This window comes from Schistocerca gregaria, chromosome 4, assembly GCF_023897955.1.
Source record: "Schistocerca gregaria isolate iqSchGreg1 chromosome 4, iqSchGreg1.2, whole genome shotgun sequence".
Lineage (NCBI taxonomy): Eukaryota > Metazoa > Arthropoda > Insecta > Orthoptera > Acrididae > Schistocerca > Schistocerca gregaria.
The window spans coordinates 712,191,427-712,331,452 of record NC_064923.1 but is presented as its reverse complement, the minus strand read 5'-3'; the positions used below and the strand labels follow the sequence as shown (position 1 = coordinate 712,331,452).

The 140,026-nt window shown below is 42.0% G+C and overlaps 1 protein-coding gene across 1 annotated transcript; it reads right to left on the bottom strand.

Moving 5' to 3' along the window:
• Positions 1-31,418: 31,418 nt before the first annotated feature.
• Positions 31,419-87,688, bottom strand: LOC126267447 (uncharacterized). Its single transcript, XM_049972716.1, has 5 exons — positions 87,620-87,688; positions 66,979-67,220; positions 59,518-59,589; positions 57,223-57,321; positions 31,419-31,755 (listed from the first exon to the last, which is right to left on the bottom strand). The coding sequence occupies exons 2-5, from the start codon at positions 67,207-67,209 to the stop codon at positions 31,669-31,671; spliced, it is 489 nt and encodes a 162-aa protein (XP_049828673.1). The 5' UTR covers positions 67,210-67,220; positions 87,620-87,688; the 3' UTR covers positions 31,419-31,668.
• Between the last annotated feature and the right edge of the window lie 52,338 nt (positions 87,689-140,026).

The window sequence follows — 140,026 nt, the reverse complement described above, 5'->3', positions numbered from 1 at the left end:
TACCAATGGCGACAATATTGTTGTCCAACTGGCATCTAAGATGTCCTCAATCTACATTATGTCAGCTACTAATATTTTGCACAGATAAAAATAAAAATTGATCTATGTCAGCTTTTTATGTCATTGGATAATGGGTTTAGACCCTTTTTTATGTCACCCTCAGATCCATATACAGGGTGGTCCTTTGATCGTGACCGGCACAAATATCTTACGAAATAAGCGTCAAACGAAAAAACTACAAAGAACGAAACTTGTCTAGCTTGAAGGGTGAAGCCAGATGGCGCTATGGTTCGCCCGCTAGATGGCGCTACCATAGGTCGAACGGATAAAAACTGCGTTTTTTAAAATAGGAAACCCCCTTTTTTTACATATTCGTGTAGTACGTAAAAAATATGAATGTTTTAGTTGAACCACTTTTTTCCCTTTGTGACAGATGGCGCTGTAATAGTCATAAACATATGGCTCACCATTTTAGACGAACAGTTGGTAACAGGTAGGTTTTTTAAATTAAAATACAGAACGTAGCTACGTTTGAACATTTTATTTCGGTTGTTCCAATGTGATACATATCCCTTTGTGAACTTATCATTTCTGAGAAGGCATGCTGTTACAGCGTGATTACCTGTAAATGCCACATTAATGCAATAAATGCTCAAATTTATATCCGTCAACCTCCGCGCATTTGGCAATACGTGTAACGACATTCCTCTCAACAGCGAGTTGTTCGCCTTCCGTAATCAACGCACGTGCATTGCCAATGCGCTGGCACATGTTATCAGGCGTTGTCGGTGGATCACGATATCAAATATCCTTCAACTTTCCCCTCAAAAAGAAATCCGGGGACGTCAGATCCGGTGAACGTGTGGGCCATGGTATGGTGCTTCGACGACCAATCCACCGGTCATGAAATATGTTATTCAGTAGCGCTTCAACCTCACGCGAGCTATGTGCCGGACATCCATCATGTTGGAAGTACATCGCCATTCTGTCATGCAGTGAAACATCTTGTAGTAACATCGGTAGAACATTCCTAGGAAATGAGCATACATTGCACCATTTAGATTGACATCGATAAAAAGGGGGGCCAATTATCCTTCCTCCCATAATGCTGCACCACACATTAAGCAGCCAAGGTCGCTGATGTTCCACTTGTCGCAGCCATCGTGGATTTTCTGTTGTCCAATAGTGCATATTATGTCGATTTATGTTACCGCTGTTGGTGAATGACGCTTCGTCGCTAAATAGAACGCGTGCAAAAAATCTGTCATCGTGCCGTAATTTCTCTTGTGCACTGTGTCAGAACTGTTACACGACGTTCAAAGTTGTCCCCATGCAGTTCCTAGTGCATAGAAATATGGTACGAGTGCAATCGATGTTGTAGCATTCTCAACACCGACGTGTTTGAGGTCCCCTATTCTCGCGCAATTCGTCTGTTACTGATATGCGGATTAGCCGCGACAGCAGCTAAAACACCTACTTGGGCATCATCATTTGTTGCAAGTCGTGGTTGACGTTTCACATGTGGCTGAGCACTTCCTGTTTCCTTAAATAACGTAACTATCCGGCGAACGGTCCGGACACTTAGATGATGTCCTCCAGGATACCGAGCAGCATACATAGCACACGCCTGTTGGGCATTTTGCTCACAATAGCCATACATCAACACAAGTGGTTCAACTAAAACATTCATATTTCTTTACGTACTACTTCAATATGTAATAAAAATTGGGGGTTCCTATTAAAAATAAAACGCAGTAGATATCCGTTTGACGTATGGCAGCGCCATCTACCGGGCCAACCATAGCGCCATCTGGTTTCGTCCTTCAAGCTGGACGAGTTTCGTTCTTTGTAGTTTTTCGTTTGATGTTTATTTCGTGAGATATTTGGCCCCGTCACTATCAATGAACCACCCTGTATATCTCTAAAAACCAGACCCCGTGCACAGATATGTGGTCACTGTTGCAAGTTGCCTATGTGACGGCCTCCAGGGACAGTAAGAATTTAGTTTTCAATATTTCACATGATTACAGACCAGATTTAAAAAGTAAAACGCTGTCATAATCTATTTTTTAAAGTATCAACACATAAGACAAATACTAAACACAGATATTGAATATACTGCTTGAGGCAGAGTAAGTCACGACACGCAAATTAGGCAGTCTAGACAATGGTTACCGGGAACATTATGGCCACCCTTCCACCTAAGCCACGGACAATAGGGCGACGCGTCGTTGCATAGAAGCAATGAGGTCTTGGTGAGTTGCTGGAGGGAGTTGGCACCACATCTGCACACACAAAACACCTGATTCCCGCATATTTCAGGAAGGGGGACGATGAGCTCAGACGTCACGTTTAGTCACATCCCAGATGTTATCGATCGGGTTCAGGTCTGACGAGTTCGGAGGCCGGCACATCAACTGGAAGTCGCCCCTCTGCTCCTTGATCCACTCCATCATACTCCTGGCCTTGTGACATGACGGTTTGTCTTGGTGAAAAATTCCACTGCCGTCGGAAAACATGATGGTCATGAAGGGATTTATGTTGTTTGCAACCAGTGTACGATACTCCTTGATCTTCATGGTGCCTTGCACTGGCTCCACTTCACCCACAGATACCCGTGTGCAAGTTCCCCAGAGCAAATGGAGCCGCCCCAGCTCGTCTCTATTCTGCAGTTGTCAAGGAGTTCTTCACCTGGAAGTCCACGGAATTGCGGCATGACGAGGAAGATATGGGGATTCATCAGACCATGCAATCCTCTGCCATTGCGCCAACGTCCAGTGCCGCTAGTGACGTGACCATTTCTGTCGTATATGCAGCTATCATGACGTTAACATTGTCACTTGCATGGGTCGTCAGCTGCGGAGGCCATTCTTTACGAGTGTTCGGTACACTGTGCCTGCAGACACGCTTGTACTCCGTCTAACACTTAAGTCTGACGTTAGTTGCGAAACAGTTCGCCACCTATTCTTTCTGACAGTCCGCCCAGCCTACGACGTCCGTAATGAGGGGTGACTGACCAACACCACGACGTGTGGACGTGGTTTCACCTTGGCTCGTGTTGAAGACACTCAGCATTCCTCGAACACCCCAAAACTCGAGCAGTTTCCGAGATGCTGGTGCTGAGCCTCTGGAACATCACAATCTGTCCTCGGTCATAGCTAAATTGCGTGTGTTCCCCAGTGTACACAGGAACACCAGCCTCACTAATAGTACATGCATCGTGCATATGCCATTGCTCGCCAAGTCAGGCTGCTATCGCGTAGATTGGTCTACATCGATAGTGTTGTGGTTGGCAGGATAGCCAACACCGTGTTACTAAAGGAGGTCGTAATGCACGCGTTTTAGCTCACGCACGCTGGCGTGAGGTTTGGAACATGACAAGGAAATACGAATTGAGAAAAACGGACGTAGCTGGTGGAATACTCCACTTTAATCCATTAATGACGAACGTCGCTCTTGACGGTACATGATTTTTCAATATCAATAGAAACTGATCATGGCGCCTTGCTATGTCGTAGCAAACAACGTAGCAGAAGGCTATCCTGACTATCGTCTCGGCAAATGAGAGCGTAATTTGTCAGTGAACCATCGCTAGCAAAGTCGGCCGTACAACTGGGGCGAGTGCTAGGAAGTCTCTCCAGACCTGCCGTGTGGCGGCGCTCGGTCTGCAATCACTGATAGTGGCGACACGCGGGTCCGACGTATACTACCGGACAGCGGCCTATTTAAAGGCTTCCACCTAGCAAGTGTGGTGTCTGGCGGTGACACCAGGTCACATCCGGTCCAACTGTCCCGGTGGACAAGTGAGACTAGACTCAAAGCAAAGGCTGAATAACAGCCGAGCGTAGCACTTTCAAGGTGTGGCGGTGGAAGTTCCGTGCCTCCCTCCGACGGTGGAAGTGCAGAGGAGGGATGCAGTAATGCGCCAATTTTATTGTCAAAGAGAAAAGTGGCTGGACGGGAACAGGCCACTACTATTGGCTGTACAAAAACGGACAGAAAAACGTGATTGTATTAAGGTCGGTGGTTAAAATGTTCTGACAGATCAATATATTCATACAACATTTGAGAATGTGAGCACTTAACGACTTCAGATAAACTTTGCATATTATTTCTAACTTTTACGAAACTTTTCTCGCTGATATACCTCCTGAGAAAGAGCGCCTTAAATCGTGACTATTTAGATGGAACATTACAGCTGTGAACAGACGTGCAGTATTAGTCACACGCAGAACGGGTGGTGTCAGATGTTTGCGATCTGGTAGATGTCGCTAGTTGACGGACACACTTTGAGCTACAGTCAAAACACTGTCATTTTTATTTGCAGTTCTGTTTTTTGGAATTTTTCTAATTGTTTATTAATTAGTACTATTATTGTGCTTGTGTGTTAGAGAATGGAAGTGTGAATGTGAAATAATGTTTTTTATGTAAAGCTTTTGTGCTATTCAGTGAAGTAACTAGTCACGTGAGGAATGGTCTAGAATGATTTACGTGTTAGTCTTGTGTACCGGAGAATTTGTTACGAACTGTTTCTTCAGTTTATGGCACTGGGGAAATGGGATTATGTTCTGGTGAAGTAGCATTGTTAAGAGGGAAATAATTTCATATTTTTGGCTTTTCAAAAATCATTTATGGTAATTTACTATTCTGATTGAGTGAAAAATTTCGCTTGGTTCTGTGTATATGTCTGTATATATGAGCGGGTCTAATGCTGCATTCCGACTGTCTGTGAGTTTCTCTGCAAATAAGAAATTTGTGTACTAGTGCGTATTTTTGGAACTAGAAACTTATTTTGTGGGAGAGAGGAATGGCGTTGGGGCTTGGATCTCTTAGCGATCAGATCTACTGATATGTGCTTCGATGAAAATTATTAATATTAACATTAATTATTAATATTGTGTTATTTTGGTACCGAAATGTTTGAAATGTGCCGTAAATTGTGGAAGAGAGTTCGGTTTAATGCACAGTGTAAAATTCGGAACTTCTGGTGACATTTTAAGTAACTAAATTCTTCGTGGCGTGTTGTTTACTTACGAAAGTGAACGTTTAGTTACCTCATAATGATTACAGCAACATCTGATAGAGCTATTCTGAAAGAAATATCCGTTTGTAAACTCTCAGTGAAAGATAAATAATTATTAGCTTAAACTAGCTATGGTTACGAGTGATGTGTGCGTGTGGAGTTTTCAGACTGTGTACATCTTAGAGTAGAGGTTGCTAGTAGCTGGTGTATGCAATGTTAACAAAATAGAATGAAATTTTACGCATATCAATATTTTCATGTAACTTTTCCTTTCACCGACAAAACATTTTTTAGTGCGACTTGTAGTCACGAGTTGCAAGCTGTTATTTCTATAGCTTTTTTCTGGCTGATAACTGCATTTCGGTAACTGGAAGGAGGAGTGCATATGAGAAGACATTCAACTCGAGTTGAGTGGAACTGTGCAATGCACCACGCCGCCAGAAATGATGTATCGGCCGGGATGCATAAAAAGCTATGGAGAAGGGATTTGTAGTGGAAAACAAATGTGAAAATAAACAGTGCTGGTCAAAAGAGAGGACAGAAGCGTGTGTGACGAAGAGGAAAGGCAGGACACCGCAACTAGAACTGTAATCCTGTGTTGGGACGAAGGGGGATGCCGTAGGTACGACAGAATAAGTGGAGTGAGTTAGCAGACGGAACGACGAATGCAGAGGCAGCCGCTGTCTCAGCAACTGCACTGAAGGTGTTTGCGGTAAATGGGAGCCTACGAACTGATACAGCTGGAGGCACCGGACGTATCCCCACTTTAAGCTCGCCAAGACTAATGTCGACAAACAGATATAAGTTCATCTGTTTTTTGCTTGTATCAAAAGACTTTTTAAAATGGAAGGGAATGATAATACCGTAGTTGTGAGGGAAGAGGGTGTGATTCAGTTTGATGGGAGTGCCAATCGGACAAGCACCATGGGGCAGAGAAATGTGGGTGAACTAGAAATTAATGAAGTTTCTGTTCATAATTTACAATAGTTATCTACAATTGAAGAAGCGACGCAGGGACAAGAAAAAAAGGTTAAAATGGCTCTGAGCACTATGGGACTTAACATCTGAGGTCATCAGTCCCCTAGAACTTAGAACTACTTAAACCTAACTAACCTAAGAACATCACACACATCCATGCCCGAGGCATGATTCGAACCTGCGACCGTAGCGGTCGCCCGGTTCCAGACTGAAGCGCCTAGAACCGCTCAGCCACAGCGGCCGGCCGAGGACATGATGTTTTAACGAATGTAACGAGGGAGAGAGTACCAGCTCTGTCACTAATTGATTGAGTGATTTTAGTGATCTTCATTTATCTGACATGAGCTAGGGTGGCCTAAATGGGCGGTGGACAAGAGAGGCAGAGGCCGGAATGGTATGTTGCAAGTAAATCAAACTGAACTGGAAAGTGTAAATGAGACGTCATCAGAATCAATGCTGAATAAAAATTTAAATAGTGAGCTTGAGGAGCAGACTAGAACTATAAATGGATTGCTACCTAGCTCGCTAGTGAGATTAATCAGCAGTGTGGTACGGTACTATAAATGGTTTAGCTAGTGACCATAAACAGCAGTCGGGTACTGTTAGCGATTTAGCTGGTGAACTAAGTAAAAAAACCAATCTTCTGGTCCAAAGGAAATGTGGTGAAGAGAACTGAAGGTTTCTGAAGAAAACGTCGAAGTTAAAGTTTCTCGAGATGTGAAATGTTGTAAGAAATCTTCATATAGTGTAAGAAAGGAATTAGAGAGACTATACAAAGGGTAGCTAATGAAAGCAAGCAAAGAATGGGTCAGTTCCAACAAAAAGTTCAGGAAGTACAGCATAAAATAGCTACAGTTCTAGGTATATGTAGAAGTGAGCATACAATTTTGAATAGTAAATCAATGAAGAAAGTGAATATTGGTTAAGAGCTGTAAAGGTTGTGTCTGACTAAATGGAAGAAGTTGAAACACATATTGATTATGTGACTAGTCAGCTGGAGGTGGTAGCAAATTAATTGTATGACCATAACAACAGATTAACTGAAGTGCAACATAATATACATGGTACTATCGCACTTCCAGTGTGGGTGGTAGTCTGATAACAAAGTCGGCGGACGTAGCTTACATTACCAACGGACAATTCTTACATTTTGATCTTGCTGGACACGTGCCCCCAAAAAAATTTAGGAATGATTTTGAAAATGTGTTCCGAAGATTGTGGACATTTTTGCAAGAGATTGGTTTTATTTCGTCAGAATTTACGGGGTAAGCATGGACCTGGAGTGTGACTGCTACCGAACGCTATGATACCTTGGAAAAGTTTGAAGATGCATTTTTCACAGAAAACTGGAACTCCAAAATAATTTCTGGGCTGGAGAAAAGTTTAATCCCAGAACGCAGAGTGTGAAAAGATTTACTATAAAGTTGGCCGCTAATTTATAGAATCTCACCAACAAATTAGAGCTACAGCAGGTTAAAAAGGGTTTAGATAGGAAGGTGCCTATGAACTAGTGTAACAAAATACTAGTTGCTGAAACGGACGATATTAATGAAATTAATAATTATCTGGAAAGAGTAGAGAGACGGTTGAAGGAGTAGGAGCAGGCTAATAGTGACTTTAGGCCTCTGAATAACGTGGAGCCTCGACGGAAAGTAATGGTAAACGGAGTGGGTGTGTCACGAGGTGTGGTAGGGCAAGAGGCGCAAGAGGGTGGCGGCATTATACGGCAGATAGACAAACTAACTCCGAGCAAGGACATGCTAATGGATCGCGATCTCCAGTATACAGGGTGTTACAAAAAGGTACGGTCAAACTTTATGGAAACATTCCTCACACACAAAGAAAGAAAATATGTTACATTCCATGTCAGAGCTCATTTTATTACTTCTCTTCAAATCACATTAATCATGGAATGGAAACTCACAGCAACAGCACGTACCAGCGTGACTTCAAACACTTTGTTACAGTAAATGTTCAAAATATCCTCCGTTAGCGAGGATACATGCATCCACCCTCCGTTGCATGGAATCCCTGATGCACTGATGCAGCCCTGGAGAATGGCGTATTGTATCACAGCCGTCCACAATACTAGCACGAAGAGTCTCTACATTTGGTACCGGGATTACGTAGACAAAAGCTTTCAAATGCCCCCATAAATGCAAGTCAAGAGGGTTGAGGTCAGGAGAGCGTGGAAGCCATGGAATTGATCCGCCTCTACCAATCCATCGGTCACCGAATCTGTTGTTGAGAAGCGTACGAACACTTTGACTGAAATGTGCAGGAGCTCCATCGTGCATGAACCACATGTTGTGTCGTACTTGTAAAGGCACATGTTCTAGCAGCACAGGTAGAGTATCCCGTATGAAATCATGATAACGTGCTCCATTGAGCGTAGGTGGAAGAACATGGGGCCAAATCAAGACATCACCAACAATCCCTGCCGAAACGTTCACAGAAAATCTGTGTTGATGACGTGATTGCACAATTACGTGCGGATTCTCGTCAGCCCAGACATGTTGATGGTGTAAATTTACAATTTGATCACGTTGGAATGAAGCCTCATCCGTAAAGAGAACATTTGCACTGAAATGAGGATTGACACATTCTTGGATGAAACATTCGCAGAAGTTTACCCGTGGAGGCCAATCAGCTACTGATAGTGCCTGCACACGCTGTACATGGTACGGAAACTACTGGTTCTTCCGTAGCGCTCTCCATACAGTGACGTGGTCAGTGTTACCTTGTACAGCAGCAACTTCTCTGACGCTGACATTAGGGTTATCGTCAACTGCACGAAGAATTTCCTCGTCCATTGCAGGTGTCCTTGTCGTTCTAGGTCTTCCCCAGTCGCGAGTCATAGGCTGGAATGTTCCGGGCTCCCTAAGACGCCGATCAATTGCTTCGAACGTCTTCCTGTCGGGACACCTTCGTTCTGGAAATCTGTCTCGATACAAACGTACCGAGCCACGGCTATTTCCCCGTGCTAATCCGTACATCAAATGGGCATCTGCCAACTCCGCATTTGTAAACATTGCACTGACTGCAAAACCATGTTCGTGATGAAAACTAACCTGTTGATGCTATGTACTGATGTGCTTGATGCTCGTACTGTTGAGCAATGAGTCGTATGTCAACACAAGCACCCAAGTCAACATTACCTTCCTTCAATTCTGCCAATTGACGGTGAATCGAGGAAGTACAGTACATACTGACGAAACTAAACTGAGCTCTAACATGGAAATTAAGCGTTTCCGGACACATGTCCACATAACATCTTTTCTTTATTTGTGTGTGAGGAATGTTTCCTCAAAGTTTGGCCGTACCTTTTTTGTAACACCCTGTATAACGACAGTGATGTCCAAAACAGACCACAGAGAGGAGTGCGAGTGGAAGAGAGCGCAGAATCAGAAAGTATAAGAGGCTAGACACGATCCGTAAACGATAGGGAATGGTAGTTTAAAATCACTAGCAAATCCTTTTGTGATGTGTAGTAAAGAAGTGAATGAATTAGAAATAAATGATGTGGGCAGTATGGATGAAGCAAAGGTGGCAGTAATAAGGATTTGATATGTTTGTGTACAGATGATGATCCAGGTTCAAATCAACAGAGAAACGTGTGCAGTGCGAGAGACGAGTAATCACTTCATAGAGAAGGGGAGAACACAGATAGTAAAGAACTGCAGAAATATTCTGGAGGTGATTAAGTAAGGACAGAGGTGCTTGCTGAGTATGACCATAGTTTCTGTCAGTTAAGTAATAGATTGGAGGAGCTTCAGGATGTAAAAGATAAGGTGTCAAGATGTTTTATTTTGTCGTCAGTGGGCATAGTGACTGCTACTAAGACGATAAGTGTTGAAGATACTCCTACAAGTATCTGTGTAATCCCTTCGCATGGGGAAGGTTTTGAGAAAAAGTAAGCTGGACCCGATTTGCTAGATGAATCTGAAGTCAGCAGTAGTGGGACGAAGACAGGACAACCTGCAGTTAAATTAGTGGTACGATGGCGAAGAGGTGCTGTGTTTAGCTGACACTGGCAGTGGTCTTTGTACTATTAGTCAAAAGCGGTTAGTTGTTTTGCCAACGAAGAAGGAATCAGTAATAATGCCTGTAATGCAGATCCAAATAATTGTAGCCACAGGAAAGATTAAGAAAACTGTTTCATACGAAATGTTGCTGCCCCTTAAAATAAATGGTATACACGTCTACCATAACTTAGTGATAATTCAAGTATTAAGCGTGCATGTATTGATAAAGAAGGAGTTCTTAAATAAATGCAAAGGGAAGCTAGATTTCAATGAGGATGCTATGATGTAATATGTGACATGTAATTATGCCATTTTCTAGGAAAACGAATTTAACTACTGAGGAAACTGACAATTTTTCTTTAGGTATTGCAGAAAAATAGACTGTGTGGAAGAGCATAATGAGTGTGGCACGGAGTACATGGAGTTGATCGAGAAGAGTTGCTGGTTTTAGAGGACAAGATAGAAGGGACAGCAGAAGTAATACCTGAATCAAATGAAAGTCTGAAGGAAGAGTTAAAAGAGATTTTGCTTGAGCATAAAAATATTTCCTCATATCAGCCACGATTAGTAGGGGAATATAAAAGTTATTTGGCTGTGAAAGAAGATGCTCAGTTTTTCAGAAAACCTATATCAATTGCAGAAAAACCATACGTAATCAGTAAGGGACATCATCCCCAAAATGCTTAGGTGGGAAGTTATTGAAAAAGCTTTAAGTACAACAATATACTAATTGTGGTTATTAAGCGAGATGGTTTTGTGAGGTCTGCGTTCGATGCCAGGGCTTTGAATAAAGTAGTTGTACCAGAAAGTGAAAGATTTGATAACATCAATGAACTGTTACCAAAAATTTTAAGGGACTAGATTCTTGACTTCAATGGAATTGACGTGTGGCTACTGGAATATTTCCTTACCAAAGGAGCCTAGAAAGTATACAGAATTGTTATTTGAAGGTAAATTCTGTCAATATAAAGTTGTACCAATTGGACTAAATAAGTGTTTGTTCTTTTGTGAGAGCTGTGTCAAAAGTTTTAGAGGAAGAACTTCTGTGGAAAAAAACTGTTTATGTTGACGATGTTTTGATTTTGACTGTAACCTGGGAGGAACATCGCGTATATTAGACAATGTTTTGGGTGCAACTGAGAAAGGGGGAATGAAATTACAGTTGGATAAGACTGAATTTGTAAACTGGGAATTGAAATTTTTGGGATATTCATTAGTGGGGAAGGTATTCTTCCAGATCCGGAAAAAAATTATGCTATAAATGAATTTATAGCTTCCACCAACAGAAAAGAATTCAAGGGTCTGTGTGGTCTATTCGGATTTTATCGTCGTTTTCTACCATGTTCCATGTTTGAGATATCTGTTAAAGAAAGGTGTAATTTATAAGTGGACTGCAGAGTGTCAAACAGCATTTGTGAAACAGAGGGAAGCTTTATGCAACACTAAAATATTTTATCATCCAGACTTGACAAGGCCTTTTTTGTTTAATGACAGACGAATGTAGGTATGGAATTGCTGTAGAACTGCTTCATGTCGATAAGGAAGGAGAGGAAGGGGTTTACAAAAGTAATTCTTTCGCTAGTAGATATTTACAGCAATCAGAGAGGAATTATTGTATCTCATATCAGGAAGATTTTGATATCAGATTTAGTCTGCAAAAATTACATCAGTATTTGGTGGGACACTAAGTGATTGTGTGTTGTGATTAGAAGACACTGACGTTTCTACAGAAAAGTAAAACGTAAGCATTCACGATCAACTTGGTAGGCTTTATATATTCAGCAGTATAAGGATCTGAAAATGTAATTGCTGGTACTCCTGCGTCGTCTGATCAAGTCACAGCCAGATCAAAAGCACCACAAGCGCAAAGATGCGAGCTGATGCCTGGGCCATAGTGTCTCGCCACTTGCAAGAGTTCCACCAGCGCCATGGGCGGCGCTGATGATGAAGACATCTACTTCACCTCGGCCATTGCCGACCGGGTACAATCCACCGATGACCGAACGACAACCAACAGAAACCGAACAGAAAGATAGAAGAGCAACTCTCAACCACTTTGTGATAGACCATCGTCCAGGGATGACTTAGACAGAGAACGTCTTTTATTCAACTGTTAGAAGTGAACAGACAGTTGTTGTAAATTGCATTTGCTGTGTACTGGCAAGCTTACCTATGATTATGTTAACTTAGCCATTGAGGACCCTTTCTGTGTTATATTACACGCATTGTTGCGGACTTCATTTTTTATCTCGCCACAAAGATAAGTAAACGTTTTAACTCATTGATGACGTTGTTACTAGTTTGTTGGAGTGCTGTAGAACCTTCGTTCTCGTATCCTGTTACCTGAACCTGGGGCATAGCTGTACAGTAGTGTCAGGGAGAAATTGTCTTAGCGGCGTACTGAACCAGAAGCCGTTTTACGAACTTACAAACTCGGCCTACCGTAGCAATAGGTCTCCACAGCAGCAGCGTCGAGTCCTTTACAAAACTGGCGACGAGGGTTTACAAAAGATATGTTATCAAGAAGTGTAAAAGAAGGGGAGAGAATGAGAATCCATTGTTTTGTAAAGAGGGTGTGCACATTTTTGCTATAATGAGCAAAGCAGATGTGAATGGTCAAATGAAGAAGGTGTGTAAAGAACTAAGTCAAGAACAAAATATAGATAATGACCTGAAGTTAATTTAAAGTTATTTGCGAAACCCAGAATATCCCAAGATAAATGAATATCATCAACTGCATAATGGCGTTACTTTAGGTGGAGAAAAAACACTGAAACCGAATGAAAAATTTGTTTTCCTGAGTAACAAGTATATTTGCTAATTTACTGCACTATGTGACAACTGACTGAAAATGACATACAAGTTCGTGATGGACTCCATCGATAATGTCGGAGTTAAATACGGTGTTGGCTCACCCTTTGCCTAGATGACAGTTTCCACTCTCGCAGGCATACGTTCAATCTGGTGCTCGAAAGTTTCTTGGGGAATGGCAGCCCATTCATCAATGAGTGCTACACTGAGGAGAGGTATCGATGTCGGTCGGTGAGGTGTGGCACGAAGTCAGCGTTTCAAAGGATCCCAAAGATGTTCTATAGAGTTCAAAGCACGACTCTGTGCAGGCCAGTCCACTACAGCGATGTTATTGTCGTGTAACCACTCCGCCACAGGCTGTGTATTATGAACAGTGGGAAGCAAGGAGGTACTTAAAACATCAATGTAAGCCTGTGCTGTGATAGTGCCACGAAAAACAACAAGGTGTGCAAGACCCTTCCATGAAAATTACGAACACACCATAACACCACCGCCTCTGAATTTTACTGTTTTCACCACACACGCTGGCAAATGATGGTCACCGGGCATTCACCATACCCATACCCTGCCATCGGATGACCACACTGTGTACCGTGATTCGTCACTCCACACAACGTTTGTACACTGTTCAATCGTCCAATGTTTACTCTCCTTACACCAAGTGAGCCGTCGTTTGGCCTTTACCGGCGTGATGTGTGGCTTATGATCAGCCGCTCGACCATGAAATCCAAGTTTTCTCACCTCCTGCCTAAGTGTCATAGTACTTTCAATGGATCCTGATGCAATTTTTAATTCCTGTGTGATGGTCTGGATAGATGATAGCCTATTACACTTTACGACCCTCTCCAACTGTCGGCGGTCTCTGTCAGTCAACAGACGAGATCGACCTGTACGCTTTTGTCCTGTACGTATCTCACGTTACCACTGCACCAACACGTCCGAAACAGTGGACCTAGGGATGTTTAGGAGTGTGGAAATCACTCATACATACGTATGACACAAGTGACACCCAATCACGTGAGCACGTTCGAATACCGTGAATGCACGTAATATGAAAAACGTGTGTTACTGTGGGTATCCTGTTACTTTTGATCCCATAGGATATGTACACAAGACTTTGGTCACTATGGGACGAGGAAATGTATTGCTAAGTGAGACTGTTGTCTTTAACAATATGTGGAAGCGTGTACAGGAAAGAGGTGTGTGAGAGATGTCAGAAAGTTAGGGCAACTAAGAGGATAATACAAGGTCAAATGTATAGTGTAGAACCGCAAAATACGCTTGCCTATATCAAGAATGCAAGATGATGGGTTTACCAAATCTGCAAAATTACACCCTACCAAAAAAGCAAATGCAGAACATTGGAAAGTAAACTGTAAAAGGACTACTCTGTTACAGTGGGAGTACCAAAAGCCATATTATCAAATAATGGCCCACAATTTATTTCAAGGAATGTTTAGCAAATAAAAGTATTGAACACATTGAAATTTGAACGCACTTTCACCAAGGCAACACGTGTGAGCGAATTATGAAAGAGCTAAACATGTTGAGTAGAAGATATTGCCATAGGCAAGGGTTGCACTTCTGTCACGTTGAGCGATTCTCTACTGTGGTCGTTAGTCCCATTCTTGCAGGAACTTTTCCGCTGCAGCGATTTCGGAGACTGGGTGTTTTAGCGAATTCCTGATATTCACGGTACACTCTTGAAATGATCTTACGGAAAAATCCCCACTTCATCGCTACGTCGGAGATGCTGTGGCCCATCGCTCGTGCGCCGACTACGACACCACGTTCAAACGCACTTAAGTCTTGATAACCTGCCATTGTAGCATCTAACAGCTGCGTCAGACGCTTGTTGTTTTTTACAGGAGTTGCCGACCGCAGCGTTATATTCTTCTTGTTTACATATCTCTGTATTTGAATACGCGTTCCGATGCAAGTATCTTTGGTGCTTCAGTGTACAATGAACCTCGCAGAATCCGAAAAACTGCACAAGCAAATGCGGTTAAACTGGAGGCAGTTATGTGTGGTGTATGCAGGACTGCATAACTAACGTGTGTGCTGCGCTGGCTAGGTGCTGTCCCTGCTTCACTACGGTTGTTGTTTATAAATAGAGGTATGGTAGTTTCTACAGTCGAGATGCAACCACCCGCCACAGCTCCGGGACCGCCAACCTTTCCTGCCGGCAGCGTATCTCTAGCTGAAGAGTACACTATAGGCATGGCACAACTCCACTACGCTATGTCGCGTGGCCTCGGGTAGTCTTCCGCGGGGGTGAGTTACGACCCAGGGCTCATGCTGGATGTCTTGTACCGAGTCACTGCCATCGCCGTGAGCACCTGTCGCTGACGCAACACATGACTACCGTCTTTACTTCCCAAGTGCCACGCTTCGCCACACGTCATCCCAACGGCAACTGTCGTCATCCGAGCCATTATCTCCGACAACTGACGGTACATTATGTCCTGTAAGCACCATTACCTCGAGATCACACTCCGAGTGACAGGTTGGATCTGAACGTCGATCATGCTCGCCTCACACTGCTTCGCTGCCTATGACCAGTCACGGGTTTGTCGTGTAGGCGCATCTCATGCAACATCTAGAAGAGACTTCTGCATTTGTACTTGAGTTTTACGGACATTTATCTGTGAACGTTGTATTTGGGTTCTGTTTCCTATATCGATAATACACATTGTTATTACAGAACGCCTTTCATCTCTCCTCAGTACAGGGGTATTCATTTAAGTGAAGGTAGTGATACGGCATGCATAATGTCGCAATACCGAACCTTCTCTTAAATAAGAATGTTAAGTGGTCAGTGGGACAAAGAAGGCAAAATTTTTGGTTTGATGCAGTTCTTGTGTCAGTGCGTGGAAAGTTCACTTTTGTTAATGTAACATCGATCGAATTACGAAATATGAGAATCTCAATTGTGCAGTGAGTTATAATCATTGCGTATTTCATTAGAGTTGACGATGAAATGGAGATTGTGTTTTTGTAGATTCTAACTTGCAGACCCTTTCAGTGTTTTCTCTAGCGAACAGATTATTTCGTTTCTTACTAGATTAAGAGAAGTGAGATCTTAGTGAAATTTGTTTTCCTCCGATATTTTATGACAATGCTGGAAAGAGATACAGCTAAAATAACGAAGTGAAATGAGAGAAGACATGTGTGTGAGAGAAGACATGTGTGACGTTGCCACAACCTACAATTTTTTGCTCCCAAACTTACTGCAATACCAAGTTGGTACTAATTTGATGCTCTGAACTTGTCCTATCCACCGACCCCTGTTTTTAGTCAAGTTGTAACATAAATTTTTCTCCAAAATTCTGTTCAGTACCTCCTCATTACTTACGGTATCTACCCATACAAACTTAAACAGTCTTCTAAAGCTTTTATTCTCTTTGTGTCTAAACTGTTTCTTCATCCTCGTTTCGCTTCCATACAAGTATACGTTCCAGTGAAATACCTCTTAACACTTGAAACTATGTTCAGTGTTAACAAACTTCACTTTTTCATGAACGCTTTTCTTACCACTGCCATACTATATTTTAAATCCTTTCTATTTCTGCCATCATCAGTTACTTTACTGCCAAAATTGCAAAAATCATCCACTACATTCTGTCTCATTTCCTAATCTAATTCCTTCAGCATCATCTGATTTAATTCGAAGATATTCCGTTACACTTGTTTTACATTTGTTGACGTTCATCGTATGTCCTCCTTTCAAAACTCTGTCCATTCCATTCAACTACTTTTCAATCCAGAATCGTCATCGGCAAATGCCAGAATTTTTACTATTATTTTTTAAGCATTTGTAGTTATACCTTGACATATATATTACGTTATCGTGTAGTGATTGCCCAACCTAATAGCAATTTTTCTCATTAATTATATACGTTGTATGTGTATTAGTGTTTGCACATTTATTACTAGAGGGTTGCTAAAATGAATTTGTACTTCTTTTTATGATAACAAAGAGCTAATGTGGTTAATCTTAAATGATTACTGTAAATTGTTGACTACAAACAATACGTGCTCAGATGTTGTATTAATTAAGAGTGCGAGTGTTTCTTGGTTGCTTATTGATGCATGGAGTAAGTGAGTAAATGTGGGGTACCATCAGCAGGCCGAATGAGTGAGTAACGATAAATAAGAGAACTGTAGATACGTGAGTGAATGAATCAGGACTGAAGCTAACAACATTACTAAAAAGAAATAAAATAAAATAAATTATTTATGATTGAATGGTGTTTGGAAGCTAGATACATTTCTTAAACGGGATTTTGCAAAGCAAACATTAAATAGAAGCCTTCAGCATATATCCCATCCATTAAGATGAATGAGTTTTGTGTTTCCATTCCATGTTTAAATTTTGCATCTCTAATTGTATGTCATTTCTTTATTATCTAGAATTAATGATTCTTGTTGTGTACTTAATTAAAAATCCAGATAAATGTCATTATTTGAATAATGCACGCTAAGAATGTTTATAACAGACTTAGATTCGCTTACACTAAGATTTTAATTGAAACTTCCTGGCAGATTACAATTGTGTGCCGGACCGAGACTCGAACTCGGGACCACTGCCTTTCGCAGGTAAGTGCTCTACCAACTGAGCCACCCAAGCACGACTCACGCCCCGCCCTCACAGTTTTGCCTCCGCCAGTACCTCGTCTCCTACCTTCCAAACTTTACAGAAGCTCTTCTGTGAAACTTGCGGAACAGGCGCTTGTGGAAGAAATGATATTGCGGAGACATGGTTTAGCTGCAGTATGGGGAATGTTTCCAGAATGCAGTTTTCACTCTGCAGCGGCGTGTGTCTGTAGAGCACTCGTCGCGAAAGGCAAAGGTTCAGTTTCGAGTCACGCTCCAGAGAACAATTTTAATCTGCTAGGAAGTTTTAGATATGTGCTTTACACGCCTTGTTTTCGTTTAGAAGCAAACATCATCCGTTATACAAAGATATCGGGCACTTCCTGACAGAGATAACAAGTAGTTTATGTTATGCCGAAAATACGCGTGTAAGGTGTAAAAAAGAAAGAATACAGTACTTAAATGCATGAAATTGTTACTTAAGACACAAAAAACAAATTGTGTTGGCGAGCTGAGTGGCCGCGCGATTTGAGGCGTCATTCACGGACTGCCAGGAAGTTTCATATCAGCGCACACTCCGCTGCAGAGTGAACATCTCATTCTGGAAGATTTTAATTGTCTAGCTAGAGAATCCGTTTTCCAAGCAGTTCCTCATAAATGGTTATATGAAGCCCAACACCAAGACCTCGTTATCCTGGGCTACCTATTTAATACCATTAAATCCGTTGTGCACAGTTGTTAAGTCTTCGTCGGAGTTCACTGAAGAGCTATCTGTCTCTAAGTATCCCAGCTGATGCAGACTTTATAGCAGCAGAATGCTCATGTTCATAGCTAAGTTGGAGTTTCCCAATACAATGAGGTGATAAATGTCATGGGGTATCTCTTAATATCGTGTCGATCCCATTTTGCACGGCGTATGGCAACACATCGACGTTGCATGTATTCAACAAGTCGCTGGAAGTCTCTTGCAGAAATATTCAGCCATGCTGCCTCTATGATGATGATGCTGATGATGATGATGAGGTCCCATACTCCGAGGAGCGTGGGGGACGATGCTGGAAACCCGCACCACCTCTATAGCTGTCCATAATTGCTAAAGCGTTGCTGTGCACGAACTGTCTCATAAATGTTCGATGGGATTCATGTAGAACGATGTTGGTGGCCATATCGTTTTCTCAAACTGCCCAAGTTGTTCCTCAATCGAGTCTCGAACAACTGTGGTCGGTGATGTGGTCCACTGTCGTCCCTAAAAACTCCGTCTTTGAGAGCATGAAGCAGATGAATGGTTACAGGTGGTTTCAGAGTAGCCGAACATGAGCGTTTCCAGTCAATTATAGGTTCAGTTGGACCGTAGTATCCACTCCATTCCATGTTAACACCAAACACGCCATTATGGAGCGACCACCAGCCTGCACAGTGGCTTGTGCACGACTTGGGTTCATGGCTTCGTGGGGTCTGCGCCAGACTTGAACCATACCGTTAGATGTTATCAACTGAAATCGAGACTTACCTGACCAGGCCACGGTTTTCTAGTCGTCTAGGATGAATGCTGAGGATTAGATAGGTAGATCACATAACTAATCGGGAGGTATTGAACAATATTGGGGAGAAGAGAAATTTGTGGCACAAGTTGACTAGAAGAAGGGATCGCCTGGTAGAACATATTCTGAGGCATCGAGGGATCATCAATTTAATATCGGAGGGCAGCGTGGAGGCAAAAATCGTAGAGGGACACCTAGAGACGAATACACTAAACAGATTCAGAAGGATGTAGGCTGCAGTAGGTACTGGCAGATGAAGAAGCTTGGACAGGATAGAGAGCTGCATCAAACCAATCTCTGGACTGAAGACCACAACAAAAACAACAACAGGATCCATCCGATATGGTCACGAGCCCAGGAGATTCTCTGCAGGCGATGTCGTGCCGTTAGCAACGGCAGTCGCGTCTGTCGTCTAATGCCGTACTCAACTGACGCCAAATATTGCCGAGCTGTGGTAACAAATAAGTTAGGTTCAAGCAGTGGTACTTGTCTGTTAGCACTAACGACTCTACGCTAACGCTGCTGCTCTCGCTCGTTAAGTGAAAGCCATCGGCTGCTTCGTTGTCTGTGGCGAGAGGTACTGCATGAAGTTTGGTATCCTTGGCACATTCCTGACTCTGTCGTTTTTGGAATATTGAATTCCCTACCGATATCTGAAGTGGAATGTCGCAAGCATCTAGCTCCAACTACCACTCCGCGTTCAAATCTATTAACTCCCGCCGTGCAGCCATAATCGTATCGGAAAGCTTTTCGGATGGATCATCTGAGTACAAATGGCAGCTGCGTCAATGCACTGCCCTTTTATACCTTGCTTACGCAATACTATCGCCATCTGTATATTTGTATATCGTTGTCCCATGACTTTGTCACAGTGTCTGTCACTTATACATTGTGGTCGGAAATTCCCGTTACAGACATCTAGGACTTGTAGATGGCACTGAGTACATAGTATTTTGAACACATGTCACTGAACGACACCCAACGAGACTACAGAGCGTCAAGTTTAAGGCGCGGGCGTCTATAAACGTACGTATATACGGGATGATTCCGTGATGATGTTACAGACTTTCTAGGATGATGGAGAACAATAAATGTATTAATTTGAAGCAATGATCCCTGCACCGGAAACGAACGAGTCGGAAGTTATAAACGAAAACCGTTCTGATACCTCTGACAGTTGAATATATGTAAAAGGTTCTTGTGTTCCGAAGAGTGTAGGGCTGGTAACTTTCAGTGGTGGTAGTGTGGACAAAAACGAGAGAAATGTCCAATAAACGTGGCCTCTAAATTCCGTACCAGCAGCTATGACCATTTGCTCAGCTTCACTAATGTGAAACACATCTCCTCTACTGAGCAACTGTTCATAGCTGTTAAAGTACGCACTTTAGAGCCTATAAATTTGACGCTCTGTAGTCTCATTGGATGACATTTCCGGACATGGGTTCCTATTCAAAATACGATGCACTCAGTGCCCTCTACAAGTCCTAGAAGTCTGTAACGGGAATTTCCGACCACCCTGAATGTGTGATATCAGTGTTCAGATTACAGGCATCATAAGACAAACTGAAAGTAAGACTCTGGAGAAGGGAAAAGCTAACCTGTTCAAGGTTTATTTCGTTTATACAAGCCCAATAAGTTCCCCCTTTTTTCGCTAAACGACGGTGAGTGGTAGGATGTGTGGAACAATATGAATTTCAAAACTTTCTGTTGACAGCCTGAATTGGTAGACTAGTAGGATAGGGAAGGCAACAGCAGAAAGCAGAGACTGATGTCAGAGTTGGCAGTGAGTTCGTAAGTCACTGTGGAGCGTTTCGCCATACGATTTCCACGGGAAGTCTCACCTTCAGCTGACCGGAAGAGACGTTGTTCAGGTACGTGCTTTTGCGCGACACTGTTACGGCGAAATTTTTAATTATAAGTTCACACTCGTGCAAGCGGCTCTATTAGCTCGTGGATCAAGCTATCGGAAGTGTGTAACACTGTAAATGGGATTTTTTTCAGTTACGTATATTAGGGAATTGATTCGCGATCTTTCTTTTCGTTTGTATTTTTGCAGGTTTGCTGTAACATAACGATATATCCTGTTTTCATTCCGAACTATCGCCACATGTGAGATTTGTTCAGAGTGTAGAAAACCTTGTGGGTAGAGCCACCACAGCTATGAGTAGTTATCTTTGGTATTAATAAACTCTTCAGTTGCATTAATAATCTCTTCAGTTGCATTTAGTCCTTTATTATTGGATCCCTACCGCTTTCGTAGTACTGAAAGCCACATCTTCACGAGATGACAGCTGAAGCGGTTATTAACACCAAAGATTTGCTCAAAGTGTTAGGTTTGCATTAAATTCGTAACTTATAGATTACCTCAACCATAACTCTTAAATTTCGTAAAAAACGTGCATTCCAATGTTGTTTTAACTAGATTGACATTTTAGTCAGTTCCCAAGATTGTCAGAAGTGACAATTGCGAGAATTATTGGACTGTCAACTCAACTGCTCATGCATTCATGTTGCGGGCAAGAATAATATACTGAACAATGGAAAATAACCTGTTAGATGTCGTTCAGTTTGGCTTTAAGTAAGGTAAGGAAACCAGAGATGCAGTTCTGACGCTGTGGTTGATAATGGAAGCGCCGGCCAATGTGGCCGAGCGGTTCTAGGCACTTCAATCTGGAACCGCGTGACTGCTACGGTCGCAGCCTCGAATCCTGCCTCTGGCATGGATGTGTGTGATGTCCTTAGGTTAGTTAGGTTTAAGTAGTTCTAAGTTATAGGGGGCTGATGACATCAGATGTTAAGTCCCATAGGGATCAGAGCTTTTTTTCTTTCTAATGGAAGCAATACTAAAGAAAAATCAGGAAAAATTCATTGGATTTTCCGGCCTGAGAAAAAAGTTCAAATGGTGTAAGACCTTCGAAATTCTGAGAGAAGTGGGGGTAACTGCTAGGGAAAGACGAGTAACATACAATGTCTACCAGAGCCAAGATAGAACAATAAGAGTGGAGGACCAAGAACGAAGTGCTCGGACTAAAAATTATGTAAGACAGAAATGTAGTCTTTCACCCCTGCTGTACAATCTATACATCGAAGAAGCAATGACTAAAATAAAAGAAAGATCCAAGAGTGGAATTGAAATTCAGAATGAAAGGACATCAACGATAAGACCCGCTCATGATAATGCTATCGTCAGTGAAAGACAACAATTGCAGAATCTGCTGAATGGAATGAACGGTCAACTATGCACAGATTAAGGATTGAGAGGAAATCGAAGAAAGACCAAAGTAATGAGACGTAGCAGAAATGAGAACAGCGAGAAACTTAATATCATGATTGATGGTCATGAAGCAGATGAAATTAAGGAATTTTGCTAAGCAGTAAAATAGCCCATGTTGGACGGAACAAGGAGGACATCAAAAGCAGAGTAATACTGGCAAAAAGAGCATTCCTGATGAAGAGAAGTTTACTTGTATCAAACATAGGCCTATGTTTGAGGAAAAACATTCTGGGAATGTACGTCTGGAGTTCAACATTGCATGATGATGAAACATGGACTGTGGGAAAACAGAAGAGAATCCAAGCATTTATGTGTGGTGGTGATTCCACACAAGAACGTTCAAAATTACATGGACTGATAAGGTGATTCTCTGCAGAACTGAGGAGGAAAGGAACATATGAAAATAGTGACAAGAAGAAGGTTCAAATGGCTCTGAGCACTATGGGACTCAACTGCTGTGGTCATCAGTCCCCTAGAACTTAGAACTACTTAAACCTAACTAACCTAAGGACATCACACACATCCATGCCCTAGGCAGGATTCGAACCTGCGACCGTAGCAGTCGCACGGTTCCGGACTGCGCGCCTAGAACCGCGAGACCACCGCGGCCGGCCAGGAAGAAGGGACGGGATGGCTGGACATCTGTTACGACATCACGGAACAGTACGAGATGGAGCTATAGAGGGTATAAACCATAGAGGAAGACAGATATTGGAATAAAAATCCTGCAAACAATTTGAGGATGTAGGTCGTAAGCTCTAGTCTGAGAGGCTGGCAAAGGAGTGAGATTCGTGGCGGGCAGCATCAGATCCGTCAGAGAACTGATGAATCCCAACAAAAGTCATTGTGTCCGATGTTGCAATCTTTTATCGTTACATCACCACGTATTGCCTAAATGGGACTGAGATGATCACCAATCAGTTAAGTGTTGGGTGGTTTCAGCTCATGCACGATTCGTTTTTACGTATTCCGGACGTAGTGCACTTCTTGATAATTGGAAGAATTACATCGAGTTACAAAGAAACATCACGAACATGATCTCATATTTTAAGGAGGAGAAAAACGCACTAACAAGGAATAAGCCGTAGAAATCGATCCAGTGTGAATTTTAGGCCATACGTCTAATACGCAGGTGCAACCTTCTCAAAATACGGCTTTTAAATTATCGCGCGCACCGTTTGTCACTCGCTCCGCCCGACTGAAGCTGTTCAAAATGTTAAATGACGTGTGGCTGTAGCTGGCCAGAACAGAGCGTAACGTGTAACGCTGTGTGCTCCACCTGGCTTGTTGGCGATACATCCACTATGAGGCGTGGGACAGTCGACGCGTTAAAGCCCGAGCGCGAGGTACTGTACAGTGAAGAGAGTAAGAGGTTTGTGTAATACTATTTCAGCAATGGTAACATGTTTTGTTCATTGCGTCATTCAGTGTGCGGTTTCTAACCCGTAGCTGGTGCCAGAGATTTCTTCACTTTGAAAATTTGTTATGTTTTCATACACACCCATACAGGGTAAATGGATGAAACGAATGAGTATAACAGTAAGTAATTGGCGCAGCAGTATTTAATTGTTAAAATTACTGATGTGCTTCACCTACTTTGGGCTTTAAAGCCAGTACTGTTAATGTGAAATACATTTGTGTGAGAGGCCCTATTCTTGAACATGATTGGTGTGATTAAATTGTAAATCTAATGTTTTTAACTTCAGTTTTTCACATGTGTGGCCGTATTGTTCGTACTTGCTTACAGTTTCTCAGGGTATTATTTTTCGGACGTTACAACTTCAAGATAATGCATGTTGTTCTTACAACATGCCTTTCGCTTTATTGAACTAAAGCGTCATCAGTGGTCTGTACTTAAAGTTAGTTACAATCTGATTAGTTATCTACATCTAAAAACAGGTCGTTAGCAAATTGTTAGTTTTTACTTACGGTAATTTCTGTTGGTTTTTCGCCTACATCAGGAAATGCCATCTTCTGAAACGTTTTTGCTCATTATCTCGTTAGGCACTAATAATTGTGGTCTAATTATACGCTGCTTTGCAGAAGTATGTATTTTTGACGTCCAACACAGCACATTTTCATGCACCACTGTTCACTGCTTATTTGTGTATTTCTAAGCGAATATCGGTTGCCAACATTGCCACTAGAGTTTCTTTAATCTATTTTTTCCATCTCTCTGTAGCTCATTGTATTTGTGCTATACATTTTAATTAGGCTACTGTCTATTTATGCACTATGTAAGACAAATGAAGGAGCAGTGATGCAGTTTAAATTTTGTGTGGTGAGTGGATGGGGTAGAGAGGGGACAAGCGAAAATGAGTTGGCAGTAAGTGAAAAGTAGTGTGACGGAGAGTGGCGTGCGGGAAAAAGGTGAGGGAGAATAAGTGAACTGAAATTGAGGATAGGGGTTGAGTGAGAGCGGGTAAAGGACGGAAAACGTCCTTCTTTTTCTTACGTGATTTCTTTAACCATTTTATGTAGTGTATTGTTTACAATACATATATATGGTCACTGAACAACTGTTTACTTTCTGTTAACGTTCTTTGTATACGAAGGATTCCTTTATTGATTCTTATAATGTACATATTTTTTTCGATAATGATTGATCTCTGGTGTTCCTGATAAAGTTGGTTTGATAATGTTGAATGGTTTGTACCTCATTTCCATGCTCTGATGTGTTATTTATGTCATTTGTTAAATGCCCTGTCAGTTACTCATTTATTACAAGCCCTGCCAACCATCTTAATGTATACTTATTCACTGTCTCTGCAACTGAGCTGATGGATGCCAATTTTTTGATATCTTTCTAGTGGTGATTTCAGTTTTCGGATGTGTTTCTTGTAATGAGTTGTTTCTTTAGTAAGCAACGTTTATGTGTTGTTCTTTTGAATGTGTTACCTATTTGTGTCTGAATTTGTTATGGTACGTAGTTATGTGCTATTTTTTTGTGCAGGTTGTTTGTGTTGACGAGGTTTGGTTAGTTTTCGTTTTTCCGTTATTTATGTCTTTATTTTTGTGTTTAGTTTGTCTCTCAGCATTTCATTGCGTCAATTTCAATGCGATTTGTTTTATAATGGCCAGCTCTTTTTGGTAATCAGAAGTGTTTCGAAGGATCCTGTACAGGCTGTTTAACATGTATCTGACTGCGACCTGTCTCTGATTCTAACATGGTGATTATCCTTTCGTATTAACTCTTTAGTTCGTTGGATTTAGTAGTACTGATTTAGACCATATAGGTACTTGCAGAACGACAATACGAAAACATTGTTAAAATAATATCGAACATATTCATGTGTGACGCTGCCATACGTACTGTGACGGGTTTTCAACCGTCTAGCTTTTGAATCTTGGGTGTTTATGGAGTGACGCAGAGTTTCGTTGGCGTTGCTCTCTCTCAGCAGCCGCAAGCCGTGGTCGCCGAGTGGTTCTAAGCGCTGCAGTCTGGAACCGAGCGACCGCTACGGTCGCAGGTTCGAATCCTGCCTCGGGCATGAATGTGTGTGATGTTCTTAGGTTAGTTAGGTTTAAGTAGTTCTACGTTCTAGGGGACTGATGACCTCAGAAGTTCAATAGTGCTCAGAGCCATTTTTTTTTCTGAGCAGCCTTCCGTGTTGTCACGTGAGGAATTCTGACACACGGGATGCGCTCGTCGGGCGTCCATTCTGTCTTCGTTGCGCGGTGTGACAGGGTGTGCAATTCCTGTACGACAGTGACATTTGATGGCAGTGGGTGTTAGGTGCAGCTTCCTTTGACCAGTACATCTTTTAAGTTTCGATGTCACTTAGGTTGCTGGATTCGTGTGGTCGAGGAACAAGGCGGGTAATGGATTCCTGCAAGGATTTCATTGATGAACAAGCAACGAATTGGAATCTTGGGTATTGTTTCACATTGGTTGTCTTTCACCTTGTCTGTTACCTGTTCAGTTTAGTGATGTCCTTATCATGTCGTTAAACAGGGATCTGAGTCAATTCCTATGGGTGTGGTTCGTGCCCGCTCAGCTTCAAGCAATCACGTATCGTCCGCTACAGTTATGGATGTCTTTCTGAGGAGATTTCGACATTTCACAGTTGTTTATTTAACTGTTAATTAAGTTGCTTGCTTTGTAAGAGTGTACCCGTGCCCTCCTGCTACAAGGTTACATTGTTTCCTGGCGAACGATGAGTGTCTTAACCGGTTGTTATCATTTTCTAAGTTTGAAGTCACGACTGCTTGCCTGTGGCTGATATTTTTTAAGATATTTTGCTGGTCGTTACTGTAGAGAGGCTACCTGTGGATGTGCCCGAAAGTTGGTTTATGTTTTCAGCGCTGGCTATTGCGAAAGGCGGTCGCAGCCTCTCTTACGTTTATTGACCTGGTTACACCTAACAAAGCGACAGCTTTCTGGTTCTTAGTGTAAGCTACAAGTTGTGTGCCCACATTCAAGCACGCTGAGTCAGCTCTGTAGTTCTTGCCTAAGGGTAACTACCAGTGCAAGATCAGAATCAAAAACATGGCTAGCCCATGATTACTTGTACACTCAAGCGCCAAAGAAACTGGTATAAGCTTGCGTATTAAAGTAAAGAGACGTGTAAAGAGACAGAATACGGCGTTGTGGTCGGCAACGCCTATATAAGACAACAAGTGTCTGGCGCATTTGTTACTTCGGTTACTGCTGCTAGAATGTCACGTTAGCAAGATTTAAAGAGTTGAACTTGGTCTTATAGTCGGCGGACGAGCGATTGGACACAGCATTTCCGAGGTAGAGATGAAATGGAGATTTTCGCGTACGACCATTTCACGAGTTTACCGTGAAAATGAGGAATCCAATAAAACATCAAATCTTCGACATCGGTGCGGCCGGAAAAAGATCCTGCAAGAAGGGGACCAAAGACGACAGAAAGAATCGATGAACGAGATAGAAGTTCAACCCTTCCGCAAAATTTCTGCCGTTTACACTTCTGGGCCATATTCAAGTTTCAGCGTGTGAACCATTCAACGAAACATAATCAATATGGGCTTTCGCAGCCGAAGGCCCACTCGTGTACCCTTGATGAGAGCAAGACACAAGGCTTTACACCTAGCCTGCGCCCGTCATCACCGACATTGGACTGTTGGTCACTAGAAACATGTTGCCTGGTTGGACGAGTCTTGTTCCAAATTGTATCGAGAGGATGGACATGTACGGTTACAGAAACTCATGAAGCCACGGACCCTGACTATCGGCAAGGAACTGTTCAAGCTAGTGGAGGCTTTGTATAATGTGTGGCGTGAGCAGTTGGTGTGGAATGGGACCACTGATACGTCTAGATACGTCTCTGATAGGTGACACGTTCATACGAATCCTGTCTGATCACCTGTAACCCATTCGTGACCATTTGGAATTCCGACGGACTTGGACAATTCCAGCAGGACAATGCAACCACCCACACGTCCCGAATTGCTACAGAGTGGCTCTAGGAACACTTTTCTGAGTATAAACACTTCCGCTGTTCAGGAGAGATCTCCATTCCCACGTACTCTTACGGGTTTATGGACAGCCCTGCAGGATTCATGGTAGCAGTTCCCTCTAGCACTACTTCAGACATTAGTTGAGTCAATACTACGTCGCTTTGCCCAATTTCTGCGTGCTCGTGGCGGCCTTACACGGTATTAGTCAGGTGTACCAGTTTCTTTGGCTCTTCAGTGTATATTGTGCTTAAGGCTATGTAGGTTACTAACTGTTTTAATTACTTTTACAAGATAGTGCCAGAAATCTTTGGTTGTCTAATAATACTGACTTATTTGTAAGGCGCTCTAGCCGTGCTTTTACGTTGTGGCTAAGTATACTAGCGGCCAAGATTGGTAAATGTAATAGCTAGAGACTTGGTGTCGTTTGAGTGGCTTGTATAATTTCTCCTCTGTTTATTTACGTAGGCATGAATGTGTGTGATGTGTGGTGGTGTCTTGTATGTCTTTGTTGCCGATGCTGATCAGTAAGGTATAAAGACGTATCTTGCAAGTGCTATCTGTTATTAATTAGCTTCGATTTTCAAATTTAAATGTTTAAAAAATTTAAAATAATTAAAATCGTTGGAGATCTTATTAAGATATGCTTCCAAGCCCATAGAGTTCCTTTTTAAATTAAATTTTAAGACTTGTAGGTCATTCTAGAGTAATAAATTTTTCAGAGTCGTAAAATTCAGATCCAAATAGCGCAGTCAGTTTAGAATTTTGAAGTTGCAGATTGTTATAGTATGTTATATCAAGCTGCTGACGAAATTATTACTAAATAATCTAAAGTTTGTGAATCACAATGTTTGTGTAAATGACTTTAACCTGTCTTTTTCCTTCTATGTTAGATGACAGAAATACCTACTGTTACTGTTGCCAGTTAATATTCTGTGACTTTAAGGGCCTATGACTTATATGGACCTCTGTTTCAGGATATACTGCAGGACCTTTCCGCAAGTCTGTTGTATCTGACTTTGTATGGTGCAGTTACTCTCTCGTTGCTATATGGAAGAGCCGCCAAAAGCTCCTTGTAGGTGCTACTGATTTTACCAAATGTGAATAAGGAAAGTTCATCTCATCTGTGTCAAATACACGCATCCCTCCACTCCTTAAACATGTATCACCACAATGTACTCATTTCACTTACTATTTTTCGAGTAAACTGTGTTATCGATTAATATTCCAAAATATTTTGGGAATGCTTATACGCCTTCCCTCTCCTCTTCCATAAATTTCAACGTCCCACGAATAGGAGAGCTTTTCTTGTCGCTCTAGTGTACAGTACTTCCCGCGCAGGCATTAGGCGACTAATCGGTGTCGAAGCGAGTGACAAACAGATGGTGTACTGGTGTACGTGAAACTTTAAGAGGTCTGCTTTGAGAAGTCATAGCTGCATGTACTAGCACAATTATGGCCCAAATTTTTGATCGGGGTCGATTTCTGGGAACGATACCTTGGATGTGTGCCTTTTTCTCCGTGAACTATGAAGTCAAGTTGGTGATGCTTCCTTGTTAGTCACGCTAGGCGAGTGTGTCTTGGTTCAACAGTTGTCACAAAATGCTGCTTTAGTTCTAGAACGCGGAACTGTGTGCCGTATCAATACCAGTATGCGTGGAGAATATCATTTCTCAGGCCCAGTAACCCTCCCAGACCAGGTTTCTAGTTCTCTAAATGTTTTCATGGTACTAGGTTGCAGATTTAAACGGTGCCTGTCCTCTGACTGCATGTAAGCGTCTTCGTTAAACGAACCTTGTCTTATTGAGCGTGTTGTTTCCCTGGCTCGAGCGCGAGGCTAACCAACTTACGATAGAATCAATACCCCCAATAATTCCATTATGATCTATTTTAAGAGTCCATTCAGTTAACGAATTGTTAAGGAACACAATCCAATGTTAAATCTTGTAGCTCTGTTTGTGGCCGTCCGCTGTATCTGAGCGGTTCTAGGCGCTTCAGTCCGGAACCGCGCTGCTGCTACGGTCGCAGGCTCGAATCCTGCCTCGGGCATGGATGTGTGTGCTGTGCTTAGGTTAGTTACGTTTAAGTAGTTCTACGTCTAGGGGACTGATGACCTCAGATGTTAATTCCCATGGTGCTCAGAGCCGTTGGAACTATTTAGCTCTATTTGTATTGCGAATGTTTTGAATTGTGCACGTGTCCTGAATGTATATAGATGCGGACTCAATATTCCATTAGAATAAATAAGACAGTAGAGTCCTGAATCGATATGCGAATCAGGCGAAATCAACCCGTTGAATCAATCATCCCACTGATGGATCAGGCTGAAGATATCTGTTTGATGAAACATCGTGTCGTGCTGCGTGAAGGAGTCCGTAACTCCCTGGTGTACATACTTGTCCGACAGAAATCGTCGACCCTTCAAAGTTTGTTTTAAGACACCGAACGGCGATAATGGCATGACGAGAGATGAAGGCTATAGGGCAGGTGCTCGTCTGTCACCTAGTCGAGTTGGCGTAAATTATGCGTTACGACATTTGCAATATGGTGACGTATGTTATGAAGAAACAGCTGCATCCCTTGTCGCGCATCATTCCACAGCGGTGGCTTTCGAAGTGGTCTTGTTTGGACGGATTTGGTTATAACGTCACCATATTTCAGATGTCCACATTTACCGTTCGCACACTAGAAAGACACGAATGCCACATGACTCCTTGCACTACATCTCAGTTTTTGTATACCCGCTATGGAGTCGCACTATTTCGCATATACGCTGCAGCAACGCGCTCAAACCAAAACGTTTTGTCGCTCCGTAGAGTACATTATCAATAAACTTGGTTCCCCTTAGATGTCTCCTTATCTCACGCAATTGCTTTTCCCAGCCGCTCCTACATGCTTATCCTTGAAGCTACAGTGTAAACGGAACGTATGTATGCTCAGGAAAAGAACAAGACTCAAATTAGCGAGTGTGGTACGAACTGAACGTCTGAGCAAAATCCTTAAAGGCACAGTCCCACTGCAGGTTAGCTTGAAGACATCCAAGTTATCCTTTCGGCGAATCCTATTCATGTATATGAATTCGTAACGGACCAAACTGCTGAGGTCATCGGTCCCTAGTCTTACACACCACTTAAACTAACTTGTTCTATGAACAGCACACACATCCATGCTCGAGGAAGGAGTCGATTCTCCAGCGGGAGGGGCCGCGCAATCCGTGACATGGCGCCTTCAACCGCGAGGGCTGAATCTTATTCATTGGCCGTATACAATAATATAAATTTCATTTCTTGAAACAAACATGACAGCTTAGAGTACGAATTAAAGCCCAACCACGGTAATGAGAAACAATAAATCTTTAAAAGGAACACCCCATTTTTTCTGACAACCCAGTTCAGACTCCTAAGATAAATCTTTAAAAGAAACAACCGTGTTTCAAGCCTCTGTAATATATGACCTTATTCATGTGGGGCTGTTAATTTTGAACGTAGATTTTTCATTTGGACCTAGTTTAAAGCAGAAAAAATTTTAAATATTGTCGTGCGAGAAAATCATACACGCAACTTGTTGAGCACGTTTACATAGTACCGAAACTAGAGTCACCCTTCTATAATGAGACAGCATGGATAAATAATTGTGCTTTCGGTACAAGTATTAGGTACCACTGAAGTGTAAAAAGGGTACTGACAAAATCAATAGCTATTTCTGAAAGCAGCTGGATAAAGCAGCCACAAATCTTTTGTGATTATTGCGTAGAAATGTGTATAATACTCTGGGTCAAGTGTAAAAATAGTTTAATTGTAATTTTTTCCTGGTAGCGCAGCATTTCAAGTTGTTTGTTCATGCTGTCTAAGGACCAGTGAGAAATATCGGCATTATTTTTACTTTATTCACTCGTTATATTTCTCTGTGCGGAAGTGAGGGGTACAAATGCATTGTTATAGGATACGTGTCGTTACTGATGGTGACGGAAATCCCGTTGGGCCGATGGAGACACTTTTAACTCAATGCATCATGCGCCAAGGCGAGGAGACCTCTGCGCTGTGCTGGCGGGAAGAACTGAGGGTGCAACACGCTGACGAGCAGCTGAAAAAAGAAAAAAATTTACATATGAAATTTACAGTAAAAAACGGGTCTCTACAGGTGGCACAAATAACAGAAGAAAACGAGAACTTGTCATAAAGAAAACAGAAATGGGTGTCAAACTGTTTTGAAAAATAACTGATGTTGCCTGGAGTAGCATTCCATGTGTAATAACCAAGGTTGTAAGCTACTAATAAAAGAATGGGAAAACCTTCACATGAATGATGTGTGAAGAACAAAAATCTATGGCGTAAGCTGCTGCCTGTCAACCTCTTCTCAGTTAGCAGAGTAAACTGTGCATCTCCTGGATAAATCACTTTCTTCTGTAATTTTGGAATAAACATTAGTTACTATTCATCAAACTAATTTTTCTTCATTCACTTACTCGCTATTGTTTCGATGCGAACACCAACTACAATCAGCTGAATGGCCCTCTAGAAGCACATCTGCTTCTTCCCGCTCTGTTCATCACCTCCAACCCTCTCTTTCTCCTCCACGCCCACTGTTTGTCCATCTTCTTCTCCCATTTCCTCCACCAGCTCTCTCTGTCCATCTCCACCCCTCCATTTTGTCTATCAATCTTATCGTCCCCCTCTCCCTGCTCATCTTCTTCCCCCTTTTCTCTCTCTACGGTGTCAATCCCAGCACAATAGATGTTTGCTGGTTTTTACGCCCTGGTTTTTTTTCCAGATCGTAAGTAACATTGGTGGCAAATTTGGTTGAAATAGGTACAGGTATTAGGTGCAGAATTTCACCTATGGCTTTGCCATGTACACACATACACATGTACTTCACATATGCTTAACATGTGTCACATGTATTTCTCCTGTATCTCCACCAATTTTGAAGTTCTGTTTCTTCTTCACACAGCTCAATTTTTATGACGCCATATCCCCTGGACCACGTGCCTTACAATAATATAGTTCCTAGGTTAATTCAGCGGCATATGCGAACTTTGTCTGCGAAATATGCTGCAAACAGAATTTGTATGAATGAAGGAATAAACTAAGATGTTATCTTTATACGACAGTATTTTTTGCATGAACAGCGACAATGTAGTAAGCGATAAACTTTTTTCTTTCATCATTTTTGCAAGAAAGTTTCGTAAAGGTTTTAAATCATGGGTAAAAATTTGTTGCAAGACACTAGATGCTGTCATTCTCAAGTACTGGATGAATAAAATATTGGTATTTGCTCGATGCGGGCTACTCTGCTTTTTCAACCCCAACCTACCCTTTGACATGTAGGTACTTATTACCTCTACAGCGGTTCCTTCCAAACGGTAAGTGACATGTGTGCCAAGATTGGCTGAAGTCGGTCCAGCTGTTCAGAATGTATATATACATACATACACCGATTTTTATAATACGTGTGAATTCAATAACTAGATCAGTTCTCACACTTTGCTATTGGGATCTTTCAAGTCTTCATCCAGGCTCTTTACACATAAAGACTTTACAGTTTTGCGAAAGAATGTAACATGTCTCATCCACACAGGAATCACGATTCAGTCGACGATTCTCGATAACTACGCTACTGACTCACAACATATACGGTTCACTGTGCGAAGTAATAGCCATTGTAGACTGACTCTAAAAGTTAATGAAACCTGAACGGGATATTAAGACAGAAGTTGCTACAGAAATGTCGTCACTATTTTTCGGTGGTGACGAGTAAAACAGCGAGGCTCCCCGACAGTTGAAAAACGGCGTGGTAGAGTTTGCGCGAAGCTGACCAAATCGCCCTTAACGATACTGCAGTGCCTTGCCGTTCATAAGTATGGTACGAAGTTCCTCCGGACATACATACGTGACCGAAGGTACAGGCACTACGGTGGCTATAGCCGTGAAATACATGAAATGTATTCGCATTTGCGAATACGGACAACCGTCAGGTATCTAAGAGAATGGCTATAGTGAAAAACTGTGCCGAAGTGACAATCGAACGCGGATTTACTGCTTATTGCGAGCGATCGCCTTACATTGGACTACCTGAGCACGACTCACTACCAGACTCAAACTTCCATATGTTGTCATCCATATGTCTCAGTGCTTCCGAGAGAAGTTTGCGTCGTACTTCTTAACAACACCAGCACTGACATAGCGTATTTATTCGCCGACACTGGGAAGCGCCTTTCAATTAAATTGTCTCCCCTGTAAGGGAATATACTTAATGAATGTATGAGTGCAGATTGTTGTGACATATGTGGTTTGAAGTGATGATTCAGCATAACAAATGGGCACAGAACCCGAATAATTATTCATCATTTATAGCCAAAGTAATGACAGTCTGATGGCACCGTCTACGGGAGGAGGTCCATGCTGGTCGACAGTTGACGCTGACCAGTGTACAGCCACCACAATTCTTGGCATTCCACTAACCGCAGGCTTAGTGACTTGGTATTCCACGAACTGCTAGCCTACTGCTGACACTAAGTCCACCACTGTGGACCACTGAGACCAGGGCAGTGCCTGGGTGGGCATAGTGATGCAGTACACCTCTGCTCGCAAGGGTAGACACCACTGCTGAGGGTGCCCTCCTCTGAACAAACACAATGGACTCCAGCGCAATCTGGATGCCTTGCCTTGAGCTGTAGAACTCTTCCCACATATGTGCTGTCATGGCCTCTGTAATGTTAGGATTCATACCTATCTGCTTGCATCATAATAGCTGGCCACTTGTTGCATTAATGCCGCCACATTCACTGTCACGAGCATTTGCCCACATTGCGTCGCTTTAAGTGTTGTACTGGGTGGTTGTAATTAATGAAGGTGTTCCGAGTGCTACAGACTGGGCTGTATACATTGTAGGACCTTCAAACATAGTAGATAGTTCACTAATTGGAGGGCTCGTGGAGTATACCGAATAAATAGTAGTTCTACTTTCTGCCACCACCAGGTGGCGCTGTAAACATTCAGAATGTGACGTGTTACCTGTTTTGATGTCAGCTGCTGTTTGTCGCTTGGCAACACATGTTGGTTTCTTTTGCGAACTGGCTGTTGTTGTAAACGGTTAAGAAGATCGAAGTACCCCTACGGAACGCAGTGACTATTGAGAAAAAGACCGTGCACTGTGGGAATATTGCCGACAAATGAAATGAAATGGAACTGAGCGCATGGCGTCGTTAGCCTGGAGGAAGTTCGGCAGCCAAGTGCAAGTCTTATTTCAGTCGATCCCACATTGGGCGACTTGTGCGCTGGTGATGAGGATGAAATAATGATGACGACAACACAACACCCAGTCCCCGAGAGGAGAAAATCTTCAAACCAGCCTGGAATGCAACCCGGGCCCATTTGCATGGGAGGCGAGCACGTTACCACCCAGCTACGCAGGCGGACATCGCCGACAATAACAGCTGCAATGAGCCCTCATATCAATAAATGGCTAAAGAATATGATACAGAAATTTGAAGACACAAGTGAAACAGGTGAATTAGGTGACGCAACAGGCAGAGGGATGCGGCCCATTTCCGTGGCAGTTGTTGATGAAGTTTCTGTGTAACTATAGCCGACCGTGCAGCACATGCCTCAAATTCTGGTGCTCGAGCTTTGCAATGAAAATTGTCTGTCAAAAGGTTTTGCTGTGGATTTTACACTGACAGCCCAGTAAGTTTCACAACGTGAAGCAAATGAAGCCCCAAGATAGACTAAGACGTCGTTACTTTTCGTGTTTCGGCACGAATGGAAATGGATGACATGTGGCTGGGGAATATTCTTGCGACAGAGAGGCACATTTTACTCAGCATTGTGACGTGAAAGAACAAAACTGTCTCATAGGGGGTTCTACTGCGATAATCGTTCAGCATGAACATACACTGCCATTAGCTTATGTGACTGCATGTTGTGCTTTCTCAAGCCCTTCATTCTCGGTCCACTTTTATTCGAGGAGATGACACCTCGTAGGCCTGTTAGGTGTATAGAGACATCTGCATCCCCAACCCATGTGATTTCTGTTTGTGGTGCTATCTGAAAGATCGCGTCTATCAGGCATGTACTCGCCCTCTTCCTGAAGGATAGCACACAATGACATTTCGCTCAGATTACGCTATACACTGGCAGCAAACTATCGACCAAGCAGTGTTAAGGATGGAACATATTGCTGAATCGGGAGACCATACTGAACGTGTGTTTTGAACTTGTTACCATTCCTAACAAATGTGCCAGAACCAGCTTAACGATGTTTGATCATTCCCCCTTTTCGTGAACCCACACCTCATTTTGACTTCTTACAGCACCTGATGGCAGAAAGTGGGACTATTATTTATTTTAACATACTCCACGAGCGCACCGATTAAGGAACATACACTACTGGCCATTAAAATTGATACACCAAGAATAAATGCACGGTTAGTCATTGGACAAATATATTATCCTAGAACTGACCTGTGACTACATTTTCACGAAATTTGGGTGCATAGATCCTGAGAAATCAGTATCCAAAACTACCACCTCTGGCCGTAATAACGGCCTTGATACGCCTGGGTGGGCATTGAGTCAAACAGAGCTTGGATGGCGTGTACAGGTACAGCTGTCCATGCAGCTTCAACACGGTACCACAGTTCATCAAGAGTAGTGACTGGCATATTGTGACGAACCAGTTGCTCAGCCACCATTAACCAGACGTTTTCAATTGGTGACAGATCTAGAGAATGTGCTGGCCAGGGCATCAGTCGAACATTTTCTGTATCCCGTACAAGACCTGCAACATGCGGTCGTGCATTATCTTGCTGAAATGTAGGGTTTTTCAGGGATCGAATGAAGGGTAGAGCCAAGAGGTCGTAACACATCTGAAATGTAACGTCCACTGTTCAAAGTGCCGTCAATGCGAACAAGAGATGACCGAGACGTGTAACCAATGGCACCCCATACCGTCACGCCAAGTGATACGCCAGTATGGCGATGACGAATACACGCTTCCAATGTGCGTTCACCGCGATGTCACCAAACACGGACGCCACCATCATGATGCTGTAAACATAACCTGGATTCATCCGAAAAAATGACGTTCTGCCATTCGTGTGTCACTGCAGGCGCTTCTGTCTCTGATGCAGCGTCAAGGGTAACCGCATCTATGGTCACCGAGTTGATAGTCCATGCTGCTGCAAACGTCGTCGAACTATTCGTGCAGATGGTTGTGGTCTTGCGAACCTCTCCATCTGTTGACGCAGGGATCGAGACGTGGCTGCACGATCCGTTACAGTCATGCGGATAAGATGCCTGTCATCTCGACTGCTAGTGATACGAGGCCGTTGGGATCCAGCACGGCGTTCTCTATTACCCTCCCGAACCCACCGATTCCATATTCTGCTAACAGTCATTCGATCTTGACCAACGCGAGCACCAATGTCGCCATACGATAAACCGGAATCGCGATAGGCTACAATCCGACCTTTATCAAAGTCGGAAACGTGATGGTACGCATTTCTCCTCCTTATACGAGGCATCACAACAACTTTTCACCAACGGCGGTCAACTGCTGTTTGTGTATGAGAAATCGGTTGGAAACTTCCCTCATGTCAGCATGTTGTATGTGTCGCTACCGGCGTCAACCTTGTGTGAATGCTCTGAATAGCTAATCATTTGCATATCACGACATCTTCTTCTTGTCGGTTCAGTTTCACGTCTGTAGCACGCCACATTCGTGGTGTATGACTTTTAATGAACAGTAGTGTACCTATGACGCTTTAGCGTCCTGGGAAATACACAGCGAACACTGCAGCACTCGGAACATCGCCACGTTAATTGTAACCTCCCGGTAGTTTGTTCTTCGATAAAATGTAGGAGTGTTTTCTATTATAAAAAATTTTTGTATTGATAATTCTATGGAGCGAGACTCGGTCGTCATCCTGTCAATAACCCACCACATCGACTCACCCCTGTAGGGGCCATGTGACCAGAACTTCACATTTTGGTGTCAGAGAGGGGAACAAGGTGTTCTAAATGGTGAAAGAAATTTTCATCACGAGTCACATCTACCTCACATTAAAAGCACAAAGAAATTGTAGACAGATCTCCAGACTCCTCTCTTTCTTGTCGGGAGGGAGGATTGGAGGCACACACCGTGCACAAAAATTTCTGCACCGCATTTCTTCAAGTATGGCCTGTACACGCTCTCGTGGTATGCTACACTTACCTGAGAGCTGTGTGTGTGCCATACGACGATTTTTTCTGGTGAGTTCACTAGCTAGAATCCGAGGAGTCTCGACGGGTGCCGTGCATGATTGTCTGCTCCAAGCCCTGTCACACATGTCGACGTTGGTACCACTGTTCCCTTTAATACAAGAATGAACGTCACAACGATGCCTATTACCCTTGTCTATATAATTGTAACCGTACAAAGCTTTCATTCTTGTATGGATTTCAGTTGGCGCCCCGGTTCCTGCGATTATAAACTCGAATACAAAAGTCTGTTTCGCACGCACCGACATAGAACACACCGGCATGTTACACGCTAAAATTCTGAGCCCTCTAGTGAATGCCAAAACCGAACTTCGGTGACTCTTGTAGATCTCAGCGGAACATTTTCCCAGCTAGTGGAACTGTTGCGAGCGGCATACTGCTGCAAGGTTCGTCGATCTTGAGGGACAAACCAGTAAATGTTCGGAAAAGAACGGTAAGACTAAATTCTCGTGATTTAGTGCATGGGCACCAGAAAGTTTCGAGGGAAGAAGAAAGCGTAGCATTACGCGAAGAACTAAATTTGTGAGTTGCATTACGTTGGGAGAGGAAAGTGGAAACTCCTGTCAATGACATGTGCGGTGGTATCTTATGTGGGCTTAGCGTTAGCATAGATTTATGAGAGCGTTTTCGACAAACAGTTCCGGCTGATATACAGGAATAGACGGTTAAGAAACCATTAGATAGATGAAAAGCGATGCAGAAAATGAGAAATGAATGAACATACACAATTTACTGTTAACAGATGATTTTTATGGGTAATTTATTAAGAGAATGAGTTCTCTGATATTATTTTGGTTTGTTCCATATTTGTTGTTGGTGGTATAAAGGAGTTCATTATTTCGTATGCCCAACGGCCTTGCCGCCGTAGTGACACCTGTACCCGTCAGACGACCAAAGGTAAAAGCTGTCGACCTGGGCTAGCACTTGGATGGGTGACCGACCAGGTCTGCCGAGCGCTGTTCGCAAGCGGCGTGCGCACTCAGCCCTTGTGAGAGCAACTGAGGAGCTAATTGATTGAGTCGTGAAATGTGATAACGGCCGGGAGAGCGGTGTGCAGTCCACATGCTGCTCCATATCCGCATCCGTAGAAACCTATCGGCTGAGGGTGACACGGTGCTTCATCGGTACCGTTGGGCGTTCCGAAGCCTGTTCGGACGGAGTTATTTTCTGTGAACGTTTCTTGTGATTAGTGGTAGGAATATGTTTTCAGTGATTGACATATTTTGTTAATGCCGTTTCAGATTCTTTTCTTGTGCTGTAATGCACCGATGAGATCAAACATAGTACGCTTGAGCGGTTATTTCTGTCACGATAGTAACGGATTTACTTGAGTTGCAGCACGTTGGAGATTTGACAGTGGGTAAGTGCACATGTAAGAGTCAGTGTTATCAGTTGTTATCTTTTTGTGTACTTGAAATAATGTTATTTTGTTATAAGTAATTATTGGGAACTAGTTTTGGACTATCTGTCGATCATGAAACAGAGCTAAGTGGGAAATTGTTTTATGAAAACAATGTGTTAGGGAAATTTTGTTAAGAGGGAAACATTATTCGTAATTATTTATACGAGGAGTCAATTAAATATATTAGGTTTACACGGAGTTGTGGCAAGTGTAACTACTTTGCTGATCGATTTATTCACAAGTAGTTTTTACGGAATGATAAACAAGAGTGAAGAATCTGGTATCATTACTGCGCTAGTTAGCAAGGGTACATTTAAAGACGTTATTGGTCATGTTTCAATAAGAAGCGAGAGGGGCTGATATTACACATTATGTATACAGTCAATGAAACTGACAGTCTTAAGGAAATATACTGTACACAGCTATCTCTTTGGGCATGTATGTAGAGTCTTGCAAAATTACTCTAAGATCCAGAGACAGGACCTCCGAGAGAAGGGAGCTGTGTAGCACCACCGTTATTTTTTGGCGCAACTGAATAAAGTTAAGAATCTTACAAGGCTATTGCAAAACGGAATAGAAACCGGTGAGCACGAAGCGGAACAGAATACCATTACATCAGACGCAGAAAAGCCACTGGTCAATTTTCGCATGACGGTCCGAGACGATGGCCAGCAACAAAATAACGGCGATACAGAAGAAAGAAATAGCGGCTACGACATCGCTTGGCCGGTTGCCACACCTCCCAGCTCTGGGCTCGCTTTTGAGCGTGTGCGCGGGGAGGTGGTGCTTTGGCGAAACAAAAGCCAGCACTGTAGCTGTATAAACACCAATCATTTTAGCCAAAGAGATGGCAGTGTGACAGCACCATCTACCAGGTAAGGTACGTAGCGTTCGATAGGACGATATGGTCGTGCATGAAGACTCTAGGATTTGGCATCCGCCAATCGTAGTAGGGGATAATTGCAACTAAAGGGCCACCTCTGGATTAGCTTCAGACACAGCTGAAGGAAAGGTCATTGCGGCTGCTAGCCGCCTCCACATGGATGGGCAATCTAATTCTGTATGCTTCACCTCACGAGGACGGACACCAATGTTGGGAGAAGCCTTCCTCTGCAAGGATCACAGCAGGATACTGCGCACTTTGGTGCGCCCTGCATTGAACAGCAGGGCGATGCCCGGAGGGATTACGTGCTGCCGTGACCTCCGCACATCAGCATTCCCGCCTAGCCACCAGCGTCATAATTGGCCACTGGCTCGCTATTGCATTAATGCAGCCACACTCGCTGCTGCCAGCATTCGCCCAGGTGGGTGTTGCCACACAGAGTGGCATAGTTTGCTCTTCAGTATAATGTATGACTATTATTAATGTTCCCGTGAGCGAATATCGGTCACCATCCTGACAACAACCCACTCGCTTAACGTAACGCTGCCAGGGGTCACCTACCAAAGGCCTCTATACTGCAAAGTAAGAGAATCTAAGCGGATATACACAATGAGTGGTTTTACTTGCATTTACTGTACAAATAGCTATTGTAAGTTACGACAGCACGGCCAGTTTTATGTACTTTAGCCTCTGGTTACAATCTTATAACCATACATTTGCAGAGTATGCACATACTTTTTAAGATGTCGTATTAATAGAATTTATATAGCCTGTAGACACATGGCAATATCAACATATTGTAAAGTTTTCGCGAGCGAAGAAAGCCCTCAGAAAATTTTCTTGCCTTTCCTCATCTCTTCTTCATCAGGATTTCGGAAAGACAGAATGTGGCAGCCACTGATTGGCTGAGGTAAGGAATTAGTGTACGAAAATTCAAATTATTTTAAATAATCGTACTATGAAAATGATAAATTTCTTAAAGTGGATTACATAAGAAAACCCAGTTCATTGATCCTCAATGCCAACTTGTTTATTAATAGTAAACTTCAAAAATGGTTAAAATGGCTCTTAGCACTATGGTACTTAACTTCTGAGGTCATCAGTCCCCTAGAACTTAGAACTACCTAAACTTAACTAACCTAAGGACATCACACACATCCATGACCGAGGCAGGATTCGAACCTAAGACCGTAGCGCAGACTATAGCACCTAGAACCGCTCGGCCACCCCGGCCGACAATGGTACACTTAACCCTGTATGCACACCATAAGCGGCATACACTACGGGGTCTGTCGAGCAGCAATCAATGCATCATTGGACTCTGCCGAATCCGAGGGCGAGTGAGTAGTAGTTCTTGTTGCCGTAGTGGGCTGCAGGAGGTACAGAATGGCGAGTTGTCGCTTTTACCAATCACAAATTACGGTCCGTCGCTTCCAGCCAGTACCTCAGCAGGATATACCAAAGGGAGGTGGCAGCCCACCGAGCGACCTGATTTAGAAGGCTCGCTTCTTTTGGTGCCACATAAACTGATTAATTTCCCTGAATTATCATGTCCCTTAGTACCCAGTAGAAGGACATCTCCCTCTTCAGATATTGCAGGAGGACATGGGAGTCTCGTGGCTATGTAAATTAGTTGAAACGTTGAAGGGTATTTTGGGAGTCGGAACAGGCGAGGATTTTCTCCCTACAGATATGTCCCAACTAGTCCAGTGCCCTCAAGATTGCATGTTCCTCTGTATCATATATAATAGACTCGTTTAGTAAACGAACCTTGAGGACACAGTCTGAGAAGTTGAGAGCGTCCCTGCTTCGAGCCTTCGGTAGGCACACTGATAAGCCAAAACGTTATGACCACTTCCCGCCGAGGCGAAGAACGCCACCTGGCGTCGGGGTCACGTGACGCTATACGAAAGATGTGTAGACATGGACGGGGATAGCGAAGTTATTGGCAGCAAATGGGGAAATCCATTGAGATAAGCAACTCTGACAAAGGCAGATTATTATTGCGCAGAGCTGTGAACGAGTATTTCGAAAACGGTGAAGTTACTGAATGTTCACGTGCCACTCTCGTGATGATATACCGAAAGACGTAGAAGGACAGAGAAACTACCACTAGGCGCTAAATCGTTGGATGTCCACGACTCTTCACTGAACGCGGGGTTCGGAGGCTTTGTAAAGTAGGATAGATAGGGATATGCGGCACATCTGTCAGAAGATCACAATGCTGGTGCACGCGCAGGTTTTTCTGAGCACACTGTTCATCGTACATTGTTGAACATGGAGCTCCACAGCGCACCACCTATATGTCTTCACATGTATACCCAACGATCATCGTCAACTGGATATCGAGATTCAACCTTCGATCAATGGGAACGTGTCGGCTCTTCGGATGAGTCACATTTTTGCTGCGCTAGGTCGATGGTCGTCTCCACAAACGCCGTCATCGTGGTGAAAGCCGGCTCGAAACGTGCAGCGCGCTACGGACGCAGGGTGATGGGAGCAGTGTTATGCTACGCGAGACACTCTCTTGCGTTTGCGTGGGACCTTTTGTGGTATCGAAGTCACGCTGGCAGCTGCGAACCAACTGCGTCCCTTGAAGCTTGATGTTTTCTCCTATGGCGATGTCATCTTTCAGCCGTATAAATGTCCGTGTCTCGGAACCAGGACCGTGCTACAGTGGTTTGAGGAGCATTAAAGCGAATTCAAGTTCATGTCTCGGCGACTAAATTCGCTTGATGTAAATCCTATGGAACCTATTTGGGTCGCTATCGGGCGCCGTCGCCACGTACGCAAATCAGCGTCCCATTATTTACGCTAATTATATGACCTGTATGTAGACATCTAATTCCATATACGTCCAAGAACCTTCTAAAAACCGTCCGATCCCTGATATGCAGAACCAGTGAAGCATGTCGTTCCCAAGACGGACAAACGATCTATTTAGCAGTTGGTGATAATGTTCTGGCTCATCAGTGTATAACTACACAGCTGTGGTGTTCATTCAGAATTTCATTAAAACTAAAAACACGCGTATCAGTGCTGTCCCTCCTGTACCACAAAGTCTAAAATACTTCTCGGCGCCTTAGGTAGCCAGCTGCGAAGTGAGGTCCATCCCTGGCTTTGTGTTGGTATTTGACCGACACTAGGTGCTGCCAAATTAATCTTTGCATGGATCCCAAAAGGGCCTTTGTTCGCACATGATTTGAAAATATTGTTTGCGCGGGAGGTCGAGCAACGGTTTGGTATGATTCGTGTGGAGCAGCAGAGAACCGGTAAGCCAGTCACACCATAAAGATTTGCCGCCGAACGTAAGGTGGTAGGTCCCCAGCGTCAACACCACAGATGCCAGGTACAGGACTTGACTTCTAGGCACCTGTGACAAGGGTGATCACATTGAGATGAATAGCAACAAGAATCTTGAAATGACTAGGTCCCGTTGATCTGTACTCTAACCAGGGTAGTAAAGAAGGTTTATAAAACCAGAGAAGACACGGGCATGCCGCTCCCCATGAGCTGTGACTAGGACACTTGAAAATATTCAGTATTTTGAAGTAAGTTGTTTTTCTGTTACTTAGGTATGGTAGCCACGACAATTTCATTTGAAATATGAGGCGCAGGAACCTCCCTTAGAAACAGTGTTCTTGGTTTTCAGGTCAGGTACATTAAAAAGGCCACAGGAATGGTTAAAATAACGTGTAGAAAATCTAGAATGAGCAAGAGCAGCCAACTCTTCCAAAATTTTGATGGTACGATGCAACTGGTGAGTTGGTGTAGTTGGACCAAGTGTTTTGAATAGTTCTCTCTACGAAACTTTTTCAATACGTTTGGTAGTACGTACTGAAAAACAACACAAGTACATACGCTAGTTATGTGGATTCTGACCACTAACGAGTCAAGTGACCACCATACCTTGTCAGTGATATGTACTTTAACTATTTAGAAATTTACTTTTACGTGTCACTGCTTTCCACCGTCTTACTTTTACGTGTCACTGCTTTCTACCGTCACATCCAACTATGAAGGTGTTAAACATCACAATAGGTTGTCACCAGTCACCCTAGCGGCCCTGAAAACTGTGAATTTGACATTAATATAGTTGGTTTACGGCTATTTTTTTTACTATCATCCACTACACACCTATACCTTAAGTGTGTGAGGCGTGTTTTACCGCAAAAGCGTGTTTTTTTTTAAACTAATATGTTCTGTACTTTCCAAGTTTAGCTGAAACTGCCCCAGATATGGGGAGCTATACTTACCTGTTACCACTTCTCCTCGCCCATTCTCACAAATAAAGTTGGTAGGGGTGTATGACCACCATGGTACTAACTCAACTTTGCGCCTATGTAACACCCGTTTGGTGCAAAATGTGAATACATAACATAATATATGAAAGAACATGAAACGTAAAAATGTTTGAGCACAAGATTCTTCCGAAAATAAAAAGCCCTAAAATGATAGACGGATAGTACAGACTGAGAGGCAAGGGGCAGTTGTACAGGGGTAACGAACGCCTATTGATCATGGATGGATCAAGATTAACGAGGATTATTTTTCATTCTGAGCAACAGACCCGAAACCTCTTACAAACGGTTCAGGGAAGTAAAGAGGGGCCTCAGTAGCTTTGGAGGGAAACAGCAGTAAATTTCTAAATATTTAAAGTACATATCACTGACAAAGAATTTCAAAGGCTTCCGCAATGAGCAGGAGTAGAGCAGTGGCTTCACAGAGAAGAGGAGACAGGGAGTCATACAGGGAACGAAACGATTTTGGGCTGCAAAAAGGCTTCCAGAAATGCCTCATAGTAAAGCACAGTGCCGAACGGCACGGCTACTTCCTACAGTACCAGTGATCGTGGTTACTGGGAAGTGCGTCACTGGTGGGACCAGATGGCGCCTGCTGCAGACACGTCGTGTTGACTGCTAGCACCGCCACTGTTGAACTGGGAAAAGAAGCGGCCGGCGGCGAGGAGTAGGCTGTATCCATTAATTGGGACATAAAGTCACGCAGTAAGAGTGCGAATATACCGCAAATCAATAGGAGTACCGCACAAGTGCTGTTTTGTTCACCAAACAAGAAGCCACCAGCTGATAAACCAATGACTTTATTTGACGGCTTTCGGGTAGAACCGTTCCTCAGAGTGGCATGACTATTTTGGTAATCATGTACAGAGTGCAGCACCTAAAACTTGCATCTCAAATATTGCGGAAACGGGAAGCACTATTGATGTGTGATTTTCACAGAATAGTTTGGCAGTCAGTGGCTTGTACTACTCGAGAGTCAACAGATTGTAATAACACTTAGAAAAGTATACATATGAAAATAGTAACTGTTCTCGAAAGAACAGATACCACTGATGACCGTGCAACTTCTCTAGAATAAATGATAATTAACTGAAACCCTCAGCTGCCGAGGGGTGTTGTTGATATACCTCGATGGAGACAGCTGAAGATGTGTGTCCTGACCAGTACTCGAACCCGGGAACTCTTGCTTACATAGCAGATCAGCTGTCCCAATCGACGTATATCAACAACACCTGTCGGCAGCTGAGGGTTTCAATTATTTATTCAAGAGAAGCTGCACTGTCATCAGTGGTATCTGTTCTTTCGAGAACAGTTACTATCTTCATATACGTATATAGTTAAAGGCTACCGAGCCATTGACCTTCGTCTGTGCGAATGCGCACAGGTTGTCAGAAATCTTACGGGAATCGTCACCTTAGTGTGCGCGAGTAATGTGTGGATGGGCCAATACCTATTAGGTACATTACACACGCAAATTGTGGGCCGTTGGGAATGTGGGTCCCACGGGAAGCGTGCAAGGGATAAGTCCCTGCATTCGCGCTATTAATCTGTGTCCTCGGTGGCTCAGATGGATTACAATTATATGCCGGCACGGTAACTCATCGTGTTCAGTCAGGGGGCTCGTTGTAACAAAAAAAATGAGTTAATGCATTAACGACGAACTGAAACAGGCGTCTTGCGACGTCCGCCCCGAGCAGATATAACGAACGAAAATGAACAAAATGAGATTTAAAAAAAAATGGGTAGAGCGTCTGCCATGTAAACAGGAGATCCCCGGTCGGGGCACACATTTTCAGCTGTTCCCATCGAGGTATATCAACAACACCTGTCGGCAGCTCAGGGTTTCAGTTAATTATCACTTAGAAAAGTATTTTTTGCGAACATTTGGTTTTCAGTGGAACAATACCTGTTGACATCGAGAAGCTGAAAGTGGGTTAAATTAGAGTGTTTGTGGTGTTTGTTGCAAGATGACTGCTAGTGATAAAGTATTTTGAATAGTTCTCACTCCGAAACTTGTACAATACATAGTACGTACTGAAAAACAACACATGTGCATGCGCTAGTTATGTGGATTCTGACCACTAACGAGACAAGTGACCACCATAGTTTGTAATCAATATGACCAACGACAGCAGCAATACGCGCTTCCAGTCTGCTATGGAATGAGTGCTGCACATACGCTGTCATTTTAGCGCAGATTTCCGATCAGTCTGCAGTAACATGTGGTTGTATATCATTGGGTGCAGTTGATACGTCCTTGTGGACAGTGTCTTTCAGCTTTCCTCACAGAAAAAGTTTTCTTGGCGTCAAATCCGGGAAACAGGAGGCAAAGGTGCTTAGGGAACCATTCGTGAAGACATGCTGTAGTACTACATGCATTATGGGCTGAGCAGCCGTCGTGTTGGTACCATAGCATTCTCCTAGGCTGCAACAGTAGAAGATGGTCTGCTACGTGGCTGTGATACTTGTGCACGTTCAGTATACTGTCTGTGAGAAACCGGTCTCTAGGCTGACGGCTCACAATCTCACAGCCTTTGATTACACTCCGTGAATTCTGACGTTCCGCCTGACGAGGGCAGTGAGGACTGTCAACGGACCAATAGCGCATATTTCGGTGGTTTACTTGGCCATCATTGGTAAATGTATCTTCATAACTAAACAGGGTAAATGATACATCTGGAGAATCCTGTCATAAACCCCATATAAAGAAGTTGACACCAATGTCATGATTGCTTCCATGTAGTTGTTGATGGAGAGAAATATGATAGGGGCGCAATCTATGTCGATGAAGAAAGCGCAGGTCACTTTTCTGGCTCATGCCACTTTATCGAGCTATTGCAGAGGAGCTACCTTGCGGATCAACTGCAACATCAGTAACATTAATTTCCCCCTCTTACGTCATCACTTGTTCCCTTGTGTTAAGTACACTACCACCTTCATGTAACTTTTTGAAGAGGCTGATAAATAACTGCAGAGGTAGTTGACGTCTGATAGGGATATCTTTCCGCATACAGCATACAAGAGCGACTCGCATTCTTCCTATACTTTCCATACACCATGAGTATTTCGGATTTTTCTGCTGCATGGACCTACTGCTTTTACTGTCACACGCTGACTAGCAAGTCGCAGTGCACTCAAGGAACTCACAAGAACACTGTAAGCAAACATATCAATATCGTATCCTGCAACCACGCAGGCTGAATGACACAAACAAGTGCTGATGTGGAAACTTTTCGAAATACGATATCTTGTAAACGACTCGGACTAAAATCCTGCAACAAACACCACTGACAATATAATGTTTCCTACTTTTACTCTGTTAATGTCAATAGGCATTGTTCCAATGAAAAAGTATATGTTTGCACAAAATTACACTTTACAAATATTATTAGTCTGATTATTGGCTAAATGTACAAGCCCCTAACTATCGACCCATTCTGTGAAAAACCGCACATCAATAGCGCTTCCCATCTACAAAGTATTTGCTGTGAAAGTTTGAGGTGACGCACCCTGTATGCATAGAGACAGTAAGTAACAAACGTTGCTATCAGTGCAGGATGAGTGTAGCTGTAGCAGTCGCTAAGTCTGAGTTCTTGGAGCGCGACAGAAGACACCTCAGGTTGGAGCTCACTCCAAGGGGCTCTGGTGCCAAATGAGCTGACGGTGAGCAAGGATGGTGTTACAATGTGGACGTCAGTATGTTGCAGTGGCTGCTGTCGTTCCCCTTTCAGACGCACATCACTGCGTTTTTTACAATTAACGGTGACAAGCTGGTGGCCTGTTGTTTAAGGCTGTGCACGGTGTTACGTCTGAACGTTCACTAATTTTGGCCATTTCTTAGTAATATTGTGAATGAAAGAATGCGAGGGCTGGGTGATGGCTTGTCTGTGTTTATGGCACGCAGGGAGTGCGACAGCGTGTATTGTTTGAAGTAACGGGACTGGCAGGTCAGTACATGCCACGGGCGTGATTAAGCGTATTATATAAAGATGGATTTGACGAAGAAACGAGCAGTCTTGGTTGTAGGGTTGCAGTTATCACCGATCTACCACGAAGGAGTTATACAAACGGGACCAACATCGGTAGATATGACGTACATGTGGCATCAAACAAATGATTAGAGTTTCGGAAATAAATGATGATTTATTCAAGAGAAAGCGATTAACAAATGGAGCAAGTCAATAATGCTTTCGTCCACCTTGGGCCTTTATGCGAACAGTTTGGCACTGTTTGATACAGTTGGATTTCCTGAGGAATATCGTGCCAAACTGTATTCAACTGCTTCGTTAGATCGTCAAAATCCCGAGCTGGTTGGAGGACGCTGTTCATAATGCTCTGAACGGTGTCAGCTGTAAAGAAATCTGGCGACCTTGCTGGCCAAGGTAGGATTTGGCACACATGAAGGCAAGCAATGGATACTATCGGCGTCTGCAGGCGGGCGTTATCTTGCTGAATGTCAGCCCGGGATAGCTGCCATGATGGGCAAGAAAAGGGGCGTAGTATACCGTCGACGTACCTCTGTGCTGCAAGAGTGCCGGGGATGACAACCAAGGGGTCCTGCTGTAGAAAGAAACGGCAGTCCAAGCAATCACTCCTTATTTTTGTATGTCCATCCTTTTGGCAGGAGGTCTTTGGGACGACGGCCGGTTACTATTGTGAGACAATAAAACGCCTACAACCGTGCTTACGACTTTATTTGTTTAGTTGCAACCTGTTTCGGCGCCTCAATGCGCCTTCATCAGGCCGTAGTTGACGCGGAAGGGGTTGATATGGTAGTTGGCAGTTGATGGTTAGAGTAATGAAACCTAAGTTTTCAAATTATGTGCATATCCAGTTATTGTGGCCACTGACGCGATATATATAGGGATTGTATCAGCCCGTTCCGCACCAACTGCAGTCTAAAGATGGCGCACTGAAGTGCCGAAACTGGTTGCAACAAAATAAATACAATCAGAAGGACGGCTGTAGGCGTTTTACTGTCTCACAATTACTCATGATGGTCGGGCCGTGTGGGCGGCGACAGTCAGGTTCCTATCCCACCGCTATCTGGGGCGTCTCCAGATACGGCTTCGCTGCACTTCAGGACACAGTGCGAGGTGGGAGTAATCACTGAAGACTATTCTACTCCGTTAAATGAGACAACGGACTGATATAAATGTGTGTAGACGCCCATGACAGCGCTGGGATACCAATCTGGCATATGGCCTGACAACCAGGAATGAAGGTCCGGGGTGCCACTTCTTTTCATAGCCGCAACCCATTGGTTGTCATCTAGAGGCACACTTGTAGCACAGCGGTACGTTGACGATGTACTACGCCCCGGTTTGTTGGCTCTCATGGAAAGCCATCCTACTCCATTTCAGCAAAATCATGGCCGTCCGTACACGGCGAGAATTTCTAACGCTTGTCTTCGTGCTTGCTAACCTCTGCCTTGTCCGGTAAGGTCACCGGATATCTCCCAAATTGAGTGGGTTCGGAGTATTATCGGCAGAACACACCAACCATTTTTGATTTTTGATGATCTAACGCGCCAGTTGGATAGAATTTTACACCATGTCCCTCAGGAGGTCATCCAACAACTCTATCAAACAGTGCAAAGCCGAATAATTACTTTGACTTCAGAATACCCTAATAAACATTCGGACAATACAATATATAATACATATTCACAGCAAATGATAACAACCAAACAGTTGCAGGATTAAGATTTATTGAAATCGTTGACCACGGTTTCGGTATATCTAAATATACCTTTATGAGAAGCAAAAATACACTAAAATCATTTCCTCCAGTGAAAATGCATAAAACGAGGACTTCAGTAAATATTTATCCTGTAGCTGTTTGGATGTTATCATTTACCGTGAAGATTTTCAACAGTTGCTGCTTGAGTCATGTTTAAAATTTTGATATAATACATATGTCATATACTAAGAGAAAACGGTGTTCGCAAAAACTTCTAAAAGTTCGCGACCGATTTACTTCAAATTTTTACACGTTTCTCTAATAAGCATCCAGATGGACATAGGATACATATACGAATGAATAAATACTTTGCAGAGAAATTCACGGTAGAAACTTGAAAGACTTGTAGAGGGGAGTAAGTACATAGTATTTTGAATAGGAACCCATGTCCGAAAACATCAACCAACGACGCTAAAGAGCATCAAAGTCATAGGCGACGACGCCTGTAAATGTATGTATATATAGCGTGATTGTGTGATGATGTTACAAACTTAAAACGATGATGGAGTGGGATAAATGTATTAACTTGAGGCAAGGGTCCCTGTAGCGGAAACGAGCGAGTCGGCAGTTACAAACGCAAAACCGTTCTGATATCCCTGGCAGTGGAATACGTGAACCAGTACTGTTGCTGCCAAAACTGTAGGGTAAGTAAATTTCATAGGTAGTAGTATGGACCAAAACATGAACAAATGTCTTCTAAATATGGTCTGTAAAATGCATATCTTAGGAGCTACCGGCCTTTGTACAACAGAGATGCTGTATTTCACACTAGCGAAGATGAAAAAGTGCTCATAGCCCCTAGTGCATGTTCACTGCACGTTTCTTCTTAGTCTGGTCTATACTACCACTTCTCGAAGTTGAATGTCTTACATTCATTGCACAAACAGTATCGGTAGACGTATTCCGCTGGTAGAGGTATCACAATGATTTTCGCTTGTAATTTTCGACTCGTTTTTTCCGAATCAGAGACCCTTACCTCACATTGATACATTTATACTTCTCCATCATCCTTGAAAGCTTGTAACGTCCTCACGGATTCACCATGTACACACATTCATTTACAGGCGCCGCTGACTATAATTTTCACGTTCTGTAGTATCGTTGGTTGACGTTTCAAGGCATGGGTTTTCTATTCAAAATACTGTGTACACACTTGCCTCTACACGTACTAGATGTTTGTAACGGAAATTCGAAACACCATGTGTGTAAAAAGAATGTAATAGGAAAATGTTTTAACATAAATTTTGGAAAGTGCTTGACCAGTTTCTTCCAAATATTTATAAGTTACTCTAATAATCTTACGGATGTTACATATTAAAAGTATATAAATATTTATTTAATAGTGAATTGTTGTTACCAAAAATCTGGAAAATTTCTTGACCGTGTTGTTTCAAATTTTTACACGATATATGAATGAAACGGACTGCGAGAAACACATGTTTGTTGTGCAGTGATAATGTGCAGTTTCGTTTTCTTTCTTGCAGTCAATGTTAACTACTATAGCAGAGCATATAAAACATTACAGAGTTCTTTGTCCCATAAGTATTCCTATGTACTTCGTAGGTACTACAAGAAAGAATGCGAAGCAAAAATTGTACACACAAGAATGTGCTGTTTTCTTCCTTTTAGTTGGTTTTACATAAAACAGGGAAGTTGTGTTCATGGCTCTTCGGCTTGTGATTGGAAAACTGCTACGGAATATGAGTAGTCCAAAACTTCATAATCTACACATTTGTAGATTGCAGCTCAACTCCTACCCTGAAAAAACCAGTAGCTGGAATTTCCCATCCATTTAAAGTGACTACAATTCCAAATCAAGGTTTCACTTGCAGTACCAATAAACAAACCTCAAAGTCAAGAGTGTGATGAGTTCTGTTGCAAATCGGTCTGTGGTAGGGGCCTGGGATCAGGGTCTTCCGCACTATATTTCCGTACTATTTTTTAGGTATTACCGGAGAAACTAGCAGTGCACCTGCAGATTTTAAGCAGCCAGTGGACACTAAAGTGTAGGAAAAATGTATATCGTTTAATCTTTAGTCACAATTTTTAGTCTGCCTATGGGGCTACTTATACAATTCACTGTTGCACTTTACTGTTGCAGTCTATGCTATGCACTTGCTGTCGTAGACCAAAAGAAAAAATTTTGTATAAATGTTTAGTAAATATAACTTATGATATTATACAGTGTCCTAGGTCTTAGGATTTTTTGTTCGTAGGATGGCCTGATGATAGGTCTGTGTAACGAAACTAAACGCAAGTAAGGTGGTGGTGGTTAGTGTTTAACGTCCCGTCAACAACGAGGTCATTAGAGACGGAGCGCAAGCTCGGGTTAGGGAAGGATTGGGAAGGAAATCGGCCGTGCCCTTTCAAAGGAACCATCCCGGCATTTGCCTCAAACGATTTAGGGAAGTCACGGAAAACCTAAACCAGGATGGCCGAATGAAACGCAAGTAAGGAAAATAAGAGTGGTGACTGTAATATACTTACATTCTTTTGCAAATCGGTCTGGGGTAGGGATGTGGGACATATGTCAGGAATGTGTGAAGTGTCAGCATGCCAGGTGCAGCAGTGGGGCTGCTTATATAGCACGAGACAACCCAGATTAAGCACCACAATAACACAACGAAGCTGTATAGGAGAGCTCTGTCAGGACGTGCAAAACCGTTTCGACATCAGGCCGTGGGTTCCTTGCTCTGAGCGTGACTGGAATAGCGTGTTGACACTAGTGGACCATGAAACAGTATAAGTAACCATTTGTTTTAGTAGAGCCGTAATCAATACGGCATAGAACGTGGGAAAGGCAGCACCACGCCGGACAACTGAGTGATACGAGACAGCACGTTAGCGCTACAGGTTCGGGCCTGCACTGTCACACCATCTGATAGGGCCAAGCTCTCCTCTTGGTATTTCACTACCGGTGGGCTGCCTTCTCTCCCACTCCCGCAGCAAACAGACTCTTGCACTGGAGGGCAGCGGAACACACCGGGGTAGTACAGCTGCCCACTCTTCTTCACTGGTGCGGCCGCCGAGGCGCCTTGCGCCGTCAGTCGGAAGGGTGAGATCCACCACCAGAGGCGAGCAGCCGTGTTCCACTAACTGGGCAACAGCCCATTGCGTAAGCTTCTGGAGTCAGCATCCCTGAGCGCGAACGTTACAGCTAGGTAGACGACAGTTCCCCAGTGCCATGCGTAGTTGCCGCCGCAGGCTGAGAGGGGGCGTGGCCGCCACTTTCACCAATATACTTTTAGTGTAGTGGCTTGAGTGTTAATAAAATTTTTGACTTTTGATGCTGTTTGTCTAAGCTAGCCTATGCTTATCCCTCGTTCGGCGCACCGCTGTGACCAAACTTCGCACAGGAGTGGTCCTTCGAGCTCAAAATGTTTCAGCTGTCTCCTTTGTAGCTAAGACTGAGCTTGTACCATTATGCGAATAACGGTTCCATTTCATATCATCATAAATAGTTAGATCGAGGTGTTTGCATAAGTTGACTAATTCTACACTCCTGGAAATGGAAAAAAGAACACATTGACACCGGTGTGTCAGACCCACCATACTTGCTCCGGACACTGCGAGAGGGCTGTACAAGCAATGATCACACGCACGGCACAGCGGACACACCAGGAAACGCGGTGTTGGCCGTCGAATGGCGCTAGCTGCGCAGCATTTGTGCACCGCCGCCGTCAGTGTCAGCCAGTTTGCCGTGGCATACGGAGCTCCATCGCAATCTTTAACACTAGTGGCATGCCGCGACAGCGTGGACGCGAACCGTACGTGCAGTTGACGGACTTTGAGCGAGGGCGTATAGTGGGCATGCGGGAGGCCGGGTGGACGTACCGCAGAATTGCTCGACACGTGGGGCGTGAGGTCTCCACAGTACATCGATGTTGTCGCTAGTGGTCGGCGGAAGGTGCACGTGCCCGTCGACCTGGGACCGGATCGCAGCGACGCACGGATGCACGCCAAGACCGTAGGATCCTACGCAGTGCCGTAGGGGACCGCACCGCCACTTCCCAGCAAATTAGGTACACTGTTGCTCCTGGGGTATCGGCGAGGACCATTCGCAACCGTCTCCATGAAGCTGGGCTACGGTCCCGCACACCGTTAGGCCGTCTTCCGCTCACGCCCCAACATCGTGCAGCCCGCGACCAGTGGTATCGCGAAAGGCGTGAATGGAGGGACGAATGGAGACGTGTCGTCTTCAGCGATGAGAGTCGCTTCTGCCTTGGTGCCAATGATGGTCGTATGCGTGTTTGGCGCCGTGCAGGTGAGCGCCACAATCAGGACTGCATATACCGAGGCACACAGGGCCAACACCCGGCATCATGGTGTGGGGAGCGATCTCCTACACTGGCCGTACACCTCTGGTGATCGTCGAGGGGACACTGAATAGTGCACGGTACATCCAAACCGTCATCGAACCCATCGTTCTACCATTCCTAGACCGGCAAGGGAACTTGCTGTTGCAACAGGACAATGCACGTCCGCATGTATCCCGTGCCACCCAACGTGCTCTAGAAGGTGTAAGTCAACTACTCTGGCCAGCAAGATCTCCGGATCTGTCCCCCATTGAGCATGTTTGGGACTGGATGAAGCGTCGTCTCACGCGGTCTGCACGTACAGCACGAACGCTGGTCCGACTGAGGCGCCAGGTGGAAATGGCATGGCAAGCCGTTCCACAGGACTACATCCAGGATCTCTACGATCGTCTCCATGGGAGAATAGCAGCCTGCATTGCTGCGAAAGGTGGATATACACTGTACTAGTGCCGACATTGTGCATGCTCTGTTGCCTGTGTCTATGTGCCTGTGGTTCTGTCAGTGTGATCATGTGATGTATCTGACCCTAGGAATGTGTCAATAAAGTTTCCCCTTCCTGGGACAATGAATTCACGGTGTTCTTACTTTAATTTCCAGGAGTGTATTTGCGACTTATTGATGTCACGGCGTAGCAAATCTTTAAGTTTTGTGGAAAGCACAACTTTCAGTTTGTGTAAATTTAAAGCATGGTGCTTATCTTTGCACCAAGGTGAATCTTTTCAAGATCTATCAGATATAACTAGGGCTCCTTTCAAACAGCATCTGCATCATTTTCAAAAACTCTACGGCTACTATTCGTAATCTCTACCAGGTGATTAACAGACAGTATGAAGTACAAAGGTTCACAATACTCTTTCCATGGACACCTCTGTTTGATGACACTCCACCCACGATGACACGCTGCGTACTCTGTAACCTAACAAATAGATTAAAAGCCAGATTGCTAATCATACCTATGATCCAGAGTACTGTTAATACCGCTTGCGCCACGGAAGAAGAAAATGAGCAATTATAGAAAGCAATTGGGAAGTTTCTCCCTCTGCATCTCAACACTTACGCTAGGCCTTAGCGAAATTCATACATTGCACCGTGATTTTAACAACGAATATTTTCTATGAATGAGGGCTTTATTTTCTTACTGCTGGTACTGAAGTTACAGATACTTCTTGTATGAACGTATGACGATTTTTTTCTCGTCTTCCATTTGTACCGCTAGTAATCAATGCACATGTTTTTGTATGTATCTATAAGAGAGATATAGAGAAAGACGGAAGGAGAAAAAAAGAGAGAGAGAATACAGCGATAAACGGGATTGAGGGTCTAAATATTGTGCACCTGACTCATGTTAGCATATTTCCCTGTCATTATTTACGAAGAGCAAACATCGCATCTTCCACTCTTCACATCCAGTTGATTTACTGAGACAGGAAGTTATGTGATTGATTAAATTGAGAGCACTAACTTACAAGTCACAGCTGGGGACTATTGAAAGTGAAGGAGGATAAAATTGTTATTATTATTTCTTTCAAATATTCATTGCCATTGTTACTGGTGCTGCTTTATAAAGATGTCAACCAGTTAATGATAAAATATCCCTATAATTATCTCCCCTATTAACCTATAATCCTCAGAAGAATGGATCAATCCCTATTGTCATTTCGCCTGTGGAGCGGTAAGGGTGAGTATATATATATATATATATATATATATATATATATATATGTGTGTGTGTGTGTGTGGGTGGGTGGGTGGGCGGGTGGGTGGGTGGGTCGATGGGTGGGTACGGGGTTGATGCTTTCAAAATTGATATGTTGAAATGTGGAGAGTATGTAGTACCGTTGAAACACGGTGGAGGTAAGAAGGCAACTTATAGAGTTTAGTAAATCCTGCAGAGTGTCGATGATAACTTGTCTTAATATACGACGTAAGGAAAAAAATAATAAAATTAAGTAGAACGTCGCGTCACCAAGGAATTATTCGAATGGGACGAAAATCGGTAGATATGATGTACACGTACAGGCAAACAGATGACTATAATTAAAAAAAAAAAGAACTTGGATGATCTATTCAACAGAAATATTTTCACAAATTGAGCAAATCAAAAACGCGTTGGTCCACCGCTGTCTCTTATGTAAACAGTTATTCGGCTTCTCGTTGTTTGATAGTGTTGTTGGCTGTCTCCCTGATGGATTTCTTGCCAAACTCTGTCCAGTTGGGGGGGGAGGGAGACATTTACCGACTGTAGCCGAAGCACAAATTGTATATTTTGTACTCCGCGTTGTGTTATCATACATCTGATTTGCTTCCGCTACTCTGAATTTTTAAATACTACCTATGCGTTAATTAGAATATTTCGGGTTTCTTACTGCTATTTTTTCTGGAAGTGCGGAAAGGGGACCAATCACGATGTACTGATACGATACTGGCCACATTCAAGTGGAAATGAGGCAATTAGTTATATATTACGTTGAACACAATTTTTTCCCGTATTTACTGAGCATGCTTAGTCCTTCCAGTCGCTTGTTAATTAGATCACAAGGTTGACATAGCTATTGAAGAGAAAACTTGCTGTAGCTCGAACAGTTTATAGGTAGTTGCGGTTTAATGGTGGCAAGACAGATATACCGTATGCAACGGCCAGACTTACTTGTCTCAGTGTGGCAAATATGCACCTAAGCAGCTCTGTGATTTTGTGTTCAAGCACTTGTAGGATAGTCTTCGCTTCTGGAGGCGATGAACCTTGAATCTGCAACAACAAGGATAAAGAATACGAATTTCAATTGTGTGTGTGGAAACGTGTGGAATAAATTAGGTGTCACAAGGTAATATGAATAATTAACTTAGACTATGCTGAGCTTAGAGTAAAGAATAAATATCACTCGTGTTTGGCAACGGAACTTTTATTAGCGTTTATATGGACCGTGATTAACCTACATGTTTCAAGTACCTTCAGTGATAGACAAAGAAATAAAAGAAGTAAGTGTTGATTTACCTGCACATATTTTGTTGCGAGACACACAGTGTTTCATCACAGCAAATTTATGCTATCGTAATATTTACAATATGCTTCAGCGTTAGGCACTATTATATATAATAAAATTCTACAAGTGTATGGTATTCTTCATTCTGTCAGAAAGCTGCAGTTTCCTCATAAATGGGAACCGAATTTCTTCAGTTTTCCTTACTGGTTGTTAATATAGGGCTTTGGTATGTCATTTTACAACCTTCTGAGGGAAGAGAGATATCAAAGACAATAATGGTTTTTCGAAATTTTTATACGTATTTATTGCAGAGATGTTTCCAGGTGTGCTCTATGAGAATAATTTTAAATCACTGGTCTGTAACTCTACTCAGAACTTAAAATACGTGGCTTATTACTTTAAGATATGACTTTGCATTCATTCCTTACGGTGTTGTTAGTTTTACGGTATGACCTGAGAAGCCAATACCACTTCTTCTCACAGTGGAACCTACAACAAACCGTGAAGGTACTATGCGTGTTACTGTTTCCCTATGTTATGTTTGTCAGACTGTAGGATACAAGTATATCCTTCATTATTTTTCTCTGGAGCATCAAACAGTTATTACTGAAATTGAAGTTTTAGGTTAGATTTAAGTCTGGAGAAGAAACTGCTCATGTATATGCCATGTGATTTGGAGACGTTAGCTTAAAGGGGATTGTACGTAAATTTTAATAGTACTTACTGAACAGCCAGAAATACTAGTCTTGTGGAAAACTTGTACATGTCCATATTTGAGTATGAACATGGATTTTGCCATTGGTTTCCACTCCCAAATTTGAAAAGGTTAATTTTCATATTAATCAGGTAAGATATATATTAAACAAAATTAACTGTCTCGATCACGCTTACTTTGCCCACGGGGATTGCACTTTACCGCCATTATTCGATCAAAATACAAGGGAAAAAGAAATACAATGACTCACATCAAAATTAGTAATTAAATGTACAATATGTAAGCGCATAGTTCGACATGCCACATTGTAGTAAAATTTTTGAAGCGACAGTACCATCCAAAAATTAACGGTTCTTAGCTGACTTAATGAAAATTATTCACATTACAATGTAGTGATTACTAATTTACTAATTTCTGCAATTGGTAGTGTACTAATTAGTAACACATAGTACAATTAGGAGTTCATTATGCCAATGTAGATAAATGTTGTCACGGGCGCCGACAGAAATTTATTCAAGATGTGGCTACATTCTTAAATTTCCATTTTGGTTGTAACTTATTTCGTGAGTCTGAAGATGCTTAGATTCTAACGAACCAAATGTTACAGGGAATACACAAAATGTATGGTACCTTAAATGATGGATCGGAATCAACTGAATGACTGTGATATCGAAAAGGTAATCATAAGCACTAGCATATTCCACGTAAATATTTGTTAGTAATATGAACATCAGCGCCATCAGTTTGATTCAAAGAGAAGATATTAAAAACTTCCCATACTTAGCTATATGATGTTCAACGAGTTGTTCACAGTAAATACTTTTCTTTGCATACTAATAAAGTTATACTGTCACTAAAACTTTAAAGTCTGAAACAGTAAACGCAATCAAAACAATAGAGAAAATTCTGTTGGATAGTAACAAAAAGTAATCGGGCCAAACTACGAAATCAACGCTCCTGAAAGCGGGGAAGAGGAAATAAATTGTAAAAAACTGCACCATTTCCCTTTGCACTCGGCAGTGCTAAATCTGCGACTTAGTAAGCATCGCAGTAAATCACTGCTAGAAACGTTAGAGAATTCTGTAATTCCCCCAGGAGGGGGACATAGCCTCTTCCTTTTCGGATGTCTATGTATGTTGTAACTAAAAAAAGATACCTCGGAGTTAAACAGCAGTATGTGAAATGGAAGATAACAAATGAAAGAGAAAATTTCAGGTAAGCATTTTAAAATTCTGTGTGGACTTACTGTTGCACTGACTCGTTCCAGATCCTTGATGGAACCAGAAAGTTCTAGCTCCCTGCCCAAAGCGCTTCCTATCTGAAACACAAATAATTGTGAATTATTTGAATTGGAATCAAAAATATACTGAAAAAAATGTTCTGCCTCCTATACAAATTTAACGTTAGTGAATCCGTTAACTTCAACTAGTATCTTACGTGAAAGAAACATGAAAACAGCGAATAACAGTCCAAACAAACTGTTTGGCAATAATTAATGTCTACAGTGCATCTTTGTGAGATTTTCTCAGCAGAAGTGAGAATCGAGGAAGTATTGGTGCTACGTCGTAAGTGCGAGATAAGCCATTGCAAATGTGAAGTGCTAGTACATTGACATCTACATCTACATCTACATCCATACTCCGCAAGCTACCTGACGCTGTGTGGCGCAGCGTACCTTAAGTACCTCAATCGGTTCTCCCTTCTATTCCAGTCTCGTATAGTTCGTGGAAAGAAGTATTGTCGGTATGTCTCTGTGTGGGCTCTAATCTCTCTGATTTTATCCTCATGGTCTCTTCGCGATATATACGTAGGAGGGATTAATATACTGCTTGACTCCACGGTGAAGGTATGTTCTCGAAGCTTCAACAAAAGCCCGTACCGAGCTACTGAGCGTCTCCCCAGCGGAGTCTTCCACTGGAGATTATCTATCATCTCCGTAACGCTTTCGCGATTACTAAATGATCCTGTAACGAAGCGCGCTGCTCTCCGTTGGATCTTCTCTATCTCTTCTATCCAACCTATCTGGTACGGATCGCACACTGCTGAGCAATATTGAAGCAGTGGGCGAACAAGCGTGCTGTAACCTACTTCCTTTGTTTTCGGATTGCATTTCATTAGGATTCTTCCAATGAATCTCAGTCTGGCATCTGCTTTACCGACGATCAACTTCATGTGATCATTCCATTTTAAATCACTCTTAATGCGTACGTCCAGATAATTTATGGAATAAACTGCTTCCAGTTGCTGACCTGCTATATTGTAGCTAAATGATAATTGATCTTTCTTTCTATGTATTCGCAGCACATTACACATGTCTACATTGAGATTCAATTGCCATTCCCTGCACCATGCGTCAATTTGCTCCAGATCCTCCTGCATTTCAGTACAATTTTTCATTGTTACATCCTCTCGATATACTACAGCATCATCCGCAAAAAGGCTCAGTGAACTTCCGAAGTTTTCCACAAGGTCATTTATATATATTGTGAATAGCAACGGCCCTACGACACTCCCCTGTGGCAAAGCAGAAATCACTCTTACTTCGGAAGTCTTCTCTTCATTGAGAATGACATGCTGCGTTGTTATCTAGGAACTCTTCAATCCAATCACACAATTGGTCTGATAGTCCATATGCTCTTACTTTGTTCATTAAACGACTATGGGGAACTGTATCGGACGCCTTGCGGAAGTCAAGAAACACGGCAATTACCTGGAAACCCGTGTCTATGGCCCTCTGAGTCTCGTGGACGAATAGCGCGAGCTAGCTTTCACACGACCGTCTTTTTCGAAACCCATGCTGATCCCTACAGTGTAGATTTCTATTCTCCATATAAGTCGTTATACTCGAACATAATACGTGTTCCAAAATTCTACAACTGATCGACGTTAGAGATATAGGTCTATAGTTCTGCACATCTGTTTGACGTCCCTTCTTAAAAACGGGGATGACCTGTGCCCTTTTCCAATCCTTTGGAACGCTTCGCTCTTCTAGAGACCTATGGTACACCGCTGCAAGAAAGGGGGCAAGTTCCTTCGCGTACTCTGTGTAAAATCGAACTGGTATCCCATCAGCTCCAGCGGAATTTCCTCTTTTGAGCGATTTTAATTGTTTCTCTATCCCTCTATCGTCTATTTCGATATGTACCATTCTGTCATCTGTGTGACAATCTAGAGGGGGAACTACAGTGCAGTCTTCCTCTGTGAAACAGCTTTGGAAACAGACATTTAGTATATCGGCCTTTAGTTTGTCATCCTCTGTTTCAGTACCATTTTGGTCACAGAGTGTCTGGACATTTTGTTTTGATCCACCTATCGCTTTGACATAAGACCTAAATTTCTTAGGATTTTCTGCCAAGTCAGTACATAGAACTTTACTTTCGAATTCATTGCACGCCACTCGCATAGCCCTTCTCACACTACATTTCGCTTCGCGCAATTTTTGTTTGCCTGCAAGGCTTTGGCTATGTTTATGTTTGCTGTGCAGTTCCCTTTGCTTCCGCAGCAGTTTTCTAACTCGTTTGTTGTACTACGGTGGCTCTTTTCCATCTCTTACTATCTTGCTTGGCACATACTCATCTAACGCATACTGTACGATTGTTTTGAACTTTCTCCACTGATCCTCAGCACTATGTGTGCTTGATACATAATTTTTGTGTTGAGCCGTCAGGTACTCTGTAATCTGCTTTTTGTCACTTTTGCTAAACAGGAAAATCTTCCTAACTTTTTTAATATTTATATTTATGGCTGAAATCATCGATGCAATAACCACTTTATGATCGATGATTCCCTGTTCTGCGTTAATGGTTTCAAATAGTTCGGGTCTGTTTGTCTCCAGAAGGTCTAATATGTTATCGCCACGAGTCGGTTCTCTGTTTAACTGCTCAATGTAGTTGTCAGATAAAGCACTTAAAAAAATTTCACTGGATTCTTTGTCCCTGCCATCCGTTATGAACGTTTGAGTCTCCCAGTCTATATCCGGCAAATTAAAATCTCCACCCAGAACTATAACATGGTGGGGAAATCTAGTCGAAAAATTTTCCAAATTATCCTTCAGGTGCTCAGCCACAACAGCTGCATAGCCAGGGGGCCTATAGAGATATCCAATTACCATCTCTGAGCCGGGGTACGCACCAGAAAGTTCAATGCAAGCATGCAAACGTGTATGCATTGTGTCGTACAGACGCCGGATGTCAGTTTGTGGGATGGAGTTCCGTGCATAAGGCACAGCGCAGGGACGGTAAATGCTTTTTGTGGATGTAGATGGAGTTGATGTCCCATACGTGCTAGACTGGAGTCAGATCTGGCGATCGAGCAGACCAAGGCAACAAGTCGACACTCTGGTATCTTCTTAGTGGTGCAACTAGCGCCATTATTTACGCGACGGGCACGAAATATGAATAGACGCCATCTTACATATGTAAAAACAACCCCTCGAACTTTCATTTACGTCCCATAACTCTTTCTTGATGTTGCGATTTCTTTTTGTCAGTGTATTAATTTTTATTGGCGTTATATAAATTGTAAGATAACGTCAGAGGCATTTATATTGGTAGTGAGTGCATTATCATATATACAGGGTGTTACAAAAAGGTACGGCCAAACGTTCAGGAAACATTCCTCACATATAAATAAAGAAAAAATGTTATGTGGACATTTGTCCGGAAACGCTTGATTTCCATGTTAGAGCTCATTTTAGTTTCGTCAGTATGTTCTTCCACCTACGCTCAATGGAGCACGTTATCATGATTTCATATCAGCCAATCTGGGGATGATGCGATTCTGTAACATCACGGTAGTAGTTACAAAACCAGAATCGCGCATTTCCTTGAAGAAAAAAAGGCCCGATAACGGTAGATGCGGTAAATCCAACCCATACCGTGACTTTCTCGTCGTACAATGTAGTTTCCACGACAGTTCTAAGATTTTTGGCAGCCTAAATTCTGCAGTTGTGGGCGTTCACAGACCCTCGGAGAGAGAAATGAGATTCGTCGGTCCACAACACGTTACTCAACCAATCATCATCTTTCGCCATCTTTTGAAACGCCCACACCGCAAATGCCCTCCGCTTCACAGGAGAAGGAGGTGGGTAACAGTTCATGATGCCTATGGATTTTGTACGGATAGCATCAGAGGGAATGCCTCAGTGCCAATCAAAAAGTAGTGTATGGAATGCCGGTGCGACGTGCGACTGCACGAGCTCTAACTTTCCCGTGCACAGACGAACCCCCTACAGTCTCCATTTCTTCCTGAACTGCCTCAGCACCATTACGCCTTGTGCTCGGTCGGCCACTATGGGGTCTATCGCCTAAACAACCCGTGGATTCGAACTTCGAAATCATTCTCGCCACAGCTCCATTTGTCAACGGACCTTTACCCATTCGAATCCCCTTCCTATGGCGATAGGGTCGTAACGTTGAACTAGCACATTCACAATTCTGATAACACAGCTTCACTAAAAGCGACTTTTCAGGTAACGTCAACATGCTGCGACTGCTGGTGCATCTGATTCTCTGTCTCATTACAGCTTCTTTTATACACGATTGTCACGTGCAGTCACTGACGTTTTGCTGTCCAGCGCCATCTGTCGGACATTCTGTGAACTATGTTTTTTTTTCGTGCTAATAAAACCCCATGTAATTCCAAGCATGTGTGTCAGTTTTCCGTGGTTTATTATGTTTTCAAATTTATACGGACATTTTGATCACCCGTATGTGAAGAATCGATTAAATTTTCAACATTTTGTTTAATAAATTGATCAAAAGTAATGTTGATAATTTGATTGGTGAAAGGTAGATAACTCGGTATGTGATGATTACAACTGCAATCTGATTGGCTGTGAAGTGTCCTAACCAATCAGAACAGAGCTCCTTCGTGCGCCTACTGCATCATGAGAGAGATCATTTCTGATGAAAGAGGATCAGTGCTCAGCTTTCGTGACGGTGAACCGTGTATGTACTGAGCTCTGGAAAGATTTATGAATTACGATCGGTCGCGAAACTGAGGAGACTGCAGTTATTTTCAGAAGGTTCAAGTACCGATGTATGAGACAATTACGGAAATTTCGGATTTTTCTGGTTGAATTGTGATACATTTCTATTAAATTAAAATTCCGCGTAGCATGCTGTGAAATCCTAACTGATAATTCGAACTGAACTTTGCAAAGTATTGAGCAAACAACTCGGTTCTAGTTTGATGAAAACCTCTGAAATCTGGTCTTACTACCCACGTTTCTATTCTTATTGTTCTAAGATTGTTGTTCGCTTTTTCTGAAAGGTACAGGCTTGTGTAATTTGTCGCCAAGATTGGTGGTCACTCAGTGGAGCTCCACTGTTGCCACCAAGGTGGTTAACGGTGTTTTAAAAGCGTTGAAAGACGTCTCGAAGGAGTTTACTTCAAGTTATAAGAAGGGAACGCCCATAAGCACGCCGCCTTCAAGAACTTGTGTGGTGCTGCCGTTGTGGGCTACTTTAAGGATAAGCTACGATAGCAACGTTTGTTGTTTAAGTTTGTCATTTACAAAGGAGTGTTACAACGCCTATTTGTCGTCATAAAGTGATCCAATCGAACGTTACTGCGTTAGTAGTCACCTCTCCAAAGCGTGATAATCGTCGATTTTCTCTTTCTTGGTGTTATCAGACTAATCAAAAAGGGAAGAACTGATGGGGTGCCGCCTTGGTATGGTTTCGAGAACGTTGAAACTTGGATAATGACGCGTCCCTGTGGTGTGCTGTCGCATGGTTAAATTGGTTCAAATGGCTCTGAGCACTATGGGACTCAACTTCTGAGGTCATTAGTCTCCTAGAACTGAGAACTACTTAAACCTAACTAACTTAAGGACATCACACACAACCATGCCCGAGACAGGATTCAAACCTGCGACCGTATCGGTCTCGCGGTTCCAGACTGCAGCGCCTAGAACCGCTCGGCCACTTCGGCCGGCCTGTCGCATGGTCAGACGGTTCTCAACAGTGCAGGGCGGTGTGAGATCAGTTTTCTTTTTTTGTCTAATTACAACTGTTTTTGTTGAGCCTATTTTAAGGCTCTTATGATGTTGCTTTTTCCCTTTTTGAGGCGGTTGCTATTGCGGAGCACTTTTGTTTGAAGTACGGCGCTTCGCTTGTGTACAATAGTGAAGTGCTGCTACGCAATGGTTAGTTGTTTAGCCGTAAGTACTGATACGTCGTACTTCACTTAATCTGCACAGCACCTCAGGTTCAGCTGTGTGAAGGCCTGTCCGGTATTTCATCCTTCTTACGCGGCCACATCTAGTTATGTTTAAGTTTATAGGCACCTGTACATGATTTTGTGATTCTGTGGGCGTAATGGGGAACCTGTGTGTCACACTAACGTATTTGTATCTGAGTAGAGTAATTTAGAGCTTAGTCTGTCTTAAGCTCATTTAACAGTCCCGTTCTTGACCTTTAACTCTGCTTCTCTTGTCGTTTAAGATGTTTGATTCATAAAATTAAGCTCTTGTATTTACATCGCCTGCTGCCCGTCAGGTCTGTCATACAAATACATAGTGATAAGTTGTTGAGTTGATGGGGGTATCCCACACTAGAGTCCTTAAGGGGTATACTCGTACTATTTGAAGGAGGACAAGTTGAATAATATTTGTCCGTTTATTGAACTTTGAGCTCTTATGTTTAAGTTAAAGAAATTTTAAGCTTTGTTGTTGTTGGCGCGAGATATTTAATCTGTGCTAAGTCACTTGCAGGGAAAATCTAACAACTGAGATTGTTGTTTCAAGGGTCCTGCAGCAGCTTGTTGCATTTTCGACCAGAATCAACTTTCATCACCGAGTACTGCGGTATGCCCGCCTCAGATTCGACCGGGATTCAGATTACCGCCAGTTGGATCGAGAAGGCGCGCTCCATCTTCCCATCATCTGGCGGGTAACCAAGCCAGTCATCCTGCACAGCTTGACTTTCTCATTATTTGGAACTGTTTAAAGAAACAGGGATTTCATTCACTTCAGCCTCGACAGCTAATACCCAGTCCTCCACTTCCACCAAAATTCTGATATCACATACAGAGATTGTCAACACAATTCGCAATAAGCATTCCTGATGTATTGACTGCGTAGTGGAGGTCCTTATACAGAAACTGTTTGCCTTATGGCCTCAATACACCACCGGGGACAGATCGACCGCATTGTTATCCTTAGGCAATGGCGTCATTTGGATGCGGTATGGAAAGTTGAGAGGTCAGCATACAGCGTGCTCGCCCGTTGTCGACCTCTCGGTCGACTTGGAAACGTTGAATCTCGTTTGAAGAGACTTTCTTTCGCCCTAGGAGACGCTACGACTCATTAAAATAGCTCTCAGTGGGCACTATGAGGCTGAGTGGTGCATTGTCCTCTCCTCCCACCAAGGAAAAATCCCCCACAGTAGCGCGAATGGAAACCGGCCACTTCGCATAACACCCAATTGCGTCCACCACAAAGTTACTTATATAACAAATGAGGCCGTATTGACGAGAAGTGATTTCAGAATGAACCATGGCGAGGTAAATATGCTACCGAAACGAGTCTAGACGAATTTTAATAATACGCTTTACATTCATTTCACTGCCTCAGTTTTGCCTAGAGTAGCCACTATGGCTACCATGAAGAACACAAAATTTCTCCGTTGAATATTATGCAGACACGCGAAGCGAAAACGACAGGATTGCAGTTGACACGGCCATAAAGCAAAGATGGACTTACAGCGTGCAGCAAGAGTATGACGAACTTGATAGCAGTAACAATCGCCATCGAGAGAGTGACTCCGAGGTCCACGAGCAAGTTGGCCACGTTGAGCACCAAAGTTCTGATTGGTTCATGCAGAATTCTTGTTTCATCTTGGTATGGCAGAGCAGATAACACAGCTCCTGACGTCACATGTGTCATCACCAAGGCGACCATGAGGCCAAACAGCATGCCACAAGTGCGGGCCATTTCAATTCGACCTGTAACATCAAGGTTAGTGATTACATAGACTTCTCCGGCGTTATAACTGATAATAATGTTCTCAGATATCCAGCAGGATAATACAGTCATCTTGACACAACATTTCAACCAACCATCTGGCCGCCATCTTCAGGTGAGCTTTCATGCCGTGGCGAGATCGTGCATCAGCATACTTACCTGAACATTCGATCACATACCATTAAGGTAAAATAGGAATTGAAGGCTCTCAGACTAGCCTGTAAACCTGAGTCAGACTACTCCAGGCCACGAGGGGTAAACGCCTCCTCTCATCGTCCTGGTAGCCATCGCAATCTGTCGGCCTGCCACAGCCTCTGCCTCTCACCTTGACGTGGTCTTCGATGAGATATCACGTTTGATGGATCCTGGCCACATGCTAAATGTTGGACTTTGTGATGTTTTCTGAGGTGAATGTAGTATTCTAATGTTTGAGAGTACGGCTTGTGAACTGGACTCATTCTTCCCTTGCCTTTAGACTGTGTAATATTCATAGTGTTATTTGTCATTTAATACTTCAGGAAACGAATATTTTTTTGTGATGTAACTATCACTCACATTTGGGGATTGCCACTTAAGTTTAATTGACCTGTTAATATTCTAGCACTCTAAGTTCCCCACTGAAGGAGAATAATACAATGAAAGCGTTTCTGAAGCTAAGTGTGTCTGTTAGAAGTTTAACCAAGACTTTTGATTCTGATCGATTAGCTTGATTCTATATGCAGTCACAGCAATAATTTCGGTGTGTGCCTTTCCTTCTTGTGCCAAGCCAGTATGCGGTTAACCAGTAACGATCTGTATTAAATTTCCTATGTGGTGCCTTTAGCACTGCCTCGTCAATTTTAAACCAGTAATAGTCTTCCTTAAGGTAGGGCCTACTTAACTTTCAAAAGTTATTTTATTGCTGTTACATCCAAACAATATTTATCTCAATAGGTTATTTATCTAAACTTAAACAGTAGACACAGAATAAAATTGTTTCTTCATTAACCAATAGATACAACATTCATTGCAAACAGTAATAAGATATATTTTTCCGGTTTGTGTGGCTGTAGTGAGTTGTGTAATTCTTCTGGTATTTTGAAGGGAAGTGAGCTTCTTAATATTTCCTCTGGTGTACAGATGAAAGTGTTTCTGAGTAAAATAAGGACTTCGTACTTCTGTACTCTGATAAAACTACCAGTGTCAGTATTCCCTATTCAAATAGGGAGGCGTAATGAGACTGTAACAATACAAGCACAGTATTCACCCTGTCTACATCTGCATCGTAGAAGTCTAAGGCGATTTATAACTCTCTTTCTCCTTCTCCTCCCCCTCTCCCCCCTTAACCTCCCAACCCCCCCCCCCCCTTCTCCATTACCCTACTCCTCAAAGCCGATTGTCTTACATATAAATGCTAGGAAATTCTAAAATAATCCTATTGGTTGGAGATACTGGCACAACCTGTAAGGTTGCCAAATTTTTTCAACGTGTCAGATACATGTCACAAGTGGCCAAGATGGTGGAAAGTCAGAAGTTCGCCAAGATGGTGGCTGGTCAAACTATTGCACGGCGGTCGAACTCTTGTACTGTGTATAACGTCACAGGTCAGCTTGCTGTTGACAATTACCACTATCCTCCCCCCTTCCCAAGAGAGGAAACAAGTGCCGCACCTGATACTATGCTGTATTATTACACGATACAGTATGGAGGTGTATGTAGTACCCTTGTGTATGTGATGTTTTTTTTTTGTTTTGTTTAGTAAGACCACTTCGATGTGTAAGAGGCTGTACAAAGGGCAGCAGCAGTTGCAGTGTAGAGAGGCTGGGATTCATTATAATCGTGTGACTAGGGCCAGACTAGGGACAGACCGTTCGCCGGGTGCAAGTCTTTCGATTTGACGCCACGTCGGTGACTTGCGCGTCGATGGGCATGAAATGATGATGATTAGGACACCATACACAACGGACACTCGAACACCAATGTCGACCGACTGGATCACGCAAGAACTGTTGTGAAATCCGATAAGGCCCAGTAGAACTGGGCGACGGGTGTATATCAACGCTGAGTAAAGGCCTCAACTTTTCTCCAGCTCCACTACGTCTGCCAATATTGGATATAATTAGTGGAATAGAGGAGTGCATTAGGAGTCTTTCGCACGATGCAGCTGAGGACGTCAGGCTAACTACCAACCATATCCTGGCGAAAACTCAGCCACCAAATCTAATATTAGCCAGGAGGAACGACGTTGCTTACGGCTATTACGTGAGAATGAAGACTTGGTTGTCTTGCCAGCCGACAAAGGGAATGCCATCGAGGTTCTGAACTCTGCAGACAACCACCTGAGAATGCTACATTTATTAGAAGACGCCACCTACCGCAAGCTTAGTCGTGAACTCACAAAGGCCATTTTCAGAAAGACAGAGAAGTTATTGAAGGATTCTGCCTTACCAGATGAAGTGATGAATAAATTAAAGCCTCGTGCCTCCAGACCTCCCAGGCCTTAAGGATTACCAAACGTACACAAGGAAAGTATTCCTCTGAGGCCCACTGTTAGTATAATCAGTTCACCCACCTACAGACTTGCTAAACATCTGGCAGTATTGTTAGCACCAAAATTGGGACATTGCTAACACCATGTTGTCAACTTGCAGAAATTTGTTGAGACACTCAAGAGAATGAAGATAGGTCCAAACGACCTAATGGTTAGCCTGGAAGTTTTGTCACGTTTTACGAGGATGCCAATACAGGATACGCTCGATCTTTTGCCCCAACATTTTCCATCTGGAATCATTAAGTTGTTCCGTCACGTCCTAACGACAACGTACTTTTTGTACTGCGATGAATATTATGAGATGACGGACGGCACAGCCTTGGGATCACCATTGTCTCCAGCAGTCGCAAATTTCTTCATAGAGCACTTTGAGGAGCAGGCTCTGCAAACTGAGACATTACGGCCATCTTGCTTTTTACGATACGTTGATGACACCTTCCTGATATGATCTCATGGTGAAGATACACTACAGCAGTTGGTCGATCATATGAATGGTGTCCACCTCAACACTAAATTTTCTGTCAAGATGGACAAGCACGGCAAGCTACCATTCTTGGATGTTTTAGTTGGGTTGCAGGCAGGAGGCCAGCCTGGTCATTCAGTGTAGCGGAAACCAACACACACTGATCGGTACTTGAACGCCATTAGTTTCCACCACCATCTACACAAGAAAGCTGTCCTGAAGGCATGCAGATGATAAACGTTATGAGTCATTTCACCTAGTAGGTGTACTAATGATTAGCACAATTCATATCAAATCCAATATTGCAGAAATTCGGTTTCAGTGATATTCTGATTAACACAAATTGTATGTACTTCCTCGTTGTTGGCCCAGGGTATGTAATTATTGACCTTTCAGTAACTGACCAGACGTTGGATGATCAAGATGGGCACCTCACCGACTCTTGTGGTGAAATCATAAAATGCCTAAACCTATAGCAAGGTGGGCTTCAGGTATAAAACCCACACATACAACCATTGCAGCACTGCACTACAGTGGAAGGACAATGTGTTAACCAATTTCTTATATTGCTATCATCGACACTGCACAAAGTCATTGACAAATGTAAACGTCCCAATAGAATGTGACGATCGAACATGAGCAGTTTTTACACAAGCATCATGCTTCAGAAAAATTTTATAAAAATGACAAGATAACGATTCGTATTCAGAACCAGGATGCCTTAACCATTCAATGAAACGTACCCCAGAATGGAAAAATTAGCGACGACGTATGATAGCATTGCGATGACAGTGGAGCTCACATGTCAAGCTTCTGTATTCCTTTTTCAGGAAACGGGAAACGAACTGAATTATGTGGAAATTAATCATATAAGGAACGTTGGAAAAACGTAAATTCTTAAAAACGTGTTTCTGTACAGAAATCGGATTGAATAGTTTAGAAAGTGCAGTATGGTTCGTAGGTGAACCAGCGGACAGAACAGTGAGAGACTATAGGCACTGTAGTGCATGTGTACCTTCCAAGATGCTAAAGAGGTATACTGAAGACATGAGATACGTTAATACGAACGTAAAGCAGGAAGTATTATCGTAACGAGCGCAGCGAATAAAAACTTACGTTCAATGACCATAACCTACTGATCAACAGAACGATAATTTCTTTTTTTTTTTTTCAATCTTGTGCCTGTTTTGATGTAGTCTTCAACGAATTTGTCTGCAGCGACAACCATTTCATCTCACAGATGCCGTGGCAACAGATCTTCCAATTATTTGCTCGATGTCTTCCAGTCTCTGTCTTCTGCTACAGCTTTTACTGTCTACATCTCCCTCTGATAGCACGGAATTTCTTCCCTTATACCTTAACAGATGTTTCTTCTTGTCAGTGTTTTCCGAATGTTTTCTTCCTCGCCGATTTTGCGGAGAACTATCCCATTCCTTTTGGTGCAATACATTTCCAGCATTCTTTGTTTTCCTCTGTATTCTTTGTTTTCCTCTATAGTTTTTGCCCTCTACAGCCCTCTGTTTAGTTCCATGGAAGTTACTTCCAGTTGTCTTAACAGTTTTCCGGCCATCCTGTCCCTCCCTATTGTCGGTGTTGCCATTAATGCCTTTCATTGTTGATTCTCCAGAGAACCTCCTCATTCCTTACCTTATTTGTCCACCTGATATTCAACATTACTCTGTAGCACCACATCTAATGCTTCGATTCTCTTCTTTTGCAGTTTTCTCACAGTCTATGTTTCACTACCATACAATTCTGTGCTCCAATCGCACATCCTCAGAAATTTCTTCATGAAGTTGATGCCTATGTTTGATACAAGTAGACTTCTCTTCGCCAGAAAAGCCGTTTCTTCCAGTTCTAGTCGGCGTTTTATGTCCTCCTTGTTTCCTATAGCTTAGCCTAATTTTTCTCAGACTTTCGAATATTGTGCACCATTTGACATTGTCGAACGCTTCTTCCAGGTTGACAAATCCTTATGAAGGTGTCTTGAATTTTGTTTAGTCCCTCTTACATTATCAATCTTAATGTCAGAATTGTGTCTCTGGTGCCTTTACTTTTCCTAAAAACATACTGCTTGTCATTTAACACATCTTAGATTTTGTTTGTAATTCTTCTGTGTATTATTCTTGTCAGCAACTTCGATGCATGAACTGTTAAGCCGACTATGCGATAATTCTCGCACTTGTTGGGTCTTCCAATCTTCGGAACTGTATGGATGATATTTGCCGAAAGTCAGATATTACATCACCAGATTCATACATCCTGCACACCAACAAGAAAGCCGTTTTGTTGCTGCGTCTCTAAATGATTTTAGAAAACCAGATGGAATGTTACTCTGCCATATTCGATCTTAGTTCTTTTGAAGCTCTTTCTAATTCTGATTCTAATGCTGGATGCTTTCTTTACTATTCCGATTTCTGTTTATTCCTCTACCATGTCATCAGACAAATCTTCCCCCTCATAGATGTCTTAAACATACTCTTTTCACATACCTGCACTCTCCCCTGCATTTTATGTTGGAATTCCCACTGCACTCATAGTGTTCTCACCCTTCGTTTTAATTTCACCGAAGTTAGTTTTGATTTTTCTTGTCTTGATCATTCCCTCCGCTAATCGTTCTTTTCCGACTTCTTCACATTTTCATCTAACCATTTCGCCTTAGCTACCCAGCATTTCTTATTCATTTCATTGCTAAATTCTGAATTCTTGAATTTCCCTGAACATTTTTATAGCGCCTTCTTTCATCAATCAGCGGAAGTATTTTTCTGTTATGCATAGTTTCATCGCAGCTACCTTTTTTTGGACCGCTGTTTTTCTCTCCAGCTTCTATGAGTGCCCTTTTTAGAGATTTCCAGTCCGCTTCAACAGAAATGCCTATTGTGCTCTCCCTTTACTCCGTATTTAGAGCCTCTTCATTCCTTACTAACCCCGTATCCCATTTCTTTGCGTATTGATGCTTCCTAATTAGTCTCTTAAACTTTAGCCAACTCTTCAGCACTACTACAGTGTGATCTGAGTCTATGTCTGCTCCCACATCCGCATTACAACCCAGTATCTGATTTAAGAATCTCTGCCTGATCATGATGTTGTCTAGCTGCAGCCTTCCCGTGTCTCCTGGCCGTTTCCCAGAATATCTCCTCCCCTTGCGATTGTTGAACTAACTATTCGCTATTACTAGTTGAAACGTATAGCAGATCTCAGTTAGTCCTTTCGTGTCTCATTCCTAATAGCAAGCCATATTCTCCCATAACCCTATCTTCTACTCCTTCCCCTATAACCGCATTCCAATCCCCCAAGACTACTAGATTTTCATGTCCCTTTAAGTACCGAAGTGCCTTTTGAATGTCCTCGTACACATTGTCTATCGCTTCATGTTTAGCTTGCGACATCCAGATTTATACGTGAACAACTGTTGTCCATGGTGATTTACTGTCGACTCTAATGAGAGCAACCATATCACTGAACTGTTGATGGGAACTCACTCTCTGCCCTATCTTCCTGTTCATAACGTATCCTGTTGCCATTATATCATTTTCGATGTTGCTGGTATTACTCTATAGTCACTGACCCCTACTACATCTAGACTGAGCCTGCGGATTTCCCATTCCAGATTTTCCAGGTTCCCTGCCACGTTCAAACTTTTAACACTCCATCCCGTGACGTGTAGAACGGTTACCTTTCGTTTGCTGTTGAATCTTTTTCTCATTGTCACCTGCCCCTTGGCAGTCCTCTCCCAGATATCTGAATGGGGGAGTAGTTTGGAATCTTTTGCCAATTGAGCGGTCATCATTACGCTTTATTGCTGTGGTTTCCATGGCCTTCTGTATCCTCATACCGTTGATAATTTTTCATTCTTCCGCCTTTAGAGGCAGTTTACCGTCCAAAGGGCAAAAAAGGGCCCTGAAATTGTGTACGCTCCTCTGGCTTTTTTGACAACGTGACTTATTATGCCGGAACTCTTCACCAGCTTTTTCTGATGACATTTATTCAAAATTTAAGAGGTGACAGGGTTCGAACCCGGGACCGCTGACGCAATGAAAACTTCAGTTGAAGTAGAGATTCTTACATTAACTACAGTAGTATTTCAAACCGTGAGGGAAACCGGTGAATAGAAGTAGCCACGTATTTTTAGTATTTTTACTGCTCTGGTTTATGTTTTATATTCTTTGCGCTAAGAGAATTCTTGTACAGTACTTCTCAAGATGAATACTTCACCTTAAAATTGCATAAAATCTATTGTATTTACACTGTAAACAGGTGGTTGAGCCGACATTTTAAAACTGATTTTTACAAACACACGACACATCGATTACGAATAAAGTCGGTAGCTGGACATCGATCCCAGAATATTCGACAACTGTAATTTAACAAACGCTGAAGTTTACCTTAATTCAGAGCTCTATCCATATGATAATTTGCGAGTAGAGTGGAACCATAACGTTGAGAGTTTGCTGTTTGAAATGTATTCAAAGTTCGCCCTTCTTAATATGAGGGTGTTAATGAAGAAGATGCGTGCATGCTAGTTCCATGGAAATTGAAGAACTTGGCCCTCACCGTCGTGATGAATTGTTCTAAACAGAGTGAGAGCATTAAACAGGGCCCAGTATATGACCCAGTCCATGACATTAAAGAATACGAATATTCATCAAATGTCTTTCGTTCACTTATGCATATGCTCTTGCACTGCATGAGCATGTAATTAATTGTTCACCACTCATGGGAACAGTGCAGTCAGAGATGTAAATAACGAATTACTGTGTCTCATCTAAAGCATTTAACTCCAAACACCATTATAGACACCGAAGCCTTGTACAACAAACGTATGCAGTGTATATTTAATGATGTTTTTCATTTCCTTAACCACAGTTCAGCAAATGTTGCTGCATATGGTCCTCCGCACGATGCACTTGGTTCATGCACCCATGCTGATTGCTGTTAATCGGCGACGAAGGCTGGAATTTGCACGCCAATACCACAACTGGTTGGTCAGTGAATGGCATCAGGTGGCTATTTTCTATTAATCACGTTTTCTGCTCCATATAATAGATGGCTATTCGCGTCTATGGCTTGAAACGCCTGAAAGGAAACACACTGCACCGCTCGCCGGAACAGTACATACCGGAAGAGGGAGCGCTACGTTCTGAGGAATATTTATGTGGCATTCCGTGGGTGATCTAGTCATTACAGAAGTCACAATGGATAAATGTATGTATACATCTATCCTTGAGGACCATGTCTACCCCCATATGCTGTTTGTTTTTCCTCGGCGTGATGGCATCTACTAGAGGGCAAATGCAACTGCTCGAAGCGCATGCGTCGTTCAAGAGCACCAGGGTGAGGTTATCGCAGTGGTCTTGCCGCCAAAGTCCCCATTTCGGCCACGAGATTGCACCACGGATCCTCAACGTAGAATTCTAATCCATCTGTCCACGGCATTGGAATCAGTATGGCTACACATTCCTGTCCCTTCTTCCCTGCGTGAACCACACTGACTCTCTTGCTGCACCTCTAGCAGCGGTATGCGTCGGAAAGGTGGCTATTCAGGTGGTCATATATATATATATATATATATATATATATATATATATATATATATATATATATATATTACATCCCCGTATCAGTGTTGTCATTCCCAACCTCTGCTTTTTTCGTGGAAGCATACACTAGAAATCACATCCAGTGGACTGATACCATTTGTAGCAGGTGTAGGGATTTCGAGTTAGCAGCTAGCGGTACATGTATCCAACAGATTGGGCTCAGTCAAGGTATCAATTCAATATCTTAGAACAAAACATAGCATCAGATTGTTTGCAAGCATTAATTATTTTCCAGCACACATACATATACACATGGATGGACATATAATTACATGAGAAATCGTCATATCTTAGCCGTGCCACTTTCATAACCATTACCAGCCTCCAGACTATGGAGCCAGTATTTTTTCCATCGGAATGAACTGTGCGTACGATATATTTTGGCTTTGAGTTCCCTTTCATAGAGTTTGGCTGCCTGGCATATCTCTTTTTAACTTTAAATGCGAACCTTTTAAGTTAGGCTTTCTCATGACTGTTATTGACATTAAATGAAACATCAGGTTTATTGTTACCCATCGCCGTTTTATTTATCTCCACGACGCGTTTCAAAGGTTTAAACCTCCATCATCAGGTGGATTTACTTTAGTTAGCATGACATTTGTGTGTGTGTTATGTTAAGATTTTTTGGAGGAACTGGTGGCACTCTCTAGTGGAGAAACAAGACACGAATTTCAGAAAATAGTTCTGGGCTTCTTCTGACAAAAAATTAAACTTGTATTTCTAAAAATATATCGCGTCTGGAAACTGCTGGTGCCAGGTTCGTATAGCAGAAGCGAAGAAATTATCGCAAAGTACAAAGAATATACATCGTAACAATATTATTACAAAATAATTTTTTACAGGATTTGGAGGTGTTTGTTTCTAGGTGTCGGATACATGCGTTGGAATAAGTACTTCAGGTGGCATATAAATCCAATTTTGAGAAGTTAAAGCAGCTTAAACTTCATACTCGTTTATGCAATCAGGTAAAATGTTATAATGGCTTAAACCTCATGCTTGTTTATAACAATGAGGTGAAATGTTACAGTCTTTAAGTACAATAATCATATTGGCTACATCGGTAAAATTATACATAAATAACAACTTTGATTGGGATTAATAGATAGATATGAAAGGCTGTAGGCAGCAGGAGAGGAAGAAAAAAAGAAAATGAAACAGAGAGGGAGGGTGGAAAGAGTGATAGTATGAGAGCAATATTTACATGGCAAGGGGTCTTAATATTATATATGTTACATATATTAGTTGCCTTAATGCTTTAAAATATTTAGATGGATGTACAATTTGTACCAGTAGTTGATGTAGATATAGTTTCAAGCTGACTAGGGGAACAAGCTGTTAGTGTGATTCTATATCTGTAAATGAGGTCAATCTCTTGTACTCTTAGCGGCTGTCATGGTAACATGACTAAATATTGATGTTAAACATTAAGGTGTATGTGTATGTGTGTGTGTGTGTGTGTGTGTGTGTGTGTGTGTGTGTGTGTGTGTGTGCAAATTTTAGTGATTTTAATGATGTGGGCAGTTGCTGAAAACAGAGATAATACTATTGTAAATACTGTCATTTTTGTCATTTAAGATAGATTCCGCTTGTTTTGTTTGGCGTTCGTATATTTCGAGTGTTTCAAGGATGTCTAGTTTTCTGCCTTTTGATTCAAATGGTTCAAATGGCTCTGAGCACTATGGGACTTAACATCTATGGTCATCAGTCCCCTAGAACTTAGAACTACTTAAACCTAACTAACCTAAGCACAACACACAACACCCAGCCATTACGAGGCAGAGAAAATCACTGACCCCGCCGGGAATCGAACCCGGGAACCCAGGCGCGGGCTGCCTTTTGCTTCTATATGTAAGATGCTGATACTTGTGTTGTTTATATGGTGTTTTGTTTCATGTAGGTGGGTGGCTACTGCTGATGTTTGGTATTTTTTTGTTTTTTAGTGTTGCCATGTCTTCTTTGAATCTAATCTCAAATGGAGTGCCTGTCTGGCCTATGTAGAAGCAGTCCCAGTCCAAACATTCCACCTGGTACACGGCTGTGCGATGAAGCGTGTGCTGATGTTCTGGGGTAACTTCTGTCCAATCTTATTGTCTGTTATAAAGGATATGCCTATGCATTTTCCTTTGAAGACATTCGCAGTTTTACATGAACTGTTACCTAGAAATGGGATTGTATGGAAGATGTTAATTTCTTTTTGTGCTGTGATTGCTTTGCTATTATTGAGCGTTTTAGGGTGTCTACTATGGAGCTGTTATAATCATTTGCAATAGCTGTTTGTTTTATTATTTCAATTTCTTGATTACATTTGCCTTCAGAGAGTTGTAGTTGGATAGCTCTACTGATCATGTACCAGAATGCTGTCGTTTTGTATGCTGTGGGGTGACAGGACGAGTTGTGAATTGTAATATGTGTCGTGGTAGGTTACCGATAAATTTCAAACTGATGTCTGTTATTCTTTATTCTTATGGCAAGGTCTAAGAAATTTATACTGTCGTCTGTTTGGTGTTCAACTGTGCATTTTATGTTTTCATGGGAGTTGTTGAATAACAGATTCAACTCATTGACGTCATCTTTAGTTGATTAAAATGATGGTATTATCTACATATCTGAAGTAGTAGATGATATTTTTGAGGAGGTGGTGATTAGAATTCAGGATTTTGTCTTCTAGGTTACTTATAAATATTTCTGCTAGCAATCTGGAAAGATCTGAGCCCACTGCCAGACCTTCGGTTTGTTTGTAGATTTTATTGTCAAATTTAAAATAGTAGTGCAAAAGTGTGAATTCAAGAAGGTCCATTAGTTCAATAATGTGGGTAGAAGGGATTTTTTTTAGTGTTTATGTAGTTTGACATTTATTATATATAGTGTGGGATCTATTGGCAGGAAGCAGTAAAGGTTTTGTATGTCAAATGAGGCAAGTGTGGCTCCATCAGGTACTTGTATGTTTTTGACATATTGTTGTGTTTTTAAATGTTCTTTCACTATTAAATGTGTATGCTTCTTTGAGAAATCTGAAGAGAATTTTATCGAGTTTGAGTGTTGTGTTGTTCCTACAGTTCACTATAGGCCTGATGGGGGGTCCCATTTTTGTGGATCTTTGATTGTGATCTAAGGCAAGGTGCTTGTGGGCTCATTTTTACAATGTTTCTTCCTTCTCGGATGGCGAGTAGAAAGTTGGTATTGGCTCTGAGCACTATGGGACTTAACATATGTGGTCATCAGTCCCCTAGAACTTAAAACTACTTAAACCTAACTAAACTAAGGACATCACACACATCCATGCACGAGGCAGGATTCGACCTGCGACCGTAGCAGTCACGCAGTTCCGGACTGAGCGCCTTAACCGCGAGACCACCGCGGCCGGCAGTTGGTATTGTTAGAAATGTGTTTAATCTCCTTTTGTATTCTGGCTGTTGAATCTTTATGTATTTCTGTTATGTTTCTCGTTTGGAAGAAGTATGAAGTTTTTTCTATGTATGTTGATCTGTCCATCACAACAGTTGTTGTGCCCTTGTCAGCTTTTACAATTATTGCAATATTCATGTTTAATTTAGTGTTAATGGTACGTGTATGAGATTCTTCTCTTTTCTTACATGCTGGGAATTGTTTTGCAATTTCCTTCTCAATAATTTCATTTTGTGGAAAGCTGCTATTCTGTCATTTTGCTTCTTAAAGGCGATGGTTGAGATCTGTGTGATACTAGTGATGAGCCTTTCTTGGTTGTTTTGGTCCAGAGTGTTTTAAACCATTGCCGAGCAGTGCTTTTCTTCTGCAGTGCATATTATGATCGTGTTGTTGATAAAAGGTGTGTACAATGTGCGTTTCCTTGGTCTGTTTTGGCTCAGTTTGGGAGGTATTTCTAGCTTTATAAGATTGGCTAGGTTTTCTTCTGCGTCGCTTTTGTTTTCTGTACGATGAACTCGAGGTACTTTTTGACCTTTTTGCTCATGGAATCATAATCTAATCTATGAAGCGAATTTCACAACTGTAATTGAGCATTCTAATGCGGTGTGTTGTACATTTGTTTTTAGTATAAAATTCTTTCAGTTCGTTTTTCACCCAGAGTTTTCGTACGTTTTCCAATATTTTCTTTGCTGTTGACGTGTTTATTTTGATGTCAATCTTGACATAATTTTGAATGACGTTATTTTTGAAACAATTCCTATTTAAGTGAATAGGCTGTGTATTCACTGCAACTTTTTCTGCATTGTTTTTGTACTCGAAAATAGACTTGTTTGCCTGACTGGGTAGATTAACCGGGAACATTTTAATGTTATTAATAACATGTCTTTTTTATGCCGCCTAAGCGACTTGTCTGTTGTTAATGATGAGGAGAACACAGCACCATTCCCAAGCAGTGAAAATCTCTGACCCAGCTTGGACTTGGACCCCTCACAACGCACTGACCACCCCACTATACATGTGGACGTTGACCCCATTGAAAAAGCTAATGCATGGTCGAACATGAGTGGGCACATTGGAGCGTACATGTCATCGTTGGCATCTGTAACATCCAAAAAATTCATTACATTATGTCTATCCACAGAAAAATACACACATTGAAATGTTTCCTTTTACTTACTTGAAATCCTAGCACTGAGATGAGGACGTCTGCGACCATCACTGTGATCTCCAGAACTATACGTAAGTTCCATTGTGGAGGTTAGGTGACTACAAATATGATCCTACTTGTGTCGTCTCGTCTTTTATATAGTGTACTTAGAGGTAACACGAAATGCTGCCAACTGATTCAAATCTTGAGCCGGCCGGTGTGGCCAAGCGGTTCTAGGCGCTTCAGTTTGGAACCGCGCGACCGCTACGGTCGCAAGTCCGAATCCTGTCTCGGGCATGGATGTGTGTGACGTCCTTAGGCTGGTTAGGTTTAAGTAGTTCTAAGTTCTAGGGGACTAATGACCTCAGATGTTAAGTCGCATAGTGATCAGAGCCATTTGAACCGTTTGATTCAAATCCTGTATCTCTGACAGGAAATATGGATTATCATCATGAAAGCGACATGTATTAAATTAGAGCCATCACGCACCTGGAAACTAATTACATAAGGTGTCACACTAGATACCATCTTAGAACTTTTAACTTTTTCTGCGTATGTAAAATGTCTTTCATCTGTAACATTACCAAATGCCAATTCTGTTTTGTTTGCAGGTGACAGAAACATGCCAATAAACGGACAATCAAATATAATCTTAGGAAGATCAGTTAATGAAGTTTTCATAAATGTTAATATTACTAAAACTTGAAAAACACACTACATGCAGTTTAGAACTTGTTAGAGGTTTCCCACCAGTTTATGCCTAAGACTTGACGACAAACAGGTAGAAGTTGACAGTATTAAATTTGAATTTACGGCTTGATAACAAATTCAGCTGGAAGGAGCACAACACAGAAATGGTAAAGCACTGCAAATATTCTTACACGTACGTAATAAAGATTTCAGAAGGTTAGCATATTATAAAATATAAAGGCTAGCATATTATGCTTTCCATAATATATTACTTTTCTCCAGAAAAGCGTCCATTATTCACGAACACACATTTTCAAAACTTGTCAGCAACATAAATCGTTTACCCAGTTTAAAATAATCTAAAGCATCGATTGGTTGTTGGCAGCATCTAATCCGTTGATGAAGTTCTATGTGGACCCAAGCGATATGTATGTGTTATAAGTATTATAAAATAATTAAAGTATCACACAGTATGATTTCTGTAAAAATTAAATGCAGTAACCTGATCATTGTGAATCAGTGTTGTAAAACGGCATCCCTATTTGACGATACATGGCTACATATAGAGTACGAATTACAAAATGCACTTCAGCCTGTTAACGTGATTGCTTGACAATTCATACAGTACAACACGTGTTTAAATACAGGTGTTAAAACTATTAAAATAGAAAACTGAATGATAAGTAAGATAGTCCACTGTAGCTGTCTATATTTAATTCCATTAGACACGCACACAACCGGTTTCGCAGCGTCTAAGTTGCATCTTCTGGTGTATATAAACTTCATGTCATATGGTAAAGGGATTTGCTACACAATGACGCAGAGTAACAGTTGGCATGACTAGTCAGTGTTCTGAGTACTCCTCAAACGATAAAAACCGTCATCAATTATGAATCACGAACTGTCGTCACTTCACCGGTTAATGTAATTTCCTGTGGGCCTATGTCAAGAAACAGACGATGCCAATAATAAATATTTTCCAGGGAAGCACTGGGTCTGCATATTAACATGTATCGTGACAATTTATTTATTACCTTTTAAATTAAATTACGTTTAAGATTTTTTGACTTATTCCACTTCCATGAGAACCATTTTAATTGGAATCTGTGGAACATACAGTAGCATATTTGTTTTTCATTGTAAGTATGTGCTGCGTATTTTGAGTTTTCTGATATAGTCAGCTTCCTGGAGGATCACCACAATATGGATCCGCTGGAATATAAAGTACATCTAATCTAATCTAACTTAATCTAATCTCACGTCTGCAGTGGAGGTGAGCAGGTAGTGTGGAGGGGAAGAGTGGGTGCACAACCAATGTCCTGATACAACTATAGATCATCAGTTACAGGGTTGGTGGGTTTGAGATCAACTTAGATCGCAAAATTTGAATGTGACATCATCGGGTGGGCATCCTCCTGACCCTTCGACCTCGGCAGAGGGAGTTGCGGAGAGTCTATGACAAGTGATGCCTGAAATTCAATGGTCCTGAGAGGATCTTGGTAACTAATAAATTCAGCTTTCAGCCTAACGTTTCCCTTTGTATGTAATGTGTGTGGTCCCACATGCATTTAATATGATACGTGTTTCAGGAATGAAACGATGCTGGGTGATAGGATGCCATATGCTAATGCCACTGTGACTATGGAACAAAGAGAGAGGCAAGGCACTTCCAGCTGGTCCTTGGAAGCAAACAACACGCATACAGGATTTCTTCAGGTAACATGCATCAACCAGCAGCAAGTGCAGCAAGGTCTCATCATCTCACAGTCGGTGTTTGCACTTGCTGGTCATTGTGAATTTTTACAATAAGGATGACGTAATTGTTTCCCTCTGTGCTGCTACAATATACCACAAAATACCTTTTGTGGTATTTACTTAATATAGAACGCTTGGCTGTCACGGTACTTAGTTAAAAAAACACCACTGAGTAATTATCACGTAACAATAGTGTACTTTCCAGTCTCTCAACTGTACTTCGTTTAAAAGAGTCTCTCACACATATGACCTGCCTCCAAATAATGAATCATCCTTGACACCTCACAAGTTTGATAAACAACCCTCCATATTGTATCACATCATGGTATCTGGTGAAGGAGTTGTTTCTTCTCGGGAAAGGAGAGAATGGACTGGTTTGGAAACTTTGGAAGGCAAGTGGGCTTGTGGCTGCGTATAGGATGGTAGCTTTAGACTAGATGGCCTTTCGACCTCCCGCCATCTTGGCAATGTCTGACGTCATAGCTTCGACATCTTGAAAAATTCTGGTAACCGAGCAGGCTGTTCCAGTATTCACAACCAACTGGAAAACATTTTATTTCCAATTTTTGTATTTCCCACCATTTATGTGCACCATTTGGCGTAAAGGAGTTGCAGAGCGGAATGGGGAAGGGAGAGGGGCTGTGGTAGTGGATGGGAGTCATAAATTATTATGAATTTTCGTGATCCTATGTAAAGTCTCGTTACTGGGAGTGGTTGTATTTAATTTATTTGTAGGGGCGTGCAAGATTACACAAATACAAATTTCGATTTTTTTTCCTTCTCCTGCTACACCTTACCACATAAAAAACGCCTGCGGTAATTGATTAACATTTAATCGTGGGCTATTGTTGTGATATAATGTAATATTAAGGAATACGATCAATGTTCTTAAATTACTTTACGAATTTTGCCTGAAGTTGAATGATTCCGTAACGTGAAAATGAGCATTAGTCTCCCACTCCACAATTTGACTTACTATGGACAAGATATATTTCTATGTAAACTGAGTGTTAGTTTTTATTTACTTCTATTCCAAACTAGAGAAATTTAAGCATTTCCAAATACCTCTCCAGACATACACCTGTCACACAGCCATCCCATAATCTCTAAACACTTATTTTTGTATCTCATTTTTCCAAGATCGTGTCTGGTAACCTTTTATAAACACTGTAAGCCTCCACTTCTTACAAGAGTAGATGAGATGTTCAGGATGACCAGCAAGTCTGATTTAGGATTGTTACAGAATATTGTTTCAGTCTTTGTTTTATTGTAAGTCTTTCAAGTATTTTCCAGTACTCCAACACTTTCTGTATGCAAATCCAGCCTGCCATTCAGTACAGAAGCAGTAAATTCCAGTAAAAGTTACTGAAGTCAAATCTTTTTGGCGTCTTGCTGAAGAAAGTAGCTTTTCCACTCCAATCTTTATCCAATAGGAGGCATGAGAACGCAGGTTGGTCGAAGTCAGAGCACAGTTACTTGGTTATTTTGGTTGCCAACATTCATACAGAGCGGATACAAGTTTGTACTTGAGCCTTCAGGCTTCAGCTTTCGCAGTCCGCCTCTGGCCCTGTTTGCCATGACACCGCAGCAGTTACACGAACGTGAAGTCCCAACTCTCCTCTTCCCCTTTCTTTAATTATCTTTAACCAAATTCCTAGTTTGGCAGTCAAATTTTACATCCGACCCCACACCGTGGCCTCTTTTTAGTCAGTATACCAAGACTGTATCCCCATTGCAATGAAATTTTACTGCTTCATTTCGCCAACAACCTTCCGATACACATGTGTCCCACTCTCAACTTGTAGAGATGAAATTTTGTTCTGATCAGAAAATAATCTTTGAAATATTACACTTGTTCACTTAATTAAATCCAGCGCAAATTATGTATCAAGCATGGCTATAACACTGTGTAAATAATTAATGAACCAAAAAAGAAAAAAAAGTGCATCTACCACCTTTCCCTGCGCATCACACGATGCGTAGTAGAAAATTTTTCCAGTTTTTTAAACTGCTGTGGGAGTTTACAATTTTTTGTTGGATGTGATTCGTGTGAGAAAGTAGTTCTGCTTCTACCTATCATGCTTTCAAGGTATTCTGCTTCCTTCGTTACACAGCAATACACAGCACGACAAAAAACAGCCAAGCTCCCACAAGCCATGGTCGGATGTCAAATGAAGCTTTGGACACGTAGCACCATGGATGTGTATGTAAATGATGAGAACTTCAATTCTCTGCGTCATGTGGAGTGGTCACCAGAGGGCACTGGTTTTCTTTTTGTTTAGTGTTGCTACCCGAAATGGTTCAAATAGCTCTGAGCACAATGCGTCTTAACTTCTGAGGTCATCAGTCGCCTAGAACTTAGAACTAATTAAACCTAACTAACCTAAGGACATCACACACATCCATGAGCGAGGCAGGATTCGAAACTGCGACCGTAACGGTCGCTCGGCTCCAGACTGTAGCGCCTAGAGCCGCACGGCCTTTACAGCCGGCGTTGCTACCCGCCCGGATATCGTATGTAAGGGATGTGAACAGCGTTATCAGCACCTTACAGAGTTTGAAAGTGTCCTCATAGTGAGTCTTCAACGGGTGAGATGGGCGATCATATAATTTTCATATTTGTGGGGCTTTCGGATGTGGCACAAATCTAATGGTGGAACTTAAGTTCAGACATACACGTTGTGTGGTCGACCATGTCTGATGATCAAAATGGAGTTTTGGCGTACTGTGCAACAAACACATAGCAAATCCTTCCCATGCGGGCTGTCCCCACTTGCCATGCGAGACCCACCACACTGTCTCTCTCGGTGAGAGACTAGCAGCAGCCTGAGTGGGTCATTACTATGTCATGCTCCGGCTGACATTAACGGTACTACACAGACGGACGCTTTTGAAATAATACCGTGACCAGGGAGCACTGAGCGCTGATGAATGGCCTCACATTGCTTTTAGCGATGAACCTCAGTACTCTTCTACCTCGGATGATCATTGTCGGCGATTATGGCCTCTGTCCGGAGAAACATGTACCATTCTTCATTCTTCCAGTATCTTAATACATCACTGTATGGGGAGCCATCGGGTGTAACTTCAAGTCACGACCTTAGGATAACGCTCGTCCAGGAATAGCACGTGCCTCTATAAAATGCCTGCGTGTCGTAGAGGTACTGGTCAGCAAAATCCCAAAATCTGTGCTTGGTAAGGCAACTGAATCAATGTGTGCATCAAAATAATACTGACAAACTTGCGAGTTATTTGTAAATTCATCCCTTAGTCTCTGAAATAACATCATATACCTTGTAAATCAGTTCACTTTTCGTTCCCTCCCCCACTACCCACGTCGACCTGTATATTTCACTTCCTTAGGTCAATTACTGTATATACACTTTGACAATAGCGCAACTGCATGCAAGTCAAAATCTTAAAACAAAATTGAGAATGGCCTAAGGGTGGACCTCGAGATCATCACCAACTACAGTGTAGATCAACAAAAAACGATTCCAAGCAAAAACCAGCTGTGTCTGTAACACCTTGACAACAGGGAGGCAAGAATAGAACTAAATATCGTTGGAACGATAAGCGTCTGGAAAACGTTTCCCCACCCAACATACCTGGTCATCACACTCGATAAAGCCTTGACATATAAGAAACATATTGAGAAAAGTGAAGCAAATGTCCAAGAACACAACGGCGTTTTAAATAAATTAACGTCTCTAAGATTAAGGGGATAACACATTTTAATATACTCCACTGTACTGTTTCTCAGTCGCCGAGAGTGGATGCGGGGCTTGGGAGAGATCAAAGCACGACTAAAAATTTACAGGAACCTTAATGATGTTTCAAGAAAGATAACTGATTACGTGACACCAACTAGAGTGGATAATTTGTATTCATTATCAGGTGTTGCTCCACCATATACCGCTAGAAAGTTCCTGAGCTTTAATGGAACAAACAGATAAATGACAAGCAACAACCAAATACAATCATCGAACTGAACGCAAATGACTGAAACTAAGAGGAAGTCTTATAAATTCACTGCAGCCATCTGAGGTGTTCCGACGTTCACTCTGCCAACAAGAATGTACAAATGCTCGTAAGAGCGTTTACCCTCCGGTTCTCATCTGGAGTGATGGCACGAGCGAAATGTGAACTGACTTCGTACGAGTATGGAGAGGTGAAGAAAACCGGTGAGCAAATGTGATTTTGTACATGCAGACAAGTGTGCGCCTGGTGAAATTCTGGGTTTCTGAGAAGCCTGTTAGTGGTCGCGCCCCAAGAGTGTACTCAGGAGGAACTTATAAAGTTTAGCGGGACAGCTACTGTATACATTTAATTGTAATACGCGAAATATATTACCTTTTTAAGGTCTATTATATTACGTTTCCCTATATGACAGGTATGATACAGATAATATACAGTTTTATTTTGTTTGTTTCTTTTGTTCTGTTGTTACGTTCAAAGATGTAGTGCATAAATCCTGTCATCAAACCCAAAACGTGAAGGAATCTAAAGATCATTGCCCGTAGCAGTTGACAAACATTTCTATGCACAGAATGCAGTCTTCAGTCCCGGTGGATATCAACCAAATGAAATTCTGAAGTTACGTTAGGGAAACATAAAGGAATAGCACCTTGATAAAAGTTGTTTGCAAGGTCCCCCCTCTCTTCGAAAGACTGTTGAACAGTTCTCACGCAACTCCGCACTCTGCGTTATGTTCATCACACTAACGTTTAAATGTCTGAGCTGATACATTGTGTCCAGGGACCAAATATCAGAGAGCCAGACAGACTCACCTGTACCGCTGACTTTCCGAGAAGGGGGCGGTGCTTACGCTCTGCGCGGTGCACTTTAAGTGCTTTAAGTATTTGGCTCAGAGAGCAGGGAACGTGCCGCCAACTAGTTTACGCTTGCTTGGGCACAAAACACTGGTTTTTATTGCCGCGCTGACGAAACTTTTACTTCGTTCTAAACAACATTTCACATTTCCTCTACAGACAAACACGGTTATTTCGTCGTCAGTTTTTAAACAAGTCACTTTCTCACGAGCAAGTTTGTAAGATCTATATTTTGTGCCTGGTCAGACTAATATTTTCAACTCTTCTTCTGTCGATCACTGTTTCAAAACTCACCTCTAACCAGCTATAGGAGACGAGGTGAAGTGGTGAAGGCACTCGTTTCGGATGCGAGAAGAGCTTGTTTAAAATACCCATTTGCCCTCTAATTTATAGACATCCTGTTGTATCTTTCTGTCAGTTTATGAAGACAGGATGGTTCCCACAAAACAGCTGTATAAAATTATATTTCGCATTCGTGAGTAACATGATCATATGACGCATCTCTAGTGACATGTACATCAATGGAACGATCGAACCAAGTCTTCCTTCTTTGCTCAATTCGGAACAACAGGACTGAAACAGTTGTTTAAAAATGTCGTGAACGATTCTGGCTAACATGTTTCTGTTGGTGTACCTTAAGGAGTTTGTCTTGAATGGATAGATGTTCTACACGGAACACACGCTTTGTGTCCCGTTTACTTGAACAATAAATACATTTTGGGGATCCTGTCTTGAATTGTTGATCTCTTCATACCCAAGGATTCACAACGTTGACACGTACACATGTCAAATTTTGGTTTGAAATGTTCTAAAGCAATCTTTTGTAGTATACTATTTGATCACAGCCGTAGGCTCGAAATTGTAATAGTGAAAATGAAGAACTTTCAAAAAGATGACAACCATCAGCTCTTTTGAAAAACTAAATGTGTGTTTGCTCAGTGATTAGGTGTTAAAACACTTTTATTATAATGTCAGTTCCGAGAACCTTAAATATTCCACAGCTATTGTGCAGTAAAATTTGTATTCATCTTACAGTAACAGACCAAGAAATTTTGGTCCACGTCTCAAGTGTCCGCCACAAATCGGCATTGCAGTCATGGCTCTCCAGCCGCAGCCATGCTGCCACTGGGTCTAAGGTGGTGCTGATGGTAAAGTCAAAAACAAAGATGATGATGGTGGAAAATTCAAAACGACAGGTGGCTGCGTGTGAAATTAAAAATCGCTAAATGGTGGAATTAAACCAATTCTGATAGCGAGAAATTAGGAATATTTAGTACATTCAGGAAAAATATTTAAAAAATGCAAAAGTCGGTTGAACTACCTCACTTGTGCTAGTGGCCATTATGTCGCTTTGTACAAAAATGTACAAATGATATGAAATTTGTGACAAATTATCAAGTACCAAATGACGTGAAGCTTACGCATCATGTTAAAAAGTATCTGAACAATCTGAACTTTTTCTGCCATGCACAAATGTACCTCCATGATATGAAATTTGCAACGTGTTCAGAAGTATATGAACGGTTTGAATATTCTGTATCAGGGTCAAAAGTATTCAAGCGATCAAAATTTTGTGCGTTGTTCAAATGTAACTGAACGACCTGGATTATTATCAAAATAATACACCAAGAGCGTAACTTATAAAATCTACATATTTAAAATATGTCAACAAAACACACGCACATTCACACACACATACACACACACACACACACACACACACACACACACACACACACACACACACGTACACACACGAATGCGCGGACAATGTTTATACAATGAACTTCAAAGTACAACAACACTTTTCAGCACTCCCGGTAGCTGAGTGGTCAGCGCAACCGACTGTCAATCCTAAGGGCCCGGGTTCGATTCCCGGCTGGGTCGGAGATTTACTCCGCTCAGGGACTGGGTGTTGTGTTGTCCTAATCATCATCATTTCATCCCCATCGACGCGCAAGTCGCCGAAGTGGCGTCAAATCTAAAGACTTGCACCCGGCGAACGGTGTACCCTACGGGAGGAACTCGTCACACGACATCATCATCATCAGCACCTGTTGTTCGATCCATGTATCTTACATCGTGTAAGACACAATGGACTCAGAAATTAATATTTCTCCATCTAAACTGTTCCAAATACACATAATGCTTGTCTTCACACGGTGCTATATACATGCACGTAAGATCTATAACTTGCTTGTGTTAAGTAACAGCATTTTACATTAAAGTAAAATAGAAAATTTCTTCTACAAGGCTACTAATAATCCAATAAATTTACAGGTATGCATTACGTATAAAATCTCTAATACATTTGCTGACAGAGTAATACTGTAAGTAAATTCAGCATGCAGAATCTGAAGTTCTACGTGGACACAACCACTGTTTGTAGACGGGGAAAGTTGAGCAAATATAAGATAAAACAACGCGACTGGAAAAGGAACTTCCGCTTAACACTACGGAAGCTTAAGTGATAAGGAAAACTTGGAATCCAGTGGTCACTATACACCTGCTCGTAAGTACTGCGTCTTGGCGTTGGTAAGTAATGTAATATTTTACATTAAAGCAAAACGACAATCTCTTATGGAAGGCCAGTAATAAATGCAATAATTTAATAAATATATATTAAATATAAAATTATCTGTGAATCATTTATGTTGAAGAGTGATGCTGAACGTAAATTTAGGCTACAGGAGATCTATTCCAAAAAAGTTACTTGTGTTAAAAAAAGGTGATTATATATAATGTTAATTACATCAGGAGATATTGAAACGTAAAATTGATGTTTGTGTATCACTCCTCCACTGTTCGATCGTGTGTATCGGAGAGCACCGAATTACGTAGGGATCCAAAGGGAACGGTGATGGACCTTTGGTACAGAAGAGACTGGAACACCACATTTTAGGGATTTTTAGCCAGACTCTAGTGGATAAATGCTGCATCCAACTAGCCGGGAAAATTTCAACTTGTCCCAGTGCAGGGAGCTGACGCTATGAGCTACGATGGCACAAATGCTGGCCGTCCAGTTCACCTGGTCTTAATCCGTGTGACCTCTGGCTGTGGAACTGTCTGAAAGATGTTGTGTATAGTGCGCTGCTTAAAAACATAGGTGAATTGGAGGCACGCACTGTACAACGCACTCTGAACGTGATCCCTGATGTACCCCAATCCATCGTGGAACATACTGTGTCTCGATTTCAGACTGTGGCAGAAAGTAGTGGACAGCATATTGAAAATGCCTTGCGACTGTTTCACCAAAGTTGCTGTTGAAGAGGGGTTTGGCCTCAGGACAATTAAAAACCAATTTCATTTTTGATTTTTACTATTTTTGGCCCGAGGAAAATTAAAATCCGATGTCGGTGCTTCTTTTACGCGGTTTTTGGCCTGATGATAATTCAAAATCACTTTTTCCCATCTAATGTGGTACAGCCTTGCCGTTGTGCTCATCTAACAAACATTGCTACAACTGCTTAATGCCAAACTTGTGTAGTTATGCAAATCTAACAGTATGAATGGTGTAATGTGCAACTCAAACGATAGCCATGTCGTATTGTGGTTCATGTCATTTGTAGCCGAACTCATTTACGTTATGACGCTTACAGCTCCATGTAGTGGCAAAATTTTCGATAAACTGTCTTTTTTTTCTCAATGTTTCCCCATTCTTTGATAATATTCCGTTAAAATTTGATGTCGTTCTGAGCAGCAGTTCTTTTTATACAGCATTTTGAAACCGTAACCTTGATTATAATTACCCTGTACGGTAAATTTGTGAAGATACACGACTGTACAGTTCAGGCCAAAATGTTACTCTTTTGTATGTGTGTATGATTATTAACAACTAATCTTTCTATTTGCTACGAGAAATGTGAATATAATTCAGCCACACCGCGTCGATAGGTCGCGGTACATATTCCGAAAGCCACCTTTGCCTCTACCAGGGGGCGTGTCGTTTTAACGTAAACAAGTGGCATTGGGAGGAGTGAGTGGACGACAGCAGGCGATGGAGCAGGAAGGGCTCTTCAGGCACAGTGTGTTGCCATTTCAGACGCGCGATTTCTCTGTCTGACCACTGAACTTCGGTATTTGCGTAGGGCCGCAGATTAGAGAGTAAGAATAATTGATGAAGAAAGACTAAGAGGTGCAGAAAGAACAGAAAACAGCCTACAACATGCAGGAAAAGGGAAGAAAAGATAAGTGAAAGGGAAACTAGCTCTGCAAAAAGAAGAGGATGCTGATAGTCCATCATATGGCGCAGGAAAGTATTAAAAAACTTCATTTCCCGTAACTTTAAAATTTTCATTTGAGCCGTGTGTCGGCTCTCAACATATATCGCGCTGTTAAGATTCTTCTGAGTCCTACCAGTCCATCGTTAATTGATTCTTTCATATTTATCGTTAATCTGCGGACGATTCTGTTGAGATTCTCCTCTGGCGGCGTGTCTGGTCTTATCGATCTTCGAGTCGTTAGTCGTTGCTTCCTGTTAACCTTGCGTAAAACGAATAAGATCTTTGGGGAGGGGGGGGGGGGGCGGTTTGTTGCCTAGCGCTGACGAGTCGGTCGGTCGCCTTTTAAAATGGGGAAGGAGAGAATGACGCATGATTAGACCGCGGCGTGGCGTGGCGATGGAGAGTTGGCTGTCGTTCCGAGAAGCCACGTGGTCTATCCTGGCGGTGCGAGACGTGTGGGACGAGTTGACGGGACAAGGCTGTAAGCTCTTGCTGTGAACACCCGGGGACCACGGCTGTGGTTCCGAGTCGCTACTTAGTGGGAGCGGCAACGGATGTCTTCAAATTTTCCGTCTGGAGGCGGGAATGATGGACCAGTAACTCGCCTAACGTGAGGAGCGGTATTTCACTGCCGTGGGTGCAGACAAGACGAGGGCTCCGGTGACATAGCGTGTAGCTGCGTAACTGTGCCCAGATGGGTACGCTGGCGACGTGGACACGGTCGGGTGTGAGGAACTTTTGCATCGGAGTTCACCTGCTTCTCTGATAAAGTGCAAGTTAAGTTGGTTAAAGGTTTAGATGTTAAATGAAGAATTTTGCTTTGTGCAACAAGCGTCTTTTCTGCCTTGTGCACGGCGTTCGGTTTTCCTGTCCCTGTCGCCGGTGTATTTATAGACAGTGATCTTTTCCGCTTCTTATTAGTACTGTCCGGTAGGAAGTGTATTTTTGGGCAGGAATTATTGTTTTAGATTACATTTTTTCTGCCTTGTGGCCTCGTGCCTTCGGATTTGCTGTCCCTGTCTCCGGTGTAATTACAGACAGTAATCTTTTAACTTCTTATTAATACTGCTTGGGAGGAAGTTTATTTTTGGGCAGGGATTATGGTTCCTGATTTGCTTCCTCCTCCTCCCGTGGCCTCGCGTGAGGTCGATGTAATTGCTGAATGTGAGGCGTGTGAGTCTGTTAGTCCGCTTCTACCCTGAGCATCTTGCTGGAGACAATTGTGGCTGCGCTTACATCCGGACGGTTAATTATTTCCATCCCAGGTCATTTTGGTGGAAGGACATGGTATTAAACTTGTTAGTTATTGTAAAATGTTAAATGGTTGTATTTTACTCTGCTTGCTTTTGGCCACTGTCTAAAAAGGTTAAGTTTGCCTTTCATTGGTGTTTTTCTTTCTTTGTTTTTTTTTAATTTACGTGGCTTTAAAGTTGTTAGATACTGTAAAAGGTGAAAAACTGCATCTTTACTTTGATTGTTTTAATTAACTTGGCATTCTTTGAAAATGTAGTTCTGCCTCACTGTTAGCGAGCCCTTGTAATTTAATATCTTGTTGTGGCAAAATTTGAAAGAAGTGTCTCCCTACATGTTCGGTAGCGAAATTGTATCCAAATTGGTGTTTTTCCTTCATTACTTGGAAAGTTTTAATTTTGTTATTGAATGCTTTATCAAAGCCGGTTTTAAGTAAAATGGCTTGGCCGTTAACTGTAAAGTAAATTGTTTTGAAAAAGCACTCGTGCCTGTTAGCTGTTTTTGACCTGTTCCTGATCAAGTGCTAAAGAAATGACTTTTAATGGTTGAAGAAATCAATAAAGAAATTTGAAATTGCGACTCGACAATAACCAACTAATTTTAGCTCCGTTTCCCAACTGAGGGTTTTCCTTGTTTAATCGTAACACGCGTTTCATCATTTTAAGGAACAATTTCTCTAAAACTACTAACAGTATGTCAATGAAATTTAGACACAATATTGTTTTTTTCTTTCCCTTCATTTAAAAAACTGTAAAAAAATATTGTATAGATAAAGAGTTATAGAAAGAAAAGTGCAAAATTTTAGAAAAAAAATAAGTATCAGTTTAAAAAATTGTAAAACAAAAACCAATACATATTTCTTAAAATGGTGTTATAACTTTGTAGAGAAATATTTACTGAATATGTAGTCCTAATTTGAGAGCAATGTGTTAAATGATATTAGAAAAAATGTTCTTCCTGTTTGCTAAAATTAACATGGAGGAGATGGATAGTTCCGGCTCCCCTTAACTGCCTGTGCATGTCTACTATCGATTACCAAACTTGGTTTGCTACACATTACGCGCCAACAGAACAACTACTCCTGTCACGGGAAAAGTCATGTATAACACTATACACTGCACCGTTTGTGTACTGATACTATATTTATAACCAGTTATAGTATTTAAATGCAGTATAATGTTAGCCTCGAGGTGAGGATTTTTACAAAATTCACGGTGAAATGCCTAGAGAGTTTTGCTTATAGGACTTGAAATTGAAGTTACGTAACTACACTGAAGGTAACTGGTCCTATTTAGAAACTGTTTTAAGTAATCAAACTTGCTCCAATGAAATAGAATACCGTCGCCAGCCTAATTATGCACAGAAATGTGTACATTAAAAAAAAGGCAAACAGATTTAGTGGTAAAACACAGCCTATATTTCTTTCATACGAAAGTGCAATGAAACCAGTAAGAAACCAAAAAAAGTTATATTGGGTAAAGATAGTCGCAGAAAGATATTCATGTTCTCACAAACACAAAAGACACTGTAAAGCACATCGATATTAAATACATTGTGAAAACTGAATAGCTTCATCAACATTACAAATGCAAGTCATTCCTAAACTTTAAATAGGGCATGGGCCTAGTCACATTTCATCAGATATTTTCTACACAGTACATATTTAAATAAAATTCACGTGCAGTAAGATTCACACTATTCTTTAAAAGCAAAGAAGTAATTGGTTTCATGGATAGTGGCATTCATACTAACTTTACCTTCAGTGGGTGCTCATTAACTCATGTTACACCTTTTAACATACAATGTGCACAACACTCTGCGCATATTTTAATAATAGATGTAACTTTCTATACTCAAGTAACTTTGTGCATTTTCTGCAACTTTCAATGGGGTCCCCTAATCTTGACTACTATAATGAAGCAAACTAAGCACACTTTCATGAACGATCTAAAGAATGCCAACTTAGGAAAACAGTTCTTTGTAAATTGACTTACCTTGTGTACATTTTTAACAGATTCTACAGTCAATATGCATTGGATGAGTATGCGCCCAGCAAGATCATAAGAGATGGAAAAGAGCCACCGCGGTACAACAACTGAGTTAGAAAACTGCTGCGGAAGCAAAGGGAACTTCACAGCAAACATAAACATATCCAAAGCCTTGCAGACAAACAAAAATTACGCGGTGCGAAATGTAGTGTGATGAGGGCTATGCTAGAGGCGTTCAGTGAATTCCAAAGTAAAGTTCTATGTACTGACTAGGCAGAAAATCCTAAGAAATTTTGGTCTGACGTTAAAGCGGTAGATAGAACAAAACAAAATGTCCAGACACTCTGTGACCAAAAATGGTACTGAAATAGAGGGTGACAGAAATACCAAATATCTTTTTCCAAAGCTGTTTCACAGAGGAAGAGAGAACTGTAGTTCCTTCTCTAGAGTGTCGCACAGATGACAATATGGTAAATATCGAAATAGCTGACAGAGGGATAGAAGAACAAAATCGATGAAAAGTGTAAAGGTCGCTGGACCTGATGGGATACCAGTTCGATTTTACACAGAGTACGCGAAGGAACTTGGCCCCCTTCTTGCAACGGTGTACCGTATATCTCTAACTTCAATCAGTTGTAGAATTTTGGAACTCGTATAATGTTCGAGTATAATGACTTTTCTGCAGACTAGAAATCAACTCTGTAGGAATCAGCATGGGTTTCGAAAAAGACGATCGTGTGAAACCCAGCTCGCGCTATTCGTCCGCGAGACTCAGAGGGCCATAGACACGGGTTTCCAGGTAGCTGCCGTGTTTCTTGACTTCCGCAAGGCGTTCGATACAGTTCCCCATAGTCGTTTAATGAACAAAGTAAGAGCATATTGACTATCAGGCCAACTCTGTGATTGGATTGAAAAGTTCCTAGATAACAGAATGCAGCATGTCATTCTCAATGGAGAGAAGTCTTCCGAAGTAAGAGTGATTTCAGGTGTGCCCCAGGTGACTGTCGTAGACCATTGCTATTAACAATATATATAAATGACCTTGTGGATAACATCGGAAGTTCACTGAGGCTTTTTGCGGATGATGCCGTAGTATATCAAGAAGTTGTAACAATGGAAAGCTGTACCGAATTGTAGGTGGATCTGCAACGAATTGACGCATGGGGCAGGGAATAGCAATTGAATCTCAATATAGACAAGTGTAATGTGCTGTGAATACATAGAAAGGAAGATCCTTCATCATTTAGCTACAGTATAGCAGGTCAGCAACTGAATGCTGTTAATCCCATAAATTATTTGGGAGTAGGCATTAGGAGTGATTTAAAATGGAATGATGATATAAAGTTGATCGTCGGTAAAGCAGATGCCAGACTGAGATTCATTGGAAGAATCATAAGGAGATGCAATCCGAAAGCAAAGGAAGTAGGTTACAGTAGATTGTTCGTCCACTGCCTGAATATTGCTCACCAGTGTGGAATCCGTATCAGATAGGGTTGATAGAAGAGACAGAGAAGATTCAACGGAGAACAGCGCCCTTCATTAAAGGATCATTTAGTAATCGCGAAAGTAGATGGTTGGTAGACCAGTGGAAGACTCTGCAGGAGAGACGCTCAGTTGAAATTTCGACAACATACCTTCACCGAGGAGTCAAGCAGTATATAGCTTCCTCCTACATTTATCTCTCGAAGAGACCATGAGGATAAAATCAGATAGATTATAGCCCACACAGAGGCAGACGGACAATCTTTCTTTTCACGAACAATACGAGACTGGAATAGAAGGGAAAACCGATAGAGGTACTCAAAGTACCTTCCGCCACAACCTGTCAGGTGGCTTGCGGAGTATGGATGTAGATGTAGAATATGTTCACTAGGTATTACTTTTCAAACCAGTCTTTAAGAACAATTACTTTAAACTGACCTCAAAATGGTTTTTTGTCGTTTTGTTATCATCTCGGTTGTTCACTTTTGAAACCAGACGTTAAGTAAGCTATTTTAAGAGATAACAAAAATTTTAAATTAAGTTCAATTTCTGGTAGTCTTTCACAAAAGCTACACTTACTTCCTCTCTCGACTTCACCAAAATCCACAATAATTTTACATAATCTATTTCACTCAATTTTGAATAAATTCAATCAGATTATTGTCTTTTTTTATAATCATTTTTCACAATCAGAGCACTCGGAAATCATAGTTCAAAAGGTGAGGATCCTGATATGTGTTATCAAAGGAAAAAATCAAGATAGGTACACAACTTTTGGTATGAGTTACGTTGTATTTGCTCATACTAAATCCGCTGATCCATCACTTTACAAATCTATGATTCCTCCTCCTGTTATAGTGATTGCACAATATTGGTGGCGTGTATGTGATTTCAGATGGACTTGCAGTTGTAATTGATATGCTTTGTTATTTTCTTCATGGCGACGATCATCAGAATCTATAATAATTTCAGGCCACAGAACATTGTATTAAACCATTCATCCACTCGAGGCTTTGGCGTAATATATCCAAGCACTAAAAGCCTCACTCGGCACCTGCATAATGCACTTTCCAATCACTAGCAGCAAACTGTATGGTAGCTAGTTTCCGACTGACTCTCATACTCTCATGTCCACCTTTTCAGTTGCACCAACCGCAATTTGCGCGCACTAAATACGTTTTAGATGGTAACCACTCCATAATTTACCATAACATGAACCAAGAGACCTAACTGGGGATCAGCAAAGTAGCAAGTATACATTTTAAGCAAACATTGCATTTACCGATATTAACAAATCAATACAAAATTATTTAACCAAAATCATACATTTGTAAATAAAATCAAAGCAATTAGTCAGTAAAAAGAAAACATAGTACAACACATCAAAGAGCACATATTACGGAAAACACATTTTATGCAATGCATAATTAATCAGAAAAAATATATAATAAATTATTACGGTGTTACAAGCACCTCTAAATATGGATAGAGTCGGGAAAGGCTGGCATCGCTATTTACCCTCTTCCTTTTGACTTTCTGAATGTAAGACGAAGTTTTATCTTAATTGTTAATTTCGTGAGTTTTCTACTCCATATCTAAATTACAGCAATTGTTTATAACAATGATAAGCAATTTATACATGTTCATATTCTCTAATTATGGTAATTAACACACAAGCTAATCAGAATAGTTTCGAGTTATTCTTTGCTGAGCCCTCACATCACACTTGACTATTCAAAAATTTTATAAAATAAGATCGTATGGACACAAGTTGCAGCTCACGTGATACGATTATTAATGTGTGATTTGCTGGCGCTTGGCTTACTCGCATTGTAATTTGCAAGATTTATTTAAGAAATAGTCAGAGTAGCTTGATTTCTCCCAGCTCATCTTGTTGCAGAGACTATATTTGCATTGCATAGAAGAGCTACGTTTTCGTTGTTGCACAGGTAAGCATATCACTTTTAATCACAGGTTTAGACGTTGTCTAGTGGTTTTGCCAAACAGTGAGCGTTTCTTCATACTGCACAGATACAGTTTACCAGCAGCTGCTACATTGTATATACTTATTTTTTATGTGTATTAATTATTGTTGCAAGGTCAAACGTACTATCTTTTCAGGATAAAGTGTTGAGAGATGTGTTCTTCTATATTTATAGCAGTGGATAATCACATTTTGTATTGAACATTTGTTAAGTCATGATGCAAGAACCTTACACATTGAAAGATGCAAAATTTTATTTCATTAACGCACATACGTACGTTGTTCAATTAAAAGATTGTGTAACTGTTTTGCATTATGAGGCCAGAGGTAAAGAAAACACGTAAGGTTTAAATAGTTGTGCAGCAATCAAATGTATAACTTCAGATCTATAGGTTTGCTTAAAGCGTACACAACTGCTCTGACAGACAACCCAAACACTTCAGTTTCACGTGGGTACAACCAATGCTCTTTTTCAAATAAAAGGTTTGGCTGTACTCTCAAAATAGATATAACGCAGTGACAGTTATCAAATTTTCCAATATAGCAGATTGTTCATTTAATCCCAACATCACTGCTGCTCCATCTGTTGGAACTGAAATAAGATTTTCTTTCAGAAACTCTCTAGAAAATACCAGGATTCCAAACGATTGAACAATGTGTACAATACGTTCAGCAGCAACATTATTTATTTCAATTATATCAATGAAAATAGTTATGGATTCCCTCATGTCAGAGACTATGGTCCGTAAGTAAATTATTAACCATTTTAATTGACTAATTGTTGTTCTCTCATCAATAATTAATCATATTTTAGATCTTATCTAAATAATTATTTAATCCACTGCACTTTTCATTTCCTGTACATTGTGGTTAATGATGTTACTACATGCATTTCCGGAATGTAAAATGTCTCCCAGGGCAACATTAAGTTCTAGGAGTTCAATTTTTGTCTCAACATAATTGAAGGCTTCATTCTTTTCCGTCGCTTTAAGAGCAGTGCGAAATATATTTTTTGTCACCCCCTGTTCATTTTGAAGCAATTTTTAGGCAGTAGCTTGATGAGCGAACTGTCTTTATGTTTAAAAACTTTTTTACGCAACGAAACCATCTCTTCTTTTATTGAATCACCTGAAGACTACACATACGGTAGCCAAGGTTGTGTGATGTTTATTCCTTGTTTCTATCAATGCCGGAATTTCCTACTACTTTGTAAGTTTTTCAACTAAAACTTTTTTTTGAAACCATCAGCCATTGATTTTTCTCACAAAACGCGAATCCTTGATACGAAGTCCAACATTCTGGACTATCATTTGACTTGCTATCGTACAGAATTTCGTCCATTGTATTTTCAAGTTTGAGTTCATTATTCAGATTTATATTTCCATTTTAACGCCCACCGGCATCGTCGAAATTCGTGAATTTTCCCTCGCACACGAATTATTGACAAGTTTTGGCTTCTTAGATACAGGAGAACATGGGAAATACACTACTGGAAATTGAAATAAGAACACCGTGAATTCATTGTCCCAGGAAGGGGAAACTTTATTGACACATTCCAGGGGTCAGATACATCACATGATCACAATGACAGAACCATAGGCACATACACACAGGCAACAGAGCATGCACAATGTCGGCACTAGTACTGTGTATATCCACATTTCGCAGCAATGAAGGCTGCTATTCTCCCATGGAGACGATCGTAGAGATGCTGGATGTAGTCCTGTGGAACGGCTTGCCATGCCATTTCCACCTGCCGCCTCAGTTGGACCAGCGTTCGTGCTGGACGTGCAGACCGCATGAGACGACGCTTCATCCAGTCCCAAACATGCTCAATGGGGGACAGATCCGGAGATCTTGTTGGCCAGGGTAGTTGACTTACACCTTCTAGAGCACGTTGGGTGGCACGGGATACATGCGGACGTGCATTGTCCTGTTGGAACAGCAAGTTCCCTTGCCGGTCTAGGAATGGTAGAACGATGGGTTCGATGACGGTTTGGATGTACCGTGCACTATTCAGTGTCCCCTCGACGATCACCAGAGGTGTAAGGCCAGTGTAGGAGATCGCTCCCCACACCATGATGCCGGATGTTGGCCCTGTGTGCCTCGGTCGTATGCAGTCCTGATTGTGGCGCTCACCTGCACGGCGCCAAACACGCATACGACCATCATTGGCACCAAGGCAGAAGCGACTCTCATCGCTGAAGACGACACGTTTCCATTCGTCCCTTCATTCACGCCTGTCGCGACACCACTGGAGGCGGGCTGCACGATGTTAGGGCGTGAGCGGAAGACGGCCTAACGGTGTGCGGGACCGTAGCCCAGCTTCATGGAGACGGTTGCGAATGGTCCTCGCCGATACCCCAGGAGCAACAGTGTCCCTAATTTGCTGGGAAGTGGCGGTGCGGTCCCCTACGGCACTGCGTAGGATCCTACGGTCTTGGCGTGCATCCGTGCGTCGCTGCGGTCCGGTCCCAGGTCGACGGGCACGTGCACCTTCCGCCGACCACTGGCGACAACATCGATGTACTGTGGAGACCTCACGCGCCACGTGTCGAGCAATTCGGTGGTACGTCCACCCGGCCTCCCGCATGCCCACTATACGCCCTCGCTCAAAGTCCGTCAACTACACATACGGTTCACGTCCACGCTGTCGCGGCATGCTACCAGCGTTAAAGACTGCGATGGAGCTCCGTATGCCACGGCAAACTGGTTGACACCGACGGCGGCGGTGCACAAATGCTGCGCAGCTAGCGCCATTCGGCGGCCAACACCGCGGTTCCTGGTGTGTCCGCTGTGCCGTGCGTGTGATCATTGCTTGTACAGCCCTCTCGCAGTGTCCGTAGCAAGTATGGTGGGTCTGACACACCGGTGTCAATGTGTTCTTTTTTCCATTTCCAGGAGTGTAGCTACTTTGCTGGTCATCTTACCTTAAACTTAAACTAAGCTGCAACAAAAGACGGTATATACCGTACAACTACGCACTGAACCAACATGGAGGGGAAGACTAAGTGAATAACCAAGTACGTCATGTCCCTTGTGTCGGTTCACTCACAGATAAATAAAGTAGTCGCCGACTGGTTGTAAGAGGTACAGTTGTCGAGAACGGTTTGCTTGTTTCTTTGAAACGTTAGACATATCGATTTTCCTGCCACAAACTGATGTGGTATCATTCGTATTGCAATGTACTTGGAAATCGTAAGGAAGTTACCTTGTGGACGGACAAATTTAGCGGTACGCGTCCGCCAGCGTTCCCCCATACAAGGTCACTGGTTACAACCCATGGTTACAAGTTGCCACCCACAGGCATAAAGTTACACTGGTCGCTCAGACTGCCGTCAGCGGATACGATTTTTATTGGTAGCTTCCGCTTCACCAGTAAGATGAAAAACTCTGCTTAGCAAGGACATCTACCACAAAAATATATTTTGATTTTTTGTAACTTTTTGTATATTTTATGAATTATGATATAATAATACAGAACATAACAATTGAGGAAAATTTTTTTTGTGTGGAAGCATAGTAAAAGAATTTCTGGTACCTTTCTTCAACTAATTTCGCACAGTAATTGTTTTGTTTATAATCGAGATAGGGTTCTATATAAATTATTAAAGTAGTCTTTTCACTGTCTTTGTAATGGTGAGCGATTGAACAGCTATCCTGCATGTTTTCTTTTAAGTATGTGTGTGAATGCCTAAGGGACCAAACTGCTGAGGTCATCGGTCCCTTGACTTACACACTACTTAAACTAAGTTAAAATAGCGTATGCCAAGAACAACACACACACTCATGCCCCAGGGAGGCCTCGAAACTCCGGTGGGAGGGACCGCGCAATCCATGACACGGCGCCTCAAACCTCGCGGACACTTCGTGCGCTTCTTTAAATATTTGATTGATACCCTTGCACTGTTGAAAAGCGGACTGTATTTTTAAAGCTACTTAAAAATTATGACACACTGTTGGGAGTAGTTCTAAGATATATTCAGGCAAAAAGGCTGAAAGGCTTTTATTGCCCATTGTAGCAATCTCTTAGCGTACAGAACGGCTACCTGTATATTGGTTATTTCTATGTGGTATTTATGAGAAGGAGAACAGTTTAGTGTTATTTATTATCTGTTAGACACAAGCCTTTGAAGTGTATGTCTGCAATGTAAAAGATAACGCTCTTCTTGGAAAAGTTTTTCTATATTTAATGTTACTTTTTTGTGATCGTTCACAGGAAGTGACTAATTTTTCGCTTAATATTTTTTCCTTCTGTTGCAGTTTTTTTGAGAAGCTTTCGCTTCCACTGAACGCTATTGTTGGTTGTTATTTTCTACAGTTGGGCAGTGATTTATGGTGAATGTTCCTACTGCTTATTCGCTCTTCTGTTACTGAAGTGCAGTTATTTCTCTTCCTTTACACAAATACAGCAGGGTCATTTTGTACTTTCTTTTCAAGTTTTATGTAAATCTTTGAGACAGAAAGTGTCTCAGATGTGTTGTGGAGACAGTGTGTGGTTTCTGGTAACTGTTCGTATATAGCAATTATGCCTTGATATTGGTAGGTTGTTAACGTTTCTCATTCATTGTTCTCTATATTTATGCTAAGATATCAAGGACTTCTAGATCCCAAACTGGAGTCAGAAGACATGAGGAAGCTGCTTCTAATGATTTATTAGATACAGAAGAGGTGAATAAACACAGGCCTTATCAGATTTGTAATGCAAGGCGGGCTGGAGTGACGATGTAGACAGACGCTATCAGAACAGTCACTTTCGGGTATTAAGAGAGAATGCATCGGGAGATTCAATCTTAGAAAATATTTCTATATAATGCGATCTGTCACAGTGTTTTAGTTTAGTAGCTGACGATTCGGGTCATGTGTCTGTAACATCAATGCCAACTCACCCAACCTCTTCTTTTAGTAGTGATGATGAACCTGGGTTTAAGGATCCTAAGCAATTCAGACAGGCGATGTCTCCAAGACAGGAAGAGAACTGAAAAAAAAAATAGAGCAGTAAAAGGCAGGAAGACTTTGTTTGTTAAAAGACTGGAGGAGTTCACTAAATGGAGTTTTAAATTACAAGAAGAGAATTTTAAAAGACTGGAAGATAGGTATAAAAGAATTTAAGGAGATATAAGGTGTAAGTAAGAGACGGCGGAAATAACAGGTGAGAAGAGTGAGGAAAAAAAAAGATAGCGATAGGCGAGAAGAGAATAGGAAAAGGCGGGAAGAGGTATGAATGGCTTAGGGAAGAGATTAAAAAAATAGCACCAAACGAAAGGGGAGTTTTAAAGAGATCGAACGGAGTAATAAAGGGTTAGAATAATGGTAGATGGGAGTATTAAAAAGTTGGAAGAGATGACTGAGAGTGTTAGTATCTTACTGAGAAAAAAGGGAATAAGGAAAGTCTCAGAGTATGTAGAAAATGCCAGGAGACGGTCTAGATGCTGAGAACACTGAGCATAGTTGCACGCTAATGATAGCAAGTAAAGTAGAGATGTCTTCAGGTTTTATGGACTGTTCCTTCGTCGGTGGATTTCAGTTTTTTATAGTCTGTTATAATACGCCACCTTCATGCCCCATCCTTTTGATATACGCTTAAATTTCGCCACAAAATATCAGTGCTAAAAATTTAGCGTCTTAACCCTTTAAGTGCCAACAGTATAATAAAAGACTTAATTTTAAAAATTTTCGCAAATTTGACCTTCATCTTCATAGTGAGCAATGAAAACAAGCAGAAATAGGAAAAAGGCATCAATAAGTTACTATAAAGTTTTAGTTTCACTTTGAGACCACTAGGACATACTGTTTTTAATCACCCATAACTTAAAGTGATTTATTTGAAAGCTAATTCGCATTTTTCATATACACAATTCACGACTCTAAACTTGCATGAACTCGTAACGACTAGTAGTTAAAGTCCTAAATAACAAGCAAAATACACTTAAAATTTAGTAAATTCATGTCAAAAGCATATATTATTGCATTGGTTTTGTTTTAAAAACCTCTCATAACAGCAGTAGTGCAAACTCAAATCTACATTACAATAACTATAGATATATTTACTTCGGTTGATCATGATCATACAACAACAACAAAAAGTTTCTTCACTCTCCTGCAATCAAGAAGCACAATCTCAGAATCGACTGTTGCTTTGAATGCATTCTTAGAAGTACCTCCGTGTAACACCAGATGTCTCTATCTTGTAATAGCATTGGTGGTTTCATGCGAAAGCCACTGGTACTTTGAAAAAGTCAACCAAATGAGGGTTTGAGGAACAAACCAGTGGTACTCGAGGGGTTAATCAGCTTTTGTGTCTAGTGTCAAGGGAGCTCCACTGATTTTTAGGAGAACTTCAAACTGTAGCACTCTATTTCGATTGCTTCGGTAGTTGACCACTAGGATTTCGATATTGTTGCGTATAGGGGGAGGGGGGGCATTTCTTCGGAAATTACTGATATTTCGGGAGTTTCCTTAAGATATCGTTATCTGGAATGGCTGCAGAATCGCCTAATATAAAAAAACCTTTCTGTGCAACTCCAAATACAGTCAGTCACCATTGTAACAGCTTCTTATTGTGTAGTACACACGTGACTAATCTGAGGGGTCCCTGAATATCTTAACTCTATGGCACAATAACAATCTGTTACGTCAATATCACTTAAAAAATTAAAATTTTGACAGTACCGGTTTCAAAACTTGATTGCCATCTTCAGATGTGATTATTTCGCCAACAGCTTGGTTGAGATTTATAATAATTCCAGCTGAGAGTTCTGAACGGTATGAATTCTTATAAAATATGCCAATTAATACATCGTATCGTCATACATTAAGAGACAGCATTATGAATGTATCGACATGTTTTATAAGACTTCATGTTGTTCAGAATGCTTAACGGAGAACTCTTATATCTCGTAATAAAGTTGTTAACGAGTTCATGACACCTGAAGATGGCAATCAATTGCTGAAGCCGTTACTGTGAACACTGTAGTTTTTAAGCGATCTTGAACCCAAGAAATTATACACGCAATTAAAAGTCGCCTACTTTCGTTTGGAAAAGTGTCACCTCTTACAAGACTTATAGTAAAAGTGCAGTATATCGCAGCCTAGCTTGTTACACAACCTTCAAAGTCTCTTTTTCAAGCTTATCACTCGACTCTGAACCTGATAGCCACTATAAGTGCTGGTGACAGTGTTAAATCTCGTGAGCTCTGTTGAATTTCTGTGAGGAATACAGGTCTTCTCAGTCTTCCCTGTCAGCCGCTGGAATGATCCAAGTATGACCTCTAGCTTAAGGTATCGTTAGTTCCAGTGTGTGCCATAATCTTCAGTTGACTGCACACTGTTCCCTCAATGGCTGCAGGAAGAGCATCTTCAACACGTTCAGTGGGGCCCTCATGTATAAAGACCTATTGCTCCTGGCGTTCCTTCACCTCCTTTCCTGTAACTTCTCTCACAAGATCCGTCTGCGATAAGTGGGCGCTTTACAATCTTCTACAAACAAAAATGTAAATGAAGCTTGAATGTCTTTCAATCAAATATCCATGATAATTATCGTTCATTAACGTTAATTAAAAATATTTATTTTTGATCACATAATGCTTATTATGTGAATAACTATTTTACATAACAGTGGACTTGAGGTCCTACTGGAAAACATTTGTCTCTCTTTATATGTTTGCACAGCAAGCACCTGAGCAAACTATTACATACATGTCTTTCATGGCAAACTTTTTCAGGCCAAAACCCAAACATTCAGCTGTAAATCTCAAACATAGCATAAAATAAATATTCATGAAAGTTTCAGAAGAAGAAAAATTTCTGCTAGCGGCACTAATACTGAAAGTTGCTATGCAAGTGTTGATGCTATAAAAAGTATGTTAAAAATGTGGAACAAAACTACGGTTTTAACTGTTTCCTTAGTTCAGTTTTGGATTTTCATGCTAAAACACATTCAGCCCTTCCAAAAATTTAACCTACTGCTCCTAAAACTCATAATATATATTTGCTACAGTTACAGTAAGTAACGTATCTGTTTCCTCTCGTAGCATTAGTAAACTTCATACACAGCGATTCTTGTTGTCGACTGGCCAACTAGTGCGTCTTACTCCAGTCAGTTGAAATATGTAATAAAAAAGCTGTCAAGCGTGTTGACGTCTGTACTCTAATAATAATCGTCTTCATAAAATATTACCCTCTTAAATAGCGCTATTGTGAAAGTGCTTATCAGCAAAAACGTCCCCCAAGAACAACACAATCTACAAGTGCACCAAAACTGTATTTATAGCTAACGTTTAGACTACTGTGGGTCAAATCGAAGGAATAGATGCAGCTGTCCCCTAAAAAAGTGTAGAAGTTTACAGCAACGAAGTGCATACGAGGGTAGCTACTGTAGGCTGTAACGCCTCTTTGAATGTCGGCTAAGTCGAAGTTCACACACACTTTCCTCAGTAAATGCAGGGATGTTTCGGAACGCTGCTTTCTTCCAAACTAACATGTTTCGAAGAATGAGGCGACATAGGAAAAGGATCTTGATGTTTCATCATTACAATTACTTCGAAGTTATTTACCAGAACTGATTTGTTGAAGGATTTCACTGTTAATGTATTGAACATTCTTATAGGACATTGAGCAATGCATCACTGATGAAAGGCCATTGTTGTTGATGTATTGACGCAGGAGCAGGGATTCTCCTCCCAGTACAGTAGTAAGCAAAGACATCGAAGCACAGTACGGACACAGAGCTGATAAAAGTCATGTGAGATCTCCTACCACAGTTTCAGACCTCCTTTTACCCGGCGGAGGGTAGCAGCTCGCCGTGGCATGGAATGAACAAGTCGTTGGAAGTCTCTTGCAATAATACTGAGCCATTCTGTCTTTGCAGCGGTCTACAACTGCGAAAGTGTGGACGGTGCAGGACTTTGTGCACGAGCTGGCCCTCGATTATGTCCCACATATGTTCGATAGGATTTACGTCAGGCATTCTGGGTGGCCAAATCATGTGCTAGAATCGTCCAGAATGTTCTTCATATCGTTGTTTCGAAATATGAAGTACCCGAAGGGCTGCAAATAGTTTCCAAGTAGCCGAAATCAACTATTTCCAGTCAATGATCGGTTCAGATGGACCAGAGGATCCAGTACATTCGGACCACAAAATTGTCGCTCTCCGTTTCAACCTATCTTTCGCCTCTCAACGACGTGAGGAGTTGCCAGAAATAAGACTTGGTTTGGATTCCACGTCTGACTGCCTTTTCAGAGATAGGATAAGTGGGGTAGGCCAGGGACACGAAATTCGCCGAAGTGGTGTCTGATAGAGAGTTCCACCAGGCCACTGAGAACACGAAATTATTATTGTTATTATTATCATCATCGATGCACATAAATAAGTTTGTACGGTGCCCTCAGAGGGCGAAACCTGCCCACACTTGTCCGTTTCTTTTACTATTTTAACATGGGGACTTTGGGGAGAGTAGAGAAGGGAACCTTTTCGACACTACGCTAGCAGTAAGATGTCGACAGGCACAGTCACATCCTTGAGACCCTGGTGGCCGCTCTTGGTCTGGTAAGCACTGCTTCGCCCCTCTGGCAGACGCAGATTCAAAGTGGGTATGATCTATATAAGAGTATAGGTTATAATTCTTAATGTATTTTATGGAGACGTGTGATCTAGTCAGTGTCACGTAGATTTCATTGCCTTTCTCCTGTGATTCGTGAATGGACTTTATCGTAGTGAATTGTTGTCATCACATTTTAGCAAGATTTATCATACAGTGCCAAATGCATAGAATTAACTTCTAGCACGTCTGATCAACAATCTCGCAGCTCAATATAACATGATGAATGGGACTGTTTCTGCACCACCTTCGTATCCGTGGACGTGAATTTCTGCGAGATCCTTGGAGATAATAATTATCATTTTGTTTGAAGGGATATTACTGTGTGTGTGTGTTGCAAATTTATGTGTGGATGAACTGTTGTAGAATGTCGGATCTTGTTTCGACTAAACTGGAGGATCATAGTGACGTACAGCAAGAGTAGAACCTATGAGTAATATTATAGCTGTGGAGACCCTATGCAACTAAACGAGTTGCACTTGGTACTACCGACAGAATTTTCGGAATAGTTTACCCCTTACAACATACCGTACATCAGTCGTACAAAGCCTGTGCCCACCTACAAAAAGGGTAGCAGAAGTGAGACAGGAACCTAGCGTGAAATGTCTTTGACCTCCGTTGTAGACTCAAAGTGTATTCTGAACTCGAACGAATTGGCATATCTCAGACGAAATGTCCTTCTCCACGCCATTTAGCATGAAGTCTAAAACATAGTTCATATGAAGTCCTACTTACGCTTTTCTCACATGACGTAATGAAAATTATCGATCTTCACGTAGGGCAGGTACATATTTCTTGCGTTCCAAATAGCATGTGACTAAGTCAGTACCACACCGAATCTTATTAATGATCATATTACCGCATGTGAGTTTCAAACCACATTTATAACTGGATTAAAGATTTAGTGGTAGGGTGGACGCAGTACGGTATCTTACTATAGTTATCGACAGAGATAGAAGGTAGCTCTTGGCATGCCACAGCAAGGTGTGTTCGGTTCATTATGGACATGTCAACTTTCGCAGATGGCGTAGATAAACTCTGTGATCAAAGGTATCTGAACTCCTGGCTGAAAATGACTCACAAATTCGTGGTGCCCTCCATTGTTACTGCTGGAATTCAATATGGTATTGGTCCACCCTTAGTCTAGATGACAGCTTCTACCCTGGAAGGCATACATTCAATCGGTTGCTGGAAAGTTTCTTGGGGAATGGCAGCCCATTCTTCGTGGAGTGCTGCACTAAGAAGAAGTATTGATGTCGGTCAGTGAGGCCTGGCACGAAGTTGGCGTTCCAAAACTTCCCAAAGTTGTTCTATGCGATTCAGGTCAGGGCTCTGTGCAGGCCAGACCATTACAGGGATGTTATTGTCGTATAACCACTCTGCCACAGGCCGTGCATTTTGGACAGGTGCTCGATCGTGTTTAAAGATGCAGTCACCATTCTCGAATTGCTCTTCAACAGTGGGGCGCAAGAATGTGCTTAAAACCTCAATGTGGGCCTGTGCTGTGATAGTGTCACGCAAAACATCAAGGGGTGCAGGTCCCCTCCGTGGCAAACACGATCATGTCATAACACCACCGGCTCCGAATTTTACTGTTGGCACTACACACTACACACTTCACTGGGCATTCGCCATACCCACACCCTGCCATCGGATCGCCACGTTATGCACCGTGATTCGTCACTCCACCCAACGTTTTCCCACTGTTCAGTCGTTCAATATTTACGCCTCTTTCACCAAGCGAGGCGTCGTTTGGCATTTACAGGCGTGATATGTGGCTTATGAGCAGCCTCTCGACCATGAAATCAAAGTTTTCTCACCTCCCGACCATGTGTCATAGTACCTGCAATAGATCGTGAAGCAGTTTGGAATTTCTGTATGATTATCTGGATAGATGACTACCTATTACACATTACGACCCTCTTCAACCGTTGGCCGTCTCTGTCAGTAAACAGGCGAGGTCGGCCTGTACGCTTTTGCGCTGTACGTGTCCCTTCACGTTTCCACCTCACTATAACATCGGAAACAGTGGACCTAGGGATGTTTAGGAGTGGGGAAATGACACAAGTGACACCCAATCACACAAGTGACACCCAGTCACCCAACCACGTTCGAAGTCGTGAGTTCCGCGTAGCGCCCCATGCTGCTCTCGCACGATGTATCATGACTACTAAGGTTGCTGATATGGAGTACCTGATAGTAGGTGGCAGCACAATGCACATAACATGAAAACCGTATGTTTTTGGGAGTATCCGAATACCTTTGCTCACATAGTGTACATCTACATACATACTCCTCAAAATACCGCTCGTTGCCCTGTGAAGGGTACCTCGCACAATTTCCAGACATTTTCTTTCCTGCTCCACTCGCAAATGGAGCGAAGAAGAAAACAACCGCCAGTTTACTCCCATATCAGTATCATTGTGGTCATTATGGAAAATGTATGTTTGTGGCTGTAGAATTGTTGCGCCGTCAGCCGCGAGTTCTGGTTCTTTATATTTTCTCACTTTTGCGAAAACAGCATAGTCTTCTCGCTTGAGTTCACGAATCACCTCCGTAACACTCACGCGTTGATCGAACATACCGGTAACAAATTTAGCAGTACACCTCCGAACAGCTTCGATGTCTTCCTTTAGAAGGTCCTAAACATTAGAGCAGTACTTAAAACGAGGTCGCACTAGTGTTCTATATACGGTCTTCTTTATAGAAGAGCTACACTTCCCTAAAATTCCCTAATAATCCGAAGTCTATCGTCCTTACGCGCTCGTTCCGTTTCATTGCAGTTTGCAGCGTTATGCTTAGATATTTAATCGACATGACTGTGTCCAGCAGCGCACTACTAATTCTGTATTCCAACACCATAATGATGTTTTTCTTACTCATCTTCATTAAATTACATTTTTCTACATTCATCGCACAAACATTGAGTTCATGGTTCAGAGTAGTTTCAGGGGTAAGACAAGGCTGCAACCTGTCTCCACAGTTGTTCATATTATTTATGGATCATATGTTGAAAACAATAGACTGGCTGGGTGAGATCAAGATATGTGAACACAAAAAAAGCAGTCTTGCATATGCGGATGACTTAGTTGTGGTGGCAGATTCGATTGAAAGTTTGCAAAGTAATATTTCAGAGCAAGATCAGAAATGGAAGGTCTACGGTATGAAGATTAGCATCTCCAAAACGAATGTAATGTCAGTGGTAAAGAAATATAAACAGATTGAGTGCCAAATAGGAGGAACAAAGTTAGAACAGGTGGACGGTTTCAAGTACTTAGGATGTATATTCTCACAGGATGGCAACATAGTGAAAGAACTGGAAGCGAGGTGTAGCAAAGCTAATGCAGTGACCGCTCAGCTACGATCTACTCTCTTGTGCAAGAAGGAAGTCAGTACCAAGACTAAGTTATCTGTGCAGCGTTCAATCTTTCGACCAACTTAGTTGTATGGGAGCGAAGGCTGGGTGGATTCAGGTTACCTTATCAACAAGGTTGAGGTTACGGATATGAAAGTAGCTAGAATGATTGCAGATACTAGTAGATGGGAACAATGGCAGGAGGGTGTCCACAATGAGGAAATCAAAGAAAAACTGGGAATGAACTCTATAGATGTAGCAGTCAGGATGAACAGGCTTAGATGGTGGGGTCATGTTACAAGTGTGGGAGAAGCAAGGTTATCCAAGAGACTCATGGGTTCAGCAGTAGAGGGTAGGAGGAGTCGGGGCAGACCAAGGAGAAGGTACCTGGATTCGGTTAAGAATGATTTTGAAGTAATACGCTTAACATCAGAAGAGGCACCAATGTTAGCACTGAATAGGAGATAGTGGAGGAATTTTATAAGGGGGCTATGCTCCTGACTGAACGCTGAAAGGCATAATCAGTCTTAAATGATGATGATGATGATGATGATGATGATGATGATGATGATGATGATGATGATGATGATGATCATCATCATCATCATCATCATCGCACAAACTAGAAACCTTGTCTAAGTCGTCCTGTATGCTCCTACAGACACTCAACGACGACACCTTTCGGATACACCGCAACATCGCCGACAAACAGCCATAGTCTGCTGTTCACACTGTCCACAGGGTATTTATGTATACAGAGAATTAGAGTTCTCCTATCGTACCTCCATAGGGCAGAGCTGGCGATACCTCTGTCTCTGATGAACACTCGCCGTCCATGACAAGTTACTGGGTTCTGTTACTTAAGAAGCCTTCAAACAACGCGCTTATTTGGAAATCTATTCAGCATGATCGGAACTTCGTCGACAGACTCCAGAATGGGCGCGTGTTAAACGCTTTCCGAAGATCTGGTAGTATAGAATATGTCTGTTGTCCTTCATGCATGGTTCATTGGATATCACGTGACAAAAGTAAACGCTGAATTTCGCACAAGTGACTCTTTATCTATCTTTGGTGATTTGTAGTTGCAAGCTTGTGTGCCTCAATGAAATTTATTTTATTCGAACTCAGAATACTTTCAAAAATTCTGCAGCATACTGATGTTACGGATGTTTCTCTGTAATTTTCTTATACACAGGAGTCACTTGCGCTTTTTTCCAATTACCTGGGACTTGGCACTGAGCGAGAGAATCGCAATAAGTGCAAGGTAATTCAGAGGTCACTGCCACTTACTCTCTGTAAACCAGAATCGGGATTTCATCCGGATATGTCAGTGTCGCTATCCTCGCGTTGTTCTCCTGTTGAGCGTCTTCCTTACGCCGTTGACCCAAGAGCAGGTCTTGTTGCACTGCTCCCTTCCAACCACCACACGGCCCCCCGGCCTCTATCTTCTGGTCACCGGAGGCATGGCAAGCAGCTCCTTTAACGTCTCTCACCCCTACCACCCTCTTGCCCACAGTGAGAAAATATCGGGATGGCGCCATCTACTATGCGGAAAATGATATCGACTGTGCAGCGGAAAGCACGGCACAATAAACAACATCCGCATTTCGCAAAGAAGTGAGCTCAGCGGGTGTTAATAAAGAAGACTTCCGGATTTCTGGTGAATACCATAGGCCATCGGCTAGCTCTTGTGACCATCCGGGTATGCTGAGTCGCCGTTGGCGAGCGGGGTGCACTCAGCCCATCTAAGGACAATTAAGGAGCTATGTGACTGAGAGCTAGCGGCTATGCCGACGGAAACTGACAACGGCTGGGAGGGCGGTGTGCTGTCCACATGCCAGTAGCTCCAACCGTCGAGGACGACATGGCGGTCGCGTGTTGACCTTGAAGCCGGTGGCTCCATAGGACGACCTAAATCATGTAACTGTGGAACTTGACACTGATTTCGAATGAATTGCGTAGGTATTCGCTCAGACTTTTACACACATTGCTCTTTGACAGCAAACTACGGACATACGTTAAAATATAAGTAACAGAGCTGTACACAACAGGTTGAAACTTCTGTAAACTACCGATTGTTTTCCTACATGGGGATATCAAATTGTTATTGAATTACTTGTAAGTGAAATAATCCGCTTTCATTATCTCACGGTGTCCAGAATATCGGTATATTCATGGTGTTACAAAAATCTTTAGTCAGGTACACGGAATCACAAAGTGGAAGCTCACTTGAGGTTGAGATTACCATAATATTACAGATATGTGACGAAAGATTTTACATTCAAATCGAAACTTTCTGTGGTAGCACCCGTCATCAACGTAAAAAAAGAAAGGTCCAATTCTGTTCACTTATATAGTAAAAAAAATGATAGTTTGAACAAACCCCTAAAATTGTGTGTGACGAACATTATGTTAACAAGCGACACTATTAGACCATTCAGAGTTAACTCGAAGTTGAGAACCAACTATTATATTACGTGTTTATACACAGTTTTTGTTCAACCACTGGCGTGTTTGTCAAGGAAAATTGGAAAACTTCTGAGGAGATACAAAAATGATTTTCTGATTAATACCTGCCAATTACTGCATACCAAGTTTATTTACAGTGTCTACGTTAGATTTCAAAACTGTCCAATATCTTTTGTGTGAAGCAATTGAAGTGTACATCTTTAATCCAGTTGTCGTCTGGACCAGACTGTTAATTTATTTAATTCCTGTTGCGTGACATGTACGACATAGAGACGCAATGAGACGTACACTGAAGATAGTTCTCATAGAATAGTCTCGAACTGAGATGCTACCACCTACATCCTGATCATACCCACTTGATTCGAATCTGTTCAAATGGTTAAAATGGCTCTCAGCAGTATGGAACTTAACTACTGTGGTCATCAGTCCCCTAGACCTTAAAACTACTTAAACCTAACTAACCTAAGGACATCCATGCCCGAGGCAGGATTCGAACCTGCGACCGTAGCAGTCGCACGGTTCCGGACTGTGCGCCTAGAACCGCTAGACCACCGCGGCTGGCGATTCGAATCTGTGTACCGAGAACTCGCAATGGCTATTACCTGTTGATGGCAGTATGTCGAAACAAAACCACAGTTCAATAAGGGTGTCGTTCATTGCAGACAGAACCTGAGTAAGTTGAACACATTTCCTTCACCTGGAAAAGGAGTCTCAATTTTTAAATTTATTAAGTAAAATCTCTTCACAGACACAACAATGCTTACCTTGAAATTGACAGATTTTTTTAACTGAAGACAGGAGAAGGGTTTGATAGAACAATCATTTACTTACGTTGTACGCCGCACACACACAAACATTTTAAATATATAGCCCATTGTCAACTTCGTTCTTGATTACAATCTGCTGTTCGCCGTGTTCTACAGTTTTTAAACGGTTTACCACTCAGAGACACGACAGGAATCTCTTTAGTTGTCATCTTGTTTGTACAACATTAATCTACATCTACATCTATATATATATACTCCGCAATCCGCTACACGGTGCGTGGCGGAGGGTAACTCGTACCACAACTAGCATCTTCTCTCCCTTTTCCACTCCCAGACAGAACGAGGGAAAAATGACTGCCTATATGCCTCTGTACGAGCCCTAATCTCTCTTATTTTATCTTTGTGGTCTTTCCGCGAAATGTAAGTTGGCGGCAGTAAAATTGTACTGCAGTCAGCCTCAAATTCTGATTCTCTAAATTTCCTCAGTAGCGATTCACGAAAAGAACGCCTCCTTTCCTCTACAGACTTCCACCCGAGTTCCTGAAGCATTTCCGTAACACACGCGTGATGATCACACCTATCGGTAACAAATCTAGCAGCCCGCTTCTGAATTGCTTCTAAATCCTCCCTCAATCCGACGTGATACGGATGCCAAATGCTCGAGCAGTACTCAAGAATAGGTCATATTAGTGTTTTATAAGAGGTCTCCTTCACAGATGAACAACATCTTCCCTAAATTCTACCAATGAACCGAAGACGGCTATCCGCCTTCCCCACAACTGCCATTACATGCTTGTCCCACTCCATATCGCTCTGCAATGTTACAGCCAAATATGTAATCGACATGACTGTGTCAAGCGCTACTTTCATAGTTGATTAAGTTTATTTAGGCTAAAACATTTTCATTTCTTAATGCAATAAATTAGTTTCATTAGCATATTAAAAACCATGACTTACAGACGTCATATACGTTTAATAGTTGCCTGGAGGGCATCACACGAATATTCTTCAACTTCAACAATACTTTTGAGAAAAATGTTCAATGCCACCTATTGAAATTGCTTTTTATTACACCACTGTCATTGGTTACGCCATTCTTCTACAAACTGTGACTGGCTTAAAATTATTCACTGCCGCACAAAAGTAGTTCAGCTTTTGCATTTCATTCAGCCGAGCAGGTAAGTCACAATGACCATTTGAGACATTCTACTGACACGTAACATTACACGAACAATACTTGGAGGTTACACCGTGATATCTTCGTCAAAGATGTAAAATTGTTGATTTTCGTATGTAAGAGCATACGGACTATCAGACCAATTGTGTGATTGGATTGAGGAGTTCCTAGATAACAGAGCGCAGCATGTCATTCTCAATGGAGAGAAGTCTTACGACGTAAGAGTGATTTCAGGTGTGTCGCAGGGGAGTGTCATAGGACCGTTGCTATTCACAGTATACATAAATGACCTGGTGGATGACATCGGAAGTTCACTGAGGCTTTTTGCGGATGATGCTGTGGTGTGTCGAGGGGTTGTAACGATGGATGATTGTACTGAAATGCAGGAGGATCTGCACCGAATTGACGCATGGTGCAGGGAATGCCAATTGAATCTCAATGTAGACAAGTGTAATGTGCTGCAAATGCATAGGAAGATAGATCCCTTATCATTTAGCTACAAAATAGCAGGTCAGCAACTGGAAGCAGTTAATTCCATAAATTATCTGGGAGTACGCATTAGGAGTGATTTAAAATGGAATGATCATATAAAGTTGATCGTCGGTAAAGCAGATGCCTGACTGAGATTCATTGGAAGAATGCTAAGGAAATGCAATCCGAAAACAAAGGAAGTAGGTTACAGTACGCTTTTTCGCCCACTGCTTGAATACTGCTCAGCAGTGTGGGATTCGCAACAGATAGTGTTGATAGAAGAGATAGAGAATATCCAACGGAGAGCAGCGCGCTTCGTTACAGGATCATTTAGTAATCCCGAAAGCGTTACGGAGATGATAGATGAACTCCAGTGGAAGACTCTGCAGGAGAGACGCTCAGTAGATCGGTACGGGCTTTTGTTAAAGTTTCGAGAACATACCTTCACCGGAGGGTCAACCAGTATATTGCTCCCTCCTACGTATATCTCGCGAAGAGACCATGAGGATAAAATCAGAGAGATTAGAGCCCACACAGAAGCATATCCTTCTTTCCACGAACAATACGAGACTGGAATAGAAGGGAAAACCGATAGAGGTACTCAGGGTACCTTCCGCCACCCACCGTCAGGTGGCTTGCGGAGTATTGATGTAGATCTATATGTAGATGTAATTCACGAGCCCAACACAAAACTGATGCTCTGCCCAGCACTTTGATGACTGGTAAACGTTTTCGTAGACAATAAGTCACGTACAACAATTAGTAAAATTTTATTCCACACAGTCTCGTTAATCCACTACATTCTGTAAATATACTACTGAAATACTGAGTCTTTCTGTGTTTCTTTGGCAAACAGTCTGTGCAGCAGGAGACCGTGAAATTTACCTCCTGTAGATTCACGAAATAATCCTAGTCTTGGATGGCTAAATCCGCCGAAAAGTTCGTGCCGTGCCTTCAGGCGGGTGGACAGCTGCAGCAGACCGCCGTCTGAACCGACATGCACATCGTTGCCTATTCCCACGACGTTGACGTCTGCTGCTTTGGCCTCCACGTTCACCTTCCCCAAATCGTTCAGCAGACGGTCCTTCAAGTCATCCTCCGTGCTGGTTTGCCTGGTCACTCGTCGCAGCACGCCACCAGTGTCGCTAGCCACAGTGTGGACACCTAGAGCCGGGTACGGACCGCTCACATGGCTCGGTGCACCACTCCTCCAACTGAGACCGCGGCCGTAGGGACTGCGCGTCACCTGTAAGTAACGACTTCTGTACAGCTATCGCCCAGGAGCGCTTAATATTAAAAAAAAAGCAACTGCTTCTACCATTCACTACTAAGGAAAAATAAAGGGCAGCGCCCTATTATCGGTGAATCACTCACTGGCTTATTTATTTATTTACCTGTCAAGTTTCGTAGGACCAAATTGAGGAGCAAATCTCCAAGGTCATGGAACGTGTCAGTACATGAACTTACAACATAAAAGTAATAACAGATAAAAATAAATGTTCTTGAACCACAAAGAAAATCAGTCCAAAAGTTTAAGCAGACGCTATCAGCAATACAATTAGAATTAGCTTAATTTTTCAAGGAACTCCTAGACAGAATAGAAGGAGTGACCAATGAGGAAACTCTTCAGTTTAGATTTGAAAGCACGTGGGTTACTGCTAAGATTTTTGAATTCGAGTGGCAGCTTATTGAAAATGGATGCAGCAGTAAGTATACTGCACACCTTTTTACACAAGAGTTAAGGAAGTCCGATCCAAACGGAGGTTTGATTTCTTCAGAGTATTAACCGAGTGAAAGCTGCTTATTGTTAGTAACGAACTAATATTGGTAACAAGAAACGACAATAAGGAATATACATACTGAGAGGCCAGTGTCAAAATACCCAGACTCGTGAACAGAGGTCGACAAGAGGTTCGTGAACTCACACCACTTATTGCCCAAACCGCCCGTTTCTGAGCCAAAAATATCCTTCTAGAATGGGAAGAGTTACCCCAAAACATAATACCATAAGACACAAATGAATAAAAATAAGCAAAGTGACTAATTTACGTGTCGAACTATCACTCAGTTTCTATACCGTTCGAATAGTGAAAATGGCAGTATTAAGACTTCGAACAAGATCCTGAACGTGGGCTTTCCACGACAGCTTACTATCTATCTGAACACCTAGGACTTTGAACTGTTCAGTTTCACTAATCATTTGCCCGTTCTGTGAGATTAAAACGTCAGGTTTTGTTCAATTGTGTGTTAGAAACTGTAAAAACTGAGTCTTATTGTGATTTAATGTTAGTTTATTTTCTACAAGCCATGAACTGAGGTTATGTATTGCACTACTTGAAACCGAGTCAATGTTGCACACAACATCCTTTACTACCGAGCATATCATTTATACAAATAAGGAACAGGAGCGGCCCCAACACTTATCCCTGTGGCACCCCCCAGTTGACAATACCCTACTCAGATCCCACAGCACAGCCGTTATCAACATTGTGAATAATGACCTTTTGCTGCCTATTATGAAGCTCATAATGATTTACTGAAATTTTACGGTGCTGGTTATTTTGTAGAGATACTTACTTAACAGGTTCTAGTAAGTCAGGTGACAGAAGTGATTTATGTAGCATTTTACAGCATAGCTGGAAGGGAAAACGATTACTTACAAGGGTTTGTATGGGAACTGCCAGCATCAATTTGAGCATCATGGTGGCCAGGGCGAACCGGGTGGCAGCTGCAACAGCCATGGCACGTCCACCTGCAAACGACGAACCACAGATAATTACCACTCCTACGTGGATCTCAGAGATTACAGTGTTCACTTCGTTAGGTAAGGTTAGTGAAAAATCCTAGTAATAGTCACTCGTGTATCTCTAATGTAGCTAAATAGTTACGTGATTACTGCTTACTTTACCAATTTTTGTCCCAATGCCAATTTTGTGAAGAAGCTGCAATCTACACGTAATGATTAAATAAACCCTTCAACCTTCAATTTCACTAACATTCTCCAGTTTCACTGTTTTTGATTCTATTCCCACCACAATTAATGTCATTTTATGAATGAATTTAAATATGAATTTGTCACTCACAAAAACATATGAAATAATGAAATCTTAGATTTTGGAATCATGGTCAGAAACTTAGCATTTGATATTCACTTGATCAGAAATTAATACTAGTGGACTATTAGAATATACTTAATTTAAACTTACGCTGACTGAAATTTGATGTGCCTAGCTCTGGCAAACTGTCATTTTGAGTAAACGAGCTTATCACACTCTTGTCAAATGGGTTTCATGGGTTCGTTCTTTTCACAGTACAAAACGCTGAATTTCTTCAATAATTTATAAGCGGTATAGTTTTAAGCAAATAAAGATAAATAGGTTAAGATTTTTAATGCCTTAAAAACAAAGGGATTCTTCCAAATTTCACAGAGAATTTATAGATTAAAAACATTATGGAAACACAGTTCGATATGGTTACAGATTGTGCTTGTTGTGAGAGGACTCAAGGAGAAATGGCTGCTGTCTATGACAAAAAAAACTAATGGCTTTGAGTACTATGGGACTTAACTGCTTTGGTCATCAGTCCCCTAGAACTTAGAGCCACTTAAACCTAACTAACCTAAGGACATCACACACATCCATGCCGGAAGCAGGATTCGAACCTGCGATCGCAGCGGTCGCGCGGTTCCAGACTGTAGCGCCTAGAACCACTCGGCTACACCAGCCGGCTGTCTGTTAACAGCTGGAAGCAGCGTTGGCTACCATCGATACGCTTCTGGCTAACGTTCAAATTTGCGGCGACATGGGGGCCCTGGAAATGAGACCTACGATAGCTTTGGCCCCGCTGGAATCTCCTAGTGATCTGAGTGTCGCTGCATCTTCTGATACACATCATCTGGCCGGTCCGTCCTCACTTCAGAGTGGGTGGCAGACAGTGGTGGGTTCGTGTGTCACTGGGAGGAAGGCGAAAGAAGGAGCAGGCCGTGCGGCTGGCTCCCTACGTCTTAGCAACAGGTACGAGGTGCTTCCCAGTGCTGATGATATCTCTGAGCTAGCATTGGTTGCCTCTCCTTTTGGACCAGCGCCCGATCTTGCTGCCCAGTCCGGACAAGTGCAGAGGGTGAGTATGCTTGTCATTGGGAGCTCCAATGTTAGGCTGGTGATCGAAGCCCTCGGGGAAATACCAGGGAAGGCGGGAAAGAATGCCAGTGGGCACTCGATGTGTTAGCCGGAAGAGGCCATGTCAATGGCCATAGAGCGCAAAGGGTGCCACCGGCTGTATATAGTGGCCCACGTCAGCACGAAATATGCCTGCCGCTTAGGTTCTGAGGGCATCCACGACTCCTTTCGGCGGCTCACTGATATGGTGAAGGTAACTAGCATCACACTCGGGGGCGGGCTAAGCTGTATGTCTGTAGCATCATTCTCAGGGTTGAGCAAGATCCTCTGTTTGGAGCAGAATGGAAGGTCTAAATCAGAGGCTCAGATGACTCTGCGACGGTATCAGAAGCAAATTTCTCGACTTCCGTTATCGGGTACAGAATTGCTGGGTTCCCCTTAATAGGTCAGGCATGCACTACGCGCAGGAAGCCGCTGCTACGGCAGTGAAGGACGTGTGGTGCTTTTTTAGGTTGGAGAAACCCTCCCTTGGGATCAAAGACGATTTGCCTACTAAATTAGCCACAGTGTCCTCAGAGAACGTTTGTCGTCCCAAATGAGAGACATAAAAGGTTAACATGATTTTAGTAAACTGCAGGAAATCCATGGAAAAGGCCGGCCGTTGTGGCCGAGCGGTTCTAGGCACTTCAGTGTTTCAGTGTGGAACCGTGCTGCTGCTACGATCGCAGGTTCGAATCCTGCCTCGGGCATGGATGTGTGTGATGTCCTTAGGTTAGTTAGGTTTAAGTAGTTCTAACTTCTAGGGGACTGATGACCTCAGAAGTTAAGTCCCATAGTGCTCAGAGCCATTTGAACCATTTTTGGAGTTTATTACGTACGGATAGGAACAGAAAGTTGATTGAAACCAGTCGTTAATAAGAACGTAATCGTAAGCTCAGATTGAAATGTTTATCGTAAGGAAAGATTAGACGTCAATGGCGGCCGCACGATAAGAAGTCGATAAAATCTAGCGAGTTCATCATGGATTCCGGTTGTGAATGAATCTGGGTGAAGTTAATTATCAAACACCAGTCAGAAAAGGTAAACGGATGCTTATATACACCGCCTGGATGAGGAGCGTTAGTGTTAGAGCGCTTCAGACAAAACCTGCAGAAAATCGTTAGTAATTTTCCAAACATGCTATTATAATAGGGGGTGACTTCAATTTGCCGGGTATAGACTGGGAACGTGATGCTGTCAAAACTTGTGCCAGAGACATTGATTCGGGTGAAATTGTTCTGGATATCCTGCACGAAAATTACTTTGAGCAGTTAGGGAACCAACTCAGCGTAAATGTCTTAGACCTGCAAACAAACAGATCCAAATTTATTGAATCAGTTAACGTAGAAGAAGGTATCAGTGATCATAAGGCTGTTATAGCATTGAAACGTCCCCTTTGAAAAGTTATTCAAGACTGTGCTTAAACTGACACACAATATTTTTTTTAGCGCAACGCGATCTGACTTTCAGTAATCCCTACAAGAGAATGGCCCTGACTAACATAAACCTACACTCCTGGAAATTGAAATAAGAACACCGTGAATTCATTGTCCCAGGAAGGGGAAACTTTATTGACACATTCCCGGGGTCAGATGCATCACATGATCACACTGACAGAACCACAGGCACATAGACACAGGCAACAGAGCATGCACAATGTCGGCACTAGTACAGTGTATATCCACCTTTCGCAGCAATGCAGGATGCTATTCTCCCAAGGAGACGATCGTAGAGATGCTGGATGTAGTCCTGTGGAACGGCTTGCCATGCCATTTCCACCTGGCGCCTCAGTTGGACCAGCGTTCGTGCTGGACGTGCAGACCGCGTGAGACGACGCTTCATCCAGTCCCAAACATGCTCAATGGGGGACAGATCCGGAGATCTTGCTGGCCAGGGTAGTTGACTTACACCTTCTAGAGCACGTTGGGTGGCACGGGATACATGCGGACGTGCATTGTCCTGTTGGAACAGCAAGTTCCCTTGCCGGTCTAGGAATGGTAGAACGATGGGTTCGATGACGGTTTGGATGTACCGTGCACTATTCAGTGTCCCCTCGACGATCACCAGAGGTGGACGGTCCGGTCCTAGGTCGACGGGCACGTGCACCTTCCGCCAACCACTGGCGACAACATCGATGTACTGTGGAGACCTCACGCCCCACGTGTTGAGCAATTCGGCGGTACGTCCACCCGGCCTCCCGCATGCCCACTATACGCCCTCGCTCAAAGTCCGTCAGCTGCACATACGGTTCACGTCCACGCTGTCGCGGCGTGCTACCAGTGTTAAAGACTGCGATGGAGCTCCGTATGCCACGGCAAACTGGTTGACACTGACGGCGGCGGTGCACAAATGCTGCGCAGCTAGCGCCATTCGACGGCCAACACCGCGGTTCCTGGTGTGTCCTGTGCCGTGCGTGTGATCATTGCTTGTACAGCCCTCTCGCAGTGTCCGGAGCAAGTATGGTGGGTCTGACACACCGGTGTCAATGTGTTCTTTTTTCCATTTCCAGGAGAGTATATGTTTCACAAATCACTTATCTCACCAAAAATCTTCATTACTCGAACTACTGCAATACAGCGAGTGCCACTACTGCCAACTTAATAGTCTTAATATATATAGCAGTTCATGACATCCAGTCTTACAAATTTCAAAACTCCGCCATCTCTCTCCCCACGTCCACCACTGCTGGCGGCTCACCTACAACTGCGCAACGCTATGCGCTGTTAACATCCAGCTGCCCAACACTACAATGGCGAGTATTATAATAATGCCAACCAACCACAGACTGCACACAGCACAGCCAGTGATTTTCATACAGAGCGCTACGTGGCGGCGGCGTTACCAATATAAGAACCTAAACAGCCAACTTACAGCATGTATGAAAAGGGTTTGAGAAAGAATGTTAAGAAAGATGGGAAGATTTTTTTTACTTAGCAAAGGTGACGGGACACAAATTTCAAAGTATTTGAGCAGTCAGAATTAAGTACTCGGAAGTGACGAAAAGGTGCAAAAACGAATGGAAAAGATTCAAAGGAATCGTGCAATATGCCCCACACAATTATATTCCTAGTAGGGTTTTAAGCCATGACAGACACCCACCATGGTTTAATAGCGGTGTTAGATAACTTCTACATAAAAAGAGAGAACATCTCAGATTCAAGAGAAGTAAAAACGTAGGTGATTAACAAAAGCCGAACGAAGTGAAAATGAGCGTAACGAGAGCAATCAGAGAACCGTTAAGCTACTTTCTAAGTAAATCTTTATCAACCGATCTGAGTGAAAACTCTAAGAGGTTTTTATCTGGTGTCAGGAAGTGGTGTCACAATCGTCTGTTCGTTCACTCAGTGACCATGCTGACACCGAAACGGAAGATAGCAGAGAGAAGGTCGATGTGCTGAATTCGGTCTTCCGAAATTGTTTCACCGCGGAAGATCGTAACACGGTCCCTACTATCGAAATGGCAGATATTGAAATAGCCGATCTCGGAATAGGAAAAAACAATAAAATCACTCAGCAGTGGAAATGCGTCAGGACCAGATGAGATACCTACAAGTTTCTACAAAGATTATGCGAAAGAACTTGCTCCCCTTCAAGCAGTAATTTATCGAAGATCGCTTGAGTAGCTAAGGGTATCTAACGACTGGAATAAAGTGCAGGTCATTCCTTGTTATACAATTATATACCTATATCGTTGATGTCAATCTGTTGTAGCATTGTGGAACATGTTTTATGCTCAAGAACTGTGACGTTCTAGGACAAGGAAAATCTCATGTATAAAAATCAACATGGATTCAACAAACAGAGATACTGAGAAACTCAGCTTGCTCCGTTCCTCCGTGAGACAACGGCATTCAGTTGATGCGGTTTTCCTTGACTTCAGGAAGGCATTTGACACCGCCCCCAACTGCCGTTCGGTGTAAAACGAAAAGGAAAAAAAAAAACGAGCTTTTCAAGACCTCCTCGCGGACAGGACTAAACACGTCGCTCTGAACGGAACAAAATCGACAGATGTAAAGGTAATTTCCGGAGTACTCCAAGGAAGCGTGATAGGATCGTTACTGTTTACAATATATGTGAATTTATTTATTTAATCGTACGGCTAGGGCCCCCGTTGGGCAGACCGTTCAACGTGTGCCGGTCTTTCAATTTGACGCCACTTTGGCGACCTGCAGTCGATGAGGATGATGACAGCACAACACCCAGTCAGTGGGCGGAGAAAATTCCCCGACCCAGCCGGGAATCGAACCAAGGCCCAGAGGATTGACGATCCGTCACGCTGACCATTCAGATACCGGGGGCGTACAAACATATGTGAATGATCTAGTAGAAACCGTCGGATGCTCTCTAATGCTGTTCGCAGGTGACGCGGTTGTCACAGCAAGGTAGCAACGTCCGAAGATAGCAACGATTTGCAGAATGACCTCCAGAGAATTGATGAATAGTGTTGGCTCTGGCAGTTGATGCTGAACGAAAATAAATATAACATATAGGGCATACATAGCAAAAGATATCAGTTACTGTTTGGGTACACAATTGATGACAAACCGCTGGGAACAGTATCTGCCGTAAAACATCTGTGAGTAACTATTGAAAGCTATCTCGAGTGGAATGACCACATAAAACAAATAATGAGAAAATCAGATGCCAGACCCAGATGACCAGAATCTTAAGGAAACGTAACTCACCCGCGACGGAAGTGGCTTATAAGGCGCTTGTCCGACTGATTCTTCTGTATTGTTCATCTATCTGGGATCCATAAAAGGTAGAACTGGTATAAGGGATGGAGAACATCCAGCGAAGAGTGGCACGTTTTGTCACGAGATCGTTTAGTCGGCACGAGAGCGCTACGGAGATGCTCAACAAAATATACTGTCAGATGTTACGACAGAACCGTTGAGCATCGCGAGAGATACACTACTGCAATTTTGATGGAGGACTTTCCGAGAAGAGTTAGACAACATCGTACTTTCCCCCACACACGTCTCGCCTTATGACCATGAGGAGAAAATTCGAGAAATTAGCGCCAATACAGAGGCTTGCCGACAATCATTCTGCCCACGTCCTATTCGCGGGGACAACGGGGTTGGACTACTGAGTTAGTGGTACAAAAAGTGCCTTGCGGGATATGATGCAGATGTAGATGATGTAGATTGAAATACTGACAATCCGTACTAACAAATATGTCACTGTCTAAGTTTTTACAATCTGTTGTTTCGACTTCCTCTATATATTCACCTACTCCCTCAAGAAAGAAAATTATTTTTGTTGTTGCCTAGCGTTTTAGAATCTATCCACTTTGGATTTTTTTTTATTTGACATTATACTGTTCTCATTAGTTGCATGTACAGTAAGCACGCTGGCATAACAGCGAACTCGTTTATAAGGGGTCACAAGAACTGTAAATCATAACTTGGGTTAACGTAACACTCTGCATCGCCTGTTCAACCAGGAATGTGACAGCTCTGAGATAATTGACACAAACTTCAAATTTTACTGATGTGCCTGGCTGCAGTAGATGGGAGGCAGCATAATAGAAGCATGGAAGGAAAAACACTTCGTTTGGTGGGGCATAAATTGACGTCGGACACCAAATTATTTGATTATGGTTAGCTAATGTCGTGCTACAGCTTTGTAAGCTGGTATTCATAATCCGCGACCATGCAAGTGGACACTTGTTACAACAGGCTGACGCCTGGTTGAGAAAGACCATGAAACTCGGAGACGGACAAGGTATTATTTTGCAAGAAGCTACAGGCAGATTGTGATGACACAGTACAAATGACCACAAATGCCTTACAGCTAGACGAATTACCCATGTCCAATGTTGATGCCGCTGTCAGTGCTGCTGTATAGTCGATACAGTATAGTACTGGAGTCAGATTGTAGCAGTTGTTTCCTGATCAGTACGTACCCTCACATAACACAACAACGCTACCGTGGTCTGTGTGATGAAGAGTGATGCTCTGTCAAAACAGGAGTGGAATAAGCCATAAAATATCTCCCGTTTCAGCTATGAAATGTCTCTGATCACCTGCAGCCAGCTCCGCGTTCGCCTCTCATCGGCCTGATGTGAGTTATACAGTTTGCTGTTATTAGCCTCAGATGCAGTCCATAGTTGTGCAGCTAGCGAAGTCCACATGCCACCGAGAGCTGATCTGGCACCTTCCAGCCGGAGGGAATCAGCTGGCTGACTACCGCCAACTTTACAGCGCGTACGTGGCGAACCACGCTCCAAATATGGGACTGACTAGCTGCTGACTTGTGCGTGCACTCTCTACTACTGCGGGCTTTCCTCTGCAGGCCACTGCATCCCGAATCTTGTGCTGGGTCTCAGATTCGCTTCGACACTCTGGGCCAGGGAGTCGCACTTTTGAATTCTGAAGCGTAGTTAATTCACACCAAGATTTGGTTTTTTGTTTGTTAATCTATGTGATGTCAAGTTCCAAAAGATATTTTAATCCATAATTTAACATAATTGTGCCATTCCTAACTTTTGCGTTTTGGTTTGTTATTGAAATTAAATGTGTTTACATGTAATATGTATTTTTGTCTGTTCCAAAATTTGTTTTATAGGTAAGTATATATTTAAAAAAAATGGTTCAAATGGCTCTGAGCACTATGGGACTTCTAAGGTCATCAGTCCCCTAGAACTTAGAACTACTTAAACATAACTAACCTAAGGAGATCTCACACATCCATGCCCGAGGCAGGATTCGAACCTGCGACCGTAGCGGTCGCGCGGCTCCAGAACCGCTCGGCCACCACGGCCAGCATATATTTCAAATTTGGTTTTAAGCCTACATTGACGACAGTTCTCGATAGTCAGAAAAATCTTACTGATGCGATATTATACTTGCTGAATATAGACCTCATGGGGTGCCTGAAAGTGTTATCTAACGAAATATTGTAGGAACACATTAAATGCTAAGATCTTCAACGACTCAAAATCGTAACGATGAACAAGAAAGATTTAATGAATCTTTGGGTGCCATGTCCATGATATTACACGGAATCTTCCGTCCTTGCAACTAAACAAAAGGCTTTTTGTGTCTGCGATCGGAAAACTGCCGTTCATTTAAACGAAAAGAAGGAAGACACCTCCATAAATTTTGAAGAAACTAAGGAAAAGCAGAAAACCAATTAATGTGCATCTCAAACGTGGTGCCTAATCATAAGCAATTGGGATTCATGATGTTGCCTACCAGAATACCTGTATCTCCAGTGCGTAAACATTTTATTGGGTATATTACGACCTGCTGCTTACATTGTAAGCAATGCATTTCTCACATATCCACAAAGTCTTGTTTTGCGTTCCCATTAAAATGGCTTAAATCTACGTCCTCACCCGGTCTAGCAAATTTTATCCTAAATTTCGATGTCAATCCATGCGCCGGGTTATCGCACTTGTAGCCGAAACGAATATGAACGAGAGAAGAAAAATGGTCACTGTACTCACCCCATTGTGCTGACAATGTTGTCGTGGTTAGTCCAAATCCACCTAACGTTAGTTATCCTCCCGGGAGCGGGTTTGGGCCTGGTTAGGTGGTTGGTGTGTTTATGTATCCTGCTACAGGCTATAATAACGTTGCAAATAGTTCAGAAGGATAGCAGGTAAATGCGGTAAGTTCGTTGTCGGCGACAAAAAATAGAATCAGTAAACACAGCGCATTGATTCAGCGTGTAATATGCAGGTGCGGCAATCACAGAGTTGTCTTGCTTCGGTCGGAGATCATGGATATAAGCCGTACCTGAAGTATCGGGTGTGTGCTCAGCTCAGCATGGGGCCTTCGAAGAAATGGGCAGCTCTCAGCGTTGCCTCGTCGAAAAGGAAGCAGTGGTGTGTATTCACGTTGTCAACATTCTCGCCAATGATGTGCAATATCAAACTAGAAGCAGGCGTCCGACAAGAAGCGACGACAGACTCCATAGAAGGTGGTTACCAGAGCTAGCTCAGTTGCGATGGGGATATGTCAGAGAAGTCATTCGATTTAGTAAAGTCGTCTTGCAACTGTAACAGGCCGTGGAATTTTGCGGGCCCTCAGATGTGCACATTATGTGTGATCACTTCTCCAAGTAAGTTAATTCATCACTGAAAACGACTCGATCCAGAAAGTCTTCATCGTCATGCAGTAAAATTTCGTTTACAAAGTTGGCACATAAAACGTAATCTAAAGGCTCTGTAGTCAATAATTGTTGTACAGTATAAAGCTATAGTCGTAAGCGTCCTTAAAAGTCTCCTCTGTCTTACTCGTTCATAACACTCTTCATTCCTGGTCGTCTGGTTTTCTTGCCTTTGCAAAAACAGCCGGTGCCTTCAGAATGGTTGTACCAAGAAATTTTCTGGCAGATTAAAACTGTGTGTCGGACCCAGACTCGAACTCGGGACCTATGCTTTTCGCGGGCAAGTGGTATAGCACTTGCCCGTGAAAAGCAAACATCCCGAGTTCGAGTCTCGGTCCAGCACACTGTTTTAATCTGCCAGGAAGTTTCATATCAGTGGAGACTCCACTGCAGTGAAAATATCATTCTGATCATGGCATCTACCCATGTTATTAGCACTTGAATAATTACTATGGAACTTAATACGGATAGCGCGTTGCACTGTAACAAAAGATTCACCACTTGCACACTGTAACACACCAAAATCTCTCTCTTCAGTTGTCGCCATCTTTGCTACTAGCGCTTTCGAACAGAAGACATAGGACACAGAGCATGCGATTGTGCACAGCTGTACGAACGAAACTGTATGAGATGATGTAGTATTTATAATTGTAAACTGAATGTAATAAATGCTACATAGCCTTTAAACGCCGAAATTCATTTTGAAACACGCAGTAATTAACTGATCATTACTCTTCATGAATATTTGTGACATGTCTGACCAATAATTACGTTCAACGTCTAGAAACGTATCGCTTAAGAAACAGCGTATACCACAGGTAAATGGGTAGATCAAAATTAAAAGAAAAAGAAGAAGATGTGGCATGGAAATCTTGAAACCGAGTACTCCAACGGACACGTTCACCCATTGCTCTAAATGGACAACATAGCTGACTGTAATGTCGCCAAACTGCCCTTCTTTGGCGTGCAGATAATAGCCACAGGCCAAAATTTTGCTAGAGGTACCTTCGTTGTGTTAGGAAGTAAGGAAACGCGCTATATATGGGCAGTGCGCCCGTTTTGGTTCACCCTGTGTAACCGTAACAATTCAGACAGCTGAAATGCGCTGGACTTACTGCAAATCTTGGAGAAGTTCGCACGTAAAACGTCTACACAGCAAAGTAAACTGTGTTCTCACCTAACTTTAGCGACGACACTAAACTTTAGGAGTTGCGGCCACACAGAGAGGTTTATTTAGGAGTAGAGGACATCGGCCGAATACTTTTATGAACCTGACGACGCAGCAATGGGATATATGTTGTGTGTCTTGGCACGTAAAGAGTTGTGTTGACCAATGCCCTCAGCGGTTACTACCCAATAGTACCCAAAACAGAGTTTCACAAGCCGGTTAGAAGAAATAGTTTCATTTGTTCCTACAAATAGACAAAGACATTGTACACAGTTTCCTCTTGTGTAGGTATGTGTGTGTGTGTAAAGGCCTAATCAGGTACAAATACAGCATTCAAGAATATGTCGATGTATATTATTGACTGAAAAGTTAAAGAAAAAAACACTGTGAATTCTTGAAAACCAGAGAAGTTGTAAAAAGATAAAAGAAAAGTAGAGAATTCTGGTATCAACGAAGAGACGGGTCAAGTATTTCTTATAACATAAAGGGAACATCAGAATCAGTTAAGCGTTTTCTTTGGAAAAAAATGTAAAAATAAAAAAGACCTTCAGTTACAAGGCTTATTTTTTCCATAGTGTGCCTCTCCAAAACAGCATTGCGTGGTATAAAATGTACTACATTGGAAATTTGGGGGAGGAACACCTCAAATATGACGTACTAAGTGAGCAGGAGTAAATCACTAAGAGACAGCGTAGGAGAGGAAAGATGTCCATAGAAATTATTCATAGGACAATGGTACAGACTAGTGTGTCATTTATTACAGCACTCATAAATAGTTTACGTGTCAACAAAAGGAGCATAAAGGAGAAAAATGGTCCCTTCTTACATGAATCGCAATACAGAAAACATATCTTCGGTTACATTTAGAGTAAGGACGATGTCGAAAGATTAGCAACTTCTAAAAAGTATGGAGAAGAGCCCCAAATTAGTTGAAAGGCTAATTAGTTTGCAAGATATGAGAGGAATGTTTGTAGTACTTGTAACATTTTCGTAGGAAAGAAAGTAATGAAGATAAAAATAGAAAAAAATTTATGTTCTGTCTACAAATATTCAGGTTCACGAGTGGAATTAAAAGTCAGAGCGAAAAATTATCAATGGTAAGATTCGCTGATGACTTGTTATCCTCAGTGGAAGGGACAAAAAATACCAGGACCTATTAAATGGAAGTCGGAGAGCACGAAGTAGAAAAAGTGTAGGAATTCTGCTACTTTGGAAGCAAAATAACGAATGAAAAGAGAAGCAAGAACGACTAGTATCAACTAATATCAAATACAAGGCGTAAGTTGAGGAGGATATCTGGGAATGTACGTCTGGGGTATGGTCTTGTATGGTAGTGAATCATGTAGTATAGGAAAATCATCAAAGACGAGAATCAAAACTTTACAGATGCGGTATTATAGAACGAAACTAAAAATTAGGTGGATCCAGAAATGAGATATGCAACCTCCTCATTCATAATCGGTCTATTGTATTTCGATATAAATGATCGCGATCGCGTATGCCTGGTGAAATTTTAAGATGAATAAAGCTATCGTTACCGAAGGAAAATAATAGCGGTTAGTAGGAGGAAAATGGACAACAGATACTGCTGAAAGAAGAATCTATTCTAAACCTAATTCAAATACTGATCATAATTATGAAATGGGTGGACGTAAGTGCAATTGCTCAAGAACCACACAGGAGGAAGAGCATAATACGTAATATTTCATACAAAAAATACATATTAGCAAAAAAAGGAATAATTCAGCGGCCGCCAGCCTACTACGGCAATGAATATCAGAAATTCTAAGAAAGGTAATGACGAAGAAAATTAAGCTAGTAATCACTCGAATGACAACAGAAAGTTGCCACACTTTTCTATAACAACAGTTCACGAGAAAATCAATGAACTAGAAAGCATTAAGTTGGCAGTTACTTATTAAGAAATACTAAATTTTGAAAGCAAAGTTAAATGAAGTTGCTGGTTTCATAAATGACTGACAATAAATGAAATTTTGTTAACTGAAAAATGACTTTCAGTAACCTCAGAGTAACGTAATGCAAAATCAGGAAGAAAACAAGCAATTAACTTTTAATTATTGAATGATTCAATTGAAGAACAATGAAATACGCACCAAGCCAGCAGAAGTCACTCGCTAAGCTAAACACAGAACAAAAAAAGCTGCAGACTGTTATAGAAATTTGTGCTGTATCTTCAGTTGCAAGTGAAATTTTACGTTACTTTAAGTAAGTGAAGTTAATACTCAAAACTGCATATTAGTTAAGCCTCTGTTGTGCAATACAAGAATGAACAGGTACTGAGGCACCAAAATTTTGAATGAAATTGGTCATTAGCAAAGAGTCAAAACTGGTAGTAAGTAGTTAATTAACTATCATGTTTTTACGACTCTCGGTGATAGCGTGGGAAGAAAACGGTGCTTGCTTGGTAACAATGTCTGAGGAAAACGATAACACAGGTGCCCTACAGCTTTTACCTATTGCAGGTTATTATTGGAAGAAGTTAGAAATTAACGTTTGTTGAAGGAATGCCACTGGATAGTGTCTGTATAATGTTAGTCGCTTAACGGTCTTACGATGTTATGGCTGTGTGGACAACGAAGAATATAGCAACGATAATGATGAGTTGCTACTTCTATTGTTTCTGTTGGCTGACAACCATGAGTCGTCTCCAGAGCCACAGATAATTTAGGGACCGGCTGTAGCTAAAATGGCAACTTCCTCTTCTTGTTCACTCCGACCATGCTCGCAATACTCGCTAGTTAATAAAGTAGGTACGCCTATGTTGTTGCGAACGCGCCCAACAAACACTCTCACACTCCTTTAAGACTCAAGCTGCTGTGCCTTCCCTCTGCTCACAGCGTGACGGGGACTTCCATACGCAAAGATGAACATCGACACAGTTACTGCCATTTCGTCGTTCCTACCGATACACTTAAACAGAGCTATATTGGCGATTACCTAGCAATTTACAATATTAACATTATAATTAAAACCAATTGCATACATTAAAAAATAAATACAGTGTTACATCCATTACATATTAGATGTAGTTTTTGTAATAATGTTTATACACACATGATTAGAAGTACAATGCAAGTTATGAGCAGATATTAGAGGGAAAAAATTTGGATGGTGCAGAAACGATTATTATCTGCATTTCCGGTGTTACATGTGTCCCACATCCCTTGAGTTTCTTCTGACGGGAAACAGAATCATGCTTATCCGAAGAAAAACAAACGAAAATGCGGACGTGTAAAGGCAGTCAGTTTTGTCTATAAATTTGTCAGTCACACTCATTAAACTACCCATTAATCATCATAACTAAGTGTGGGCTTACAATTAGCCATATCATTATAATTCAAAATGTCACAGTGTAACATAAAATATTTTAAACAACAAAATTAAATCTGTCAAGAAATCATTACGATAAAATGGTAGATATGTTATGAAAATTTCACGTTAAGGAAACCTAAGTAACGTAGTTAACGGTAAGCGAAGGAATAAGTAAAAAAATAAGAAAAAAGATAAGAAGTCAGTAGTTACAAGGTTTACTTAATATAATCTTTCATAAATATCACAATAATTAACAGATTGATTCTCGTTATGGAGGTTCACGTCTTGCAAACATCGAGATAAATCTTAAATGTTTACATCAAAGTCAATAAAATTCTTCTGGGTTAGAGACCGCACTGTCATTTATAAAATTCCAACGTTTCGGCGTCTTGCAACAGACGCCGAAACGTTGAAATTTTATAAATGACAATGCGGTCTCTAACCCAGAAGAATTTTATTGACATTGACAACGGCCGCGGAAGTCTACGGTTACATTGTTTACATCAAAGTTATACACTGGTTGTACTGAAAAGAAAAACGTCACTTTACACACGAGTATTTACTACTTACAATGGACGCAGCAGCGTTCTATTAGCCTGCAACGGCTCTGTCCAGGCATGGCATTTCGTCCAGTGGCATTCCAGAACGTCCATCTGACTCGCATTCTTTTAAAGCTCACTATCGTGTAATCTCAAGGAGTCCTCATATTTTTCTCACAGTGAATAACTCAACACTGTCCATATTCATAAGCATACACCTACCTGAAGCTTATACATTGTCTGAGTGCATCGGTAGTCACTTACAAACCGCGTGGTATAAAAGAATTTTTGCAACGTATTACTTACAAAATTACAAATGATACATATACCAGAGTGAAATTCTTATCCATTGGCCAAGGCTTGGGTTTTTCTTTCATTTCAATTGCTTTCACAACATTTACTCTGTAAGCTAAATTACCCCACTATAGTTTTTGTAAATTCGGCGATGACTGGCTGGTCCAAGAAATAAATTTGGAGTAACGGTTGAAAAATACAGTAGTAATTATGTTTTTTAATGGATTTTCTTCCTCAGATTAACCAATTCTTCACTGATACAATTTCAAGTCAACATCGTTACAATCACGTAACAGGTTGAGGGAATTAGGAAAAGCTAAATATTAAGCATTAGTATTAGGTATACTGACAATCTTGAATGGTTCATTATAAATGAATTTAAATTCTAACGTCTCGTTATGAATCTCAGTTGATTTCTCATTCGCTTTAAAGGGAAAAAGGTCACCAATTGCAAATTTAGCAAACCACGCTTTCGCGTCATGACGCCGTATTCGCATCTTTTTGATTACCTCTCGTAAACGGGATGTCTTTGTATCTGTTCTTAAATCTCATTTTATGTTGTACTGAGTCTGATTTTGCAGCCCCAAGCGCTAGAACAGGAAACATTCAATAACCAAAAACACAAAGGACTAAGCATTGGGAGCAACCTAATGTGTAATGGCCTCATAAAGAAAAAAACTTCCTTCAAAGGAGATTCCAAGCTGAAACTCACTGGAACAATGTTGAGGAAATGTAAATTATTCACTAAATAAATGCCTCACAAAACTTTTATTTGACCGATTATTGAGTAGTGTTCCTCAGACAGCAAGCCCTACCAGGTTAGATTGGTAGCAGAGAATGAAAAGATCTATCATCATGAGCTCGTTTAGTAAGCGCGCAAGTGCTACAGAGATTCCCAACAAAATACTGTTAGGAGTCAAGGACAGATTCGCTGTTGCCATTCGAAAGGACATCGTTACAGGAATATTCGGGAAACATATTACTTTTTTCCACTTACATCAGGCGGAATCACCTCAACAAGAAAACCAGACTTTAGAGTTCTTGTAGACGTTTACTGACTACCATTCTTTCCACTTTCCTTTCGCTAATGGAACAAAGGAGGACAGAGAAGACTGCTATCTGAAGCAGCGTAGCGGAGTTCATTTTAAATGTGGATGTAGGCGTGGAAGTGAAACTCTTCGCATACACATACTCCAGACCTTTCTTCCCGCGTTTACAATATTTCCACCTGAAACAACTAGCGATATAATGTAACTTGGCCATACTACGTTCTAATGAAAATATTGTGTTTGAAACTAGACTGGTAGTCAATGTCCTTCATACCCTGACTTGTAAAAACGATGACCTATAAAAGGTGAAGTTACGAGCCATTTATAATGACCCATCTAAGTAATTAAGGAACTGAGTCTGACTACAGTATGATAGACGGAAGTTACTTGAGTTAATTTATTGATTATTTTGAGGTTTTCCTCATTACAGAGGCTTATCTCCAACATAATAATTTACTTGCAAATTACAATACAAACAATAACCGTTCTTAAACTATATTCTCAAAATATTTCTCCAGGTGTTTCGATCTTGTGTGTCTTCTTCCTCTGCGTCCATTCTCCTCATTGTGTGCTGTACATTTTGGATCCAGGTGGTCATGGGGCGTCCTCTTCTTCTTCTCCCCTCCGGTTCCAACTCCAGTATCAATTTTGATATTCTGGTTTTCTCCATTCGTCGTACATGCCCGTACCAATGTAATTTCTTCCTATCCATTACGTCATATATTCTTTCTTTTATTTCTATTCTCCTCATTACTTCGGTGTTCCTTATCTTTTCTATCCTGGAGATTCTTGCCGATCTTCTCCAAACGTCCATCTCTAGAGCTTGTAATTTTTTAATGTGCTTCATACTTCCTTTAATAGCGCTACTGTGAACATCAGGTATAGCACTCGGAAACAGAACGTAAGTAAGTATCAAAAGCATCTCTAATACTCTAACAATAGTAAATGTGTTTCAGTACTTCACGTAAGTCACTCTGCAGTGGGGATGTGAACACCTGTATGTAATTATAACAGTCAAACATACATAAAAAGCTAACCTATACATTTCTGTAGAAACAAGTGCAAGTTGAAACAGCCTCACACTTTCCTTATTTACTGAAAAGAGCATCCATAGAACAGGATATCTGTACATAATGTTCAGAATATCGGATCCTATCTTTGATGTGAAAGTACTCTGTGATAACGACAGAATGAATCAGTCCGTATACCCAAGTATTATGTCGTGCATTGTGCGATCGTATAATTGCTGTAAGTGTTGCTCTGGTTAATACAGCCCCCAAGTGAGAAAGACTTGAAAAGCCGAACCAGAGACAGAATGTTTATATTCTGCCTCATATAACCGACTCGTTAAATCAAATGAATAGAATAAGACAGGCCTTCTGAGCGCACAAACGACACACATTAAGTAAATGTAAATACGTATGCATACTTGACGCAGAGCATTCAGTAAACTCAACTGTCCGCCCCCGGTAGCTGAGTGACGCCGGCACGATAACTCAGCGTATTCCGTCAGAGGGTTAGCTGCCCTCTGTAGTAAATAAATAAAAAAAGAAAAGAAAAAAAACTGAGTTACTGGATCAACAACGAACTGAAATGGGTGTCTTCTGACGTCCGCTCCTAGCAGATACAACGAACGAAAACGAACAAAATGAGATTAAAAAAAAAAAGTGGTTAGCGCTACAGAATGTCAATCCCAAGGGCCCGGGTTCGATTCCCGGCTGAGTCGGAGATTTTCTTCGCTCAGGGACTGGGTGTTGTGGTGTCATAATCATCATCATTTCATCCCCATCGACGCGCAAGTCGCTGAAGTGGCATCAAATCGAAAGACTTGCACCTGGCGAATGGTCTACCCGACAGGAGGCCCTGGTCACACGACATTTTTTTTTATTTAGTTAACTCAAATTAGGGGATCAGTGACTGAACTGACTGCAATATTCCTCGGATTCAGCGAAGGACGTACGATTCTGTACCAACCCTCGCGCCTACTGAACTTGTAAAGGCACAAAAGCTTAGTAACAGCTTGTGGAAAGCAAGTCCATTCAAGCTGGTCATAGAAGCTTTGCAACGTGAGTTCATGTAAATCTAACCATGAAATGTAAGTAATGGATGAATGATTCAGAAATCATCTCGTAGATAGGCCGTGCATATGGATAGCTTAACTCAACACGCTGCAATATACGACAAGCACCATTCAACACCCAGCACATCGTTGCACCACAGCAGTTTATTCGAAAGTCAAGTTTTAGGGTGCTTTGTATATGGATAATGTTCTCCTTACCCTGTACTTTCGGAAGTTGCCAGAGCACGCTTCCTTGAAACCTCACACACAATACTCGAAAGATACCAGTGTTTGTAGTCAATAGTGGGTACAGAACTATGTTTGTAGAAAATGTGATAGTTTACAATATAATTTGAAAGAAAAAGTAAAACTGAGCATCCAAATTGGATATTTCACATCCAACTATCATCACTCTCCTCATGTATAGAAAAGTACATTTGGAATATTCCTTACAGCAATACCAGTAGAGAAAATTCAAAACTGATTTTAACATATCCTAAAACTAAGTTACATACTGATTAAACAGTAAGTTAAAAATGGTAATATTAGCAAAAAAAATGAGATTGTTCTGGTAGCTGAGGCTGAATGTGCAACGAGAGTCAAGTACAAAATTGTAACTACAAAAAGGAGAAGTTATGAAATCATTCACGACATACACTCCTGGAAATGGAAAAAAGAACACATTGACACAGGTGTGTCAGACCCACCATACTTGCTCCGGACACTGCGAGAGGGCTGTACAAGCAATGATCACACGCACGGTACAGCGGACACACCAGGAACTGGAGTGTTGGCCGTCGAATGGCGCTAGCTGCGCAGTATTTGTGCACCGCCGCCGTCAGTGTCAGCCACTTTGCCGTGGCATACGGAGCTCCATCGCAGTCTTTAACACTGGTAGCATGCCACGACAGTGTGGACGTGAACCGTATGTGCAGTTGACGGACTTTGAGCGAGGGCGTATAGTGGGCATGCGGGAGGCCGGGTGGACGTACCGCCGAATTGCTCAACACGTGGGGCGTGAGGTCTCCACAGTACATCGATGTTGTCGTCAGTGGTCGGCGGAAGGTGCACGTGTCCGTCGACCTGGGACCGGACCGCAGCGACGCACGGATGCACGCCAAGACCGTAGGATCCTACGCAGTGCCGTAGAGGACCGCACCGCCACTTCCCAGCAAATTAGGGACACTGTTGCTCCTGGGGTATCGGCGAGGACCATTCGCAACCGTTTCCATGAAGCTGGGCTACGGTCCCGCACACCGTTAGGCCGTCTTCCGCTCACGCCCCAACAACGTGCAGCCCGCCTCCAGGCGTGAATGGAGGGACGAATGGAGACGTGTCGTCTTCAGCGATGAGAGTCGCTTCTGCCTTGGTGCCAATGATGGTCGTATGCGTGTTTGGCGTCGTGCAGGTGAGCGGCACAATCAGGACTGCATACGACCGAGGCACACAGGGCCAACACCCGGCATCATGGTGTGGGGAGCGATCTCCTACACTGGCTACACTGGCCGTACACCTTTGGTGATCGTCGAGGGGACACTGAATAGTGCACGGTACATCCAAACCGTCATCGAACCCATCGTTCTACCATTCCTAGACCGGCAAGGGAACTTGCTGTTCCAACAGGACAATGCACGTCCGCATGTATCCCGTGCCACCAACGTGCTCTAGAAGGTTTAAGTCAACTACCCTATCCAGCAAGATCTCCGGATCTGTCCCCCATTGAGCATGTTTGGGACTGGATGAAGTGTCGTCTCAAGCGGTCTGCACGTCCAGCACGAACGCTGGTCCTACTGAGGCGCCAGGTGGAAATGGGATAGCAAGCCGTCCCACAGGACTACATCCAGCATCTCTACGATCGTCTCCATGGGAGAATAGCAGCCTGTATTGCTGCGAAAGGTGGATATACACTGTACTAGTGCCGACATTGTGCATGCTCTGTTGCCTGTGTCTATGTGCCTGTGGTTCTGTCAGTGTGATCATGTGATGTATCTGACCCCAGGAATGTGTCAATAAAGTTTCCCCTTCCTGGGACAATGAATTCACGGTGTTCTTATTTCAATATCCAGGAGTGTAATACACTGAGAGAAAGAGCAAGACAATTAAATATCAGACAATCTGGACAACCAAAGTAACAGTTCCACTGTGAGTAATCAGACGATATATATATTTTGTATCTGAATGAATTGCAAGAATGTTATTTAGATTATTTTGAATTCCAAATGAAAAATGGCAGTAACCCATGAAATGAATGAGTGAATAGTTTTAACCTTCATGGAATTATAATAGAGTATGGCTGTGTATCCACAAATAATACATCAGAAAACCATACTTATTTAAAATTCAGGTTGTGTAACTAACTAGATTAATAATTTGTTAAGATAGTGAATTTAGACAATTTTTAAGATAATAATGTGAATACATACGAAACAGATACAGGTAATGTAAAGCAAGATCCGTATAAAATGTGGTGCAGGAAACCATGGGACAGGAAAATGACTGGGGATTGTGTGTGAGTGTAAATCCTTAACATGTGTTAAACACGGTTATTAACAACAAAACTCAACAAATCTGAGTGCACAAATAGTACAAAATACAAGCAAAATAGCTGGTGCTCAAAACATAATCTCCAGTACAATATAAAAAACAGTAGAACTCTTTGCCATAACAGAAGGCCCTGCCCCTCAGAACAATTTTAATTTTATGATAATGAGTGGCTAAAACAATATATGAACATACGGAAAATATTATGCAAGCTGTGTAGAAATGACATGACAGATCGATAGTAATCAAATACTTCCACATGACACATTATTTAGAAATACCCTATCAGAATCTACACATCAAAACATCGAACTAATACCAATGCAGACAATTAACAG

Excerpts from the sequence above, each read along its gene's own strand:
- LOC126267447 (XM_049972716.1), bottom strand. The coding sequence starts at position 67,209 with ATGGCCCGCACTTGTGGCATGCTGTTTGGCCTCATGGTCGCCTTGGTG. Across the intron at positions 57,322-59,517 it reads TGGAACGAGTCAGTGCAACA|ATTCAAGGTTCATCGCCTCC; the intron begins GTAAGTCCACAC and ends TTGTTGTTGCAG. Across the intron at positions 31,756-57,222 it reads TATTTGCCACACTGAGACAA|CTGCTCGTCAGCGTGTTGCA; the intron begins GTAAGTCTGGCC and ends TTCTTTTTTCAG.